Source organism: Amphiura filiformis, chromosome 19, assembly GCF_039555335.1.
Source record: "Amphiura filiformis chromosome 19, Afil_fr2py, whole genome shotgun sequence".
In the NCBI taxonomy this organism is placed as follows: Eukaryota; Metazoa; Echinodermata; class Ophiuroidea; order Amphilepidida; family Amphiuridae; genus Amphiura; species Amphiura filiformis.
The window spans coordinates 45068046-45196586 of record NC_092646.1 but is presented as its reverse complement, the minus strand read 5'-3'; the positions used below and the strand labels follow the sequence as shown (position 1 = coordinate 45196586).

Below are 128541 nucleotides of genomic sequence, written 5' to 3'. Positions count from 1 at the left end.
GTGAACATGACACTACTGCTCGCACATTGCATTGACGGCCATGGTTAAATTTGAATTTGGACTGATATATTTACAATAAAAACGCATTCACAATGATGGTCGATTTCACATTTTATGTTACCTACAGAAGGTGTGAATTATCCTTCGTGCATTCATCGCTTTAGATCTGAAATCGACCAACTAATAATGACACACGCACAATTCTTAAACAACATCTTTTGCACAGAATTCAATGGGATTTGGAAAGTAAAGTGGCAGTTGAAACTCTGGTGATAACACGTTTGCAGTGCATGATGGGGCTTCCTTAAATCATCCTCTGGGTTTGACCGTTCTTACCTTGTACGGCCGCATGATACAATGACCCTTGACCTCGAAATTAATGTGCTAGTGTCAAAAATTTAACTGCAAAAAGTATTTTTCAACTTTCACTAAAAGAAATAACAACAATTATTACAAAGGTATATTAAGGATACAGTGTAATAGTGACTCCCGGGAGGGGTTCTCAACTTTGTTTTGGGTGAAGATGTGCGGCGGCTGGTACTCCGAAAAACTACCCAACTTTAAATCAAATTTGACGATAAAATTATAGAAATGTTTGGAAATTTGTCGCAAATTTGGCTAAAAACGATGAAATTGAGGGCCATTAATAAACTAAAATGGCCAAAAATGCACCGGCTGAAAATGCACCCTGAATCTACCGCACATCCCCGTGCACTCATTTCCACTAAGAACCCCTCCCCCCAACGTTTTAGCTGAAAAAAGGATAATAACTCACTCAACTCATTCAACCATACTACAGTTTGTCCACTCTGAAGTACAAAGTGATAACGCGCACGTATACAGTGCGTTAACAGTGCGTAGTGCTACGTCTCTGCTGCAAGTATGCGTGCCTTCAAAGTCGGCACATTGTGTGCGTCCGCGTCAGTACTTTGTACTTCAGAGTGGACAAACTGTATGGCCAAAAAGGCTACCAGCATGACACTTGTTACTTGCTGTCAACATTTGAAAACACAATGGCTCCAGCAAATGCCTATTAAACCTAACACGCCTGTAGACCACAAAATGCCACGGGGATAACCACTGCGCATGAATGTATCCCACATGATGCCATGACGCAATCACATTAAGTGCTATATGCTCACGAATTCGCTGGCCGGGCCAGCGAAACCCCTGTGGCTACCAGCCGGTGATCGTGTGATTGGCACGTGTGGAGTGTAAGGTTCGAATCCCGAGAGTGCCACGCATGCCAAGTGACGCCTTTGTTCATCTTCTCTCCTTTTTCGTTTCTTCTTTAACTTCCGATAGCAAAATGCAGTATTCAGTGTTAGGGTTAACATTTTGATTACTTGAAATACTGTTACCAAGTGATCGAAGAATAACAGATTTTGAATAATTATTTGGATCCACATCTGTCCGATAACAATAATCTGATACAGGTTGCAATTTGGGTTCAATGATCATGTTTCACAAATTAGCTTATTTTGTATGTATTCAACCTTTTCGTAATTTACCATTTCGCTGCCGTTTGGCTCTGCTAACTCCAATTAGGCATAGTTAGCGAAGCAGAAAACTGAAAGCGAGGCCAAAGATGTAAATTACATACTCCCAATTATGCAAAGTTAATTTGCCAAGTAAATAAACTCCTCAACAATAGTTTGGAAAGTTTTTTCAAGGATCTATATCTCAGATTATTTGAGACATGTTCATATCGTGTTGCATATCAATTGTTAGCTACTTTATTCCCCTTTACAATGGCACCACATTTAAAACAACCGCCTTTTCACGCCTGAGTACACGTCTTGTGAATGTAGTATGGTCTCAAACAGAATGTGCCAAATTGACCATTCTGTGCAGCAAGCTTTAATCCCGCATTGCACAATTTGCCATGTTGATAATTTGTATACATACGTTGGTCCGTATGGACACATGCTTCTTATATTGGATGATTCGAGAAATGAGATCACATGATTATTTGCATGTCCTACTATACCTATACTAGTATAGGCTGTATGATCAGTAGCCAACTTTTGAATCTGTGCGTTTCACCTGTACATAGTTTCTAAGGAAGGTAATTAAACCAGAAGCCAGCTATGTGCTATGGTATCCACTGACCTTCACTCATCAGTCAATAGCGCATTCTTCATAGGGCATGTTTTGTCTTTCAATATTATGTTTCCCCTCACAAATCCGATATGGAATGTGTGTGACCAAAGAATCCAACTGCTACTTCCAAGCACTGCTAGTTTCAGGGTGTTCGAAAAACACTTCACCTATAATGAAAGACAAAGATAAAGAGAATTTATCGCATCTGACGTCATCTGTCAATCAAACTCGAGCACGGTTTGTTTACAAGTGTCGTGATGATGACTTGCTGAACGCGGATTTATAACCGGGCGCTTTATTGTTAATTTTGCACCTTTCGACATGCAAACCATCTCAAAAGTTATGTCTTTATAGTAGGAAACTTTCTTTGGCGAAGGCACCATGTCAACAATGCCTAGAAAAGCTGCTTTTTGCCTTGTAAAAGTACGTAATTTTTCGCCATTTGCTGCTATTCCTTTTCTCCGATCAGCACTAGATAGATCGGTCTTGCTTTTACGCGCTGATTAACCTGTGTAAACCAATCAAGGATCGTAATTGACAGTGACATCAGACGCGATAAATTGTTTTATCTCTGTCTTTAATAATTATAGATGTCTTCTCTTCTTAGTAGGCACCTATAGTTTGATCAGCTCGTTATCGGCGGGTCTTATAACATCGCGGATTAATATTTATATTTTGTATTTCGAGAATTGTCTTGTGACATCTCGGCAGAAGCATCACAAATTATTCATGTAAGTCCTATACGTTGTCTGTTTTCTTTAACACGAACAATGTAGACCAGACAGGTCAACTAAACTCAACCCAGAAAGTATCGAAACGATTATAGATGGTCAGATATATCGGGAACTGTCGTTGAGGCGCGAGTAAGTAGCACATTCTAAGCTTTTCTAGAGCGGAATATCGCAGATTGCAGTACGCGTAATAAAACGGAAATCAAGTTTCTTTCATTTCAGAAAAAGGGGGTTTTTTATGACGATAACCGTGACTAAAACTGAGAATAAACGATATGAATTGATGTTGTTTTTATTGTCCTCTATCTGTCTATCGTAGTGCTGGCATCCACTACTCAAAATATTGGACCTATCTGTCGTCTATTACTCTGATAGGTACGAGACAGCGGTTCGTGAAGTTGCTGAGAAAGTTATTGGAAAGCAAGAGCCATGGGGACTGCCAAGTTGGGTATCAGATTCAACCATCAGACTTAAACTTGCAAGGGATGAGGCCAAAAAGCGGTACTCCATTTCAATGTCTCGTTAAGCTAGAGAAAGATGGAGGAACTTGAACACCAGCCTTAACAACTCTTATAAATCTGACGAGCTTGCTACCCTCGATAAGCAGATGGAAGACCTGAAGCTGGCCGACGAGATGGGGAATTACACCACCATCTGGAAAATCATACACGCACGCGCTTTATGGCAAGAAGTCAGGGAAAGGGGTGAAAGTCAAAAAGAGGGATGGAACAGCCCCAACCAGTGCCCATGAACTGCTTGAGGAATGGAAGGAATATTTTAGCTCACTCCTTTCAGTGGCGCAGCAGCTTCAGAACTTCCTGCACCAGCTGTTGAAGATCTTCCTATAATTTGGTTCATCTCAAGTTTGGAAGTGACGTACGTGCGTATTTTGTTCGCCACACACAAGTTTAACCAGTGCTCATTTTATTTGGCTTGGATTCAACCTGCCATGAATGATTGACAGCTTGAAACCCTACACAAAGTTGTTTATCATTAATATTCATGAGCATTGTACTTCCCCTGATCTTCTCTGGTTACTAAGTTGCCAGTTTGAAAACTTATTTACTTTGGGTAGCTCCAAGGGTCCCTGAATTACGTAATCTTATGTAACAGGTTGTGGTACATTGCACACAAACACAATAGGAAATCAATAAGCCTAGGGGAAAGTTAATTGATTTTCATGCACTGGATGGATGCATGCATGTTGTATGTACCACAGTGTACACACACACACACACACAAGGAATTGTTGTTTCATGTTTAGCTGGACAGTAATAATTTTTGCTGGACAGTAATATTTTAGCAGCATCTAAAAAAAGTTGAAACTTTTTCGAACAAATATTCAGATAATAGCCTACACTAAGAAATAGACACATAAAATGAAAAGGCAAGAACAAGTTGTGTTTTTATTCATACATTTTGTGATTTATTATTACAATTATCCAAAATAAAATAAATGTTTTGAGTTGGTTTAAAAAATGAAAACAAATAATAAATAAATAAATAAATAAATAAATAAAATTAACTACTGGTACATGTAGTGTATAAAACCATTAATATCACATAGAATGATTTGTACACGAAGATTCTGAATTTTATTTAATGAATGAAACCACCTCATGGGTTTAAAACAGTATGTTAATTCATAAATCGGTAAAATGTAACATTCAGAAATGAATAATAAAATATAAAAAGGATTTGTACATGCAGTTTAAGATTCTCAAGTTATGGCTTAAAAACCAGCATAAAATGCAAACTTTAGCTTACTTAATTTTATTTAATTAATGGGTTTAAAACAGTGTGTCAATTCATAATATATAAATAAATTTTAGAAGTTTTTTTTGTATACTGGAATTATTGAACTGAACATTCAGAAATAAATAGGCCTAATTAATTAACCAACATCTTCATGGATTTGTTTTGTGATTTTAATTAATATACAAAATTGATACAAATAGCAAATTTGGCAAACTTTTGGTAATTTTTGGCAAACATATTTTGAAGTTGAAAATGTTTTGAGTTTTTTCACAAATTTTCACTCAAACTCATCAATTTTAGCCCATATATGGCTGATTTTACATAATATTAGCAAAAAAAACCCCAACATGATTGTTGTTTTTAGTCGCCTGAAGATGTTTGTTTTTTGGTCTTTTTTTACTGTACTAAAGATACCAACCCTTATTTTGGAAATTCCACACTTTTGTTTCTTTCATAAGTTTTGCCCCAGGTCTACACTGTTTTAAAACACATTTAGTAAATGAAGTGATATACAGTTAACAATAGATAAATATAACAATTCACACCTATTTTGGCCATTACTCACTATTCAAGAAATATACAGCACTAAGTTGTTGTTTTTTGGATTGAAAAAAAAATCATGTTTTGCTAAAAGAAGAAACAGCAAAACCTTAATCCTTAAACTGGCAATGAAAGTGAAATTTTAATATTCTTGCAATTTGAGGGAAAATCAGCCAAAATATACTATTTTGCATGTTTTCTTGCAATTGTAATTGTAAAATCCTACAAGGCTACAATGTAAGAGTTGGATCAAAATTGTAATATTTTTTGTTATTTTTAATAATTGGTTTAAAAGAAAAGATTAGAAAATATGTTTTCCAAATATTAGAATGCATAACTTGAAATTAGTCTTTGTACATAATTGATTGTCACATAATACGAAAAATGCCCTAAAAGTGCATGTTTTTGGCCCTTATTTCTAAAAATTTACCAAAAATTTCAATTTGACTTTCATTGCTAGTTAATTATAATAACTAAAGGAACAGGGAGTACTCCCCATTCCAGAAAAATACAGCACTAATTTTTGGGATAAAAAAATATTATCCTGTTTTGCCAAATGAAACATAGCTAAATCCTAATCCTTTAGTTAGTCCTAACTGGCAATAAAAGTAAAATTTAATATTTGGCCAATTTTTGAAATAAGGGCCAAAAACATGCTTTTAGGTTGTTTTTCAGTACACTGTGACAATCAAGCTCAAAGACTTGTGCTAAGACTAATTTAAGTTTATGCATTCTAGTTTTTGGAAAAGACATGTTTCATTTTTATAATCCATTATTTAATTATAGTACACAAAAAAGTGGGAATTAGAGCAAAATTATGCATCTACTCAAGATTTTGAATGCTTAGACTTGTTCCAAGTCTTTGATTTTTGTGACTCGATTGTCAGAAAACATGACAAAAATGCATATTTTTGGCTCTTTTTTCAAGAAATTGGCCAAATATTAAAATTTTAGGACTATCTAAAGGATTAGGATTTAGCTATGTTTTATTTTGCAGAACTTGATCATATTTTTTAATCCCAAAAAATTAGTGCTGTATTTATCTGGAATGGGGAGTAGGCCTATAGTATACATTGTACATGTTTTGGCTATGACCTTAAAAAAAGGATCTATTATAATCACAGAATTAGAGGAGAACTGGGTCTACCTATATCGCCATGTTCAATTGTGTCTTGGAACTAGCGTGCAGGTCGCATCAAGTGCATCTCTCAAATGTATCATCCACATCGATCGCGCTTGCATAAAAATCAGGGATAGTGTAAGTAGGCCTGAAGAAAAAATCCTGAAAAAGCGTGTGAATTTGGGCTAAAAAGCCCCAAAACGGGCTGATAATAAATCAAAGTGCGGAAATTTGGACACAAAAAATCCTACATTCAGGATTAATCCTACAAACTTGCATCCCTGAAAAATGAATGCCACACGCACATAAGGGAAACCGAATACCCCCAATTTCCGCTTCATGCCTGTATCAAGTTGGCAGCCAAGTCCCGATTCTCCTTCTCTAATTCTGTGATTATAATGGACAATCAAACATTTTTCTGTCATATGTGCATGGATATACTTTTCTTAAAAACTTGAAAATGCACAAATATATTCACTACAACTACTAAAATTACCTGCCAAAAAGGAATCTAAACATAACCCACCACCTGCACCATACACACACATATATCGTAGGCATATGAAAAGGTTTGATTACAAAACGATTCTCTTGTAAATGCATTTATGCAGTTTCCACCTCGATAAGTACACACGAGCACACACACCTTTCCAAGCACAGCGAGTCTCACAGCTCTTATGATGCTATGCACTCAACCATGTAGTATAAACACAGACTGTTCATATACTAGCTTCATTTTAATGAGCAATGGTCAATTCTCTTTAAATTGCAAATCTTGTGCAAAAAGTTACTATTTTCGCCTGTTTTGTCATACGGTTGTAAAGTCAATGAACTATGACTTTGCTAAAGGTACATTTGTAAGAACGCTTACAAATTTATATGGTGTATTACAACATACACATTATCCCTAGGCATATATCGTAGTGTGTATTACATAAAAGTGATGGATGTCAAAACCGGAGTGTTTTACATAGTGGCTGTCTATGAACAAAGTAACATTATTTCAACAAAATCATTATCACGATAGAACACAATTTATGTTACACATAAATGTAGACCATTGAATGGTCTATGCTCTAATTCTGATGATTATACATGTTAACATGTATTAGATATATATTAGCATGCTATTTGGCTTAAAGGTGGGTTGCAAAATGGCAGAAAACTGCAGGGGAAATTCTGTACATTATTTCATTATATACAGGTAATCATGGTATGTTTTGGGTCACCATTTTGTCAATTAAATTTACTCCAGGAATCGGTATTCACACTCTTAGCCATAGTGCCAGGGTGCCTAGCTCCACCTGAACTATCCTCCTTTATAAACATGCAATATACATGATTATGCACCGCTTTGAGAAATATACTCAACCACAAAAATACAGGCTATACATGTATGCCTATATACAAATATTGGATATTAAAGAATACACCATGTTAAACTCATTTATTGCATAATTTTATGCAAACAAAATGTAACGTTTCATGTACTATAGTTATTAATATAACAGTTATTATTTAACGGTTTAAAGGACAACAACTTCAAAAATATTGTGCAGATTTGTACCCTTGGTAAACTGTTGAATCAGATGGAAATTACAAGGGCCTACATGTACATGAATTATATAATCCTGTATAAATACATGTTATCATGCACAACTTGCATAACGTAAAATCCGAAACAACTGAAATTTTGGATAAGACCAGGCTTGCTGTCAGAACATGGCATTGAAGGCATTTAATTTATATAACTTCAAAACAGTGTCTTGAAATCATAAAATGCACCATTAACATACATCATGATGTTCATGCACACCTTTCCATAAACTTAACAACAATTAGTTCACTTGAATTGTGTGATTACACTTTTGGCACTTTCTTGCTTTTTTGTCTTGAGTCAATTTATAGCGACCTTTGCATCCATCTATGTAACATGTCTTCTTGGCGTTGGCAGTTACTTGAATAGCCGTATTCGAAGTTTGGGTTGTTTGTTGATGGCTTCCAATCACCAGTCGCATTCTTTCTTGGCTATCCCTTACGGTACAATAAATTCTTTCTATTGCATTAATATCCTTATGAATGCTTTCAATACCATGTTCTGACAGCAAGCCTATGGTCTTCCACTTTTGGGCACACTCTGGGATGTGACATATCAGAAAATGTAGCTTGGGTGGTATGGTTTCTTCAGGAAAGTTCTTGGGAAACCATAAACCTAATTCCCAGCACCTCATACAAAGAGCCCTTACCTCCTGTTCCGTCAAAAACTTTGATCTAAAGAAACGAAAGATCGCTCTTAATCGCCCAAAAAGCCCATACATTTTACTCTTGAGTGTTTTCACCTCTTCTGTGTCTGGCAAAACACTTATCAATACATCCGTACCTTCCAAAATTCGCTTGCAATGATTACCTACGAAGCATTGGCTATGATAAGCCTGCCGTTTTACATGTAATTCATTTTCTAACTTGTCATTAAGCTGCTTTTCAAGGCTTCCTCTACTATTAACCACCTTTTCATACACACTGTCAAGAACCTGTTTTTTGTTTTCATAATCTTCATTTGTTTGTTCTACCTGCTCTTTCTGCTTTGCTACCCTTTCCTCTTGTATTTCAATAACATCATTGGGCCCTGCAACATCACCTGTACATACTGGGCATACAAACCCATCATTTTCTTCACTTGATGCATCCTCCTCAGTCATACCAACACAAAAATCATGAAACCAGCCTTTGGAGTCACCTTCCCCACAGTTAACACACTGTATCCAAGGAATGTCCTTTGGGTTGACACCTTTTGGCTTACTTACATGTAATTTACACAGAGGCATGCTGCAAGGTTGCAAAACCATGCCATTTCTTACTCTACCCCTACAAGCTTTTTGTAACCCATCCAGGATGTCATTTTCTTCCTGCAATGCTTCTCGCGCCTCATGCAAGAGCACCTCAGCTTGCTTGGCATCTTCCGAGGACTTTTGCCATGTGTTTGCCAGTTGTTCATCTCGGCATTGCACACCATCTTGGTCCAATTTCCGACACTCGGTTTCAAGTAGTTTGAAGTACCGGACAACGAGACCAAGAATAATGTGCAAAGACGGAGGAACAATCTGTTTGATATCTGAAGGTAGTGGTAATATTGGTCTTTTGCTAATGCTGTGATGGTCACGGCCACTAACCCTTGCACTTGCACCGTCTTCTTCTTCAGCCAGTAGATTTGCAATATCTTGCTGGAATGAATGAAGTGTTCGATTCTCTGGCCAGTCTTCATCTGGAATCCATTTCCCATCTTGACCTTTCTTCATTGGGGAGTGGGCTTTCCCATTGGGATGACGTAACTGTTTTAACTGAACATGGCACCATAGGCAAGGGTAGCTTGAAGAAGCACCCATGTGTCCAAACACTTTGCATAAAAATTCGGTGTCCCCAAAGTAGAACACCCGTAGCGGGTACATCTTCCCACCAACTCTAATTCGTTTCACTTTCATCAATTCAGAAATTTGTTCACTTAAATTGCTGAACACCTCTTTCAAGTTGATGTATGTGTCTGTCGCTTCAAACATGGAGATGATATTGGTGGAAGCTGACGAATTTGGGGCATTTTGGTTGACCAGCTGGAAAGCCATCTTAGTTGTTGTGCCACCTTTATCACCCTGAAGAAAGAGAAGAGAGAGAGAGAGATAACATTATTTACATGTACTTACATTACATGTACTAATAATTATAATAAATGGCAAATGGTCATTTTAAAGCCCTGTTGAAAACTGAGAAAAAATTAAAATGGGTTAATACTATGCTACATTTTGGCTTGTAAAATCCATACAAAGAATAAGGGTTTCCACTGATACAAAAATGTCCAATTTGATGGTGAAAAGTGAGAATAATGCTTCGGATATAGAACATGGGCTTTTAAAGGCATGTGATCTGATCGACACCATCATCCCCCCAGTTTACCTCATTGTTGATGAGATTTTGGCATCATATTACATCGATCACATTTTTCACATTACCATTCTGAAACTTGACTTTCCTACTGGATGTATTTCCGAAGAAAACACTCAATTTGTAGTCGACCCATTTTAGCAAAACTGCTACATACCAAGACTAATACTCCTTTATGATTACATGCAGCAATAAATGCTATGTGCACACTTTCTATAACAAGTAAGTGAACTATATATTGGCATCAAATCGCTGTTTCTTCTTGAATGAAGTTTAATACGGTCCGAGAATATGGCATACATTTGCATGTATCACTATAAACATGATGCAGGACCACAATGCAAGTCACACGTACCATCGTTTTGGCTTGCTAATTCATTCACATTGATGCTGAAATGTTCTCGGTTTTTTTACATAGATGCATAGAGATCAATATTTGACATTGTATGTAAGTTTGAAGACATTCCATAATCCTAAACCAATAGGGTTACTCCCTTTAAGCAGTGAGTGGAAAATTCAATACAATGTGAAAGATTCTACCTTCTCAATTTTGCAATACAAATAGCACATACCCCAATCTTAAGCCATAATTCTTGGTTGAAATTGTCATCATGCCATGTGTTGTTCATATCCAGTTGTTTCTCTATGTGGCTGGCAATGTAGTCTTTCAAGCACTTTACCCTGAAATATGCCACTGGTGTATCAGCTAGAGATTGTCCCGTCTTCTGCAGGTTGATGATACCAACTTCAACTGACTCTTCTCCCATGTACTGGCGACCTACATAATACATAAAAAAGTGATGTTATTTTTTATTATCACCATCATCATACCAGAATACAGACATATACATATGTGACACGATCTGGTCAATGAGGGACAAAGGCGACAAATTTGAATTTGAAATTGAGATAAAGGCAAAAATATGGAGTAAGAAAGTAAAGAAACAATAAAATACATAAGAAAATAGACATCAAAAAACTTCATAACTTTTAATTTTCAAAAATGCCTCCTTTAATTGGGATGGCGCCCATCGAGCAAATCATGTCACATAATGTTTTCAAATTTACAATGTACATTTACACTTCAGATTTTCATTGATTGGATATAACTGTTGAAATAAACAGGATGGGTATGCCTAATATACTGTTATATACTCAGAAGCGTAGCTTGAGCCATCGGATGGCCACACAGCGCAACAATAGCCTGATTGAGGGACCACATCAATTGGAGTAGCACCAACATGCAAATCTAGATATGCCACTGTATACTACATGTGTGAGTTTGAAGAAATAAACTTTTAATTTTAATAAATAAAACTTTATCAAATTTTTGTTAAAGTTTTTATTTTTGTAAATAAAACTACTGTTACCATGTGCATGCCTTAAACCATGGAAATATATATGTATACCAAGACCACAGCAAGACTTTCTTAGTTCCAGTTCCAATGTGGAGTCATTAACAGATTGAGGAGTTACTTTTTTTTATTTTCCCAACCTAGAAAACATACTGTGAAGCAAAATAATTGCCGAAAAGAAAATAAGTATGCATTCATAATTAAATTAATTTACACTTTTACTTACCAGACATTTCCTTGTACAGATGACGATCTGACGGCAAAAGACGGATCTTTAATCTGCTTAGATATCTTCTTAGATCTCTCATCCTGCTCATTGGCAAGCGTAACAGAACCTTTAGGTCCACAGCATCTTTTGGACTTATATCTGATGAACGTAAAAGAAACAAGAATGGTAGAATGTTACAGACACATGCTTGTATTTCTTCAATTCATATTTATTGTGACTTGAATTGGGACCCATCATGAGTATCATTTGAACGGGTCCTATGCCATGAGTATGGGAACAAGTACTGAAATTGTATGGTATGAGTATTGAGTACAGTAATACAAATCTGTTTATTACTATTTGCAATATCATATGTGTCCTTATTATTAATGACCAGTTTAATTAGATCTCATAAAAAGACTTGATGTATTTGACTGAACTCAATCGTGTTTATTCAATACCCGATTCAATAAAGTTTATTGCATCAACATGCATGTATGACCAGCCAAAGAATATTCACGCAAGTACTGACTGTACATGTACAGTGTGTGTTGATGAAGTATATTAATTAACATAGTTTTTATTCCATATAAAATCAACTTATTTGGGCTGTCTTGCACGCTGGGATGACAATGTCAGGATGACTGATGTAAAAAAGTTGCAAGTGTTTGGATCACATCAGCTTTTATTTTTATTTAATTATTTTAACTCACCAGTCTGGAAACTTATCCTAGCAGTCTTACAGGCAGGTAGGGCAATGTCAGGATATTGGCGCAAAAATTGGGCAAGTGTTTGGACAATATCAGCTTGGGAGGGATCCTTACGTGCAGAAATGATGTGCAGGACCTGAAAAGGGAAAACAAATAACCAAATACAGGTTTTAAAATAGCAAATCCTACATGTATGCGTGATTCCACAAAGATTACATTGCTTTCTTAACACAGACACTCAACTATCCAACATTTTGAGATCAAATTCCCATGGACCAGGAGTCATCATCAAATAAGATTTTTCAAGATTCAAATTTCCAACTTAAAATGTCTGAAGTCTGAACATTACATGCATGTATCCAGAGGGATGTGCATGAACATTTTTAATTCGTCAATCGTCATACAGTAACTTAAGTCACAATGTCCCAAACAGACTGTCAACATAACAAATAAAACATATCGATAAATGGCTTGTTTTGAGTTTACTTTGTAAATCCGGAATGTGACAGGCCGTACAATGTACACTGGCAGCGATGGATAACATTTTGAACAAAAAATATAGGTCTCTTTTGCAAAACATATTTAATCTTACCTGATTCAACTGCTCTGCTCGTCTCTTGAGTGTCATTCTGCCTGCTGTACTGCTGGAACTGTTTGCATTTGGGATTGACAGTGGGTAGAAACTTTCAGGCCTTTTGCTGGTAGTCCCAATCTTCCGCACCCTCACAACATTGTCTCCACCAGCAGGTCTTTGTTCATATTTAATGTTCCTCTCCTTCAGGATTTCTTGGAGCCTGCAATTGTCCTGGTGGAGGTTTCTAATTTCTTCTTCTTGCCGTTTATTTTCTTCACGGAGTATTTGAATTGTGGCATCCAATCTGAGAATTTCAGTTTGCTTCTCCTCCAGGTCCTTCGTATGACGAAGGATGATGTCTTGCAGTGTGGATTGTTCTTGACTTGTGTTTACAGAGTCCAACAATTGTTGTTTGTACTCTTTTACAGTATTCAGCGAGTCATCATACAACTGTTGCAGTTCTGACATCTGACACTTTAGATCACTGTTGTTGTTGCTTTCTTGTTTGAGTTCTGCAAGTACATTGTGATATGTCGATGTTATAGCATTTAGTTCGCTCTGTGTTGCACTAAGCATTAGCCTGATGATGTTAACATCTTCATGGCTGACTGTGATTGAGTCCACATCCTGGTTCAAAATTTGGTTGTCATGTGTTGTCTTGCATATATTGTCAATGTGCACTCGCACACACCCTGTTGAGTGACTGTCATCTGGTTTCACCCACAAATAACTGGTGTCCACAACCTCAACCACCTGTGCGGTATCACTTGACAAACCCTGTTACAACTTTCCATGACACAAGGACAGTTGTACCCTTTACCAAATCTACTGGTTTTAATACCAAGTCTTTGACCATCTGTGGATTTTCTTGCCACGATATTGTGTATTCCCTCCCATCTTGCACATCTGATGTAACAACACAATTGAAATTATCTATCTTCCTACTGACCCGACCCACATAAAAACTGTGTTTACCAACATCCCCTGACTTAGCCTTAAATATAACATCATCATTGACTTCAAGTTTCAGAGAACGTTTACGCTTCTTACATGAATTTTTAAAATATGGCTTGTGCTGACCACTAGTACCTTTCGAATACATACCTCTGATGCTTTGAGCCATGGTGATGATACATTAGCAATTACAAAAATTTCAAGGCATGCAAGTGATTTGATAATGTTTAACTATGGTTTTATGTTGATATATAGAGTACGGTACTGAAGTGCAGCAAAAAATGAGACAGGTTACATTGTAAATTTGTTTCTAAAACACGCCTTAGAAATGAATGGAACTACAATGTTTATAACTTGCAACAAATGAAATTCCCTATATCAAAATAATAACCAAATAATTTCAGGACAAAATTTCCTTGAATCAACTTGCACTGCCCATTACAAAAAATATATAATACAAAATTAATACATGTACATCACTCTCCTTTAGCAATTAATTACAATTATTGCATGACTTTGTACTACATTTTAGATTCAAGATAAACTACATGTAAATGCACCAGCCAACAGAGGAAGGAATGACATGAACCAATTCAATAGTTGAGCCAATTTGTATTATTTACCACATATTGCCAATTGAATTATTGCATGTGGAAACCGGCAGGTTTTTAAAAAAATATACTGTACCAAACTTCAAGACTTTTTCAGGAAAGTTGCACGATTCAGTAACAGTAACTTTTCAATTTTCAGTTCAACATCAATTATTTACAAAAAAGAATTATGTATTTGTAAAACAACAATTTCAAAAGCAGTTAAGGCTACATGTACATGTATGTTGTATCCTAGCTTGTCTTGCTTTAATACACAAGAGCAAGTTACTTTAGACTGACATGTTCAATCAATTCACAATGTACAAAATATAATGCAACAGAATTGCATTTTTTTTTGGGTATGCAACACAATGTATGATCGGTTTAAAAGCCCAATATTAATTCAATTAATTTATAGCTTAAATTAATGAGTCACTTGGAACCAACTCTTGTCTAAAACATGTCTATGACCAATGTTGTGATGAGGCGATTTAACCAGTTCGCCCTAGCCAGTTCATGCAAATAAACGTAGAATTGTAGACAACAGCAAATCTGAAAACAGATCAACAAATTATAGAAAATGTGTTAGAGATAGAAATACATGTGTACAGAAAATTTGGCACAGGTAACAAAACGCAGAAGGCCTACACATATGCTGTGACAATCAAGCCCAAGGACTTGTACTAAGACTAATTTCAGTTTATGCCCCGGGGTTTATGCATTCTAATTCTGGGAAAAGACATGTTTCATTTTAAAAATCAATCATTTAATTATAGTATGGTACCGGTAACAAAAAAAGTGAAATTTGAGCAAAATTTTGTCAAATACTCAAGATTTTGAGTGCTTAGACTCGTTCCAAGTCTTTGTGACTCGATTGTCAGAAAACATGCCAAAAATGCATGTTATCTAAATCTAAGCATGCATTGGAAATAAGGCCTAAATAAATTGTTTGATTGGCATAAAAAACATGTAATTAAATTCGGCATTTTAAACACACATTTTAAGCTGTAAATTGCCCAAATTGGAATTTTTGTAAAAAATTTATATATTTTTGTGCTGAACTCTGGCCTATTTTTAGGGTCCGTCTGTTTACGCCAATCAAACATTTTTTTTTAGGCCTAAGGGCCAAAAACATGAGTTTTTATGGTGTTTTTCTTTTAAAAGCTGTGAGTGACAATCAAGCCCAAGGACTTGTACTAAGACTAATTTCAGTTTATGCATTCTAATTCTGGGAAAAGATATGTTTCATTTTAAAAATCAATCATTTAATTATAGTAACAAAAAAAGTGAAATTTGAGCAAAATTTTGTCAAAATTTTGAGTGCTTAGACTCGTTCCAAGTCTTTGATTTTTGTGACTCGATTGTCAGAAAACATGTCAAAAATGCATGTTATACAAGTATGCATTGGAAATAAGGCCTAAATAAATTGTTTGATTGGCGTAAAAAAATATGTAGTTCGGTCGGCATTTTTAACACACATTTTAAGCTGTAAATTGCGTAAATTGGAAATTTTGTAAAAAATTTTTTATATTTTTTTGCAAAAATTTTACGAAAAAAGTCTATAGGGTCTGAACTCTGGCCTATTTTTAGGGTCGGTCTGTTTACGCTAATCAAGCGATTTTTTTTTTTTTTTTAGGTCGAAGGGCCAAAAACATGAGTTTTTACATGGTGTTTTTCTTTTAAAAGCTGTGAGTGACAATCAAGCCCAAGACTTGTACTAAGACTAATTTCAGTTAAATGCATTCTAATTCTGGGAAAAGACATGTTTCATTTTTCTAATCAATTATTTAATTATAGTAATATAAAAAAAAGTGAAATTTGAGCACAATTTTGTCAAATACTCAAGATTTTAAGTGCTTAGACTTGTTCCAAGTCTTTGATGATTATTGTGACTCGATTGTCAAAAAAGCGATAAGCATGCATTGGAAATAAGGCCTACATAAATTGTTTGATTAGCGTAAAAAATATGTAGTTCGGTTGTTCATTTTTAACACACATTTTAAGCAGTAAATTGCGTAAATTGGAATTTTAAAAAAGAAATTATTTTTGTGCAAAAATTTATGAAAAAAAGTCTAGGGTCTGGACTCTGGTCTATTTTTAGGGTCCGTTTGTTTACGCTAATCAAACAATTTTTTTCAGATTTTGTTACTTTCAACTGTCGATTAGCATGATTGAAGAACTTGAAAAATTGAAAGTTAAAAATGACTTCCGTGTTACAGGTAACGCAATTGCTAAAGCGCTTAACAGATCATAAATGCGACATGCGTTTGATGGTATCGTCAAACGTTCCCATGCCTAGAATAAATAACTACATACTCTATTTATATCTTACATTACATTACAATGGGACAACACTCTTATTCACAGATAGAATGACAACTATTTTAATGTCGCATGCCTTTTGAAGCACTTGTCATTTGCTTCAATTTGCCCTGAACGACATCGATCATTTCAAACTAATTCTATCTATAAGAGTGGCATCTCTTAGCATCAAACTGATCAAAGCATCAAATTTATGTGACTTTGCATGAACATAGTATTTAAGGCCCTTCACACTTGATTATTAGTTTCCTGTTAAAGATTTTGAAAAAGGGACGAGGTGACTTTTAATTATTAATTATCTTTCATTTTCTTTATTTATTTTGAACTATTACAAGCAACTATTGATTCGTTTTGACTAGAGCGGGCATTTTACAACAATATTTGATTTTATAAATAAGTGAAGGTGGAGTTGTACTCCTTGTTTATTCATCATTATTGTTGATATTATTAAAGTCAGAAAATGGCAAGTAGAAGTAGTTGAAAGTTATTTTAAAGCAGAAAATTAGAAATAAAAATAAAATAATTAATTTTTTGAGATTTTCAATTTTGGACGCGATCAAGTGCGAAGGGCCTTATCACACTGAAATGATTATATTTATTTATAATAATATTGATGGAGTCATTGACCAAAATTACCATACAAGAAATCCCTAGACTAATAATCAATACAGATCCAACTGTGTCTGTCCATGTGTACCATTATGCATCAGTGCCACACAGGAAATCATACATAAATCAATCAATACAGTGGATGTACTAAATTGGTCAACACACTGGCACAGGGCATAAACACACTGTCACTGACATGAAAAAACTTCATATTTTTATCGTATTTGTGTGCTTCAGTATTAATTAAACACAATGTAATGAATTAAAATGATAACATTGAATGTATAAATACTTGTTTTTCTTAACTCCACGCAAAATAAGTGTATTATTTCAGTAAGCTTAAAAGCTTGGTAACAAACTGTGTACAGAAACATACGTTGCTATGCAAAACTTTTCCAACATGGACTCGACATGACATTTCTAATGAACTTATATTGAAAAAACTACTGAACCAATTTTCACATGTATGGTATCATTTTACTCCTAAATAATTACAGAAGTCTAGTGAATATGTATAATTTCATAAATTTACAAGAAAAAAAAGAAATATACAGTTTATTTGCATGTTACTTACCAGCCAAAACTTCAGCGGTCTGCCATTTTCCTGTACAGGACTCCACGGTCTTCAAAAACATTCGCTGGACTGGAGCAAGGTCTCCTCTAGCCAAACATGTTATGAAACAAGCTCTGTCATTCGTCAATTTCCTTAGTCAATTGCATTAGTGAATGTACCCAAATAGCCAATAACAAACTTTCTACCATATGTTTTTATAAGATCAGATCAGTGGGCGGAGTCAGAACTGGTCAGTCAAGTGGGTCCATTCAATTAGTTGAAGTGGTCAGTTCAGCTGGTTGTGCTGTTCTTTTGTGAATGCAAATTGTAGCTCTCAGAAGGAGCCAATTTTAACAAACAGTACCTGTGGCGGCGCTCTAATAATGAGCAGTATGTTAGTTCTGTTAAACTTGTGCACAACATCGAATCGCGCGCGTAAAGTTAAACGCCCTGAGTGTACACGCACGCGTACAGGAGCGATTTGTCGGCACGCTTGCGGCGCAACCGCGAAAGAGTATTGACGTCACTACCAAACTTGAGGTGAACCAAATTATATCGTCTATGATTATATCATCAATGAGCCCCCTCTCAGGAAGAAGTAGTCAAAGAAATAGCAGCAATGAAGACTATTATGGCAGCAGCAGACAGTGCTACAATTGCCGAAGCACTGCAGGGAGGAGGGGATAGCATGATTGATATGATTCTTGAATTCTGTATGGAAGTATTCTCAACGCTGACACCGCCACGTCAGTGGGTCACAAATGTAATCATTCCTCTACCAAAGAAATGCGACCTCTCTCTCATGACAAATTACCGTGGTATTTCGCTATGTCCATTGCCGCAAAAGCGTACAACAAGATACTTTTGAACAGGATCCCGTACTTCACATTGATCCTTTACTGAGAAGCAACCAGGCTTTAGATCTGGTCGCAGCCCGGGGGTCGCAGCTGTCCTCAGCAAATACACATTTTGAGGAGGATCATGGAAGGCTTTAAGGAGTACCAACTTCCCTTGACAGTTACTTTTGTGGACTTGAAAAAAGCCTTCGACTCCATCAACAGGTCCGTCATGTTTTCAGTGCTGCGGCATTATGGAATACCAAAGGTAAATGCCATCCAGGTGCTCTAGAAGGACTCCAATAGTGCCGTTATGGTAGATGGAAGTACCGTATCTCAGAGCCTTTCTAAGTAACAACCGGAGTGCTACAGGGTGACGTGTTGGCACCATTCCTGTTCATTATCCTGGTAGACTACCTTCTGGAAAAAATCAACCATTGACGCTGCGATTGTTACCTACCCACGTCGGTCAAGGCAAGCAGGTATCCTGCTAGGATGCCGAATGACCTGGATTTTGCTGATATTGCCCTGTTGGAATCTTCCATAGCCCGTGCCCAGTCGCAGCTCACTAGGACTGCAACTGCAGCAGCAGATCTAGGCCTTGTCATCAGCGTACCTAAGACAGAATATATGACTGCAAACTGTAGCGCCCAACCAGCACTTGAAGTCTATGGTAGTACCATCAACCATGTTACAGACTTCAAGTACTTGGGTTCCAAGATGAGCTCTAGTGCTGGAGACCTAAAAAGAAGAAAAGCACTAGCCTGGGCAGCTTTGTTCATGGGCCTTGTTCATGTTGTTGGGGATAAGAGGGACTGTAGATGGCATATCCTTCCCCGGGAGAGAAATGTTACGTTGATTAATCAGACGAGTATCATAATAATAGTTTTCTCCCCGTTTTAGAACTTTTAAAATCAGTGATTTATTTATTTATTTATTTATTTATTTATTTATTTATTTATTTATTTATTTATTTATTTATTTATTTATTTATTTATTTATTTCTTTATTTCTTTCTTTCTTTCTTTCTTTCTTTCTTTTTTTTTCTTTCTTTCTTTCTTTCTTTCTTTCTTTCTTTCTTTCTTTCTTTCTTTCTTTCTTTCTTTCTTTCTTTCTTTCTTTCTTTCTTTCTTTCTTTCTTTCTTTCTTTCTTTCTTTCTTTCTTTCTTTCTTTCTTTCTTTCTTTCTTTTTCCTCTTTCCTTAGTTCCTTTTTATTATTATAAAGAATGAACAAGGCTATTGTAATATGGTTTGACAGTAAGACATTCACACTACTTGACATTAAACATAAAGCCGTAGGCATTATTGAACTTAAAGTTTACCCTGTACCAAATGTAGGTCATATTGTGAAACATACAGAATGAATGCTTCAAACTGACTTATATTACCCTGTATGGAGAAAGGATTATTGCACCTGACCATCATAAGCTTACCTACGTGAGTATATTCTAAATTTGTTCCTATCATACATGTCATACATTGAAAATATCTTTGCAAACATGCTCATAGGTATAAAATGTTGTGGCCTTTGTAAAATTATGGTCCGAATCATAAGTGATATAATATCGCTTACATTACTCTTCTTAACACCATTTCTGTCACTTTAACCTAACAGCTCATAACCCTAACATTCTAACCATATCCTTCTCCAAACGAATCCGAAACCAGGCGGCGAGTGGCATGATCGAGCCGGTAACTTGTGAAACCGCCCGGCCGTATGGTATTTTCCATATACTCGGTTACTGTTTTGTGGGGTTCATTATCGAACCCCAACGGTTTTAGCTTGTATTTATATTATTTATTAACATAGGCCTATTTGTTTGTGATATTTCAAGCGTTTTAAAATTCCTAAACAATCCCATTCAATTACACGGTTGACGATGAAAATTTACTGAATTTAGAGAATGCACGGCGACCACCACCTGTCCGAAACCTTCAAGGTACGGGCTCTAGACTAACATTATTGTCATTCATAAGGATGCGTCCGAGTCTTCTATTTTATACACGTCCAACTTAAAACTCGGATTATACTGACTCGCTCCAAACATATGAGAAATAACACCTTTAACCAGAGGCAGAGACAGACACGATAAATTTGGTCTTGTACAATTGCCAAAACACTACACAGTTCATTATAAACATCTCAAAAAAAGTAACTAACCCCCCTTAAATAATGGCCATTATTCAAAAGGCTATTGTATTACAAATCTATAAAATGCGTTGGAAACAGAATTTATTTCTGCGCATTTTGACACCTCATTGATACGATAGCTCAGATAACAATAAAACACCGGTCATTTTAATGTAATGAGGTCCAGATTTGAAAGTTGCACTTACATACAAATTTTTTACAATACAAAAAGACTCAGATATCATTACACAGATTTCCTTCCATTAGGGGCCTACACTGAATGCCAAATCAATAGAATTTACTGCAACTTTCAAATCTTGGGCTACATTGATTTAAATGTACGCTGTGACGTCAATATTTAGTCAATTGCTACAAAGGAGGTGTCAAAATGTGCAGAAATAAAATTCTGCTTCCAGCGCATTTTACATATTTGTAATACAATCACCCGTTTTTGAATAAGGGTCATTATTTAAGGGGGGTTAGTTACTTTTTTTGAGATGTTTATTTCAATACAATTTGAAAGTATCATTGAAATGTTTTTCTATTTTGTCCAATGGTTTGTCAACATGTCATTTGACATGTATGTAGTGTGCCATTTCTATAACGTGGGAATATTGGTCACACCAACCTGCCAGGTAACACCGCAGACACGCCAGCTGAAGTCGGGTTCACACGATGGCCATCACCTTAAGCGTTTGGGAATTTTACAATTTGGTTTTTTTAACTTGTGAATGAGTTAAACTCCAAAGTGGAAATGTACGAGTGGAGGTGGAATGCATTTTCCCTGAAATCAAGCGTTATTCAAACACACTCACAAAAGTAATGACATGCATATGCATGCACGGATGTTAAAATTATTATCTATTATCTATAATATATAATATCTATAATATATATTATAGATAATATATATTAAAGATAATATATATTATAGATGATATATATTATAGATAATAGATAATATATATCAGGCAAACAGGTCACCCTATTGATTGTTTTGAGTTTTAATTGGTCGTAAAGGTAAATTCTTAAGCTACCACATAAGCTTTGTTTCAATAAAATCGTAAAATTTAGTGTATAAAAGTGGTCCTGAACATCTTATGCCACTTTCTTGTCTTTGTGTAGCAAAAGTGACTGAATTGAGTAGTCGGTGTTCTTAAGAAGGAATTTTAAACAATGGAGCATTTGAAGTGGTATTTTAATTTATAAGTTTGAAATATATATCATATTTTTGACTAATGTCAATTTAAGTTAAAGAAAAACATGAAAAGCATTGCTCTTGTCCGGAAATCTTTGACGATAAGCATGAAAGTTCATTTTACGCAAAAAGTGGCCCAACTCGCTCGGGCGATTTAGTAAAATTTGTCATAGCGTTTGAACCTAAAACTAGAAAAGAAACCAAGAAAGTTTTTCTGTTAGCCAAGATATTTCTGATTCTATTTAATACATATCACATTTATGCCATTTCTCTTTCATTTTTTTCTGAAACGTTAAATCGCAATTGCTAATCATGAAAGTCAATTTTACGCGATGCAAGCTTGATATGCGAGAAAATGTCAAAAGTTGCCCAACTCGTTTTCAGGACGATTTAGTTAATTGAGGATAGTAAAGAAACCAAGTAACGTTATCCTGTTACTGATTCTACTGCATATAACATTGTTTCCATGATCTCTTTTATTTTTTTTCCTAAAAAGCGTAATTTTTATAGTTTGTTACAGTCTGTTTATGTAAAGTCTGCACAAAAAGTAACTCAGCTGTTATAAATACGCCTGTAGATTCAGAACTAATAATTGTTTTCACAATATTTCAACATAGAGAACATAATTTCTTTTTATGTTGAAATATTGTGAAAACACTTATTAGTTCTGAAGCTATAGGCGTATTTATAACAGCTGCGTTACTTTTTGTGCAGACTTTAGTTTGAAAGACAATGGGCTATTCCATTTAAAATCCACACTACCCCTGTGGAAGATTTTTGAAATATCTTTCACAGGGGGAGTATGAATTTCAAATGGAATTAACACATTAGCAGCTCCATTTGAAACTCATCCTCCTCAGCGGATGATTTAGGTCGAATCTTTCTCAGAGGGTATATGAAATTCAAATGGAGCTGTCTAATGTGCTCATTTGATTTGAAATTCATACTCCCCCTGTGGCAGATATTTCCAAAATCTTCCACAGGGGTTGTGTGGATTTTAAATGGAATAGCCCAATCATTATGTCACCCGTACGCTTCGATCTGGAAACATGCAACTTCTTCAAGAAAGAAAATCCAACCGCACATGGGGTGACAGATCATTTGCAATCGCAGCTCCACGTCTATGGAATGAACTGCCTATTTATATTAGAACTGCTAAAAATGTAACTGTGTTTAAAATTTTTTGATATTTAACAGTCCTCGAAGTAAGCCTTATAAATCCAATTATATGTAGGCCTACTTAAAGTGTATGTAGCTGGGATGAAAAGCCGACGATCAATCGAACATTTTGACCTTTCCTATTGAAGATATACATTTTTTTCCAAAAAGGCCTACTTTTTTTGGTGGTTTTTTTTGGGAAATTGAATCAATTGGTCATAAAATGTGTATTATATCGCGAATTTCAAAAACATCAAAATTATTTGATATCTGAAGGACATTCTTTGTATTCACAATGCAATTCGATATGTACTCTCTGTCGAGATATCATGCTCATGTCCCACACAAAATACTGTGCAAACGTTCATACAGCCCTTAATTCTATTTACATAAATCGCTATACCTTTATATGATGCGCATGCAAATAATATTTAACAATAATATTTAACAATAATGCGCAAATAATATTTAACAATTAATATTTAACAATAATGTTTGTATAGTCCTTGTTGCGAGTACATGTAACATATTTTATGTCCTGAGTGTCTAATAACGCTAATGATCTAAGACCCCTTTAAAATGACCACAAATTACCTCCAATGGCCTTACAAATAGCTAAAAATTGGGGTCTTAGTTTTGATAGCTAAGTGGGATCTAACGATAAAACTAAGCCCCCCCATGATTTTATCGTAGTGTCTTAGTTTTATCGTTAGACCCCCTTTGCTATAAAACTAATACCCTACTTTTGTTTTTTAAAGGATGGGTCTTTGTGCTAAATAGTTAGACACCCTTAGTTAACATCGGTCATGTTGGTACACTGTATACGACATAAACAAGTCCGGAGAACAAGTCAACTGGCGTTTAGAGCGGCATAGTGATGAATTCATAATCTTTTGAGGGGAAACAGATTGAAAAACAGTGCCAGGTATTGAAATTTTGAAGGGGACCTTAAAAAGACATTCACCCAAATGTGATTGTACTTTCTATGTACAACAATAAAACACTGAACATTTGTAAACATTCACACAAACCCAGTCACTTGTTTTGTAAAGAAATGAAGAATTATCGCCGTGGCATAACATCGATATAAAACCTTTACATATCGTGCCGTGTGAACATGGCCTATGTTCACACGGGCCAATGGCATGCACGAAGTTCAGTGTGAATGTCCTCGCGTGCAAATTTGTTTCAATTGAAAAGATTTAATGTGATATTGGACGGCAGACTCGTTGGTTATCAACATATTTGGCTTTAGGAAATATTACACAAATTTCATATAATAAAATAACAAAATTTGCAGTATTTTGCAAAATCTTACTGACTGTTCTGATGTTTTATATTGTGCTTGTGGGTTGTAATTGCGAGGGTGTTTTTGGGGTTTTTTTTGGGTTTTTTTGTCTGATTTGTCACGCAACATACAAGTAAAAATTGAATCTACAGATGTTGTTATTATTTAAGGTGAAATAACCCAGCAAATCTCTACCGGCGGTAATTGTACCCGGGACCTCATGCATGCACCAACGGCAAGTACCCTGACCATTAGGCACGCTCTCTCTTCAGTATGTACACTTTAAATGCGCGCAACGCGCAATTATTTTGGCAATATCGTGGTTGTAGTTTTGGCATAGGCTATATACGTTGTAAATGTCATGTTTGTGTCAATTGGAAAAAATATGTTGAATGCCGTAACGATTTAATATTGTTCAATTGTATTGAAAATAAAACAATGATTCAAAATGTAGCACAGTCGTCTGCAATATAAAAAAAAAGAAAAATACTAATTTGTTTCGTGGTTAAATCAGCAAGTTTTTTTTCTTGAATGCGAGCCTATTTTAGATTAAGCTATTTTCAGCAACATAGCATTAAGGGTAGACGTAGTACCCTATAGGTACAATGAATGACATGAAAGGTGAAGGGATAATAGGTACATACGTGAAATAAATATAGTGTCATCAACTGCCGGTAGCCATGCATATTGTGTAAAACAAATTCACTGACCCCTTATCATGACCTATTTAGTGCTACACAAACTCCAAGTAGTACGATCGTTTCTAAAAATACCAAAATAACTCAACTATAAGAAACTCAACACGATGTGACAAATTTGTTAAATGATCTTATTCACAAAATTTGCTACCAACTACGGAGTTTATTTTTCGAAGACATGAACTTAAGTACAATTAAGTTCAAATATTTTTTTCACTGACAGAGAAAATAAAATGAGTATCCTATACCCTTAGGTGGAATACACCCGACACAAAAACATTGTTTGCAGTGTGTTTTGGCTATACGTGTATAATTGTCACAACTTGAGTCGAGTTGCACTTTACAAATGTTAAAGTGTCACTTAAGTGTCATTTTGAGTGGGTGTCGTATGCACCAAAATGGCATCGTTCCGAAATGCAGAGTTCAACGACCTTCGTTTAATAATCATAGATCAATAGATAACCTTAACTTAGAGAGTATGCGTTTTTGTACCCAGGACGTTCAGAGGATCATTTATTGACTGTACAAGCATATTCATGATATTTGGCGTAATGGTAAAAGAACCATACATAGTTGTGCTAAATAGTGATTCTATTATACCGGTATATGAAAGCGTACGATGAATTTCTGCTTGTTTTCACATGGAAAATGGACAGTTACTTATCATTTGGCTTGTAAAAACTTTGAACTTTCTGGCTGATTGATCAAATTATGGAAACAGTAGGTATTTCTCTGCCAATGCAGTTCTATATAGACATAGCACACCGTGAAGTAACTTAATTTTGATAGCAACAGTCGGAAATAATATTTTTGATGATGGATCAACAATGGCACTATATTGAACGTATTTCTTTATGTTCTTCTTGTGGTCAAATATATTTTGTAAGTTGCTTATTATTCGAGCTATTCAAAAATGAAGTGCAAAGTAATGCTGAACCGGTTGATAAAGCTATAAAATTAATCAATTGAATACAGAGAATATAGCACAATAAACATCACAGCCTACTAAAACTTAAGCTTCGGTGTAATTCTGAAATATATTTTAGTAAGCATGCACCATATGGTTTATGGGTTGGAGGTTAGGGTTAGGACACAGATTAAGGTGTGAAATTAGGGTGAGGATTAGGATATAGGGACACACTAGAGCTAATGTTATCATGCTCATTCCAGGATACAATTAACAAAAAAAAAGCAACAAAAAACCCAACAAAAACAAAAACCCAGACTGTTCTTTTTCGTTTTCAAAAAAAAAAAATTTATTTGGTTTTCTTAAATACCACAAACCCTTTTCGGGTTGTTCCTTTAAAATATAAAATTTCTAAGATTTCTATATTCAAGACCATGGGAATACCAACATGGATGTATTCACGGCACTTACCTGCTGTGAGTAGCTTATTTCAGGTATGGGGGAAAGTGGTGTAAATGGCAAAAATGGAATTGGAGCAAAGGCTGGGAGTAAATATTAAATTAGACTAGGAATTATACGAGTGGATTCCACGTATGCGGCATACCTGCTGACTATTAAGCAACGTTCTCACGTCTTCTCGCATGATAGAGGACATGACCAGCCTGACTTAATCAACAAGAAAAATAACTTGGTGATTTTCTTGTTTTGCTGCTTTTCTTTCGCACTTATTTTGACTTTATACGCAAACTGATTGAATTATATGGGTTTTTTATTTGTCATTTTGATTTTGACACCACACACCCACCCACTTAAATTCCTATACAAATCAAAGTTTGGTTGTCTATTATTAGATCATGTGCTTTTGTTGTCAAGTTTTGACATATTTTCTCAAAATATCAAGAGCTATCTAAAGAACCATTGAACCAATACTAGGCTTGTTTGTACTCATTTTAATGCATTTTTCATGTTGATTCCAAATATGGTAATGAAAATTTACATTTCTGAAATTTTTGAATTTTTTGAATGGACATTTTATTGTGAAATGTCATTAATTGTACAAGGAATATATTTAAAAAAATTCACATAGCCCCCGAATGAAAATTATTTAATTATCTTTGTAATCACTCAAAAAGCATTTTGTGTGAATTTTACATCCGAACTAAGTGCTATAAAATTTTTATGAGCCTTTTTATTTTACATGTAAAGTCTATGGGGGTGACGATTAGAAATGGACGGCAATATTGAAAAACCCTAATTTTGGGCCATTTTAGACACTAAAATGCCCATAAAAAAGAATAGCACTTAATTCGGATGTAAAATTCACACACAATGCTACCTGAGTGAGTACAAACAAATTAAATACATTTCATTCGGTTTGTGTTAGGGGTGTTTGATTTGAACACATTCTAATATGGAAGAGCGAATGCACTGACTTTTACCCTTTAAAACATGGTTAAATCGTGCAAGAGGGCACGAAAGGGTAAACGTCATTTTTAATAATTATACATAATCTTATTTATTTATATAGCTGATAATTTACATTATGTATGTGGCATTCATTAACACAAAAGACAAAAAAACAATCTTACTTTTTTCAATGTAGCGAATCAGCAACATATATAAACTGAGCATGCGCAGTAAGCATGCGAGTCCGAGCTTAAAGACACTTTAAAGCGTATTTGCGTAATCCCGATAAAAGCCCAGTTTGCATGCACGCCACAGTGTTCAGCTAAGCGCACTATACATTCATGCATATTGCCCTGGCTAGGTTAACAGGAGTTTTATGAGGCATCTTGTTTTATCACCTATAAACGTGTTGTGTGTAAATGTGTTATCTATCTTTTGTGAGAAATGTAAAAAAAGAGGAGAGGAAAAACAATTATACCCTATGGAATCATAACTACAAATTGGAAATATTTTCACATCTGACAGTTGAATAGTCTACGTGCTCATCATGGAAAACAACGGTAGTACAAATAACACCAATTTGAAAGCAGTGGAATATGTAGCGATGGAGGAGACACAGGAGGTTAAAATCAAACAAGGTGTTGGAAGTAATGATGAGAAACATTGCAAGCTTAAAGGATGCGGAAAAATAAGAACAGCTTTAGAGAAAGTTTTAATAATACTTTTACTGCTCGTGACTTTGCTGTGTATACTGCTTATAGTGGTGTTGCTAATCAGAAGGCCCGCCAAAGGTGAGTGTTTGATTCATGGTACGTGCAGACGACGAATAGTATACTCATGCTGTTCAGTTTTATATTATTCTGATGGAGTGTATTACACAAGTGAATGTACTTGGGAATTTGAAGTTTGTTTTGAAGTGGAGGCTCTTTTAAAGTAACAAACTGGAGGAATACAAGGCTAGTATAGTATACTTGTTTTGTTAAATGCTTTCGTGTGATTTCGTGTTATAGTTTTTGGGCAATCTAGGTTTCCTTATGAGTGGAATTACGAAACAAAATGGAGAGAAAGATAAAAGTAAAAAAGACATTTCAGGAGTCAGTTTGTTTGGAAAACTATTTGAAAAAAAAAAACATTTGAAAAATAATTGACCACAAGAGATATTTTCATGACCAGCCAAAATGAAAATATGAAAAAGGTTTTTTTCTTAAGAGTTGTGAAAAATAGACAATCTCAGAATTATGCCCTGCTATTTAACACATACATCTGAACTTAACCCGCACTTTGTTGTTTAAAAACCAAATGACACATGAACTATGCCAATGAACGCATCATAGAGCCGGGCCACAATAACTAACTAACATGCCCATTTGGCCCGTGTTTTGGTCTTTGTTGCTTTTGGCATTGCTAGTGTTTCTGTCGTCAAAAAGCTTTGGATCTTGTAATATTTGTCAAAAACCTAAAATGAAAAATGCTATATACGCTTTTAATAATACACAATATGCAAGTACAGAATGTAATATAGCTCTCCTAGCTAGAAGCTATAAACATGGCTTGTACCACACATTGATATACCTGGAGCAGATTTGCTCTATTAAATCCAGGAGAGAGAGGCTGACTGTAAGTGTTTTTGTCGATTTTGTGATAGCAATACTCGTCTACGACATTTTTTTATCCATTTGCACAGTGATATTAAAATATTTCTAAAGATCTATTGATGACAGATAAAAATCCCAAAATAGTGAAAGTAATTGTAAATAACAAAAGAATGTATGCAATTTGTTCTGTCGATTTGACAACTGTAAAATGTGCAAAAGGCCTTGAATATTAATACAAAAGCATTAGGATGCAATGCGTCTTTAATAGAGGCATACAGGAATAATTTTGCTATCTGCCATTATAACATCATCGAGGGGTTAGTCCAAGAAGGATCGGCAATAGCTGCCCTATAGACATTTGATGATTTCTGCATTCAATATTGTGCACTTCTATTGATATGATGGCACCTAGCAGCTATTGGAGATATGTCATTTTTGCACTTACCCGCCAAATGATCAATAATGTTTTGGGAACATAATTATAGTATTTGCGATGAGCGCATTAACAGACACGTGTTCCAACAATCGATGAAAGTTATTGCGTGCTCTCAGATGCGTTTATTGGCATGGCATAGTTCATATGTCATTTGATTATTAAACAATAATAAAACACTAGTGCACCGAGAACCTATATAGTCTCGTCTACTAGCTGAAGTTCAGGTAACTCTGTTCAGAGGAATTGTAAATTTCATGTGAAGATGGTTTCTAGTGAAGGGGTTCACGATTATATATTTGCATGCAATACAAATAGTTTTAATATTGGTGTAAATTTTAACTGATTCACACAAGCAAATGATATTTACACTTACGTGTAATTTTCGTGACTTATCCAAGCTCACTTCTTCAGCACTCTGATGGATTGCTGGTACTAGACGTGGTAGCGCGAATCGGATCACGTGACCAAATAGTTGTTTTGAGGAGATGAAAAACTTTGAAATGACCATAATATTAATACCACCATATCAGCCGTCTAGGCAATATGTTTTATATAACATTTTTGTTTTCAATACAAATTTAAATTTAAAAGTCCTTAAAATAATTATTATTATCTATTCCATCTCAAGTGATACCTCAGTAATTTCCATGGACCTTTGACCTTTGGATGTATTGAAATTGCTATTAGCACTGAACTTTGAAAAATCATTCTTAAACACTTGAGAAAGTTCCTGCAATCTTATTGGTTCTTAGCCGTGTGATATGACACGATATAACACGGTCCGAGCGCGCTGTTTTACTTAAATAATGATGTCGCCCGTGTTATATGAGACGATAGATGCACGACAGCGGCTAAAAACTACCCGGGGGGGGGGCACTCAAATTTGGAAGTGACGGTTTGTGCCTGTCAATAACTTTTTTCTAGAATAGCATCATCAAAATGCCACAAAATAATGCCGAAACTTTCAAATTCTCTTATTTCAACAAATTGTATTGGAAATTTGAAACAAGAAAATAGAATTTTGCTCCGTTTTTTTCGCAAATTTTCTACCCGATGACCCCTTTTTTGAAATCTTATACCCAATGACCCCCTTTTTTCAAAGTATTATACCCAATGACCCCCTTTTTTATTTTGTTTGTACCCAATGACCCCCTTTTTTTAAATAACGTTTTGTACCCGATAGGCCCCTACTTCGCGACTCCGGTAGGTACATACCCGTCACTTCTAAGATATAACCGGATTGATGTAGTGCTACTTTTAAAGTCCCTTCAGTGAACAGAGGCCCAATCCTACCCAGGACAATATGCACGAGGTGTCACTGGAGATGGATCAGATAATTGAAACAAGGGATCTACTATTTTACTTATATCATTTTGGGAATACCAACAGTTGTAAGTAATAGCAGCTAATACATGTAGTATCCGGGTAATAGTAGCGACGTATCAGTTGTTGAAAATCAGGAATCTATATTACAGAGAGAATATGTTGGTTTAACGTACATTTTACTACGGACATGATTCAGTTTGGGACAGACTGAGGCCCAATACTTTGGAATTTAGCTTTAGGGTTAGGGTAAGATTTAATAATTGAGTAAAAGGGTAACCTCTAGGCTAACACAATAGCCACTGTGACTTGTCAATAGGCCATGTATGCACTTGTATATCGTCTTACCAAAATAAATAACAGTCTATGATTTGGAAAGCGCGTTTACTCGTATACCAATAGAAGATATATATCACAGACTCGAAGACTGTGTGGTGTTCTTATTTAGCTCATATTAGAAAACGCTAGACATTGAAAACGCCAAATTCTCACAGTCGTGGTAGCTCCTGGTTAAGGGTTTATTATTATAATGCGGGCTCCCCGTCAGTCCGGACATGCCGTAAGTCCGGACACGCTACTCGTCCGAATATCAAAATGAACTGCGGGTCCGAATCTTACGGTGCTAAGTTTATATTGAATATTCTAGGAATGGATTGAAAGCTGCACTTGATTGAAGATAGCTATAGGTGAAAACAAAAACATTTCTTGAATTTTACGTTTGTACCAGTCTTATAACATGTACAAAGATGAGATATGTTAATTTCTATTAACATAAATCCAATAATACTAAAAAGAGTACTTAAAGAGTCTCACGTAGATGGATTAGTGTCAATTGTGTCCGGCACTTCAACATAATTGTTAACCTCAAGTGGCATGAAGGTTAAATTGTGTCATCTTTGGAATACATATATGCTGTACAGGGTGTCCCAGAAAAAATTACCGGGCAAATGAAATTGGACGTAAGTCAAGAAATGGACATTAGAATAAAAAAATCTAAAATTCATCTTGTATCCCATCTTATTCTGCATCTTATACGCTAATTTTACTGGAACCGGTTGACTGATTGCGTAGTAATGAGCGATTACATAACGCATGCGTCAATTCACTTCATTCCAAGTTTGAAAGAAAGATCATTCAAAACAATGAATGCGCCGTAGTGGTTACCTGCAAATGGGCTTCATATTTTGTACCGTGAAATCCTTTTCGCTCTTGTTAAATACTAGTAATCTGTTTCTTGCAAAACATTTAATTAGGTTTTGTTCAAATTTGTATGTAAGATGATTCTCGGTACTTGTTAATATGTTTTTTCGTAAATGTTGATTTAAATGTTGCATAAAGAATTCCATCTGAATTCCAATCTCACACACATTAATGTTTTTGGAATATTTCCAAATGCAAAGTTTAAATCTTAAAACTTCAACATTAATGTTGTATTGTTTTAGAAATGTAACTCATTACTCATTGTCATTCTTGGCTCAAATGTTCTTTGGAAAGTTAAAATATATCATATTTGCACAACCTAAACAATAAAAGTTGGAAAGCTTCCAATTGCAGAAATCAAAGTTTTCTCGGACAAACTGTTATTCATCTTTAGTGAAAGCATGAATAACATAACACCATCGGATTATAAAATAGATAATGTGGACTAAATTTAATGAGATACACAAACTTTAGGAAGCGGTGAGCGAGTATGAAAAAAAACGCCTGTTAATCAAACTTGGAATGAACTGCATTGATGCGCGCATTATGTAATTGTTAATTTCTTCGCAACCATTCAAACCGAATCAAATAAAAATTTCGTACTTGATGCACAATTAAATAGGCTATGCGTTACATTTTTAAATTTTTGATTCTGATGTCTAGTTCTCGACTTACATTCAATTTTATTCACTCGGTAATTTTTTCTGGGACACCCTGTATAATAATGCAGGCCAGAATCTCAGTGTTTGACCAAATTGAGTTCGGACTAGAAAGCCTCAACTCAGCTTGGCTATCTGGCTAACTGCAATTGGCTATATCATTGAGATGTGGCTAGGTAGAATTGTGTTATATCTGCAATATGAAGTTTCATTTGGTTAAGGGGGTACTACACCCCTGTGGTAAATTTGTGACTATTTTTGCATTTTTCTCAACAAATAATAACACACTGGTAACAAAAGTTATGTATATTATTGGGGCAAGGAATCCAATTACTACACTGAAATTTCAGTGATTCAAGACAAGCAGTTCAGTATATATGATAGGAAATGAGGTACATCCTATCGGTACCGTATTTCTTATCATAAATAGCGAACTGTTTGTCTTGGGTCACTGAAATTACAGTGTAGTAATTGGATTCCTTGCCCCTATAATATACATAACTTTTGTTACCACTGTGTTATTAGTTTTTGAGAAAAATGCAAAAATAGACACACATTTATCGAGGGGTGTAGTACCCCCTTAAAGTTTTATGATTGGAGGAATCTGTGGGTGAGGGTGATTATTTGGTACCAAAATCTCAAAATGGCCAAAGAATGAGTTAACATGTTTATCACCAGATGAGTAGGGCTTATGATGCGTTCAGGTTTAGACGTGACAATTTCCCATTCAGAAATAGTAAGTCCACATTACTCGTTGACTGCCGATAAAACGCCCAATAAAGACTTAGTCACCGGACCGCGCCGGCCAGTTAAAGTACATGCCCTATCACACCACTCCACACCATACATAAATTCTCCCAGTCACATTTCCCAAATATGAAATTAAAAAAAGTCAAATTTTAATTTACTTCTTTTAAAGTTTGGCAGAGGCGGGGTTCGAACTCACGGCGCACCGCTTAGTACTCTATGAGCCTAGCGCCTTAGACCACTAGGCCACTTGTCTTCTTGTTATTCAGCTGAAACTTATTTAAAAATATAATCGCAACTTCAACATAGGCCTACCACGTGACAAGCAAAGGCAGAAAACGTATTATATTTTGGAATTTTATCTGCTTAAAACATTAATGTGTATTATAATAGAGCTACCATTATTTATATTGTTGAATTCTCAAGCGCATAGAGACAATTAATACGAGCGTCCTATGATACATACACAATACATAAAATCGATTTTGATCTTCGGCATTACTCGGTGACCTCCGATAAAACGCCCAATAACGCCGGTCAGTTAAAAAGTACATGCCCTATTGAGATAAGCAATCCTTTTGTGATATGTCCATTCATCCATATAATAATAGCAATCAGATTTTTGGATGGATGTTTTACACAGTGATTGGAGAAGAAGCTATGTAAATAATCAAAAGTACATGTCTACAAATTGACAAGGACAACTCCTTTTGTCAAAATTGTTTTCACCTATTGCTCAGTATGTTAATTAATCCGATTAATTACGTAATTTCGCCAGCGTATGATATATCAGTACTAATATGTAGGCCCAAGGAGGTTAGATATAGAAAGAAGAGGAAATAGATTACGTATCGCATATTGGTCCTTTGTGCCTATTAGAGTTTCCGTCAAGGGAGGAAGAAAAAAAAAAGGAAGGGGGGGGAAGGAGAGAGAGGAGAGGGAGACCGATGGAGTCACAGGGCTCTAAATTACATAGGCGTAGATCGGGGGGGATAAATGCCACAATATTTTGCCAGGGGGGCGGGCAATATAATCACCCCCCCCCCAATATCGACGCCTGTGTCTTGGTTTGTGTGGAAATTAACCTCATATTTGGCCATTTTATAGCCACAGAATGCCATTTTAGCGCTTTGCGCGAATTTATTCCACTTTTGTCCCATATTTCACCAGTTTAGTTTCAATAGGCCTATGCTAAAATTTTCGCGCGCATTTGTACCATAAGGTTCACTGTACTGGGTACTTTAAAAAAATCCTAACCTAACCTAAAACATAACTTTAACCCTTAGATTGGAGCTCTACTAGAATTAAAAATATAGATAGTGAACGAATTTAGTATTTCTATATCTATGTGAGAATGATGAACATAGTCATTGATGCATCAGTTTTAAAATAGACTAGGCGGTTACCCATATTTGGAGGTTCTCGGCTGGGCGCGATTACCAGGCTGATGGTGACATGCCCATATGACAATTTTTACTAATTTGACCTCAGATGACCCCAGGGTGACATTGGATGACCCCAAAATGACCTAAACTTATAACTCTAAATGTTGACTGTACCTACCAAGTTTCATGCCCATATATGAGCTTTTACTAATTTGACCTCAGATGACCCGTGGTGACCTTGGATGACCCCAAAATGACCTTCAAAAAATTCTGCTTTAAATGTTGACTGTACCTACCAAGTTTCATGCCCATACGACACTTTTTAGTAATTTGACCTTAGATGACCCCTGGGAGGGGACTTAACGAACATAGACATCTTCTTGCCAGGACAGAACTACACCCACCCACCGAGTTTGAGCCCCGTAGGACCTAGTTTCATGCCCATATGACAGTTTTTAGTCATTTGACCTCAAATGACCCCTGGGAGGGAGCCCCGGGGTCGGACGACTTAACGAACATAAACATCTTCTTGCCAGGACAGAACTACACCCACCCACCGAGTTTGAGTCCCGTACGACCTAGCTTCATGCCCATATGACAGTTTGTAGTCATTTGACCTCAAATGACCCCTGGGAGGGAGCCCCGGGGTCGGATGACTTAACGAACATAAACATCTTCTTGCCAGGACAGAACGTCACCCACCCACCGAGTTTGAGTCCCGTACGACCTAGTTTCATGCCCAAATGACATTTTTTAGTCACTTGACCTCAAATGACCCCTGGGAGGGGGCCCGGGGTCGGATGACTTAACGAACATAAACTTCTTCTTGCCAGGACAGAGCTACACCCACCCACCGAGTTTGAGCCCCGTACGACCTACGACGGCCTCACATTAGCAGTCACAGACAAAACCTAAATCTACAGAATATATCCATTACTCGTCGATACTCGAAAGAGCTCAAAATAAATAACTTAGAAAATTTTCTTGATGTCCTTTAACATGTTTTCATAGTTAACCATCGTTATAGGTCTGTCACACTGCGACGGACTGGATCAACGTACATCACCGAATACAAAAATATTTTACTCGGTGGAAAAATCACCAGTCCGGCAGAAGATTCGGTGGGATTTTGGGTCCGATTCCCGTTCGTCTCTCTATGCGTTGTGGCCGCTAATAATCCTGCAGGCGTCTTATATCCGGTCGTTCAACGTCCGACAAATGTCCGGATTTGGGGGTCCGATTCCCGTTCGTCTCTCTATGCGTTGTGGCCGCTAATAATCCTGCAGGCATTTTATATTCAATCGTTCAACGTCCGACAAATGACCGGCGAATCCGTGGCATGTGGCACCAACAGGGACGTCCACCCTATCAGAAAAGTGGGGGAGGAGAGGGTGTTTGAGAGGGTTTTTGACCCCTTAGTGGCAGTGACGTAGCAAGCACTTTTTCAGAGGGTGAACAAAGTGGGGAAAGACAATTTTTAAGGGGGAAAACTTTGACGAAAATGGTCAAATATTGGCTAATAAGTATAAAAGGGCTACAAATCTGATATATCAGGGCAACCAGCGTCCGGGGGCAATAGAGGTGAGAAACCTTTGGACAATGAAGGCCCAATTGAAGCCATTTGTCATTTTTTGGATCAATTTTAGCACTATTATTGGGTACTATTTTAGTTTGAAACAGCCGCAAATTAGTGAAACGAAAGCCTATTTGAAGCCATTAAAAAGTTTTCACCATTATTGTATACTATAAACAATTGTTTTAAAAATAACACGTGGATGTCCATAGCAGAAGCAAAAAGGAAAACTTGTCCATTTTTCAAAATGAAGGTCCAATTGAAGCCATTTGCATGGGGACTGTAGGGCCTATTTACATTATTAGGCCTAGGCCTAGGCCTATTGTGTAAAAATTTAGTTTTAAAAATGGAAAATTTGGAAAATTGTTTTTGGTGCATCATGTTTACACTATTATTGCCTTAAACAAAAAACAAAGAAGGCCCGAACTGAACATGCTGAATTTGCAAAATTTAAAATGTTACACTAATCCACTGACACTTAGATATAAGACTTCAGACTCGTAATTTCAGGTAAAGCATGCATGGATTGATATGTTACAGTCAGTATTAGACCTAAGTCCGTCTTAAATACTGACTTTGGTGACAAAATGTCACGGGCCCTACATATCGACGGGCCGGCAGTAATTTTCACAGGCTTTTGGGCCAAGGAACCACATTTAAGCACTGCCTATAATAATCACAGGCCTATACTTAGGCTTACTATATACTATCCTGGGCCTACTCAATAACGTACAATTTAACCTTTTCCATGTTTTTCTTCTTTTTTTTTTCTTGTCAATCACTAAAACTGGTAGGAATTTGATATTGCGTCCTCTACCCTTCAGAAAGTGCCCCTTCCTCAATACTACTTACATGCACAGGCCTACTAAATGACGTGCAATTTAACTTTTTCTCTTCTCTTCTCTCTTCAATTTTTCTCACTTTCTTTCCTTTTTCTCTCCTTTCCCCCTTTTTTCTACTTGTCAGTCACTAAAGTACTGGGGGAAATATGATATTGCGTCACACACCCTTCAGAAAGCCCCCACCCCCCATGATCGATGCACATGTTCGCCATAGGCCTACATCCTGCACAAGCGCCTGCGAAACCTTGCAAACACCAGCGGTATATAAACGAAAGAATAACGAACAAACCCAGGGTATATATACAGAACAGTACGAACACACATCGGACAACTTCCGAACATGTGTATTTGGCACACTCCGTTTTAAGTTTTGTGCATGCACAAAACTTGAAACGTATTGTCGACGGACTAAACAAACATCACCTAACACGAAACGCATTTGGCGGATAATAGCAGGACATATGAAGAACATAAAACGAACATTGACGAACACTAACGGATTTGCTAAAATACCATCCGTTTCTTATACGGAAGACCGATCCGGTGTAGTGTGACACTAACACGGTCTGGGTCAACGAACATCACCGAATGCAAAAATATGCTATCCGGTGGTGAAGGCCTCACAGGAACGTATTTGCAACGAACACGGGCCGAGTGCAACGAACAAAGAACGAACATGAACGAAAGGAGAGCGAACAAACTCCGGCAATATGTAGTCCTTCAAGGAGGACCACGCTCCATTTAGTACGATAGTCCACGCCGTCAGGCGTGGGTCCTTCTAGATTAGACATATCCTGACCTGGAAAGTCGAGGGAAATCTCAAACTGATTAACCACGCCTACTGACAGCTACTAATGATATTCAGCCAATCCGATTGACTAAATATCATCAATAGCTGTCAGTAGGTGTGGCTTGCCTACCTGCTACCAGAACACTAGCTTCCAGATTGGAATTGACACCAGTATTGCGTAACAAAATTGATTATTAACCCTCTTCAGTTGCATGTGTTAATCCTGTTATAATACTCGGTTTTCTTCTTACCCTCAGTTCACTGACCTGTAGGTTGCACACAATCAATTCCTTTTGTCATCACTACATTTAATATTGTCCTGGTTAACCTCGATTCCTTACTATTTTTGTATAGAGGTTGTGCTTGAAATTATTGATTGCAGTGCAGTCCATTCAATCAAATGTTGTCATAAACCTATTTGATCGTAGTGCATTTGTTATGTGTGTGAGACAAACTGTCTCGGTAGATTGCAATCATGCTTTTGTTGAATGGATTTGAGTATACCGCCATATTTACGGTATGATACGTCATATGCGCAACCTCTATTAATTGGGATAGTTGACCTATTCGTTTAACATGTTTAAGAAAAATATAGAATTGGAGGACACACGCTTCATAAAAACTTTGGGTTTCACTCATTTATTTACTTTAATTCCTTTTCTTGAAAAAAAAGAAGTTCAGCAAGTTCTTTCTTTCTTTCTTTCCTTCTTTCTTTCTTTCCTTCTCTCTTTCTTTCTTTCATTATTTAATACGGGCCTATAATTACATTTATTTCATGTATCATCATTTATGTTTTATTATTAATGTGTGTTCATTAATTATTCATTTATTTATTTTATTTTCGTTGATTGATTTATATATTGCCATTGATCAGGCTTCTATAGCTTATATCGTGAAATTATGATTTCTTTCATTTTTGCTTGCTTACTTTTTTGTTTAGAGATTTTTAGATCAAAGACTAATCATATCAGAACCAGAGTATTAATGATTATTGATGCTTAATCAGTCACTAATGAATGAATATCATGCATATGAATTATAAAGGAATGCAATTTGTAATTGAATTATAGAATGAATGATTGGTAGATTGGTTGATTGAGAGACTGATTAATTTGAGATTGATGACCATGAAGAGACAATTGAGAGACTGACTATAAATTGAGTGGTTGCTTGACTACTCGATTACTTAATTGATTGATATTTTAACACCAAGATACGGTACATTAATTGCGAGACTACAATGCCTCATTTCAAATATATAGTTTTAGTTTTGGTTTTGGTTTTGGTCACGTGGTTTCCTATTGTCCTGCCTAACCACTTGAATCATAAGATATCGAACTCATTGTTTCTCCTTTTGTTTAAAACCGAACATTTGTGTCAGTCAGTTTCGGTTTTGGTTTCAGTTTCTTATAAGTGGTGTGGATCGTAAAATTATTTGATTTGAAGTTACCTACTCTAAGTATACAAAAGAAATGTTTAAATTTCGCAGTGCAATATTCACGAGCAGAGAAGTCGAACAAAGCAGTCTACATTTGAAAGCATTGATTTAGTTTGAAAGCATTGACTTGAGACTACGAATTAGCCTAAGCTGATTTCACTGTGAAAATATATAGACCATCGAAATATTTCCACAGACATTACAATAGGCACTTGACAGATTATGACTTCAGTGATATAAACACTATTATGCACAATTCTATTTATGTGCATGTCGCATGACGGAAGATCAATATCATAGAAAGCTGGTTGAAACTAACTTTTATTCAATTTATTTATTAGAGAATAGAGAGAGAGAGAGATAGAAGAGATCGCCAGGGAAAGAGGGTATGTGTGTGTGAGGGGGAGGGGGTAAGGGTAAGGGAGAAAGAGAAACAGAGGGGAGAGAGCATTGGAAGTGGGAAGGGAAGGAGGGGGAGAGGGGGCTCAAGAGTGGAGTGGAATAATAGGGAAGAGTCGATATCGAGTGTGGGGAGGGGGAGGGAGGAGGTTATATATAGGTGGCGGAGGGAACATAGGTAAGAGGTATGGGTTGTGCTTTCCGGGGAATAATCTAATTCATAATCAAATCATCTACATCATCATGCATCGTTTATATTTCAGACAAATAAACAAAACACCGCACCCCCACCCCTCAATATATGCACATGATGTCTATGCATAATCAAACGAATCTCGGTGTAATTTTATGGTGTCATGGAAGTGTGCCAGCTACGGCAGAGAACATCAAAAGTCGTCCGCGTTGATAGATATCGATAATGCAAATGTTAGCACAATAGGCTATTATATACGTATGGTTATAGGCCATTATACTTTTGATTATATATACCCTCTTGTGTCCTCTCAGCACAATAGTGTTATGATTGCATACCAGTTCATCTCCACATTTTAATCCCTTGATTTTTGGTTTCTGAACAATAGAGAAACCAAAACTATATATTTGAAATGAGGGAATGTAATTTGTTAATAATTGATCGATTGATCGAACGAATGAATATTGATTGATACTTGATGAGTAGTTCAATAATTGACTGACTATTATCGATATATCAATCTAATAAGTTATTGTGATTCTATTATATTATATTATTATATTGATTGATTGGATGACCATATCAATTAATTGATTAATCAATCAATTCAATAACGATTCTGATTGTTTTCTTGATTGTTTGTTGAATACTTATTGGACGGATCGTTGGTTGAATGTACCAACGATTGAGTGATTAATCAAAGAATCCCTTGAACTTGAAGAACAGTTTGCATCCATTTTTCGAAAATCGGAGCAACTTTTAATTTTTCACCCCTATCGTGCAAATTGACCTTGGACCTGTCGAACCTCAAAACTCAATATGTCCTACGTGCGCAATAATGTTGCACTTTTGTGATCCTTAGACCCAGACAAATAATTTGACATGTTTTAGTGAATTTGGAGCATTTTGCCCCCCATATGACATGAGCATGTAGGGTGTTTGAGGGTCTTTTTGGAGGGTCACGGAGTTCCAATATATATATAGCTTGGTAGACAACAGTTTTGAATTCAGCATACCCGAATTAAACAATTTGGTTGCCAGCTTTTACGCGAACTTGCCGCTTGATGCTTAAATAAGCACATTTCCAAAATAGAGCCAGACTAATATAACAACACTGATTTTACAAAATAAATCAATATGATATCACGATTTAGGCCTACACTGGTCGAAACCCAGCTACTTCAAAAGTGTGAAGTGTTTTGATCCAAGCAATCTCATAATCAATCGATTGAGATGACTAGCGCACTCGTCCCAGTTACATAACAGATGCGGTTAAATAATGGGCGGGGTTACCAACCATATTTGGAGTTATTACGTTGTCATTAACTGGGTTGGTTCTGGTCACTGCTTATGGTAATTCGATTGCGCTGCTGGGGTAGAGCACCAATCTGTAAGGACCAACGCCTGACGGCGTTGATAATAGTGCTACATATTGCGTTGGTCCTGTATGGACTAGAACTGACCGGTGACTAAGTCCGATTTATTGGGACGTTTATCGGCAGTCAACGAGTAATGAGATGACTATTATTATTGTATAAAGGGTGAAATAAGGCTCCGAAGGTGACTGCGCTGGTGCTCTGCCAATGAATTACTTCTCTAGTTCAAATACAATTATATTGATTTTCACATGTTCAAAATATGTTTGCAAAAAACTTTTGCCAGATTTGTCAAGCTTTTGGTGATACTTTAGGGTCATTTTAGCCTCCAGAAAAAAAATCCTGACCGACCAACCCTACTTGAAAAATCCGTCTTACACATGATACATAGTATTTTGCAAATATTTTGTTTACACGTAAAAGCAGAATAAGTTTGTAATCGTACCTTACATGCACTTAAAGGCCAATTTTGGTGGCCTGGTTAAAGATGTAACACAATAATGTACTGGAAGAAATCAGTACATTATTGTATTGCAATAAATCTAAATCCGATGATCCCATCATGCAATGGGACTTCATCTAATCCCATGTCTAGCCACTAATCCGCCCTCATAAAAGTAATACTACTGGATTTAATAAATGGACATTATAATGGTAAATTTCTAGATATTTGTGTTGCCCTTTAAATGCTCTGCATGCTAGCCATTGACTTCAACATAAGAAGTCCCAAGCTTTGAGATATTTTCTCAAAATATCAAAAGCTATCTCAAGAACCACTGAACCAATACTAGGCTTGTTTGTACTCATTTTAATGCATTTTTTCATGCTGATTCCAAATATGGTCATGAAAATTTACATTTCTGAAATTTTTGAATTTTGATTTTTTTTTAAAACTTGTCGTCTGCAGTCGACACCCGCGTGAAGAGAGTTAGACTACGTTTGAAGTAAGTCTAATCAGGGATATGAAACATGTTAACACTCATATGAGAGTCTTGCCTTCTGGTAAACTCATCGCTCCCTATTCATGCGGATAATCAATGTTTCTAATGACTTTTTAAAGTGTAATTTGTCACGTATATGTTTTGACTGGTTGCATTGGAAAGCGTGCCGTTTCTAGAGAAATAAAATTAATTACGAACTTCATGATATGTTACAAATTAAAATGTATTACTTAACCATCTTGAAAAAACTTAAGATTACCTATAATTTATACTGTTATACGGTATTTAAAGAATAATGTGTATTATTGTTATTTTGCATGTGAATGCAAATTAACTCTCTTCACGCGGGTGTCGACTGCAGACGACATGTTTAAAAAAAATTCAAATTCAAAAATTTCAGAAATGTAAATGTTCATGACCATATTTGGAATCAGCATGAAAAATGCATTAAAATGAGTACAAACAAGCCTAGTATTGCTTCAGTAGTTCTTAAGATAGCTCTTGATATTTTGAGAAAATATTTAAAAACTCCAACTCTTTCCGTTGAATTGAAGCGCATGGCTAGCACGCAAAGCATTAAGTATGTTAGAAAATAAGTATAGTTAGACGAGTCAATTTCGCATTTGAGCTATATAGACAAAATTGTAACAACAACGATTTTGCTTGCAAGTGACTCTAAACACCCTCCTTAACAACATGTTCAAAAAGGACAAAAAAGGACATAGGGGAAAAATGGCCGCTGATGCAGTGCTGATATGTCAAAATTGGGCGAATCTTGGAAAAACATTTTATCCAAAAGATAGTTTGCCATATCTCAGGTGTTTTGTTACCTGGGTAACAGGTCAAAATAGTCAAAACCCATTGAATCATGTTAACCTTGACGTAACAAAACAACTAAGATATAGCAAACAGTTTTTTGTTTTAAATGAAGTTCCAAGGGGAACAATTTGAGACGATTTTGATTAAAATCGGAGCATTTTTCATTTTTTACCCCTGTGGAGAGACCGAAATTTGACATTTGACCTTTAAGCCTATAGCTCAAGAACTGAACATTGGAGATAGGTCAAACTATACCATTAGATGGTTGGTATTCATATTCACCCAATTTCGAAATTTGAGCCCTGCTTTAGCGGCCATTTTGGAAATATGCGAATTACCATTTTTCCCAATGTCCTTTTTTGTTCTTTTTGGATATGTTGTTCAGGAGGGTGTTTAGAGTCACTAGCAAGTAAAAACGTTGGTGTTACAATTTTGTCTAGGTGCGCCCATTATTTTACTTAAATTGACTCGTCTAAGTAAAAGAATCTATAATACGTATATTCAGCCGAACAATACTATGCATTAATATAATACGTAGTTTACTTCATTATACATGTAGTTGCTTTTAACAATGTTTTATTATTCACAGTTAAAGGCCCATTCAGTTATTTGCTCATCCGGACGATTGTAAAAATCATCAAAATTCAGATTTTGGTATCTTTGTCATTGTCATAGATGTGCTAACATAGCCTGCGAGTGTTTCAGTCGAAAGCCATGTATTTAAGACAAAATAAGATATTTTCCACGAATCTGTAATTTAGATACTGACAGTATCTAAATTAGCTACATGTATTTGAATGGGGCTTCAACTTCGTCAGTACTGCTGTTATCTTCGTTTTTTGCCAAATTTGTCATTTCAAAAATACCAAATGACAGTTTGAATGACTTATCTTTCACTTTTAAGCATTTATAAACAATTTTATTTTTTTTACACTTGCGCTGGGATCACTGAATGGGTCTTTAAGTTGACTATGCTGGCTTTTGAATGTTTCAGCATCTTAAAAATACACGTGTAGAAATGTGAAAAATAAAAAGCGTAGTATTAGTTATAAAATGTATACAAAATTCTAAGTGAGGATACGAAAGTGGATAGTGAACGAAATTGATATAAAATCACCTTCACGTTAACATGGTTAATGTTGTTAATGCCAGAATATCTGATGTACAATATCTTTTTGTATTTTGATGTTATATGTAGTATCATGCTTGACACAATTTAGAAAACAAACGCGACCGAGAGAAAATCTTATAATTTTGTTCTCATTATCGCATATCATGATATAGGTTGTATCAAAATGATTGGTACCCAAGGCTGCCACGTCAAAATGCGACTGAAGATCCACCTACTTTGTAAATGAATAATAAGAACAGGTCATAAAACTATGAATTGTAAAATATTGAACTCGACTACGTCTCGTCCAATATTTTAAAACTCATATCTCGACCAATAAATATAGGCTCAACCGATCCAATGGGCTATTCCAGATGTATTCCGCACCCCCCCTATGGAAGACATTTAAAAAAATACAATTCCAGCTGGAATTGAGATGTGTCTAGAATTCCAGCAGTCATTTCGGCTGGAGGGTATAGAAGACATTGAGATAAGGTGAAATTCCGGCTGCTAAAATAAATGAAAAAACAAGAGTGGGGATTGTGAAAGGCCATGATGTGCCTATGGAAGACATTCACATTTCTTAATATTCCGGCTGGAAAATGGTCAAAAATGCTCCAATTCCAGCAGAATCTTCACTTATGATCACCATCTCGATTAACCTATGAAAGACATTTACTTGAATTCTGGCTGGAAAAAAAAATGTTCTAATTCCAGCTGGAACCCTATGGAAGACATTTACATTTACGTGAATTCCGGCTGGCCATATTAGACATATTACCACAATTCCGGCAGTGTCTTCCATAGTTCCATGGGTTTTTCCTGACATGTGAATTCCGGCTGTCAATTTAGCCCCGAATTCCAGAAGTGTCTTCCATAGGGGGGGTGGGGGGGGTGCGGAATACATCTGGAATAGCCCAATTTTATATCAATGTTGCAGTAGAAGAAACACGTTTTCAATGTACAATTTTGAGATTTTGGTACCACAGATGTAATCTCCGCCTGTAATATGTATTTGGATTCCTATATTGTGTCTAATTTACACGAATACCCATGTACTTGCTATGTTTGATTTGATTATGGTGGTTTTTTTCTCGAATTCAACAATAATAATACAATTCTATAGCACTATTATCGGAAAATCGATTGAAACCACGATAGCATAAATCTAACCATTCATGACTACTTTATAATCAAATCAACAATTTTCAATGTGTTCAATGTGTTCTCGGCCCAGGAGTCATTGCCATGTTTTTTCTAGTTTGGCATACCATAAGCCAGGTAAAACCCTATACCTTTAGGTCATATGGGAACTGCTATGCTTGATCTTGACAAGATCTTACTTACTTAGGGACTTCTAGGTTTGATCTTGACAAGATCTTACGTTTCAATATTACTATGCAGCTTTTACCTTGCCTTAAGTTGGTAAATCAAAGAATTTTTATCAACATAAAAAACCCGATTGTAGTTTGTATAAAAGCGTGATTGTGGCAACAGCATTGCGTGCATAAGCCAATACACGACTTTGGCAGATTTAACAAGATTTTGATCGTTTATTGATATTATATCTGACGGTTGGGACAAATCTTTTAAATAAAGGATAGGGGAGAGTTGCAATGTCTCTTTATCCCTTCTACATTTTTATTCTTAAAAATTTATCCTAATCAAGATTATAACTTAAGATAATTTTTTGTTAGCGTTAAAAATACCACAATTAAAGAAAAAAAAAGATAGAAAAAACACACAAACAAACAAACAAACAAATCCACAAAAAGAATGATATAGCACAACGATGTAAGATCATTTTGCGCTTTAAATTACAATTAGGCGCTGTCCACTTTAGCCCAATCAGTTTATAGCATCATCCATGATTGGTGGTTGCTCTTATCATCATGATCATGGTCGAAAAACATTTGACCTCACAAATGAATTTATCAAGTCCTTGTCATTCTAAATATGTATACTTTTATATACTTTAGACCAACAATTTAGATGTTATGAGGCCCGAAAGTTTCCATAATTCCAGGGTTAAGACTAACCTTAATGTATAGGCTCCTTCGTCTCTATTCATGGCATTGGTTCCGATTTGATTCGTCTTTGTCGGCTATGTTTGCTTGATTATGCGATGGTGTTTGTTAGACAATTGACACTTATTCATATTACATCCCATTTACAATGTTATGAAGTTGATAAAGCAATATTCACCCTAGAGTGTGGTAAATACGTATAGAGTATTAAATTGGAGTAAAGAGCTTTCATATTTTGACATTTGTCATAAGAAACATATCATGGGCCTAGAACTGACATACAATGTCTGGAGATAAAGACCCAATGGCTCCAATTAGATGATATTCTCACTTGTATAAACGTTTTAGTCACTTCTACTATAAACGTATTGTGTCTGGGTTAAAAAAGGTATCAAGACAGAAGATACTTCCTAAAACTGTGTTACGTGGGTATTGTCATATGAAACACCTAGAATATTATGAAATAAGTTCATATAAATATCAGCAAGCTACAAGGGAACGTAAAAATAACACCATATTGCTTAGAGGGATGTTGCTGTCATTTCAAGCGTTGCGGAAATGTTAAAGGTTGAGTTATTCTAAAACTATGCCTCAATACCTCGGTGTAAAAGACAAAGGAGTAATGGCAAAGGCTTTGTATATAGGGTTGTTGCCTTTCTTTTAATAGAAAAATGCTCTAGTTGGTAGGCTCATCTCCACATCTTACCAGCTTCGTTGTGAGCTTCTTGTTAATTAGAATTCATTTGGCTTTCACGGACTAAAATACAACCATACAACCATATAATTGGTCCGTATAGCCGTCACTAAACATACATTCAATAATTTGCTCTTCGAATCGAGGTTAACAATTATTGTATCACGAAATAAGCGCAAAGGATGTATCTACGATTAGCCTAAGTCATTAGGGTGTAAAACACACGCATTAAATTACATGTAGTATGCCGCATGAAAAGGCTTAGGGGATTCGTAAAACATACGTTTTTGCCGTTCACTCCTCTTTGTAACACGAGGGTTATGTTTGTACTTACTCGGATAACTGAAAATAAAATCAGATCTTTCAATTCGATTTACCTACTCCATTACTTATTTTACTTACAATTTTACAGGTTAATGGCCTTAGTCACATAATTTTGAAAATTTGATGCACAAATAGACAAAGTACGTTTGATAATTGCAATTTATCGTGTATATAGAAACAATGGTATTCTTCAGAAATGATAAAACAAAGACACTCTGCTTTTATGAACCGGTTATATACTATTAATGACATAACTGTTGCAGTTATACTTTATTTTTATGAGCAGTAATAACAAATATGATGTGGAACGACTCTATGTCTCAACAAAAGAAAACCACCAGTGAAATCCAGCCTTAAGATAGATTTTGAAATTTCATAAGCGACAATGAATCTTTAGGTTCCAGAGATTATGCGTAAGGTATCTATCGTCCTTGACATCCTAAATAGTGAAACAAAGAATGTATAATAACACAAAAGAGATTTAGGAAATGTGGCGTTAATGTTAATGTGGCGTTCAAAGACAGTAAACTGAAATTACACTTAATCGCTGAGCGCTGAACGTTTTATTTTTTTCCAGTGAGTAGAGCGTTCTATGCTGCCTTGGAAACTGATTGGTCAAAAAACAGTTGCTTGTCACTCACGAATCCTGACTGTATAGTTCTGGCCACGTCAGAATAAAATTATGAATGTGACTTAGGAATATAGGCCCCTTCGTCTCTATTCATGGTATCATATGGAAAGGTTTCTACACAAAAACTATTCTCTTTTAAACCATCTATGCACAGTTTCCACCTCGATACACCTGAGCACATATTTTTGTCCAAGAACTACTAAGCAAGTAGTGAATTGTCTCCACACAGTTTTTGATTACACTACACGGTTGAGCGCATAGCATCGTAAGAGCTGTGGAGCTTCTATCTGGAAAATGGACACCTGTGATTGGTTTTTGTCGAAACCTCAAGTGTTCCCTTCATCCAATCAGAATTTTTATATCAAACGAAAGCTAACACTTCCCCTAAAAACACGTTTCGTCATTAGGTCAACAAATGACGCAATTCAATGCTATAGCAAGGCGAATGTGGTAAATCTGTTGAAAACTACCTATCCAAGCACAATGTAGGTTTTAAAAGTCAAAACCTCAAGTGTTCCTTACAATATTTTTATGTCATTAAATGAAAAAGCACACTTATATTGTCCATATACTAGCATCATTAGAATGAGCAATGACCAATTCTTTTTAAATTACAAATCTTGTGCAAAAAATTACTATTTTCGCCTGTTTTGTCATAGGTTGTAAATTCAATGAACTATGACTTTGCTAAAGAGCGCTTAATACCAATTGATATGTGGTTCAGATTTGTTACGTCTTTATCAGCTTAGTTTATTCGATTATTCGATGGTGTTTGTTAGACAATTGACATTCTATATTAGATCCTGTTTACAATGTTATGAAGTTGGTCTCTTAAAAGGGCAGAGTAATATATACCCATTGAGAGTGCGGTGAATAGGTATGAAGTAATTGGAGCAAAGACCATTCATAGTTTGACATTTGCATCATCACGGGCCTAGAACTGGCATTAAATGTCTAGAGATAAAGACCCAATGGCTCAAATTAGTTGATATTCTCACTTGTATAAACGTTTTTAGTCACTTTTACTATAAACGTATTGTGTGCAATATTCACCCATTGAGAGTGTGGTAAATACGTATTAAGTAATTGGAGTAAAGAGCTTTAAGTTCATAGCTTAACATTTGGCATAAGAATCATATCATAGGCCTAGAACTGACATACAATGTCTGGAGATAAAGACCCAATGGCTCCGATTAGATGATATTCTTACTTGTATAAACGTTTGTAGTCACTTTTACTATAAACGTATTGTGTGTGGGTTAAGAAAGGTATCAAGACAGAAGACACTTCCTAAAACTGTGTTGCGTGGGTATTGTCATATGGAACACCTAGAATATTATGAAATAAGTTCATATAAATATCAGCAAGCTACATGGGAACGTAAAAATAATACCATATTGCTTAGAGCGATGTTGATGTCATTTCAAGCGTTGCGGAAATGTTAAAGGTTGAGTTATTCTAAAACTATGCCTCAATACTTCGGTGTAAAAGACAAAGGAGATAATGGCAAAGGCTTTGTATATTTAAGGGTTGTTGCCTTTCTTATAATAGAAAAATGCTCTAGTTGGTAGCCTCATCTCCACATCTTACCAGCTTCGTTGTGAGCTTCTTTTGGATTTGACGGTCTAAAATACAACGCACTAATCGATCCGAATGGCAGCCACTTAAACACAAACAACAACATTCAATAATTAGTTCTTCGAATCGAGGTTAACAATTGTATTACGAAATGAGCACAAATGATGGATCTACGGGTAGTTTAAGTCATTTGGTAGCCTCTTCCCACATCTTACCAGTTTCGTTGTGAGCTTCTTGTTAATCATGTTAATTAGAATTCATTTGGCTTTCACGGTCTAAAATACAACCATATAATTGGTCCGTATAGTAGTCACTAACATGTAAACATACATTCAATAATTAGCTCTTTGAGGTTAACTATTATTGTATCACGAAATAAGCGCGTGCAAAGGATTGATCTACGAGTAGTTTAAGTCATTTGGGTGTAAAATACACGCATTAAATTAGTATGCCGCATGAAAAGCCTTAGGGGATTCGTAAAACATACATTTTTGTCGTTCACCCCCCTTGTACCACGAGAGATAATTACTCGGATCATGAAGCTAGCCTAACTTTACTTACAATTTCGCAGGTTAATGGACCGCGCCACATAATTTTGAAAATTGTATCAGTTCTGCTGTTAGAGGAAGTTATTTTTGATAATTGTAATTCATCGTGTACATAGAAACGATAGTATGCTTCATAAATTGTGAAACAAAGACATTTGCTTAAATTTTCATATTCTATACAAAATATCCCAACCATTCGTACCCTCTTAACGACTCAATAGTTACAGTTAATGATCTGTGATAAAAGTAATATGGAACGAGTCTATGTCTTAAGGGTAGATGCGGTATTGTTGGTCGAAGCAGCCAAAAAAAATCGATTTTTATTGTCTGAATCAATATATTAGTGAAAAATAACACTTGGATGTTTTGCAAAAGTTCATTGTACAAATCATATACTTTGAAAACTTGCTTAATTTATTGTTGTTAATGAGTTATGTACATTTTACAAAAGTGTTGTTGTTCCAGCCCTCTTTACAACATAACGCAAGAACCACAGGACCTATCAAAGCATTTCTGTGATATTTGAATTCTTCTACACGCTCGCAATTAAAATGAGCAATGCAATTTTTGCCGAAGCTCACTACCATTTGCAAGATGTTGTGAACTACCAAATCGCAACACTTTAAAATAGTGTATTACCTTAAAACCAGAACATCACGTGTGTAATCCTGCCTTATGGTAGATTTGAAATTTCATATGCGGCAATGAATCTTTAAACATCACTTGTCAGACGAGTCAGTACATTGTAGGTTCAGAGATTCTTCATAAGGTGATAATATTTCGCATAAAAATCTCAAGAACTTAACTACTGTCATTCTTGACATCCTAAATAGCGATACAAAGTACGTCTAATAACACAATGCAGCGTTTTAGAGATGTGATGTTAATGTATATAGTTGAAAAACAGTAAAACTGAATTTACACTTAATCGCTATAAACGCTGAGCATTCTATTTTTGATCAATAACAAAGAGCGCTTTATGCTGTTTTGGAAACTGATTGGACAAAAATCAGTGGCTTGTCGCTCAGCGACAGAGTATAAATTCAGCTTAAAAGAGTGTCATTTAGCTTATCATGTAATTGTGGCAAGGTGAAGCACCTGGCTATTACTTCCCAGGTAAGTCAAAAATCATTGCTACAGTTATCTCTTTATCTCACAAATACCGTCAGATGGTGCGTCTGCTTGCATCTTATAGTATTAGTCTAGTCAAGTTATGGAAAGACATGGGTTAACCCACCACTAATTGCAACCAAATCCATTTTACATACAAACAATCATACAATGTATAGGAAATTGTAAGTGTGGGGGACAGTGCCTAATTTGCGTGAATCTAAAATGGCCGCTTATGCAGGGGTGGAATTTTGTCAAAGTCGTGAAAAATGCTCCGATTTTAACCGAAATTGTCTCGTAGTGTTCCTTTGACAAACATAAATCAAAATAAGAGTAATTTGCATTCTTTGGGATGTTTTATTACATATGAAAGTACAAAATAGGTCAAGGTCAACAGGGTTTAATGGGATCTGACCTTTTTGGTCCTGCTACCCAGGTAACGCAATACTTGAGATATGCAATTTTTTGTTTCAAATGTTTTACTGGCTGAACAATTTAAAACCATTTTGTTTTAGTAAAATATTTTTAACATCATCCCAGAACAAACATATTTACATCATAATAGCAATGTGCTGAACTAGTATTCAATTTGTGATCAGCTTTGTTTCAATAAAATCGGTGGTCTACAAGCGAAGATATGATCAATTGTGTAAGGTAGTCTTAAAATACCTTGGGGCACTGTCGTGTCTTTGTGTAGCAGAAGTGACTGAATTGAGTTGAATCATGAACCATCTGGTCGGTGCTCTTCAGATAGGTAGTTTTGATAAACAATGGGACATTTGAAGTTGTATTTTAATTTATAAATTTGAAAGAAATACCATATTATTTATTACTAATGTCAATTATGTGAAATTAAAAAAAAGAAGTTTTTGTTCTTAGATTTTTGACGATAAGCGTGAGTGTTCATTTTACGCGGTACAAACTTGATAATGGTTCAAAATTGGTAAAAAGTGGCGATTAAGTAAATCGGGCATAGCCGTTGAGCCTGCCCTATAGGAACGAAACCAAGTAAAGTCTTTCATTAGCCAAAATACTAATAATTCTGCTGCAAAAGCCATTTACGCCATAACCCTTTTATTTTTTCCCCAAAAAAGCAGAAATGCAATTGCATAATCATGAAAGTCTATTTTACGCGGGAGCAAGCTTGATTTGGGCGACATGCCAAAGTGCCCAACTCATTGCCTGGACGATTTAGTTCATTGGGTATACCGTTTAATCCCGAACTAGTAAAGAAACCATGTTAAGTTTTTCTGTTAGCCAAAATATTACTAATTCCACTGCATTATTGCCATGACGCTTTCGGTTTTTTCTGAAAAGTAAAATTGCAGTTTTACTACACTGCAAAATATATTTTACTGAACATTGGGTAAAAAGGTCACAACTCAACAGTTGAGTGAAAAATTACTCAACATCGAGCTCTTAGGTCACAACTCAACAAATGAGTAAAAATTACTCAACATTGAGGGATTTTTTACTCATTTGTTGAGTTGTGACCTTTTTACTCAATGCTCAGTAAAATATTTTTTGCAGTGTACTCTTTTATACATGTTGTACATTGGACGACCAAATTATGCAATTTACGTTATAATTCCCTGATCGTCTCTGAAGGCGTTAAAATGAGAAAGCAGCAACACGTGTCAAATTTAGGTTGTAATAGATATTGATACAGAAGATATAAAAGATGTAAAAGAACAACCAGATTGCATTAATTGTAACGCTGTAATTTAAGGAGTAATACCATCAGATGATTAATATTTCACAGTGTAGCTGCTATCCGATTTAGATGTGAAATAAGTTATCAAATTATTAATACAACATCTTGTACTCTTATCACAGAAAAGTAACAGGACAGTGTTGCTCCTTCATTTAAATTCAATACAGAAGCGCTCATCCAGGGTAAATTAATAATGAATTTTATCACCTATGTAGCTGACCCAATCGCTACTTATTTTCTTCATAACGCCTTCAGAAATTAGTAGGGGTGATCATGGTGATAGACAGTTGGTCAATTTGAAAGGATTTAATGGCTAAAATCACAAGAATGAATTTTAACAAAGTTGTACATGTGATTTAAACAAAAAGAAGTAAAGGATTATATGTATTTTGCCCACACGCATGTGCATTATAACATTTTCTCCATAGCTTGCTAAACTGGCAAATCCTTATTTTGTAACATTTATATTGATTTATCATCGAGATAATCAACAACATGCGTATGTAAAAAAAAAAAAGCGCAGTGATTTATAGTGCGCTATGCACAAGCACAACGCCTAGACGTTGATCCACAAGCCTCAGTACACTTTACAGGTTGTCGCTGACCACCACGGCCTCACATCATTCCATAAACCATTTAACAATAAATCAGGGACTTTGCTGCTACAAGAGCGCATACCCTAGACATTCCACAAATAACCATCGCAACAAGGATCAGCTCCCCGAGTTTCGTACAGGTTACAACGAGACAATTATCAGTAAGTTCCTTGTCTAGGGGAATTTCAAGCTAACTCAATTTTTCCACGAGAATATACTAGGCGCCGCCAGGGTTCGAACCCGCAATCTCTCACACCATAGTCGAACGCATTAACGATTGAGCTAACGTGACTGTATCATAATAACATTACACATATTCTCGAAAGCTTTTCTGGGAAAGTTTGTTTGAGTAACATTTCATATTAATCGGTTTTTGCAAGATATCAGGAAAAAGACTACAGTTTTATCAGGAAAAAAACTACATATCTACATTCAAACGGATTAGCATCTTTCCGCAGCACTGAAATTGGCGTATGGTGTAACCACAAGTGACACCTTCCATCACATGCATTAAACTATCTATATTTCAGCAAAAACACTTCTATCCAGTTCGTCATGTGAAATCGACAAGATATTGGATCAATGGTCAATTTACAGTTTGCGGAATTCTTCTTTTTCCAGCAATGTTGCAATACGTTTGTGTAGTACCGTATGTGTATTTCATCAGCGATTTTGTGAAAAATAAACTCGCTATTCTAACAAATCGCGTGCTTCACAAGAGTGTCGATATGACATACAATATCTAATGGCATTTCAATAGTGTCCTTTCGTCTCATCTCAAATGAAATAATAACTATAACAATAAGAAAAAGGAGATGACACTTTAACAAAACAAAGTACCCAATAAGGTTTATTTACGTTGGAGGAGAAAGCACTATTTAGTATAAAAACGTGAGTGACAATGTTCTAGAAGGTTACAAGCATGAAAAGTGCCGATGCATTAGAGCAAATTATATTGTCATCGTCCTCCCTCAATGAAAACATAATATAAAAACCGTTAACATAACACATTGTACAATAGAAAATCACTAGCACCAAAATCACCAAGTATTGATGTGAAGGGAATACGTATCACTCGATTATAATAATAGTTCAATTATGCAACAACAGTGCAGTAACATTATGAAGGGAGTTTCTTTCGGACACTATTTTCGCGCCACTCACTCAAAATATATTCAATAGCAATGTAATACAAGTCAGGCATTAACCATATTGAACTACAGGTGACGCCACCTGCAAATCTGGCCTCCCATCGATTTAATACAAAATATGCCCAAGTTCTCCTTACGTACGGTGAAGAAGAAGAAGAAGAAGAAGAGAAAAAGAAAGACGACGACGAAGAAGTGTTTTTGTATCAGCGGTTTTGTTTTTAATGTGTATTCGTGTAAAATTTTGAAATGATAGTCTACTTCAAAATCTACATTTGTTTATCACATGTTTCATAAGTGTCAATATGACATAAAATATGACATTGCAATAGTGTCCTTTTTTCTCATCTCAATTGATATAATAATTGCAACAATTGAAAAAGAGAGATGACATTTTAACAAAACGATGTATAATTACATTTACCTTGAGCAAAAAGCTTCATTTATGTTGGAGGAGAAAGCACTTTTAAATATAAAAACGGTAGTGATAACAAGGTTACAAGCATGAAAAGTGCCGATACATTTGGACATATTAACTGTCATCGCCCTCTACCATTGTCAACTCAATGAAATATAAAAAATAAAAAACCTTAACAAAACGGAAGCTACAATGTATAGAAAATCAAACCACTGAGCTTAGTAATTTGAAGGGGAAAACGTACAGAAATCACTCGATTACACTAACATTTCTGTCACGCAGCGATATTGTTGTTACGTTATCAAAGAGGTTTCTTTCGGACGCTATTTTCGCGCCAGTCACTCAGAATATATTTAATAGTTATGTAATACATGTCAGACATTAACCAGGTGTGATGTAGACGTTACTACAGGTGACGGCGGCTGTCAAGTTGGCCTCCCATCGATTTAATGCAAAATATGCGCAAGTTATCCTTACGTACGAAGAAGAAGAAGAAGAAGAAAGAGAAAGAGCAGAAGAAGAGGAGGAAGAAGAAGAAGAAGAAGAAGACGAAGACGAAGAAGAAGAAGAAGAAGACGAAGAAGAAGTAGAAGTGTATTTGTATCAGGGGTTTTGATTTTATGTATTAAATGTATAATCGTGTAAAATTTGGAAATGATAGTCGACTTTAAAATATACATTTGTTTATCATATGTTACATAAGTGTCAATATGACATAAAATATGACATTGCAATAGTGTCCTTTTTTCTCATCTCAATTGAAATGATAATTGCAACAATTGAAAAAGAGAGATGACATTTTAACAAAACGATGTATAATTACATTTACCTTGAGCAATAAGCTTTATTTATGCTGGAGGGGAAAGCACTGTTAAGTTTAAAAACGGAAGTGATAACATTTCTTTACAAGATTACCAGCATGAAAAGTGCCGATACATTTGGACATATTAATTGTCATCGCCCTCTCCTCAACGAAATATAAAAAAATATAGAAAACCTTAACAAAACGAAAGCTACAATATATAGAAAATCTCGAAAATCACTGAGCTTTAATTTGAACTTAGAAATCACTCGATTACACTAACATTTCTGTCACGCAACACTATTGTAAATACGTTAGGGACGCACCATTATAGATATCAAGGGGGTGGGCTGGGTAGTTAGGGTCGGGACAATTTATTCTTTAACACCTCGGTGAAGTAAAATTGTTTTTAGCACCTTGGTGAGGCATATTATTTTTTTTTCAACACCTCGGCGAGGCAATTTGTTTTTACTACTGGGTGAAGCAATTCTTTTTTAATCATGAAAGTTGTACTTTCAACAATTTGTTTTTAAATTTTGTGAAACGAATTTTGTTTAATATACCGTAAAACCTCGTCTACAAGCATATATAGGGTTTTTGATGAAAGCTTAACTTTAACGAACCAGGCGTATATACAATAGATTAGTCTTACAATAATACTTGTTTTTATATGCTTGGATCTGTAATTTATTTGCTCAAACTCCATAATGGCGCCTGGAATAATTTAGCTTTCATCAGAAGCACTCTATATGCTTGTAGACGGGGTTTTACGGTAATTCCATATTTTTACCATTTTTACGTTTTTTAGCATTTTGTGTGTTGCCAAAAAAAGTTTTTCGCGCGTAGCGTGGGAAATATTTCGAAGGAGATCCATGTCTTAGGATTATTTTCTTCAAAACAGACTCATGTGTAAGGATTTCATGTATACGGAAAAAACATACCCACATCATGTATGTGCACTAAAGTAGCCAAGTTTTGATTTACAAATAGGGGGCCTACTATAAGATCGACAGTGGTGGAGATTAGCATACTTTGTTCTGATTTTATTAAGACATTTTGCAATTTTACCATATTTTGGTCCAAAATGTTTTCGGCTAAAAAAGAACATGCAGGGACCCATCTGGCCCAATGGTAAATCCGGCTTTGACTGGCATAAATTTCTTTTTGACATTGGGTGGACTTTGGTGAAAATTATGGAGATTGAATCAAGTATTTTGGGTCACCGAATAACTTCTCATAAAACAAATGCGAACAAAATACTGACCATTTGAAGCTAAAATAATAAATATGACGAAAAATGGAACATTCGTCCGAAGCGCGAGAAAATTTACAATTTGAAAGCTTTTTTTGAAATTTTTTTCTTCACTAACTGTGACAATTTTGTTGTTGTCTGAGTTGGAGCATTTTGTTTTGCACAAAATCGTTTTTTTTTCTCAAAAAACTACCAAGCCCCTCTTGCTATCAAATGGTGCGTCCCTTATCAAAGATGACTCTTTCGGACGCTATTTTCGCGCCATGCACTCAGAATATATTCAATAGTTATGTAATACATGTCGGCGATTAACCAGGTGTGATGTAGACGTTATTACTATACCTCATAAAAATTTATTAGGTAATCCAGACATCTTATTGGTTACTAATGCCAGCGTCCGAGTACGGTATTTTGACTACTTCCCCGCGCCTGTGCAATTACGCTCACGCGGGGAAGTAGTATACAAATACAACATGTTTTGAGGGGAAGTTGTCAAAACTACTGGTCCCGAGGTGTTGGATGATTTGACTACTTCCCGACGCGTCAGCGGAGGAAGTAGTCAAATCATCAACACCGAGGGACCAGTAGTTTTGACTACTTTCGAAATAAAACATGTTGTATTTGTTTTACTATACCTCATAAATATTTTCACTATCACTGTAAAATCGTAAACAAAAGTCAAACACACACCAGTCAACGTGCATGCCGGCATGGTAAATAAGCTTAATATTTTGGCTTACCTGATTTTATTGGAGGATTTCTGTTCAATCAATCTACATTTTGACCTATATTATTCGAATTTTCTTTTTAACATTCCATAAATAACAATTTGTTTCATAAAACGTCAAATTCGTTATTTTCCATCGGTATCTCGGCAAAATAACTGCACAGACGCCATTTTCACGATAAACGCATCTGCAGAATCGCCGTTGTGTAGCATAACGCTACGTCAAAAGGAACAGTGACGCGCGGGGTCGATACACCGTGTGGTAGTAGGGTGCGGAAGTTTTTCCTACTTCCCCGCGTGCGCGTAATTGCACAGGCGCGGGGAAGTAGTCAAAATACCGTACTCGGACGCTGGCGTTATTAACCAATAAGATGTCTGGATTACCTAATAAATATTTATGAGGTATAGTAATAAAAACTTCCGCATCCTACTACCACACGGTTTCTCGACCCCGCGCGTCACCGTTCCTTCAGACGTAGCATTTATGCTACACAACGGCGATTCTGTAGATGCGTTTATCGTGAAAATGGCGTCTGCTGCAGTTATTTTGCCGATATTACATAATGGATAATAACACGCGAATTTGACGTTTTATGAAACAAAATGTTAAAAAGAAAATTAGAATAATATAGGTGAAAATGTAAATTAATTGATTGAACAGAAATCCTCCAATAAAACAGGTAAGCAAAATATTAAGCTTATTTACCATGCCGGCCGACACATTGACTGGTGTGTGTTTTGAATTTGTTTACGATTTTACCGTGCGTGATAGTGAAAATATTTATGAGGTATAGTAAAACAAATACAACATGTTCCATTTCGGGAAGTATTCAAAACTACTGGTCCCTCGGTGTTGGATGATTTGACTGGTCCCTCGGTGTTGGATGATTTGACTACTTCCCTCCGCTGACGCGTCGGGAAGTAGTCAAATCATCCAACACCGAGGGACCAGTAGTTTTGACTACTTCCCCTCAAAACATGTTGTATTTGTATACTACAGGTGACGCTACCTGTCAATTTGGCCTTCCATCGATTAATTGCATACATGTTATCATATGTCACATAAGCTGGGTACTTATAAAATAATAATAACAAAAATAGGAAGAAGGAGATGGAGAAGGAGATGGTTCGATCAGCAACCTCATGCACCACCACATCATTGGCGTAGATTTCTTTTTGACACTGCCTTGGGGATGGGGGCGGGAAAAAATCTTGATGTTTAGTGAATCCAGCACCTTTTGGCGACAGAATAAGTTTATGGTACAAATGCGCGCGAAAAAATTGCCAATTTGAAGCTAAAGCAAGCGCGTAAAAATTGGCACTTTTGGGGCTCATATCATAAAAAAAACCTGCTGAATTAGTCGAAAACGTGGTATATACCACTGAGTGACAGTTGAGACTAATTTGACAGTTTTTTGACGATTTCTTCGGAAATGTACTGATTTGGAACGCCTAATTTCAATATGTTAATGAGAAAAATATGAGCTTTCACCTGATACCAAAATCTGCATTTTGATAGGGTAAAGTTGGGGATGAGGCTGTCAATCAGGTTACCCACCTTTAAACATGTTTAAAGGGAATTTTTATATCATGGTTTTGGATCAGCACAGTCAATAGGCTCTGTACTAGTAGGGCTAGATTTGGCTTCCCTACTACTTGGCATGTAATATTGGTTGAGGGGAATGGAGGAGAGAGGGGTAAAAAGGGGAAGGTTTGAACTTCTCATCAAACATTGTTGTACTAATTTCACTGAACTCTCAGAGCGGCAATGAAGAATTCCAACATATTGTCAGAGTGTGTCAACTATTTATTTGCTTGATTGTCTGAGGCGAATGCAAAATATGCCATCTAAATTTCGTTTTTGTCTCATAACTCAACAACGAAATGTTATGAGCATGCTTTATATTACTCACTCGTGGTCACTGAAAACATCCCCTATGCTAAATTACATTTCATATTTGGCTCTAAACTGCAAAATATTTCATCTAAATTTCGTTTATGAATTCAAAATGAGTGTAAAATACAAAATGTTTTGCTCGCTACGCGCACATTGTAAAGATAAACCCTTTCCATCCTGACAATGGGCGAAAATAGTGTAAAATACCAAGTCGTCCCAATAAAGCCTTTTTGGAAGCTCGAAGACATACAGTCTCTATGTATTGTATGATGTTACTTTTATTTTTTTCGTCTGTGCCTCCGATTTTTTTTTGCCACCCCCCCCCCTTGACAAAAGGCTTGCTACGTCCCTGGCTAACATGGCCAAATATGACGTTAATTTTATCAGAAACCCACATACAGGTGTGGGGGGGGGGATGATTGTATGGACCACCCCAAGCAAAATATTGGGGGGATTTATCCCCCATCCCCTCTGGATCTACGCCTATAGCCCACATCAAGTCCACGTTTTTTTCAATCCAAATGGAGATTTTGCCCAGTGCAGGCCCTTGTCATTCATCTAGAGACCACTGGCCTTGGATTTTTGAGCCAAAATGTGTCTAAAGTGACTGGCTCTCATAAGTGATTGAAACTCCAGAAATATTTTGAAACTGTGTTCCCAAAGCTGTGATGCAGTGTAACAATATGTAAAATGGTCATGTCAAAACGTCGCTGTATTCCATCATTCTATAATAAGAACCTCTTTACTTATCGTCCATTTGGTAATTAAAATACCTGTCTTATACATACTTCCCTATGATTGTGAAGTAACGTACAAATATATTTAGTTTTACGTTACGTTGTTTCGTAAAATCGAGTAAATAAGTATTTCTATCTTCTTATATTTTTTGAAATATTTTGTCATAAAACAAGAGATATTAAAACCAATAATACCATATTATTCCACGTCCTGCAAATTCTTAAGATACTTTAAAGACATGATATATGTATTCAACAAAATGAGAGGATTGAGAGGAACTTGCATGTTTGTATCGTCTGGCTTCATTGAAAAGGTTAATGTCACTCCATTAGATCTGTCAGCTTCGATTCCTTCAAAGGTCCGATCTTTATTGTTATTATTTTGACCTAGGTAATTGGATCATCTACAAATTAGGGCTCACTTAAGCGATGGCTTCTCTGGTATGAAGATAAAGGAGATTTGTTTTGATAATCGAAAAATAATTTGCATCATCTTAAAGTGACGCACTGGTTGAGACACAGTTGCTAGTTGTATTTAAAAGTGGTGTGGTGTCAATGTACTTCACTAGCCGTATTTAGCGTTTACGGGTGGACGATAACTTTGAAATCTGCTGTAATAAAAAGCGGACGACTTTCAGTTAAGACACGGAGTATATTCAACATGCCGTTGCCATGCGCAGAGCGCAGTAATTGTCGTATAATTAGGCCGCACGACAACTGTGTTATGCTCACCATGACAACCATATATTGCATCATTATACAAAGACCTAAATGATCGGTTTCTCTTAACGAAACGATACTGCATTCTACAGTAAGCCAAAAAATTAAGGTACCAGTTATGTTCACCTCCTGTATATCCTAAACAAAGACAGATATGTCATATTTGAAACCTGCAGCCAATAGCTGCATCTTTTAGCTCGAATTTAAAATTCGTTGAAATTGTTCAAGAAATAAAGACACGGCGATCCCAAAACCCAAAGAAGATACCAATGTAAAAGTTGCAGTTTCCTTCATTGCATGCCCTATTGATTTGTACACAAAGCGTTCGTGAACAAGAGAACTAGCGCCGCGCTTCCATTGATTAGCACGTTAAATCTAGCGTCATGCTTTCACTGATTAGAACACAAAAGTGCAACTTTTGATTTCGTCTCTTCATTAGGTTTGAGATCACCGTTTCTTTAATTCTCAACCAATTTCAACAAATAAGGTCTTAAATCCGAGCTAAAGAGTACAGGTATTGACTGCTTGTTTTAATTTGGACATATTTGTCTTTATTTGGGGTATATATAATACAGGGGTGAACACAACTGGTACCTTAATTCTTTGGCCTATACGGCAGAGAGATACATTTGAGTCGAGAATGAAGTTAACTTGAGGTAAACTGACCGTTGCTTAGAAGTACAGTATTTTATTGGTTGCACGCCTTTTGTTTCAACAGTAAAACTTGCATTAAATGTATATTAAAGAGAATTGAAAACTGATCAACAATATTTTACCGAATGAATTTCAGGTGAGAATGGCGTCTTTATATTTATTTGGACAAACATTCAAGCACTGTTCCAAACGGATCTCTCTTTGATTTTTATTTCAAGGTTCATGAAGAACTGGAAATTGGAGTAAGATATGTGATACGTAACAGATGTGTTACGCTTTGTCAATTTTAATTCAGCGCCCATATTTATATTTTACAAAACTTATGACGTTCAAAATATTCACCTTCTTTTTACTGAAGATAGATACGTTGGCGCATCATTTCCCAATGGGTAAATGATATCAGGACGTTCACTACCGTAAAATGAGGTAACTTGGGCACTTTTCAGAGTTTATAAATCATTGCTTCCAAACAAAACCAATTATATTTCTAATTAACTCTTTTTTATGACATTAGGGTTCTCTTCTACACCTTGAAGTTGAGAAAGATCTTTAAATAATAGGGGTGAACAAAGTTACCCCGCATTTGGGGCAACTTTGGCCAGAGTATTACATTACATGAAGAAAAATTAAAATAAAAAAAATTGATCTTCGCTGTATATGGGCAAGTTGTTGTTTTTTGTGACATTTGACCCCTTGCAAAATTAATCAAGCACACATCCTTGCTCACAAATATCGATTTTTATTTTTTCTTTGAAAAAAAATGTAAAAAAATGCTCATTTTTGGTCAAAAATCCCATGTTTTTTCGAGGAAATTGGACATGAGCGACTTTTATTTCTTCCATAATATATTTCTTAACAAATTGACACCAAAATATGACTAAAAATGTTGCTGTACGAAAATATGACCATTTAAAAAAATATATTTGACCGATCAAAGTTACCCCGCTGACCGAAGTTACCCCATTTTACGGTATCTGCTATATTTTATGATCTTACAGTCTTAGACAGGATGCCATTTCACCCTTTCAGAGAATATTGAATGTTGATCAGTTGGTTCAAACTTTACTCTCAGCATCAATCACATTGATAAACGCCCATAGTGAAGAATGTATCCCTTGACATATTTATAGTAGGGATGACCAATGAACCATCAACTTGATTAGAACACTCCCATAGACATGCAGGGAGCTCAACTGTGCACTGCTTGCACAGACATTTCTAAATTGAGCTCATTCTTTTATTTTTCATAATTTTTCTGTAAAAATTGGAGATGTTAATGCCAATTATGTTTTGTAACTATCCTGCAAATTACAGCATCATAACTTATTTGGTTTTTCTGTAAGTGTGAGTCAAAATTGGTCAATCGCCACAGTGCGCTTAATTGCCAGTGGCCCAGTGCAGCACTGCTCAGAATGGCACAAAATATTCAGATGAAAAGATCAGGTGAACACCTTGACCTACTGAGCTGTAATTTGGCAGAGTTGTTGTTATTACCTCTATCATACCCTCTGTAAAAAGGAAAAAAAACGGACAAGTAGATCTCGAGTTAAAAATTAAATCACCAGCTTCCTTTGGAATTTCCAAACACCTTTCGAATCATGTTAAATAGACACCATTCTGAACATAAATGTGAAGTTTCATGCTCATTTGTTGTATTATTCACCTGATCTCAACCCTAAACATTTTCTTATATTTATACCATCTGCACTGACTTGCTGCTATACACGCACAGGAGCTGTACTTTTAAAATACGCGCCTAATCAATAATGAGTCTTTCACTCTCTGTAGCATATGGAGTGACCAGGCCCTGGATGTGATGGTTTTGTAGCACATGACAGTATTCATTCAAGCCTATCAAGGTCTGTTATTAGCCACTTGCTGAATGGCTGGGCATTATCAGCTATCAAAGAGATACCTTATGCTGCTGCCAATCACAATAGAGGTTAAACATTTTCTTACAACCCCAGAAGTGATATCAGGATAAAGCTGTGCATGTTGGTACTTGATTGTTTGGATTCCTATGTTGAAAATCCCTTGTAGTACATTAGTATTTTTCTTATGTGTAGTGTATATTGTTGTGGAAAAAAAGTTCACCTGGACTTTTGATTTTGTGCCACTTTGGCCATTATGGATGATTTTTGGCAAATGTTTTCTAAAAGCATGATTTCAGTGCCTCGGTTTGAAGAAATACTTAATGCTATTGACTAGTAAAGTGCCTACTCATAAGAAACCCCTTTGATACTTTCACAATATGCTTGTTTCATGTTTGCATATATATTAAAATAAAGAAATATAAAAAGGTAAATATATGCTTATACCAATTTTGCTCACATTGCTATATTTAGACTTTGTCAATTTATTTCGTTCCAATGACCAGTCAGAATGGGAAACTTTGAAAATTCATAATTCGAAAAGTTTTTGACCGATTTTGACCATTTAACCACCAAAATACTTCTGTTGATGAGTTCTTTCCAGAAAACAATCTTTTGTAGCAAAAGGGGCAACATGAAATTATGATTGTCATCCCTATTTATAGAGACAAATATAATACCTTTTATATAGAAAGATATGGACAAATTTGATCGAGAAGTTTAAATTTGAAGGTAGTGTGGCGTCCTTATATTATTATGCGTACACGAATGCATTAGGGATCAAATTAAAACTCGACCGCCGGTTGATCGCCAGTTCAGCCGGAAACCGTCCGGAACTGGCGGTCGAGGTTTGATCCTTATAAAGATTGGATTTTCAAAAACGTTATTACGTGATCGATTGGATGACAACAACAAACCTTTCATTTAAGAGCGAAGCGAAAGTAATGTGCTTAGATCAGTTTACTAAAAACACCTTAACGCTTTTGAGACCGGTATGTCCCCCAAATCTTTCACTTCGATTGTACTATGTCAAAGTATTAACCCCTTTCAAAACCTCCACTGAAACGGATGCCCTTTTGAGGGTCATTCTTCATACGGAGGCAAGAAGGTGATTGACAAAGACAACAACGATTCAAAAAAACACCTCGACATGCTCGACTTTCAAACCATCCGCTCTGACAAACAGCGGGGAGTAAGAACTAAATCGTCTGCGAGAAAAAAGCACAAACGTCGACAGCAGACGACGCGGGGACAGGAAATATCATATTCTATTGAATGTTTTACGCGCCATTCATTGTACTCGATATGAATAACATGTAATAGATTCCTTCGCATATAGTTTGTAGGTCGAAAACCGCTCGATACCATGGTATGGACTGCTTGTTAAAAGTACGCTCGTATGAAAATTGAGTTGAATTGGCTTTGACTCAGTTTCAGGAGTCGTGATTTCCCACAATACAATGCGGCATTGAGTGACTTCCACTGGAAAATATGATATGAACATTGCTATGGTTTCAGTTTATAATCTTAGGCGAAAATATGATATGAACATTGCCATGGTTTCAGTTTATAATCTTAGGCGAATCAAAGGATCTTGAAAGAATATCATACATCGTTATAATTTAGATTTATTGCCTGTTTGATGTTTATGTAAATATGCGAATTACATGACCAAGGAACTTTATAGACGAGAACACATGCTTAATTTAAAGTATTTAAAGTTGACACAGACAACATGAAGGCGAGAATCTTGTGTTCAGTTATTTCCTTGTCACTCAACAACATGTGTAAAGTCTCCCTACAAATTTTAAACCCTTATTTTACCGAACGTGTTTCTCAACGGCCGCAAGACAATCTGGGATACCATTCACGCCACCACTGGGTTTGACTCGATCTGTTTGTTCAAATGATTGCGATACAAAATGTTGAAATTGAAGATATGGTTTAAGCTTTACCAACGTCTTGTGCGACAGAGGCAAGAAGGTCATGAGAACAAAGTTTGCCATTCCAGAAATCATTATTGACTTCCTCTACTAATAAGACATTTTTGAGAATTGAGACTTCTTATGTAGCCTTTAAATTCCACGGGTATTTTAGGGTCTCCACAATTTACGTCGGTATTCAGCACTTTAGACACAGGCTGTTGAAAGTATGTGCGATGTCTTGAGTGCTCAGTCTGTAGTACAATGTTCTAGTTTCTATATTTATGCATCAAGTAGTTTAAATACTAAAATGTCTGAATGAAAAGTCTGCCACGAAATTTCATTTCTAGACTTATATTTGACTTACTAATTAAGCGAGCGCTCTACCACTGAGCTGTGTTAGTGGTAGAACGCTCGCCCAACAAGCGAGAGGTCTGGGTTAAAATCCCCGCTCAGGCAGGTATTTTACACCGATTTCCATTTGTAAATTCATGTTTAATTGTGCTAGTGTGCTAGCATAGGACTAATATTGTACCGATTTGATTGATTTAAAACTTAACCATCGACAAGTAATAAACAGCTCTTTGTTTAGTTCAGAGGAAGTGTACTAGTATTGAAGTATTTTGATATTAAAATATGCAAGACAGTCCAAAACAATATAATTCTTCGATTATGAACATCGGAAAAAAACGGGATCCTGGTTTACGTATTGATGGGAAATGTTGTCCGAATGCATTTAGTGGATTCAATAACTTAAATCTAATTTTAATTTGGTGTGTTCTTTATTCTACAGATGATAGATGTATGACTACCGAATGTGTGCAATTAGGTAAGTTCAAAGTTTAAGTTGTTATCATTTCACGCGGTCCAGTTAGCTCAATCGGTAAGGCGCTCGACTATGGTGCGAGAGTTTGCGGGTTCGAACCCTGGTGGTGCCTATATACGGTCTCGTGGAAAAATTGAGTTAACTTGAAATTCCCTTGGACAAGGAACTTACTGCTAATTGTCTCGTTGTAACCCGTACGAAACTCGGGGAGCTGATCCTGGTTGTGGAATGTCTCGGGTGTGCGCTCTTGAATCAGCAAAGTCCCTGATTTGTTGTTAAATGATTATGGAATGATGTGGGGCCGTAGTGGTCAGCGACAATCTATAAAGTGTGCTGAGGCTTGTGGATCAACGTCTAGGCGTTGTGCCTGTGCGTAGCGCACTATAAATCACTGCGCTTTTTTCTTTTTTTTTTGAATCTGAGATATCCGCTAGATATTGTGTTTTAGCCAGAGCTGGACACAATTCGTAGCAATATCATTGCTCTCTTCAAGTCCTTATAGCTTTGTATTTTTGTTCCAATGGAGGACATCTTAATAGGTACAAAAGGTCACATCATTGGTTTTTAGATATCCCCATTTCTTGAGATTCACTTAACATCGGCCAGTACACTCTAATACACGAAGTTAACATGGCACTGTTTAAAGAGGAAACGTTTAAAAATGAATCAATACATGTTTAAAATCGCGTTTTTTTGTCTTTGAAACTAGGTTGTTTAATGCTCTGAAATGGCATGTAAACTGCGTGGCTTAAAATTACTTTTCGTGAGTATAAAAACGACAACCTGCTCGAGTATAGCAGATTGGTTTAAAGTTTTAATCCATTTGTGTCCGCCATTTTTCATCTCGTCCGTGTGTGGGATAGCCGAATCAGGCAATGATCACGAAGTGTTGGAACATCTACTTTAAATTTCCATCTAATATTCAGATGTGCAGCCAGAATATACACGTGGTTTATTATCAGGGATTTAGGCTATAGAGTGCTTTTGCATTATATTTCGTCTCGATTTGAAACTTTTATCTCAATGTATATCGTACGTATAGTGCCAAGTTTAATATTTTAAACTTATGCTAAATGGTAGCCTATTTTAAGCGACGCAGAGTTAAGAAAATTGTTTAAGGGGGTACTACACCTCTGGCCAATTTTGTGCCTATTTTTGCATTTTTCTCAAAAATTATAATGCATTGGTGACAAGTAAGATATGTATATTATAGGGGCAAGGACGACAACTACTGCACTGAAAATTCAGCAACTCAAGGCAAGTAGTTATTGATTTATTTATCAAATAATGGTTTTCCCTCATTTTTGACTGTAACTCCACAACTGTTATTTGTGCTGAAATAAAATTTCCAGTGCAGTAGTTGCAGTCATTGCCCCTATAATATAAATATCTTACTTGTCATCAATGCTCTATAATTTTTGAGAAAAATGCAAAAATATGCACAGAATTTGCGAGGGGTGTAGTACCCCCTTAAGCGACGCAGAGTTAAGAAAATTGTTTAAAGATTCTTTAATCGGCCAATTAGAGTGTACCAGATTTAAATCTGTTGAGGCATGTTTATGGTTGAATAGGGAATGTGGTCTTGCGATGACGTTAATATCCGAGATATAAAACGAATTATGATTTCTGCACTTGCTCTGCGAAACCGGTTTTATTGTAATTCCCCATGACATGCACAGAAAATGCTTCCTTGACATTTCTTAAGTAATTGCGTCAAATAAGTGACTCAGGGAATACACCTCACTATTAAAGATTTATTCCTTGTAGACTAAAAGACAGTATAATCGGAAATTGCAGCTATAAAACAGCGTTTCCGGAATAAAAGACCTTGAAAGAAGACGAAGCTGTAAATAATCTGAAAATGAATTCATCGTACAAATGATTCTAAAACGGGGACATCAAGCAACCAACTTACACTGTTAAACGGTTGTGTAAACACAGAAACAAAATATATAGCGCTGTTTACTACTGACTGCTAGAAAATGCTAGAAAATTTATGTAAAACTTATGTAATACGTCACCCAATTGTCTGCAATTATTGCAAGTTGCTAGGTCTGTGTAGGTATTTTGTATGCATTCGTTTTTACAGTGCATGGGTTTTTATTCTCATTTTCAGCCGGAAAATTGCTATCCAACTTGAACCCGTCAATAGATCCCTGTGACGACTTCTTTGAATTTACTTGTGGTGGTTGGAAAGAAAGAAACACAATTAGTGAAGACAGATCAAGGACATCCGTCCTAGACCAGATAGAAACTAGATTACTGTCTATGTGTAAAGGTAAGAAACTGCACAACAATAACCGTGTTTGTAAACCAATATAAGTGAGGACATTATTCTATGCTATATAAACAATGTGAGGACAGTAGAAAATGCGAGGACAATTTTGATGTCCTCACATTTCTATGGTGTCAAGGTCACTGGGCTATCTTGCCCTGCGGGGCCCTTCTATATTTGAACTCACTTGGAGTGTTTAGTCGTCGTATGTGAGTCTTGATGTTTTTAGTTGATACTGTGGGCCCAGTATCAACAAAAGGCATCAATACAGCAACAGCCCCTGTGATTTGATTTTGCATAGATATTGGCGCTATATAAATGTGGTTGATTGATTGATTAATCCATTGATCCATTGACTTTCCATTCATCTATTGCCCAGGAATTCTAATATGTATATTATGTAATATGTAATATCCGTACTTTTATACAGATCTTTTAGAAGAACCAGTCACAACTAGTAGTGAACCCGATGTATTTAGAAAAGCTAGACATTTCTACACAGCCTGCATGAATGAAGGTAAATATTATAGAATATACAAATATAAATAATTATGAGTGGATATTTCGATTTCGTTAAATGTAAAGCGGCCTCTAGCATGCTAGAAGGGCTTTTCAATCAAGCAGCATGACTTGAATTATTATGCAACCTATAATTCCTGATACCAAAGTTCACCAAAGTTATGTTAATAAGCTGAAAATAGATATTACGTAACAGTCATTTTGGCAGTCATTTGAAAAAAACCCCACGATTGCACCATATTTGCAATGAAAATAAATTTTAAAAATTTAACAATGACTTGAAATTACTATTTTAAATGCAATTATAAGGAATTTTGGCAGCTATTGTAAAAAGTACCCTCACCTTTTAACTTAGGGTCGGCAGTTTTGCGGACAAGCCGCTTTCAATTCAAAATTGAAGTCAATAAGTTTTTATCAACATGCAACTTGATAAAAAGTGAAATTCGACGTTCGTGAAACTTTTTTTCCACCAGCCGCCATTTTGTACGGCGGTTCTCGTTTCTTCTAATCGTGTGGTTCGGCGGTGTCTGAAAACCGGATGGATCAGGACACGCGGCTCTAGCTTAACTACATCGATGATACGTCATCAGAGATTCATTCACAAATTTTAATTTTGTTATTCTTTGCCAAATATAATTACATAATATTAGTAATAACTAATTCTAAATTTTACAGTAGTTAAACCACTTCAGGCTTAGTCTTTCACATGGTAGTCTAGTACATTGGACATTACAATCATGCAAACAGTAGACATTCGAGAAAATGAGAACGTCGCTGTGGAGAAAATCACACATTGATTATAATTAATTAGTGTGACGTGCTGTGTATAGCGAAAAAAGGAGTCTTGGACGGGGAGAAGCTAAAATGCACACTATTGAGAAACAAATCCGTATCCGCAACTGTGCGTGAAAAGTGTGAATTGTGCTTGAAAACATAACTGTCACGTTTTTTTTTCATTTAAATCTTCAGAGACAATCGATGAACGTGGTGTTGACCCTCTAAGGACCCTGATGTCAAGATTTGGTGGATGGCCTGTTGCTGACGTTACTTTTGATGAGAACTCCTGGGAACTTGTTGATACGCTCATTGCTATCAAGAAGACAATCGGTCAACACATGTTCTTTGTGACAGATCCGAAGTTTGAAGATATATATGACAAGAAATTTTATCGACTGAGGGTATGTTTCTCCTTCAATTATAAAACTCTCTGTGTGAAGGTAGTTCTGTAAAATTTCAATACATTTATTGTATTTTACAACCTTGCTTTTTTCATATTTCGACGTAATAGGTAACGTGTCATGTCAGAAAAAGGCACTTTTGGGCAGGTTATCAATTTTGAGGTTTTTACATATCCTAAATATAGAGATATTTTGCTCCACAACGCCGTTTTCCCCAATGAAATCGGACATTCCTAAGCGAAGATATTGAATTCGTAAGTTATGGTATTATAAAATTGGAAATAGAGATATCGGCGTTTAAAAATATTATTGACAATGTTAAGAGTAGGAATTATCTTGAAAAATGTCTCAAAAAATACCAGGTGCCAGTTATATTCCAGTCTGAAACTATCAGACAATATTTTAAACATCAATAACATCACAAATTCGCAACAAACCCAAATTGTGAAAAAATCACCCCGGACAGATTTTTGGCTATTTCTTCATTTACGACCCTGCCCAAAAGTGTCTGCTTTTGACATGACACGTCACATATGCCTATTTGCACCTCAATGTATATATTGTTTGTTTATCTACGTATTCATTTGATTTCAGATTGATCAAATACAATTAGGATTAGGATATCGGGAAAACTATCTCCCGGAGACAATGAACAAGGTAAGTATGGGAAGTCTATAGAACAGTATGCTTCGACGTTATTTATAAATACGCATTTATAAATACGCACGTCACCCATGGGCACGACATACCAAGACCAAACCCTCATGCTATTAACCACTATACAGAAAAGGATAGGAACTCTTTTGATAAATATCATCAAATTTAGGTATTAATTGAATAACAAAATTATTACACATGGGGGATTCCGAATTTGTAATATGTTATCAAAAACAACATTTTGAAAGTAGCCTATTTGCCGATGAAAATGTATTGACGGAAACGTTTACAATATAATCACAAAGTTGAACAAAATAGACAAAATTTTGCTGCACAGTAATCTCGAGTTGTTTACCGCCTTTGCATTCAAATGTACAAGAAGACCACCTGCTATATAGAAGGTAGCGTCGAGCGCCTTACTGTCTACAAGCTGTTATGGCAGCGCGGAGGTCGGGTCACGTGCGTATTTATAAATACGTATACTGTTGAAAGGAATGACATTAATTTGGTAAGGGGAGAATCCCAAAAAAACATGATTACAATATTAATCAATTATTAGTCTACCCCTCAATATCAAAGTCATCTGACTATACCTGTTTCCTGCCCCAGGATGTATGGATTCAAATCAATGTGCCTTTACTTAAAAAGGGATCGGATAGCAACGTTTGCATAGTATTTTTGTGGGACCTAAGGGCACATCAGACACACCAACTTGCTTTCTGAATACGAGCAATATCCGTCTGATATCAAATAATATTGAAATTTGTGATATAATACTAATGTGGTGACAAATTATTAATTTATGATATTTTTGACATTAACAGTAAACTTTATAAATCTAATGATATGTACATAAATTGTATGTAGCTGGGATGAAAAGTCGTCCATCAAATTAATTAATTAATTATTTGCCATAACATTTGTATTATAATGCGATTCGCGAAATTTCAAAATATCAAAATTATTTCATATCAGAAAGACATTCCTCGTATTCAGAATGCAATTTGGTGTGTCTGATATGCTATAAGGCCCACAAAAATACTGTGCAAAGATGGGTGACCGTAAGACTGAATATTTACGTCCGTTTGTTCATACGTGAAGTGAATGAACTGTTTTGTTGTCATGCTTTATCAATTTCATATTTCCATTTTACAACACAAAGCGTAATGAAAACCCAATTTTTCTTTCTTTCCCTCTTTTTCTCAATCTCTCCTCTCCTCCCCTCCTGTTCCCTCCTCTCCCTTCTCCATATTATCCCCTCCCTATCCCCTCCATCTATCCTCGCTTTCTCAAACTTTACCCCTCCTATAATACCCCACTCCTCGGGAAGGCGAGTTAGCGCAGCGGTAGTTCCCTCGCTTTGCACCACTGAGGTCCCGGGTTCAAGCTCCGGCGCGGCCCAAGGACTCATGTGCACTTAGTTTATCCCGATTCCATGCTCGGTCTCGCAGGTTTTCTCCGGGATCTCCGGTTTTCCTCCTCTATCGCAAAAATCGGTGATTAGTTGTTTGGTTATCAAAAACTTCCTTCACCCAATGGAATTTGGGGAGCTGCACAGATAATTGGTGGATGTTACAATCTAAATTCGGATAGGTGTGCGCCGTTCGGCAGCAACCTAGTTGATGCGATCTGATTGTGATGATTCACCATTGCAGCGAAATTACAGCGCTTTGAGTCCTCTAAGATCTGGAGAAAGGCGCTTTATAAATCCAAAAAATTAAAAAATTTCCTATTACAGGACACTCCATTTTCCCGGTTTTGTTTTAGGAGAGCGTAAGGGAGGCGACTTTCAAGGGGAAACATTATTGACAAAAATGGGCAAAAATGGCATAAAAACGTAAAATATCACGGCGGCTAGCATCCAACAGGGGGAGGGTCAAGTAGGAGGACAAGATGTCCCATGGGAGCTACCTGCCTCTCCACTCCCAAAGCCCTCCCTCTCCTCCTCCCCACACCTTTCTTACCAGACACAACCTATGGCATGTTCTATTTAAACATACACACACCTGCTGTACTCTTCCAGAAGTATGCTACACTGCTCACTACAGTAAAAATAGACCATTTATACGGGAACTTAATCCCCTTGCCGTTGAAGTTATTACAGAACTTCATTTCGCTATACGTCATGAGCACATACAAATGAATACTGTACGTGTATACTAAGCTTGACGTTTGGAACAGAAAATTATTTCAACCCAATTCAATCAGTAATTTTCAACAACATGTGGCGTGTTTTACCCCCCCCCCCATAGATAATACATGAGGTAATTTTGTAGTCTATGAGGAAATGTGGAAACTATTGTTCCTAAATTGACGTATTTTTGTTCACAATTTACTGCTCACTATAGATATCCGTGTTCACTTCGACTTCTAGTTTGTGCTTTTGAACTGCATTTAGCAAACTCTCTATTCAGTACATGTAACAGACGACTTTGTTATTTCAATCAACGCAATTAAATATCATTTAGATATGTGATATCTGCTTGGATCTATCATCTAATGATCATATGACAGAATGGTAATAACGAATCGAAATACTATATCTGTATTCAATGATACGAATGAGTTGATCATAACATCTGCAGATATTAATGCTCTGCGTGCTAGCCATGCGCTTCAATGTAAAAAGTTCAAGTTTTGAAATATTTTCTCAAAATATCAAGAGCTATCTTAAGAAGTACTGGATCAATACTAGGCGTGTTTGTACTCATTTTAATGCATTTTTCATGCTAATCAAATATGGTCATGAAAATTTACATTTCTGAAATTTTTGAATTTTTAAAATTTTGTTGAAACTTGTCGTCTGCAGTCGACACCCGCGTGAAGAGAGTTAAGAATGCTGTTCTATAAAGTTATTCCAGTTGAAATCCATACACCCCGTATGGAAGACATGACCTTAATCTCCCACACAAGGAGGGTAGATTTCAAATAGAGTCACCTATTCAGGCAACCCAATTAGATAATTCAGATGTGTGGAAGATTAAGGTAATGTCTTTCATAGGGGTTGTATAGATTTTAACTGGAACAGCCCATTTTGTTCCAAGTACATACGGTATTATAATTATCAGTGCAACAAGACTCGGCGACTCAAGCAACCCAAGAAATATGTTATACCGTAAACGTTCGCCTAATGGCGCTTTTGGATTCTTAGAAATGTGAGAGCGCCATCCTTGTAAAATCTCAACAGCATTAAGGATACGTGTATGTTAAATTGAGCAACCTGGACATAATGCCTCAGAAAAAATATCGTGACATGACCCAATACTTTAGGTCACTAGGTTAGTTGCTAGAGCAGCAAATGTTTTGGGGTTTCTTCAGGTATTCTTTCTCAAAGTGCCATTGGACTTAATTTGTAAATCGATTCATACGTTATACCTAACTCATTTTGGTGAATCTTTTTATAACATTGTAATTTCTTCATTTTTTTAAAATATTCTTCAGTTCAAAATTACACCCTTCTATTGTCTGACCCGTTAGCTCAGTCGGTAGAGGGTGCGCCTTGAATGGTGAATGGTACTTGTTCGAATCTTGATTTCTGCACCCACTTTTATGTGAAGAAGGGTCAAGAAATGATTTTGGATTTTGTCCCCATTTTACGAACGAATATTATGAATTTTTTTTAAATTTAATTTTCTTATTTTTTTTAATAATATAGGCACTGCGAACAAACGGCAACAAAAACCGCTGACAAAATTTGCTCCACCTGCTACCTATCAATGCGTGATATATTCCACTATATTTAACAGTTAAATGACCTTTGAAAAATAGAAAGGCCTCAATATTGCAAATTGTGTAACTACATTAATTTATTCATTTATGCATTATAAATGATCAGCTATTTTTTCTTTTCTTAAAAGGATCGAACCCAAGTAGATCAGACCATTGATCATATAACTATCAGACCACGAAGTAGTTACGTAACTCCGTGATGGTATCGGAACCAAGCACTGTTTGTATGGCGATCATTACGATCACGCTATTTGGTATGCCTTTTTTGTGTACTGATTGTTTCGATCGTGGTTCATTACTTAAGTGCGTGATCCCGTTGACATAGTAACATTACGTAACTTCGATACCGGGCTTCGATACTGAATAGTTGTTGAGTGCACATAATATGGAAAGCCATTGGGGTATTGTGTGCCTTCCAAAGCGCCTTATAACATGTTCTCATTGTGTTGTGGAATCCTAGCCAGTATTCAATGATAGCTGTAGAGGCCTTGCGTTTATCGATTGGCTCCAAACAAAGGATTTGAACCGGTTTCTTCCCCGTAATCATGGCGCAGTGCAGTCCATTCAATCAAATGTTGTCATCAACCTATTTGATCGTAGTGCATTTTGTTATGTGTGTGAGACGAACTGTCGCGGTAGATGCAATCATGCTTTTGTTGAATGCATTTGAGTAGTCCGCCATATTAACGGGATGATACGTCATATGCACAGCCTCTATTCAGTTGGTCGTTGTATGATTTTGTTCGTTCACTCATTCAAATTTTATTTATATTTGAGCCTATTATGATACATCCTCCGTGGAACAGTTTCAAACAAATATAGCTAGGGATTATTGGGGCAGAGGTTATCTTTTGAATCCTCTTAGAGGGCTATCATTTTTTTTTTTAATGGTGGTCCCAAATTTACAAAAAGTCTGCGTCAATAAAATTGCGCACCCCCTATTTCGGCAACAAAAAATTTTATGATCCCAAACCCCAAAATTGTATTGAAATCAGTCTTTTTGAATAAAATAATACACTTTCTGTGGTCATCGTGTGACTCCCTACATTGTGGTCATAAAACATTTTATGACCCCATCCTATTATTCTTTCCAAGACTTTATGACCCCCGTATATTTGCCCCCCCCCTTTCGAATAAAATGATATACCTCTTATGACCACTGATATGATGCATAGGCAAGGACACTCGCGCGAATTGAAAGACTTGTCTCACACACATAACAAATGCCTATACAATCAAATAGGTTCATTACAACATTTGATTGAATGGATTGAGTTACTCTAAAATGAAACGATAAAAACAAAGAATCATGAAAAAGACACATACAAAAAAATAATAAAATAATATAATTATATAATCAATGTTAAAGATAAAATCAAGAAAATAGAGAATAAAATTTCCTCAAAATCAGAAAAAAAACCCATTGACAGACATCATAATCTGTCAGAAATTACTGCATGAGATTCGAACCATCAATCTTCTCCACAAGTTCTCTTTATCCTCGCACTATAGTCTAATGCTCTGCTCACTGGGCCACAACGTATCAGGTGAATGATTACCGCGTTATCATGAACAAGTTTGTTCGATCTTGTTCATAATTGTATGTGTCGATAGGTTTCACCCTTTAACTACACGTACCCTTAATGATCAGTGATAATAGTCGGCTTTTACAGGGATGGCGCTCTCTCATTTCCATAAACTCCATAGCGCCATTAGGCGAACGTTTACGGTATGTATTTAGTGAAAGTACGATACTTTTGTGGAAGTAACAAGCCGATTCGTATGTACAATTTCAAAGATGGTGGTTCAAATATCATCACATCAATGTAAAGATCGTTTCCTTCACCTGCGATATCCGATATGTATTGAATATTCACCTGTTTTCGTTTCTAGGACATATCATATTAGGTGTTAATTATTTATCGGTTGAACTTTTGTCAAATAGTAACCTTTGAAACCCATTTTCGTCGCAATATTGAGAATGAGCGATATATTTCGGGCAATGTGGGAATGTCTTCTTTAAGAAAAAATACAGTTAATTGCGTATAAATCGTGTTAATGCGTAACAGGATATAGTAAGATTGATTTATCGGTCTGCAATGAGACATTGTATTATGATTTGTTTGTTATTTGTTTTAGTGACTTTTAGATAAAATAAAAAGGGTGATTCTCAAAGTTATGTCCTGCAACTTAACGTAGTTGTAATGGAGGAGATTTGCCCCCAACAATATGTTTTGAATTTGATACTTAAAGGCCCATTCAGATTTTGGTACCTTTGTCATTGTCATAGATGTGCTAACATACCTAGTGGTTCCGCCGGAAGCCGTGTATTTAAGACAAAATGAGGCATTTATATGTAATCTGTAATTTATATACTGCCAGTATATAAATTAGCTTCATGTATTTGAATGGGGCTTCAACTTCGTCAATAGCTGTTTTCTTTGTTGTTTTTTTGGCCAAATTTTTCATTTCAAAAATATCAAATGACAATTTGAATGACTTATCCTTCACTTTTAAGCAATTTATAAACAATTTTAATTTTTTTACACTTGCGCTGAGATCACTGAATGGGTCTTTAATATCTAAAATGCTACAAAGAGACAAAAAAGCAAAAACAGTTGCTTTCAACAGTTCTTTGATATCATTATTGAGTTTTTATGAATATTTTCTCCAGGGCTTATTGGAACAGTACCTTATGTATATGTCCAGATTAGCGGCAGAAATGAGGGAAGATCACGACCAGGCGGAAGCTATGGTGCAGATGAACGAGACTTTCCAGTTTGAAACAAAACTCGCAGAGGTAACTCAATAATATTATTATGACTGCACATGAAACAAATGCATAGCCTATCACTATGGACCACAATGGCCTCATCCCAATGGCATAGTTCAATAACCTCAATGAAACAATCATAGTGCACAATTTGACCTCAAGTTGCAGAGTATGAGTTTTTGTACCCAAATTTTCAAAGGTCATTCAATGAATGTACAAATGTATTGGGGTTAAAGAACTGTGCCATGATAGATGAGCATGTTATGGATCCTAGTGCTAGTAGGTTAACGGTTAAAGCTACAATGTACGATCATTTAATATGAGTTTGTTTTTTCAAACCTGATTTTTTTGGCTCATTTTGTAATGTTTACACATGTCCCAACTTGCACCTAATTCAACCAAATTCATTGCGTTTTTTATCTTTCAATATTTATTGACTTTTATTCATAAACAAGAAATAATTAAGACAATGAACAACAAATCACACACACACAAAAAAGAAAGGTAGCAAACATGGTTACACAAATTATGCAGTCACTTCAACCCAGACACACTAACATGACTAATAAGCCAAATCGGCATTAGAAGTTTGCAATGCATTGTGGGACAGTTTTTGCATTTTAGGACACTTTGTCCTTTGACCTTTCACAAAAATTGTTTTTTGTACATACAAAATATAATCAAAAAGTTTTACTTGAATAAAAACAAATCCGAAAAATATATTTATTATATAAATTAATTATTTAAATATTTTTAATTGTAACATTATTAGAATAATAATAAAATAAATAATAATTAGAGTAATTTTCCCGAAATGTCAGAGGTCAACGTGTCCTAAAAGTGCTCTCAAAAACCGGAAGTCACAATGGCGATTGGGCTTATAACATGCGCATTAAAATTCATTGCGTTTTTAGGACAACAGAGCAAGTTTGAATTAAAGTCATAATTATGACTTTAAACCCCCCCCCCTAGACCCCATAGAGCATCACAGTGAAACGACTAAGATAGTTAGTGAGTTTTCTTTTTACTTTATTAGTTTGGTTTAAAATGACCAGAAACTTTCCTGACAGTTGTTACTAATATAATAACATTTTATAATATTTGGCAAAGAACAACCAAATTAAAAGTTGACCGAAGGCTTTAATTAAGCGATGTGACACATTTCTCAAAAGTTTATATTTGCTTGTAGAAACAGCTATAAATATTTGGAAGAAAAAGTATTATTATTATGTTTGCATTCGAAGAGGCATATGTCCATTGATGCTTGACGAAGAACAAAGCACTTACGATGTAGCTTTGAATTTAAACGCGTTACGAGTAAAACAAAATAAGAAACAGAAAGAATAAAAGTTAAGATAAGGAAAGAAGATAAACCCTGTTTGTAGCGCGATGTCCTCTCATGATTAACTCCGAGATAATTTGTACTCTTCTCTTATCATCAACATGTCGAAAGGGCAATGACATCTACACTAGTTCATTGTTATCGACAACGACAAGGTAAACTAGGTGCTTTAAAGGGACACTATAGACGAATCCAATTTCACGCATTCCTATACATCAATGGCAGCCATTGCTGGGTCCCCCCTTAGGTCTATCCTACCTAAAATGTGAAATGATGTGGCCTTGGCGGGGATATTAAGCTACATTCCATCACCCGTGTTACACGTAGACAAAAGGAATGATGACAGTTTACAACACAATACAATTCAACATCGATTTTTAAGCGGATTTAATCCACCCAATTGGGTAGTAACAACACCAGTTTGGTGCAGACGGGACCCAGTAATGGCTGACTGAATTCTGACCATCACTTGGCTCGTTGGATTCGTCTATAGGTGACATTTTCCTGCAAAGTTACAGTTATGACGGATTGAAGGATGTCTTTATGCAAACAATAGGCTATTCCAGTTGAAATCCATATACACCTTATAGAAGACAATTAGTCTTGTACACAAGCCATTTGAAATCAACATGGGAGACTAGGGTTATGTCTACCATGGGAGATGTATGTGTATGAATTTCAACTGGAATAACCTAATCACAGGCGTTCTGTGAATATAAGAATAAGATGAAAATACATAATCTTTCACATCAAATTGTCAATTCTATATTAAACTCCAAATTGGATATTTGAGGTAATTACACTTTTTTCGATTTTGGCAATGTTAGGTAAATTTTGTTGGAACATCGACATTTAAATTTTGTAATTATGTGTATTTTGATATTTCTGATTTATTTGTGTAACAATTTCAATTTCATCTATTTTGGACTTGGAAATTAACTTTGATTATATTCTGGAGGAACGCCATACGCAGGTTGGCCAAAAGGGGCTAAATTACGTGCAAATTTGCAATCGTCACCCAACAACGTTGTAAATGTGTGGAAGATCAAAGTCTAGTGGAATCAGGATCTGTGGTGGAATAAAGGTCTGGAAGGAAATTATGTTTTTGTAAAAATGTTTTTGTAAAATTTTGTTTCATTTCCCCCAGATTCAAGGCTCCACTGCAGAGCGTCGAGATGTGAAAAAGCTGATCAATCAAATGACAATAGCGAATTTAAGTGACTCTTCGCCCAACGTAAGTGTATAGATTTAAAATGTTGTTTCAATGTAACGGGTGTGTGTTTTATTCTGATAAAGGAAGAAAACAGATTTTTAATTGGCGCCAATTATCTCTATCTCAAGAACATGCTATTTTGCTGGTCGCTATAGCGACTCGAAAAACTGATCAGTATTATTGTTTGCAACACAATGTATTAATGCAGTATGGCCATTATCTTGCAATATGGTATACTCGTTCTCGTTCATGTCCTTAAGCGCTCCACAGACTCCGAGTATTAAGCGCGCTTCAGACTCCGTATTGTACGTACAATATTGTATGTACAATACTTTTCGTGACGTCAAAAAGTATTACACGTGCAATAAATAGTATGTACCGGGAAAATATATATTTTGCTACAATCATAGGTTGCTTAATTGATACGGGTTGCCAAATTTCTAAGAGTTCTAAATTTAGTGAGTGCACGGAATGATGAACATCTTTTAATGTCTTCTTGTATTCAACCATATAGGTATCATAATACCTACCATGATTCAACTGTACTTGAATTATTATATAATCAAGGGGCACCTTTTTAAAGTTAATAATACGTCGTATTAATACTTATATTAATAATAGTAAAATTGTAATAATAATATAAATGGCACATTCAGATCTTATTTATTTATTTATAGATTTATCTATTTAGGCCTATTTATTTATTTATTTATTTATTTATTTATTTATTTATTTATTTATTTATTTATTTATTTATTTATTTATTTATTGATAACTGATTGATTAATTGATTTAGAGATTCATTTATACTGATATTTAGTCATATATTGATTTAGAAAGTTTAAAAGTATTATTTGTAGGCCTTTGTATTTATTCTGGTTCTGATTTTATTGATACTGATATATGTTAATTTTTAAAGTTTTGGCATAGCATTCGTTACATTATAACACGCTGTGTTATGAATTTGCAACACCTTTTTACATATTGATATCGTTGAGGCATGTTATGATAGGCCTACTTATGATCATCACAATACATCCATAAACGTGTTAATGCAGTAACCGTAGCGTTAGGGGCACGGAAGCCCACCCCCAATTGATCTGAAATATAAGACAATCCCATAGGAAAACTGCCGAAAACGGCTTGTGCCCCTCCCCCCTCATCAGAACCGGATGCAACGCCTTGTATACTTTTTCATTCATTAATTATAGGCGTATTAATAGTAATGCGTTGAGTTTTTTAAAAGTAATATCCGCCTTTTTTTCTTTCTTTTTGAAATGACATACGGTACTTGTTACAAAAACAAATCAGCATGGAAAATTTTTTTTTCGTCAGAGGCAGATATTTGGCCTATTCAGTTTCATAAAGCTACACAATAGACGATCTTTTAAAATCATTTTTAAATGGCTATTTATTTTTCAACCTTATTGTTTGTATTTGTAATGTTCACACAATCTGAACATGTGCTTGTAGGACAACGGTTTTGAATTAAACATGTTAATTGTGATATTTTAATTCCCCTAGAACACCACAGTTAAGCGTCCAAAATTGTAAGTGGGTTTTCTTTTATTTAACCTCATTATTTCGCTAAAATTACTCGAAATCCATCCTAATTTTGGGCAAAGGATAGCCAAATAGTTAATTGACCGAAATCGTATATTTGCACCAATATTTGACTGAAATCGTATATTAACATTACCGCCCCTTCGTGGCTTTATTGCAAGCCAAAGTGTGAAACGAGATTACTTGAAATATATATTTCAGAGTTGAAAGAGTTTCAATCCTACGAATATATTTCTGAAATATGTCTCTCTGATTGGTTGATGGTCAAGAGGATTACGGCATCCTCAAAGCCTCTTGCTGTAATTCTCTAATCGATATCTATTATACGACCGATCTTCTGAAATCCATACAACCGTGTCAAATGAAATAGTCTCGAATCATAATTTGTGCACGATACAACGTTGAATTTTATTAAAAATAGGCATAAATCACATTGAACAGGTTGAATGCTGGCAAAAGTAGATAAAATAACTATGGGTCGAATTTACATTAATCAGTGTCCTGGGGCCAGGATAACATTTAGGACTCCTTCGAATTCTAAAACAATACTTCGCCAAATGTCCTTGCTTTCATTTTCTCATTTAATTTGTTTTAATTTTAATTAATTTCTTTATCCACTGGCTCTCTGGTAAATCCGGTATTGCCAAATATTTCTTGTCCATTACCCGTGTTAATCTATTTATTTATTAAAATGAACCATCTATTAAATTCCTATAATACAATGTATAGGCCTAGTGTATTTGATAACAAATTTGTTTTTATTTTTGATTGGAATTTGGGTTCCATTACACGATTTCATAATAAGATATGTTCGGGCATGGCGGAATTAGTATATGATTAAAAATAGACATACTCTTAGGCCCCCTTTTTAATGTTTGTAGGCCTACATTATTGATATCAATATTTATGTACAAAATGCAAAAGAATGTATATATATTTGATTGTTTTGTAAACATTAAATTTGATGTTTACTCATAATTATGTCTGGAAAGTCAGGGAAAAACTAAGGAGTATCGGTATTTAGTTTCCTGGGAAAGTGGATCAGATGAGCAGTGAGTAAAAACATTTGCCCTAAATCTTTATTTGATTTTTATTGTTTTATGAATTTATTAGGGCTACTGGTAAAGTGCAGAAAAAACCTCCAAACGCACTCTATGATTTTTCATCAGCAGCAGTAGAAATTTCTCTTGCATAGATTTTCTGGTGACCTCGCTTGGATTTAGCAAACAATGAACCGTCAGGGTTATAGCGCGTTATTTAATCTGATTCAACTCGTCGTGGCACGTATATTTATTGCACGTGTAATACTTTTTGACGTCACGAAAAGTATTGTACATACAATATTGTACGTACAATACGGAGTCTGAAGCTAGCCTTAGACGTACAATATTGTATGTAACATATCTACGTTATTTAATCTATTGCCATTCTATTTCCAGTAATGTTTAAGTTCTATAACGAATGTTTGATGACGAAAAATCGATAATATGTTACATATAATATCTAGCAGAAATATATTATCGATTTTACGTCATCAAACATTCGTTAGAACTTAAACATTACTGGAAATAGAATGGCAATAGATTAAATAACGTAGATATGTTACATACAATATTTTACGTACAATAAAAAGTCTGCATATTGCTTTGCAACAGAAAAGTGATAGATGTAAATCAAGTAATATCAGGGGCGTGGCCAGCTTTCTACGGGGGCAAAATAAAATTTTCGTTCCGGTTTTGGTAGGTGAGGGACAAAGATAAACATTCGCAAACCAAATTTCCTAGGAAACATAAAACGTTTTTAAAACATTTTAATAGGTTATATTTTGGATTTTTGGTTTTGGTAAAGATGTTTTAATAACATCGGGTTATATAGGCTAAAGGTCAAGAAAACGTTTTGTATGAAAATACACTTTAAAATGTTTTCCATATGTTATTGTAAAATATGTTTTGCAAACTTTTACAAATATTTTGTCAACACTTAAATAACATTGTGTTAGAATATTTGCAGTAAGTTATCACAAAACGTTTTTGAATGTTATGAAAACGTTTTATACCCTTTATATACCCTTTATATAAGTCGACATTTAAACGTTTTCTGGCAACCATTTGTAACCTTTTGCGATTGATGTCGAAAATGTTTCATGTATTACTAGCATATGGGATGATGTATTCAGACGGTCAGAATAACCAGCATTCTTTGCTTACTATAATGATATTGTATACATTAATGAAAACATACTATGTGATTTTGGCTAGCATACATTTAGATAAATGCTATTGAAATGTAAATATAGCTACTACTCGAAATTGTGTCTGTTACATGATGATCGAAGAATTTTCTATGATGAAACATGTCTTCTAAATATTTAAAGTAACAAGCACACTATTTGAAACAAAAACACATATTACCAAACATGAAACCCGTGGAATTTGAGTCCAACTTATTATACCTTGATCTACGATGTACTGTTATCCGTAGCTGAGCACAGTTTCCACGGTAAATCTTGCCTATCTAATGGGCTATTACAGTTAATATCCATACACCTCCTATGGAAGACATAAATTTAATGCTCTGCGTGCTAGCCATGCGCTTCAATGGAAAAAGTTCAAGTTTTGAAATATTTTCTCAAAATATCAAGAGCTATCTTCAGAACTACTGGATCAATACTAGGCTTGTTTGTACTCATTTTAATGCATTTTTCATGCTGATTCCAAATATGGTCATGAAAATTTACATTTCTGAAATTTTTGAATTTTTAAAAAAATGTTGAAACTTGTCGTCTGCAGTCGACACCCGCGTGAAGAGAGTTAATTTATGTGGATTACAACGTGAAGAAGCTGGAAGAGGCAAATGTTCCCTGATAAAGAAAGTATAGGTATACCTGTTTGCATGTTTGAGAATAGATCCTAAAAAGAAAGGATCTATGGTTTCAGCTAACCCAAATTATTCCACAACATAAAGGTATGCATGGGATGTAAACTATCTTGTAAGAGAAACCATTTCACACTGCTAATGCATGTCGAATGATACCCCATATCTTGTAACACTATAAACTTCCAAAGATGAGATAGTAAACATATTGCTATTTTGTGTTACATTGTAAGAAAATAACCAGGGGAAAAATAACATGGAATAACTATGTCCTACTAAGTCAAAACGCCGTATATTTGCTTTTTATTAAACATACAAACAGGTGCTTTGTTTAAGAGCGTACATTGGTAGCAGACTGTTCCAAAAACATCCAAAATTATATATCTGTCAAATAAAACGGTATATCTGCAATGTTATTTACTTTAAAATATTGTATTCTTACTTAGTACAAAACTGATGAAAACAAATCTACATCCCAAGGCAAAATAGAGTATGTGATATGTTTTTGTTCGCATTTATAGATAATACATTTTACTGTGGAGGCAAATATCACATTTCTGTTTCTAATTTGAGAGTCTGCCGAAAAATGCATTGTCTATGTATGTTGATTTCACCCGGGTTAATATCTTATATTCACATAATGTTTTAAGCAGATGCTTTTTGCTTTGAATTAGGGGATAATATATTGTTAAAGCCATTATAACATTTGCTGAGGAAGACGCCCTCAATATTTTTCAAAATTCTGTTTTTACATAATTATAATGTACTTTATCAAACTAACATACCCTGCAAAAATCAAGACTCTAGGTGCTGTAGTTTATTCACAATCCGAGATTTTGAATGAAACGCAGGAACCGTCGTTTTATTATTACGATAGAAATATTAGTCGAACGCGTACTCGATGTTCATAACACAGTACGTGCATGTACATGGCGACACACATAAAGGATTGTGTCGTAGCACAATCGAGGTAAATTCCAATTTTCTTTGCTTTACCTCAGTTGTTCAGCTTAAAATTAAAAGGGGACATATCTGACAGTAAAAGCTAACATTTTATGGAAAAAAATACTAATCTATATTTTATGGAAATGTTGTAACATGGCTTTAAGTGTAGAGGTAATATATAGAGGAGATGGATTATTTGCCAAAATAGGCAAATATTTCAGTTACGCTATGAGCAACGTTGTGGAAATTGTCGAAACGTTGTGCAAACGTGCGCATTTTTGGTCAGGGTTTTCCCTATGGTGTCCCTGCTATTACCGTCTTTTGGCATCAATGTTGGAAATATCATATTCCTTAAATGAATCTCAATCTTCAACTTAAACTAGTCACCTAGGCTTCCATTACTTATCGAATCATCATTTTATTAATACATTGCACTTAATTGATCTTTTTTTCTTCAGATTGACTGGCTCAGGTATTTTCGAGAGGTTTTGGATAATGACGGGATAACAGCAGAAACTGTCATTTATAACTTGTCTCCTAGATATTTCGAGCAGCTTGGAAAACTTGTTGAAGTTACACCAAAAAGGTTTGTGAATTAAATCCAGATGCACCCTTCTCCCAATGTCATTATTATGTTTGGCCAGATGAAATATGTAGTTCAGTTATGAACCCTTTAGTTCGACCTAAGTGGTTTAAGGCAAGTCGGAGCCTTTAGGACACATTTGTCCAGTTTTGGTTATTTTGCTTAAAGCCTTAATGTACGATATTTTTTCAGAATATAACTTTATTTTTTTCAAAACCGATTTTTTGGCATATTTGTAATACTTACACATGTTCCAACTTACATCTATAAGCAAACTGTTATTTGTAGTCAAACGGGCTGATTTTCTGTTGGTCCGACATATTATCATAATATATCAGATTATGATAATGTCGGAACGATCGCAAATCTACATCTCCTACGAAGCCAGTTTGGTTACGCTCCTTCACACATGTGGAGGGAGCATAACCAAACTGGCTGCGTAGGAGACTAACTCTGAGGCCACACTCGGCTTCCTAATCCAAAAAGTGCGAGATATTTCAAGTGATAGAGGTGAAGTTCATGATTTTGTTTCTTTGCAAATTTCCATTGTTTTTCGCGTCCAAATGTATTGAGAACTTTCATAATGATTGCATATTATCATTTTGGAAGAAAAAAGATAAATCTTAAGATTTAAAAATATCGTACATTAAGGCTTTAACTAATTAAAGTCATTTCTGCAGAGCATACAATTGATCTTATAGGAAATAACTCAAGAAAGCCTCTGGTCACATTTATATTTCCATATATATTGCAGTTATTGAGTTGTGACAAATAATAGGTCAAAACGAAATTGTTCGATATTTCCCACCTCCCAATGAACACCGAATATCATGCACATGGGGAAAATTAAATCCATTACAACGAGCCTTGATTTGGTCGGACATCTTTGGGTAGCCGCTAGCACCAACCTGGTGCTTTGAGCGTCCAATTGTGCAAATAAAAGCCGCCTAACACCTGGAGAAGATGCAAGGACGAGGAGGGTTAATAGAATAATAGCTAATAATATATATAATGGAGATAATTCCGCAGGTAATCCCGTCGCATCTATTCATACATATAGTCCTTTTGTTCGCAAGTACATCAATGCATAGATACCGCGTGTAGTTAATCCGATTATTATGTCACTTCAACAGCGAATAGACCATGCTGTGTGTTTTGTCGAAGGGAACTGTATTGTGTTATTCTTTTGTCTGCCTGTGTTTTCGCGGAAGGTGTAAAACGGGTGATGGAATGCAGTTTAAAATTTCCACCAAGGCCGAATCATTTCACATTTTGAGTGCATTGTAGCCGACGGCTACCCAACTAAAGGCTGCTAGTCAGGTGTAGGAATGCGTGTATTTGGATTCGTCTATAATGAGTGTGGGCTTGATGTTTCTCTTTGACCACAGACACTACTAGCTCATGCACCGCCCGATTCTTTTCAACCTTTAAATATGTATTGGGGAATCAGTCACACTCATTACAATTTTGAAAGACTAAAGTTGTCCGATATCGTGTTGGAGGTTCAAAATAAAACCATCTCATAGAGTTTGGCAGGCTCGACTTTGAAACAGAGTAGATGTCGTTATTTGGAAAGAAAAAAACTGAGAAAAGTCGGCTGACTTCAGTATCAGACATCAGTATATTTGGATGGAACCGTAAATAATATGCATTGTCTTAATTATACTTTATGCGTTAACTTGTCAATAAATGCGTGCTATGCTTTTGATATGTCAAGTATGGTTTGCTTGTTGGCAATATGATCTTTGAAAATGCGCGTCTTTGTCAAAACTTAAGTATTACATGTATTCATGTAGATCTTTTACTATTGATGGGGTCTTTCTAGTCAAATTTGACGAGAAAGCATGTCAAATTTGACTCAATCCATGTCAAAATTGTATCAAATTTGGCACTATTACACGGATTGAGTCGAATTTGATTTGACCAGAAATTGAATGAAATTACATTACAAGGAATCTAGTGAAGAACGTATAGCAATAATTTAAGACCTGAGTGCAAAAATACCGTAAGTCCACTTGGCCCCTCAACATGTATACACTCAAGTTACGTATAGTTTCTTAGGGTTTTATAATGTTTAATACATGTTCCAGGGTGAAAACAGCATGAAAGGTTGTGAAAGGTTTGTTTTGGCCCCTGAATATGTATAAAATATTACCAAACTATACGAAACTATACGCAACTTTAGTATATACATGTTGAGGGGCCAAGTGGACTTACAGTCTTCTTGCACTCAGGTCTTCAATTTATCTCAACTAACACAACAGGTAATCTTAGAAACCAAAGAAAGTTACAATTTCAATCTAAAAGTACTTTTATATTCATATACCCTGATATAATTGGTATAAGCCTAAAAATATAAAATTAGCGTTGTTTAACAACACATACACTGTGTTTTATGGTAGGTTTTACATTCGCGATCGCGCGAGTAAGGCGAGTAAAAGGATGGTCCCATAATTACCTCAAGTTATTTGGTAGCTTGAGTGTAAGTATACACCAATCCGAGAGGCGTTTACTGTATTTGGCCCTCTATTGACGGCAACACAGATGTACCAGAGCGGGAGATTTAATTCGTAATTCAATACTCATGATTGTTTATTGAATATCACTGCTGTGTATAATTCCCGGGTACAATTATGTATAGCACACAATAAATAATGGATGGAACCCCCGACCTCGGGACACCGCAGTTTTACATCTGGGACACCGCAGTAATGGCGAAATCGGATAGGTGTATTGACAATGTAGTTCTTCGCGCTATGGGGTCATATTTGAGTTAGCATCCTAGTTTTCCTACATAAGTGGAACCAATATTTTTTGCATCCTTACACCTCAAAGGATAAAATTAGAATTGGTTCCATTTTTTCTATGCCCCTATGATTCCCACGAGCATAATAGGGCCAACAATTTATATTTGTTCTATCATTTTGTAATATATTACATCACATTGTTCCTCTCATTGCTAGCAATAAAAAAAGCCAATTGTCATATTGCACGAGGGTGCTATGTAAATAATATCAAATTTCTCATGCACAGAAGCCGAAGTTTCAAAATTCACGGATTCCATCGAAATTTGTAATAAATTACTCATCTCAAATAGAACAATATTGAATATTGTATGTCCTCAGAATCGGATGAAATCATAGGTTAAATATTTAATATGCTTGTTTTTATTTATTTCTATGCTTGTTTCTAATTTCTATTGAACTTTGGCTGCATGAACTCTGAAGGGGACATGACATTACAAAATTGCACTAAAATTGTGAATTAGTATACGTTTGATATTTCGTATGTTAAGGTGGTACTACACCCACTGATAAATTTTGTGACTAATTTTGCATCTTTCTCAAAAAAAACCCTACACACTGGTAACAAAAGTTATGTATATTATAGGAGCAAGGAATCAAATTACTTCACTGAAATTTTAGTGATTCATGACAAGTGGTTCATTATATATAAGAAATGAGGTACATTCTAGCGGTACCTCTTTTCTTATCATAAATAACGTACCACTTGTCTTGAGTCACTGAAATTCCAGTGTAGTAAATGGATTCCTTGCCTCTATAATATACATAACTTTTGTTACCAGTGTGTTATTATTTTTTGAGAAAAATTAAAACATATAGTCACAAATTTATCAAGGGGTGTAGACACACCTTAAAGTGAGTAATGTGAGACCAGATTCGATGAAATCATACCATTGTTTAATTTTGACCTCTATGTATGAAATTTTTGACATTTGACCTATTCGAACTTTATATAATATAACTCCTGCCTGAACTAAGCACCATAGAAAAATATGACAATTGACTGATGAGAGGAACAACTTGAGATACATTATAATATGATAAGACTATTTTTTAAGTTTTGGCCCCACTGTGACTTTCGACCCCTCGTGAGGCACAGGAAAATAGAACCAATCAATTTTTTATCATTTCAGGTTTAAGGATGCCAAAAAACATTAGTTCCACTAATGTAGGAAAGTAAAATCCCAAACCCATAGCGCCATGTACTAATGTAGAAGACTCCATATGAGAATGCAGTACCAAACAACTCTCCCCCTTCTTAGTAAGATAAGAGTTAAATTGGAATATTCGTCTTTTATTCGCAGGATTATTGCAAACTATTTAATGGTGAGAGTAGCAATGGATGCGGCTGAGTACCTCTCGACGAGAATTCGACAAATTCGTGGTGATTTCATGCGAATTACTAAGGGCGAAACGGCGGCAAAACCACGCTGGGAAACATGCATAAGACATGCCAACCAGCAACTTCCGCAAGCTGTTGGCGCCCTCTTCGTCCAAAATCACTTCAATGAAGAAAGTAAAATTACCGTAGGTAACTTCAGTATTACGTGCTTATGTATATTTTATAGGCCTACTGTTTGCTTTTAAAAATATAATATGTGACGAATATGCTATTCCTAATAGACATAATTAGTTCATTTATTTTACATGGAGCCAATAATAATTAGACTTTCATTCTTTTTTTAGGCTAATGAAATGTACAGAAATATACGCCAGGCTCTAACTGAGACCATAGATGGTACTGAATGGATGGACGAAAAAACTCAACAAAAGGCACTAGAAAAGGTAATAATTGATATTAATTATGGAGATCACTAGAGGCGTAGCAAGCGGGTGGACAGGGTGTATAAAGTCCATGGGCTCCGAGCAAAAGCGATAAAGGATTAGGGCCCGCACTGCTCCTTGTCCATGGGGCCGAAGCTCTTGCGGCGCTCCTGATCACTTCGTGTCGATAGTTTAAAAGGTTATTGATTATTCGAAGATCTATTACCAGTATGTTTCGACTATATATATAAATACGTATTTGTAAATACGCATGTGACCACCTCCGCGCTGCCATAACAGCTTGTAGATACTAAGTTTCGAAGTGACCTTCTACATAGTGGGTGGTCTTCTTGTACATTTGAATGCAAAGGTGATAAACTATTTTGTTCAACCTTTTGATTATTTTATAAAACGTTTCCGTCGATAAATACTCAGTCGGCAAATACTTTCAAAATGTTATTTTTGATAACATATTACAAATTTGGCATGGGGATTTGGTCACACTTGCAGGTCTTGGTATGTCATGCCCATGGGTCACATGTGTAATTATAAATACGGATTTATAATATAGTCGAAGGTAGCTGATTACAATATTTGCCACAAAACTAAAATAGTGCACGCAGAGCTAAAACTGCCCTGATGGTTTGCGAACTTCAGGGTGCGAACTCATACGTACAATCTGTGAGCTCCGTACTATCTGTAAAATTATTCATAAAACAGTCTATTTGGAGGCACTATTGTTATTCTCTCAGGTAAATAATATTTTACCGCAGATACCGACGACGATGGGAAAACACTTTTTATTTTATTATGGCTCATTAAGGGATCTGGAATAAGCGTTTTGAACGATTCGACAGTATTTTTTGTGGGACATGAGAGCACATCAGACATATCTAATTGCATTCTGAATACGAAGAACTCCTTTCTGATATCAAATAATTTTCATTTGTTTTTAAATTCACGATATAATACAAATTTTATGACAAGTTGTTAAAATTTGATATTTTTCACATTAAATTTTATAAATCTAATGATATATTCTTAAAGTGTATGTAGCTAGGAGGAAAAGCCGACGATCAATTGAAAATTTTGACCTTTCATATTGAAGATATGGATTTTTTTTCCAAAACGACCTAATTTTGTGTGTGTTTTTGGGGAAAAATCCATATCTTCAATACGAAAGGTCAAAATTTTTAATTGATCGTCGGCTTTTCATCCCACCTACATAAACTTTAAGTACATATCATCAGATTAATAAAGTTTACTTTGAGTACTTTTAAATATCAAAATATCAATTTTTAATCATTTGCCATAAAATGTGTATTACATTGCGAATTTCAAAAATCAAAATTATTTGATATCAGAAGGACATTCTTCGTATTCAGAATGCAATTCGATATGTCTGATGTCATCTAATGTCCCACAATAAATACTGCCCAAACGTTCATACCCCATCCCTTAAGCTTAACAACATAAACGCACAAAACAATAATAATTCGCTACTGGTTGATGAAAATAATCTATAGTAATTGACTTATCATGCTTATTGTGTCATCGTAGAAGATGGTTAAACGACGCGTTAAGCTGGTTTCATACTACCCTGCCGCTTGCCGCTGAGCGGCGTGGCGCACGCGCATTGCAGACAAACGGACACAATCAAGGCTTGTCATTGGTTGAAACGTCCTGCCGCTTGCCGCTGCGGCAAGCGGCAGGAAAGTATGCTGGGGGCATAAGTTTATCAACGAGAGTTTGCTGCCCTCTTCCCTAGCTGCATTAATCTGCAGGAAAATGTCCAATAGTTTGCAATCTTACGAAACGTCAAACTACGTACGAAAAGCCAGAAATTAAATAACAGTGGTAATAAGCAAAGGAGGGCTATTGTTCGTATATAGACGAATCCAATTTCACGCATTCCTGCTCCTCAATGACAACCATTAGCCGCGACGGGTACCCAACTATCCCACCTAAAATGTGGGATGATGCGGCCTTGAAGAGTATTATATATAAACTGCATTCTATCACCCGTGTAACACGTAGACAAAAGAATGATGACAGTTTACAACACAAAAGAATCTAACATCGAATTTTAAGCGGGTTTAATTCATCCAATTGGGTACTCACAACACCTGTTTGGTGCATGCGGGTACCCAAATATGGCCGACCAAATCCTGACCATGACTTGGCTCGTTGGATTCGTCTATAGTATTAATCGTTATCATGTTTTTTCCCGTTTATTTATAGATCAAATACACAAATGAATTAATAGGATATATTACCAATATTTCATCAACTGAAAGATTAAATGAGCTCTATGGGGACGTAAGTACAAATACTAAGATAATAATGCATGATTTTTATAAGATAGAAATTACAAAAAAAGTTTTAAAACTTTTAACGGAAACTAATGAAGGACCAATTTTCATTTACTTTGCAAATATTTTCGGAAACAATCTGTTACCATCCTCAAATAAGTAACTGTAAAGAAATGGTACTGTAATAATTACCATGACAATATCATGAATGTCTTTCGTGAAACTGCATAAATTAAGGTAAATCAAATTTACTTTTACCATTGAAACCATCGGTTTTAATTAAGTATTTTGTTTGTCATATTTCGTTTTGAAGATTGAAATTTCTCCAGATACTTATTTTGATAACATCATGAAAACTACTACAGCAAAGGCAAAGAAGGATAGCGCAATGTACGGGAAAGTAATTAACGTGAGGTGAGGTACGATTTCACTTGTTTAAAAAAAATATTACCAAGAAAATGTATAAACGTTTTATATTGCAAATTATTATAGACGTTTATAAATGTTTGCCTGTATCTGTATTTATACAAAGCGATCTCTGTTCACGAGGTGCGACTGACTATGACCATGCATTGGCCAATAAAATGATTGGTCAAACGTTTGTAGCGACCACAAAACCAAGTGCATAATTTCGACAGGTCAGAAAATGTGTATGCCCAAATTTATATCTGAACATAGCCGATGCATTACGAGTTTATTGTGTGACCGGGTACGATACTAGTTTGTGTAATTGCCACATTTGGGTGATAATGTTTTCCGATGATTTCTCTTTTTCTGAATACAAACTGTTCATCAGTATAAAAAATTATACATATCCTATGTGCCCGGTAAATATCAACATGCATTTTGTCCGCATAACACCTACAGAGTGCATACAAACAACGACAACACAACAAACAAGCAATTTGGGCAACAGTTGACTAAATTATAATTCTATTCAACTGGACTTACCATTTTTGATGGCTACGGTATCACGTCATACCCATGACGCATCATCAGACCGACTGATCTTGAATTGGCTCTGTATTCTTGACCTATGACGTCACGATGGTAGATGTGATGTCACACGGGAGTCGTCGAGGACTTTTCCTGATGGTCGGTTCGTAACTCTTGGACAAATTGTGGCGTATTCCCCCTCCGCGATTCAAAGTTGGTTCCTCCCTGAGAAGATATATTGCTTCTTTCACCCCTCTTTCGTACCACCTATGTTCTTTGCCGAGCACAATAACGTTATCCTCAAAGTTGTGTTTGGCCGCTTTGAGGTGCGTGTATAGAAGAATCCATTTTCACGCATTCCTACACCTCAATGGCAGCCATAGCTGGGTCCCCCCTTAGGAATATCCCACCTAAAATGTGAAATGATGTGGCCTTGGCGAGGATATTAAACTGCATTCCATCACCCGTGTTACACGTAGACAAAAGAATGATTAAAGTTTACAACACAATACAATTCAACATCGATTTTAAGCGGATTTAATCCATCCAATTGGGCAGTAACAACACCAGTTTGGTGCAGACGGGACCCAGTGATTGCCGACCAAATCCTGACCATGACTTGGCTCGTGAGATTCGTCTATACCGCAGAGTCGTTATGCCCTTTTGAACTGGGGCGACGATTTTGGTAAATGTACATACGCTTATGGAGATGTTGTTTTGTCTATCCTATGTAGTAGTCCTTACAGTCCGAATCCTGGCGCTAATCGCATAAACAATGTTGCTTTGTTTGCGTTGAGGAATCTTGTCCTTGGGATGGACCAACTTCTGTCTCAAAGTGTTACAGGGTTTTAATGAGACAGGGATCTGGTGCTGTCCGAAGATATTCCGATTTAATCTTTTTCCTATTTCAACAGCTGGTAAATGTTCAGACACTTTGCATAACAGCCATTTGGTTTACAGACAATTTATAATAAGTCTAAGCATAATACAAAATATCTTGAGAACGGGAACAAATATGATGCTCAAATTTTCATTTCTTTTATGGTCTTAGAGTTAACCAAAGAGCGTTTGCCAAATTTTGCCAAAAGCACACTTAAAATGCGGGATTTTGTTAAAAATTGGACGATTATTTCATGATTCCTTCTTTTATCATACAGTGACAGCGAAAGGAAATGGGCTGACACATCCCCAGTTTCAGCCAATGCTTGGTATTATCAACCGCTCAATAGTATATGTAAGTACATGTACGCGTTACTTTTAAATTACTTTTCGGTGTTGCAGCTGCTCAATGGCGAATGTACAATGGAGAGAGTACACAACACTGATTTTAAGCACCGATTTTCCCGCCAAATTTATCCTTTACCGCTGCAACATACACTTTTTCAATTCATTGCTCTAGAAATCTCATTATTATTCTCATAAGAATTTTAATTCTTATTCAAATTTAAAAATTTGAAAACTCTAGTTTTGAGCTGTTTTGATCTAATTTTTGTTTGTTTGTCTTGGTGTAGATTAGTCATCCAGTAAATAACATTATAGAGTAAAGTTAAATCAAATTCTGGTAAACAATTTGCAACTTACATGCGATTATGTTCGGTAGCTCCGAACTTCATTAGGCATCTGATTGGTCACGTTTTGTTTGTTTATTTTTTGCAGTTGTTCCAGCCGGGATTCTTCAGCCACCATTTTATTCAAAAGACTTTCCAAAGTAAGTATTCATGTTCGAATGAAATATGCGTTAATATAGTGAATTAAATAATGCTTCATAGGAGTGTGTCTACTTAAAACTTAAGAGAGTATTCATAAGAGCTTAACATTTCTCATTTAGGTCTCTAAATTATGGCGGAATAGGGGTGGTAATAGGGCATGAGCTATCGCACGGATTCGATATTAGGGGTACGTACAAACAAAAACGAGAATGAATTGGACTTTCATTTTTTGCCAGTGTGCACGTCGATTTATTACTAACTCATGACGCTTTAATACATCAATTATAGCTTATTAATATTTTAGTATGAATATGATTATGTTTGCTGTTAATTTAGCATGCTAGTTTGTTATAGGACAAAAAACTGTTTTTGTGACATGACGTATTTCTTGATTTGTGACTGGTTGCCAAATTTGTACAGACCAATGCTCACAAATACATTAATTTTGAAAGCCAATTAAGATTGTTATCATACAATATGTATCATTTATGGTATTTTTTTAGATGTTATGATGAATTGTAATAATATCTTAACGCTAATGTCGATCTCTCTCTCTGTCGCACACAACACACAATACTGTTCTCCTTAAGAGTAGTTTTATTGTCTACCTTATTTCTCTTCTTTGCAACTCTATGATAACAAGTTACTTAACAAAGGTGACGCATATTCTATTCGGAACTTTGTAAACATAACATTAGGGTACAGCCTCCTTAAACAAACCAGTCCTATTTTACCAAAGTCTTATTAATTCATTCAACCACACTGTGGCAAAAATGCTACTGCGAATTGCCTCAGTCGAAGTTAAAGCTGGATTCAAGGTCATAATGTACTTGGCTTATGATAAACTTGTAATCTTTTTACTGGGACAGTAAAAAGAGTGAACTAAAGATGTCGAGAAGAATTGCTTAAGGAGACATGTATGAGCCTAATGAAATACCGTAAAACCTCGTCCACAAGCATATAGTGTGTTTTTGATGAAAGCTAAATTAATACGCAACCGTAACTATGCTAATACAATAGATTGGTTTTACAATAGCACTTGTTTGTATATGCTTGTATCGATAGTTAATTTGCGTTTTTTCGATGGATGGCGTCTGGATTAATTTAGCTTTTATCAAAACCACTCTATATGCTTGTAGACGGGGTTTTACGGTATATTAACTAATTAATTTTGAATCAGCATTTTAGAGTCAGCAGCACCTTTATTAACTACTAATGGTTGCAAGTTGCAAGATCGTTTAAGTTAAATGATTAAACATGTGTGGATTCCGAATTTGAAATATGTTATCAAAAACAACATTTTGAAGATATTTGCGTACGGAAACGCTTAAAATACAATCACGAAGTTTAACAAAATAGACAATTTTGCTGCACAGTCTCGCGTTGTTTACCGCGTTTGCATTCAAATGTACAGGAAGACCACCCGCTATGTAGAAGGTCACTTCGACACTTACTGTCTACAAGCTGTTATGGCAGCGCGGAGGTGGTCACGTGCGTATTTATAAATACGTATTTATAAATATAGTCGAAGCATACTGCCTAAGTTTAACCTAAAACTAATCCACGAACAGAAAAATCGGAACCTCATAATGCTGACAACCTCTATTGTTATCGCATGTGCACGTGCTTTTGAATTTAGTTCTATTGTATCTTGGAATCACTGTTTTCCAGGTCAGTAAATTATGGCGGCATAGGCGTGGTAATGGGGCACGAATTATCACATGGATTTGATATTAAGGGTACGTATTGTAACCTAAAGACACAAGATTGGCCTAAATAATTTATCAACTTCAAAGTGACCATCGTTTTTCTACTTCGATTAATGCCTTTGACCTATTTAAACCATAATTAACTCCAATTTACTTAAATCTCTCTTACTTCTCTCTTAATTTTTGAAGAATTTCTATTCATTACCTCATATAATACTCGATATATCATTCCTATAGTTGGCTCTTTCCTGCCGTTGATGGGGTGAGCATCGATATCACGCCCTTCGTGACCTTACCTCGGTTTTTTGTAATCACGCGATAATCTTCTTGTCTACACTTTTGCCCATCAACGAGAGGCAAATGCCATCTATAGGAATGGTATATATGAGCCGTCTTAAATACAATTTAAGGCTTTCGCTCTTTTGCCGATTTCTCTCGCATTTTTTTCAAGCATGAATTTCAAACTCAACATTGTAATGCATGGGTGACAAAAAATGGTCAGAATAATGATCTTCATCTTATTTCCTTTTAAATAGTCGTCTCTTACGGTACAGTTTTGACTACTTTCTACTAATACTCTATCAAAAATTACCACTTATTTTGCATGGTTTAACATCTGCTACTTATATTCGTAGTGTAAGGAAAATTAGTAAAGCTAACAGAAAAGCAAATTAACATTGTACGAGTGTGTTTTATTGACTTTGTAATGCAGTTGCTAAAGAAGGGTCGACTTTGGTCGTCGTCAATTGGAATGATTCGTTTTCGTCAGTAGTCGTCAAGCATTTCAAATGATAAATATGAAGTCTCTTTGATATCTAAAAAAAGAAACCTCTCATATTAGTGAAGCGGGTGAAATTAACCCCGGAAATGATCATGGTTCAAAATACCGAGAAAATAGGCTTCACAGAAGTGTCACACGCGTTACAAATTGCCTTACATTATTCCCATGTTCATACAACTCTCTCTTTCAGGTCGTGATTTTGGCAAGGACGGTCGGTTAGAACAATGGTGGTCGGAAGAATCATACAATTCATATAAAGACAGAGCACAATGTTTAGTAGATCAGTATTCGAGCTATCGCATTCCGGAAATCAATATAAACGTAAGTAAACAAAAATACATTTGCTTAATATTATCAAGTAGCTATAAAAAGCAAGTCTATCAAGTCAGCAATTACAGTTTAATGTTATGCCGTTGCTTAAGTAATAATGAAAAGTAACTTAAGTCAAAAAGCAAAGGAAATCCAGTGCATGTGATTAAGGTCTAGAATCAGCTTACATACATAAACTGACCTCACAGAACAGGAAAAATTTGGTGGGAAAATGCACCTTGCTCAGAAAAGAGATGAGATCATATAGGGGCCAAAGTTCAATATTTCCCAGATGTTATAATAAACCATGCCAAAGTATTGCTTTGTTCATAACGATTCAGAATAAGTATTGCTTGACATATCTGAAGCAAAAAGGTCAAAGGTCGCATTTTGGGCTCCACAGGGGAAAAGAAATAAAAAATAAAAATGGTAGCTAATTTTAGGATTTGTGATTAATTCAATTAAAGAACAGTTTGCATCATCTAGGATGTATCGTTATATAGGTAACCAGGTGAAAGGATATGACCTTTGGCCTTTTTGCTTATATATACAGACTTGACATTTAATATGGAATACTTTTTCGCAAAATTCCAAGACTGGTCTGGTAGAGGTCTGCATAAACAGCACGGGCTAAATATAAATTGGGATGTGTCGGGAGATGATGTAAAATAATTGTTTGACAGAAAGAGTGCTTTCCATTAGTTTATATTATGTCGCTCATAATGTAGTAAAATAGCCTAAAATGGCGGATTTAAGGAGACTGAATTTGAATTTTGTGGGGGTAAAATTTCTGAATTTGAGCAACATTATTCTGATATTATCAAATTTATTGAGGTTTGAGGCAATTTTATTGAACCTAAATACCAATAAGTGTTCGGTAGAACTGAAATGCACCTGTGATCTACCAGTTTTTAAAGTGGGAGGAGCTTTAAAATATGGCTCTATAAAGTGGGATGCACTTAGAAAATTTGAATGGTCCCTGGGGCCAAATGTTATAAACTTACTGTACACAAAGAAACAGTGTGAGTTCATTGGACAACCAAGATTTCGCACAGTTGTTTTTGTAACGTAAGTTGATAACATTTGACCCCAGGGCCATTCAAACTTTCTGAGTACGTACAGCTTTTTAGAGCCCTATTTTTAAGCTCCTCCCCTGTTCAAAAACTTGGTACAATGTAAGTGTATTTCAGCTGTGATGAATGCCAGTTGCTGACGAAGTTTAAGAAATATCACCTCAAACCCCTATAAATTTGATAATAACAGAACCACGTTGCATAAAGTCCGAAATTGTGTCCCCCATAGAGCTCAAATTCAGCCTCCCTAAATCCGCCATTTTGGGTAAATTCGCTACATTATGAGCACCATAATGTAAGCATATCGAAAGCACATTTTCTATCAAACAATTATTTTACACCATCTCCTGACACACCCAAATTAATATTTAGCCCGTGCGGTCTATGCAGACTCCGACCAGACCAGTCTTGGAACTTTGCGAAAAATATTCCATATTAAATGTCAAGTCTGTATATACACCACAGAAAAGCCAAACTATACTTTTCCTGAATCATGATTACCAGAAGGACACTTTTGTGTGGTTTGAATAAAATTTGACCAAAATACCCATTGAACCGTATTGACCCCCGCTATTGACCTTGACCCTTTTGGCGATATTACCTATGTAACGATCCTTGATGGTGCAAACTTTTCTTAATTTGAATTGCTTTTGCAAGACAAACAATTTCGAACCATTTTGGGTAAAATCGAAGCGTTCTTTAGGATTTGACCCCGTGGAGCGAAAAATGCAACCTTTGACCTTTTTGCATATAACCCGAGAATCATATGTAGACTAAACTAGATGAATAATTTGGTGTCGTTTTGAAATTTGACCCCCGAGGGGACCATACCTATTTTGGGGGCAAGGTGCATTTTGCCAGTAAAATTGTTCTTTTCTGGTATTTCAAGGACGTCGACTAGACTGGCTATATGCGACACCTGTAAAGAAATTATTCCAATTACACTCCCTGTTTCCAAGGTTGATATTCCTATTCTTCATCATCATCATCATCATCATCATCATCATCATCATCATCATCATCATCATCATCGTCATCATCATCATCATCATCATCATCATCATCATCATCATCATCATCATCATCATTACTTTAACAACAACAATAAGATCTCCATCTTCCCACTTTTATACTCTAAGAGCATTATACTAAACATGCTAAAATTACTTTATTATGGTTAAAGGATATTTCCGTTTTTCATCTTTGTAAAACGTCACTTGGAATCATAAACTGGCATCAAATTTATTTCCTCAGGTAGACGGAGCAAGAACTCTTAGTGAAAACATAGCTGATAATGGTGGTATTAAAGCAGCTTTCTTGGTAAGTGTCCTCTTTATTCGAACGTCTCTTCATACAACGTGTCTAGTTTCTACTTTTGGGGAGGGAAAAGAAAGAATGGAGGAACAAAAAACGAAGACGACTGAGAGATGTGGGATTCTGACCAAATTAACCTCATATTTGGCTAGTTTAGCCTAAAAGTGTCAATTTATAACATAAACGTATTCTGTCACCAAAAGGTGCTGCATTCATTATACTTCAAGAAAATTTTCCCAACATATAGCAGTCATGATTACAGTAGAATTCATGTCTACAGTAGTCTAAAGTAGAGATAACACTCATTGAAAACAGCCCAACTATGTTAAATCAGATCTTCTCTGGTTAAATCCACACTACACATGTTTCTGTTTTACCTGTGCGGTATTGCAATGAGCTGGTATTATAGTTTCAGTTGGGTAACCGATTATTAAGCAAACGCAAGGTAACAATACTCTGTGGGCCTTTGTTTACGAAATGAGACAATAGTCTGTTTATTGTTAACCAGCATTCTTGAAAATGAGAAACATAATGGTTGTAGACTTAACACGGTTTGGAAATAATTTCTTCATATTTTTTGGTGTTATGTGTCGTTTACATATCCTTCCTAAAACACCAAAGTGCGAATATTTCCAAACACCTAAATTAGCTAAAAAATTAGGACATGTTACAAAACTATATTTTCTACAATTTCAGAGAGTACTTTAAATATTGGCCGGTTATTTTTCACACATTTTTTGACGTAAACTAAGCAATGGCCTATACTTCTAACATACAATATTTGTAGAGGTCACACCTCAATGGTGAGAGCACTGTGTATTGTGTATAGGAAAACGGACAGTAACTGCAGTATGATCCATCCTCCTCCTAATGTCAAAAAGAAATCTATGCCACTGTAAACCACGAGGGATGACCTGGCCTGGTCAGCGTTTGCTTTGCATTACTTCTTAGGACTTCAACATATCAACACGCCGACACACCGAGGACCTCGTGCTTAACGAGGACCTGGATATGCGGTCCTCATTGGGTCCTTGCCCCTTGCTACTTATACCTCGAAAATGTTTTATACCCTACTACCCCCTCTATAACTTACGTCCTGGCAGCGTTAGGTGTTCTAACACTTGTTCGGTAGCACCGACTTTTTGAGCACTTGACATGACAACACACCGACACATTTTTGTTTTATATTTTAGGGATACAAGAAATGGGTGGCTCAAAATGGTGCTGAAAATATCCAATTGCCTGGACTTAATTATACATCTGAACAGCTTTTCTTCATCAATTTTGGTCAGGTAAGATCCCGGTACTACTGATCATCAAATCACTTATGATCTCACGGTAATCCACTGTGCTATGTCTTGATATGAATTGTATGAGTTTAACGACCGCCATTGTTCTAGCCGACTGTCATTGCCAAAACCAAGCCCTGCAAGAGACAATTGAATACATGAATACAAAACCCACCCAAGTCCATACTTTGGCCAAATTGAGTTTAGCACGGGAATATTTTGCTTATACATAGGCCTATTATGTATAAAAGTTTAACCCAAATCCACCCTCTACGTGCGTCTATCAAGCAAGTGAAATCCAGCATGTATGTATGTATACCCATCATGTATGATACACATGTGTTTTTTAGTTTTCTCAAAATCACTTTCCATGGACTTGGTTGGGTTTTGTATTCAGGTATTCAATTGTATTGATATTGCCTGTAAGACTCTACCTATGTATTTTAACACTCTACTTAAAAAAAGGAAGTACTCAACATTCGGATGATTAACTAAAATATAGATTAAGCTTTGCATTTTAAGTATTCTAATAGGACCTATATGTAAGTGTAAGATATCCAAAGATGAAGGGCCACGGGACCAATGCTCTTACAGTTATACAAGCTATTCGTGATGGGTGCTTTTGCTAAAAGAAGATGACGATGATGATGACGACGACGATGATAATTTACATGTAATCATACTTCGTAACTTGATCAATTATATTTTGTTCTGTAGTTTTGGTGTAGCCTACATAAGCCAGAAGACCTTCGCAATTCCATGTATGCCCCATACCCACCGTCACAATACAGGTAAGACTTCGTACAGGCATATCCCTTTCCAAACTCGAATGCATTACTGTTGTATTCGGAATGCCTTCAGCAGCATTGGGTTGGAATACATTATGACAGCTAACAACCACATCCTATATAACCACAACCATAAGGTTAGCTTTGGTTGTCGAATGCATTCCGAATACAAAATAACATGTGACTTGTCTTTAATATGACCAATACTATTTAAATATGCTCTGAATGCATTCGAATATAAATGCTAATACCATAATTGCATTCAGTCTCCTGTTGCATTCGAATGTATTCGAATTCGATACAAACGAATGTATCCAAATTCAATACAATCGAATGCAACTGAATGCTATCGAATGCAACTGAATAATATGGGAAATCATGGAAACTGATGTTTCTTGCATAGGTCTGTGTAGGAAGATGTTTCATGCACGTTTATTTGTTGACGCTTAAAAGCAGGCTTGGGTGATATTTTTTTTAATCGGGTACTCGGAATATTTAAGAACACAGTAATCGATGTATCAACATTTTGATATATAAAACAAAAATAATTGGTTAAAAATTAATTGAAATCTATTGTTTTTAACAATCACAAAGCTTACTTTAAAGACACTACAAATATCTACTATTTTTACTTAATCTCTATTTATTTCATTTCATATAAAAATATGAAATGAAAGTACAATTTTCCAAAGGGTGATTCCAGTTGAAATTCTTAGACGTCCTGTGGAAGACATTACCTTAATCTCCCACACAGGGAGACATGTAAAGTCTGCACAAAAAGTAACTCAGCTGTTATAAATACGCCTACAGATTCAGAACTAATAATTGTTTTCACAATATTTCAACATAAAACAAAGGATGATTTATTTGCGCGCATTTTGATACCCCATTTGTCCAGTTTTGTTCAATATTGACAATACAGCAGTGTTTTGAAAGAAAATACACCAATTTAAAAGTCGCAATTATTTGTATTGATTTGAAGTAAGCGCGAAGATAATGGCGGGCTTTACGTGTTTACAGTGCTGGCATTATAACCATTGATCGCTGTAAACTGCAACTTTTAAATTCGGGTAATTTTCTGTAAAAGCACTACTGTGTTGTTAATATTGAACGACATATTTTGACGAATGGGGAATCAAAATGCGTATAAATAAATCATCCTTCTCGCTATATTGAAATATTGTGAAAACAATTATTAGTTCTGAATCTATAGGCGTATTTATAACAGCTGAGTTACTAGACTTTAGATTTGTAGCCACCCATTAACCCCATTCACAATTAATGTCAGAATTTCAGAATTTCACCATTCAGAGTCCAGAAGTTAAAATTTCAATGCTAATGTTATCATGTATAGTTCTAGTAGCAAGCTGGGAAGAGAGATGTTATTAATCATAAAGTTTCATTGCCGACTTGTGGTAGAACAAAGTCACTTAATAAGAACTTTTTAGAATTGCTGGTGAGATTCTCAATGTGTCGCAAAGGGATAAGTATTTCTACTTCTTTCCATGTATCATTTCAGGGTCATTGGTACTGTTTCAAACTCCAAGGTATTTGCAGAGACATTTAAATGTAAGAAGAATTCGGCAATGAACCCAACAAAGAAGTGCGAACTGTGGTGAGATGCTCAACTCAGACGACACGCTCAGTTGCCATGGATCTTCCACGCGATTGCTGGATTTGGTGATGTAGATGACGTCCGTTACCAACACGAGGTTAAATGTTACAGATTTCGATTTGCCATAATGGCTTACGCCTTACAACTTACGTTCAATTGATTTGCAAATCACTCTGCTGTGACTAGCTTTCAAAGTGAATTAATGGCGTAAGGCATAAGCTGTTCTGGCAAATTACAACCTCTCTATTGTATTGAACCAGAGGCTTAAATGTGACAGGAAACAAGCGTTTGATCGCTACGATCAAATATTATTGTTTTAGCAGTAATGGGCAATGCATTAATATCTGTTCAGGGTTCTTAGTCGTGAAATCTTTTACTGTTTATTACTAAAAGTAAGCTTGTATAACATGTATAAAGTATTTAATAAATATTTGGACTTTTACTATTGAACATTGTAATTGTACATTGTATCACATACCTACGAAATTCACACAACTACACCCATTATACACACATACAAACAAAATACAAAGACATTTTACGGAATCAGCATTCATTCTCTTTGTAGCAAACTCACATTGTAGAACAAGGCATTACATGACACATGACACCAAATACACGTAGTATGACGCGATATCAAACATGGGTTGCTGGTTCCATTTGAAATATAGCATCCCGTATTGACGATGTTGTTTATTCCATAGCTAAAATAAAAGATATACACATGATTCCCTTCGTGGAACGGTGTAAAGTCGTCAGCTCCATCACATGCTTAATGGTGTGCCACATGAAACATAATGTGACCGTACAACACGAATGAGCCGTAAATGTCCTAAATTGTATTCTGAGTTACAGTGTAAAATGTGCATGAAGGTCGTAAAAAGAGACACATGTAGAAACGAAAAAACTACCATTTTGTTGAAGGAGCAAAGTTCAACAAACCATAACCCCGCTTCTGGATATCGTTTGAAGTCCAATGATATACCATTTAAAGCTTATGATGTATATTTTCTAAACACGAAATTAAAAAAAATTGACCGGGGGAGGAATTTACGGCTCATTCGTCGTGTACGGTCACATATGTTCAGCCTAATATACCCCGTTTAGAATACAGTCACATATACTCCTACAACCTACAGAATAAACAGCATTGTCTACATTGATATTTTAGGCCAAATCCCGAGTACAGTATTCGCATACCTTGTTCTACTTTTACACCTTTTTGATGCTCTTCCTCAAGCCCAATTCTTTGACCGTTATCCCTTACCACTACTTATATTGATAATCATATATATCTTTGATTTTTCTACAAAACATAAAATCGTGACAAAAATATGATTCCCTTTTCCTTCTTATTCAATAGCTAAAATCAACAACTGTACAGTGTATGCTAATATTCTTAGGATGTGAGTAATTCCAGAGGTATTAGGAAGAAGAAAGAATGTTTAGAAGAAAGTCATATTGTAACATTTGCTGAGGAGGACCGAGGACACCTTAATTTTAGCAATGATTTTCAAAGTTACAGTTTTTACGCGATTGTAATGCAACTAAGTAAAAATATCATACCCTGATAAAAAAAACCAAGAATTTAGTTGCTATTCTGACAAAATCTAAGATTTTGATTAAAACGACGGATTACGTCGTTTAATTATTACGATCGAAATATTAGTCGAACGCCTACACCATGTCCATAACACTGCTCGTACACGGTGTGTGGGAGGGTCATAACACATTAAAAGGACCGAAGTCAGTCATGATCAACAGCGTCATGCGTTGGTATTAAATGGCGATTTATTTTGGTTTGCCTAATCTGTTCGGGTCAAAAAGGAGATATATCTGACAGTGAGACTAACATTTTGTGGAAAAGAGATACAAATCTATTTTGTGTGGAAATGTTACAATATGGCTTTAATACGTATTCACTCAAATGTATATAATCTATGTGCGTGCGTGTGTTACACACCATTTAGCCTATGGCACCGTTCGGGTACCACATAAAAAATTGTGCTCAACGGAATACAGCGTAAGTTATCCATTCACAATATGTGATATCTAAACGGGCGATACCCAAACGAGCTGGTTCCTAAATGTGGTCCGCAACACGTGTGTGGCGATGTTAATGTTGAGAGTCTTTTTTAATCTTTAAAAAGCTGTGGATCTTGTGTTTGGCGTTTGAGAAAGGAAGTAAATTAAATTAAAATATATTGGAATTTATCGCGATTTCTGTTTACAGACGAATACGTTGTGAGCTGCTTCTTATCGCGAACTTTATTTTATGACACCAAGAACTATAGAGGGCGTCTAGACATATATATTGACGGTGTCATTTGCACTGTACGAAACTAGTTGGATCACAGTGTCTATTTTGTTTTATTTTCCTAAACAATGAACCCGTTTAGGTGGTCTCGCACAAAGATTCTGCTTTATTTGAACAATTTTGTCCAATTTTTACCATCCAATTCATGTATCTCTGTCGGTTTTGTACCTTCTTTGTACTTTTATATCGGCAACATGTTTACGCCAAAGAATTGTAAGTGTTAGAAGTATAGTATATATGTTTATTAAATGTATAATGGAGCAAAATAGACTAAAAATTAGAGTATATGTTGTTATCTTCATTCCTGTAGTAAAATATTTGAGAGTCTGTTAAGTAATATTGAAATTCATACTCGCGCGAGCTCTTGCTGTGGCTTAGCTATTCTAGTTTTCCCATCAAAAAGTATTAATATAGGTGAGTTGACCTCAATGTTTATCAACAAAGGCTAGGGACTGGTATATCGATATGCTCGAACGAACTGCATATAACAACTACACTGTTCAATAGCATTATTGTGATGTGGCGGGAGTTTTGAAACCACGGGCCCTGAACAAAATATGATGCGCGCGCATACTGCCAGGCAAAACAAAGTTGTGATGATGCGTGCGCATACTGCCAGGCAATGATGTCAGAAGTCAACTCATCTATACCTTAGACCTTAAAAATAGTTTATCGTTGACTATAGTAATTGTATTTTATTCTGATTCAAAATAAGAAGAAATCTTAAATGTTATTTTCTGCAGATGTTTCTTTGTTCATTGGGCTATAGGGTACAACAAACAAACAAACAAAACTAGTCCGGATGAAGTCAGAGACACATGCAATCACGGCCGTTCACACAGGGACTATGATAACCGACGGCGTACTCAGAGAAATACTATAACTTATAATAAAGAATTCCCGTCGAGAAACCCTATCTACTTATTTTACATATCTACTTATTTTACTTTTTTCGACTTTACATCCACACCGCGTCCACTTACATAAAACTATCCCTTCATCATATATTCAAGTATTTTGTTTGTTTGTTATATTTTTTTCATGTTACTATTTTTTCGTCATTCTAAATGTGTTTTTTCACTGATGTAGGGTAGGCATATGTTATAATTCGTTAAAACACAGAATTGGTGCCTTTTTAATTCATTAGAACATTATATAGGTATCTATTACATAGTTATAAATGATATTGCTGTATTATGCCAAGTCTTTATCAAAAGCATTGTAAAAATAGCAAATGTGCTCATGTATATAAACTGCGTTAAGCCAAAGGAAATGACAGTAAATGTGTTATTTTGTGTAATCTTATTTTATTGTACATCTCATGTATTTTATGTAAATATTTACTCGCTAGCTGCACAATTGACAACAATCCAAAATGTATCCCGGTTTCTAAGCATAATTTTGTGTAATGTTTCTAAATGTCAACAAACAATTTGGTAGTTTTATGGGTTATCACGTTCATGCAGTGTTATTATTATGATATTCATTCGTCATTATTCGAATAATTGATGTGTCGAAAGAAAACGATACACAATAAAAGTACACCTCGATAATATCTCTATAAATTTGAACATGATATCATTACAGAATAAAGTATTCTTAAATTCAGGGCTTAAATTGGTAACTAATAACGCCCTCTATTGATAAGCTATATACGCAGTCGAGTTCTGACAGTAGATTCATAGATGGCGGGAGGGAAACTGTTAAAAGCTTTTAAATGCCTTATATCGTAACCCTCATAGGCGGGGAAGTGGGGGACATGTCCCCCTAAATTTTTACATGGGGGACGAAAACTCTAAAACTCCTTAGTAGAAGAAAAACTAAGCAATAATTGCCCCGTGTATCTTCCTTTTTAGCATGAAAAACACGAGATTTTGCGCGCTAAAATAGTCTGAAATTGAAATTTTAATGCTTTCGCCGCCACTAATGACCATATTCTTTGGTTCACTGAAGTTCGGTAGTAACGTCAATGCTTTTTATCGGTTGCGCTGCAAGCGTGCCAACATATCGCCCTTGTACGCGTGCGATTACGCTCTGCGAGATTAACATTACGCTTGCGATTTGATTCTGCGACCAGCAAAATAACGCACCAACGTCACTACCGAATTTGAGGTGAAGCAATACATAAAATAGTAATAGGAGCAGTTTCCTAATTTGAAATCAAAATGTGCATTTTTGCAGCCCCGTTCTGCTTTCAATTTCATCCAGTGTTATCAAATACTCAAATAAGACTACCAAATGACTAAATATCAATGACAATTGTTAGATTTATCCTTTGCGTTCAGGCAAAAACAACAAGCTCGGAGAACAAGTCGAACACAGTCTAATACTGATACCCAGCTCGAGTTGGTATTCGCAACTTCCAACTCTTGAGTCGATGCACAAATGGTAAAACATGCCAGTAAAATGGGTTTTGTACAGTATGTCATCAGATACATGTGGTGCTAAATAAAGAGTCATTGTTAACATGTGATAATGGACTCTAGAGGACAGAACAACCAGCACCCATGTTTATTGGCATGTGATACTGGCTTGATCACAGATTCACCTGTTCAAATATAATTATATTCTAAATATAATAATTCTAAATTGTTATCTGGCCTATTTGTGTAAATTAATGATAGCATTTTTCTTAAGATATTGCAAATAAAGTGTACATTAAATCTTCAACCATACTGTTATTCAACACGTTTATTTTATGTGTTTCTTCTATGGTATCTGCATAAAACTAATAGTCGAGGTTTTAGTTGGTTGGTCTTCGGCTGGGCCATTTATGTCAATGGGAATTGGTAGATTTGCCGATGGTGTTTTGTTGTTACTCTCTTAAATTGCCCGATTGAATATTCAATCAAAACTATTGAATTGCAATCTCGCCGTCCCGAATTAGGGATAAATCGTTTATGTATTTTCAGTCGTGTGATTTGAAATTTTCAAACTTTTTTTTTCAATCAAAAATTCAATCTTGTTCTCAATCTATTTAGATTGATTCCTATCATGTCCCATAGATATTGCTTAGATAACGTTTTGGTCATCTGGTGATGTCGGTGATGGTGATTATGGTGATGACCTTGTTATACCTTGTACCGTTTGAATACATTCTTATACAAGCGCCCGTCCAAGGGCCATAAGATTGATCAACGGATGTCATTTATTTACCTATTACGAGTTTCGACGCTCTACAAATTAAGGCCACTTTGAACATGTTGACCGAAGTTACGACGAGCCACTTGCATATTAACTTCAAATGATCACCGCGGAGAAAGCCTGACCTTTTCTTATACATGTACTTTCCCCCTGATCAGTTTAATGTGCATGCTGAAATGAATCTGAATGAAACGATTCATTTTGGTAAAATGCTATTTTTAGTAGTGTATGTTTTTGCAAATTGCGGAATTTGGAAGAAAAACAATTAACTTTGGTTAATTTGCGAGATAAAAAGGCTCATTCAGTAAGAGATTTAAAGCAATAATGTGTGATTTGCATAAATAATAGATTCCTATTTAAATGTTTGTTTTCACTGATCACATTATCACCTTTTAATTTCGAGCCAAACAAATGAGATATAACGAAGAAAATTGCGATTTCATTAAAGCACCTACAATGCGTGTACTATGTTCGCCGATCATAACATGTAATACTACACGGAGCATCGCGCTCGACGTGTGTACACATAAGCTGACATCCACGGGAGATGTTAGCAAGCAGTCGATCGATGAACTCTGAATAAACCGGGTCGACCCGGTTTTAATATAAAAAGTTAAATTTTACTGTTATTGAAGCACTTCAGGCTTAGTCTTTTACGTGGTTTTTTAGTACACCACTAGGCATTATAATTATGCAAAAAGTAGAAATCCGAGTAAAATTGAGGGCGTCGCTGTGAAGCAAATCACACATTATGGCTTTAAATCGGAAGATTGTTTCATTCAGTGCTGTACCATTTTCCCCAGATTGGCTGACGAAAATAAAACCCAAATGCAACATGTGCATTCGGCCGGATTCCGAGTGGCTACCTTCGGCTCCCTATGCCGAAGCTTTGACCATGTTGACCAATAAGTCTCGAGTACTGGTTGATTGGACGGTATATTATATTTCTAAGTCTTGGGTTCGATTGTTGTCGTCGCATTTCATAGTAGATCAGTCCCATGTGCAGAATCTCGCCAAGGATGGAAAGTCAGACCGTTGACCTTGGCTGTATGTGGTGATCCAATGGGAAACTGCACACATTAAGAATTCAAATTGCTGTCAGAATGGGAACGGCCAATATAATATGGATCCACATAAATGACCACAGATTACAGACCGTACCCATTTGAAAATAAATAAAATAGAAAGTTATCTCCCAAGGTAAAGGATAGGGTAGATGTACTGAAGATATGTGTATACCTTGGCTGCCCCTCTGTAGAAAGATAATAGAGGCCCTGCATGCTTTTATCGATTGGCTCCAAACAAGGGATTTGAACCGGTGTCCTTCACCGTAATCATGTCGCAGTGCAGTCCATTCAATCAAATGTTGTCATCAAGGGCATCAACCTATTTGATCGTAGTGCATGTGCGTGAGACGAACTGTCGCGGTAGATTGCAATCATGCTTTTGTTTGAGAGGTCCGCCATTTTTACGGTATGATACGTCATTATGCACAACCTCTACGAGATTAATTCAGTGCAGCTAGGAGGGCAGTATGTAGTTCGACCCTCTCTTGGATTATTGGATTAGAAAATACATCAGAACGTTATTTATTTGAAATAATATTAATGTCTTTATTTCAAGTAAGTCCACCCCATCCAACCAACGAACTATTCAAATAAAATATTTAATCAAAGATCCTTATAACAAAACACACACATAAAATGTTGTCACAAAGATCTGGAGGAAGTATTTGCTATCACAACAGCTTTTTACAGTGTGTTAAAATGAAATACAGTACATACTGCAGTTACTGTCCGTTTTCCTATACACAATACACAGTGCTCTTACCATTGACGCGTGACCTCTACTAATAGCGTACGTTATAAGTATGGGGATTTGCCTAGTTAACGTCGCTGTGTGAAAAATAACCGGCTGATATTAAAAGTACTCTTCTAAAATTCTAGAAAATATAGTTTTGTAACATGTCCTAAATTTGTAGCTAATTTAGATGTTTGGAAATATGCGTACTTTGGTGTTTTAGTGTATGTTATAGGTAATAGTACATTGCCTAGTTAACGTCGCTGTGTGAAAATAACCGGCCAATATTAAAAGTACTCTTCTAAAATTCTAGAAAATATAGTTTTGTAACATGTCCTAAATTTGTAGCTAATTTAGATGTTTGGAAATATTCGTACTTTGGTGTTTTAGGAAGGATATGTAAACGACAGATAACACCAAAAAATATGAAGAAATTATTTCCAAACCGTGTTAAGTCAACAATCATTATGTTGCTCATTTTCAAGAATGCTGGTTAACAAAAAGCAGGCCATTGTCTCATTTCGTGAACAAAGGTCCACATACCATTGTTTCCTTGCGTTTCCTTTATAATCGGTTACCCAACTGAAGCTATAAATACCAGCTCATTGCGATACCGCACATATAAAACAGACACAGGTGCACACTGCACAACCAGAGAAGATCTGATTTAATCAGTTGAGCTGTTTTCAATGAGTGTTATCTTGGTTTAATAGCTTTTAATGGGGTTTAAGTCCTGGAAAGGTCGCGGTGAATTCTACTTTAGACATGACTGCATCATGAATATATTCAGCTAATTATACGTATATCAGTGGTACTCGATCAAGGATAATGCATTGGTATTATCTTTAGTGAACAAAAGGTTCCCAGGAAAGGGGACTATCCCAATGATTTGATAAAACATATCTCGAACAGCCAACACTCTGCAAACAAATTCGTATCTCTATCGAAATGTTGTAGCAGTATGTTGCAATGTACGCTGATTTAGTAAACAACATTGGAGCATCATTCTCAAAACAATAAGGAGCAGCATTACAGACATGCATAATAGCTTTACTCATTAAATGATTTATAGTGAGTTGAGAATGATCTGAGAACAAAAGCACTACCATGATTACCACCATGACAACAAAGCACATTTTAGTTACGAAGTCAACCTGATAGATAATGCGTTTGTACTAGGAGCTACTAGGTACATTATGTAAAAGATATATTTTGGTCCGTTACCAGCCATTGTTAAATAGACAAACGATATAGCAAATTAGTTACTGTCTTTCACTTTAATCACCATGGAAAGAGGTTAGTGAGCTTGTAAGACAATGGCACGGTCATCTTCAATGTTGAAAGAAACAATTCTATACTGTTGGACTGGTCGGTACCTGGGATATGTTTTGACCAAACGGTAGATCATTGTGATTGCATGTCGATTCCTTTTCCACTTAAATTAAATGTATCTCATTTTGGAAAAACGGAGGCTTAACGACTGGAATTAACCAAATTAATTGAAGATTCAACAGTTTCGCCGTCGTCTAAATGGTAAAAATCCCCATCGTTCAGGGCCGTTCCGACCATTAGGCCAGGTAAGGCGGTCGCCTAGGGCGGCAAACGCAGAGGGCGATAAAAAAAAAAAAATGGGAGGAAAAATAAAAAGGGGGCGAAAAGAGAAACAGAAAACAGTGCGGAAAAGGAAAAGGGGACCGAGAGAAAGAAGAAGAAACGGGGCAGAGAAAAGGAAAGAAGACACGGGGCAGAGAAAAAAGAGAAAGAAGAAATGGGGCGGAGAAAAAGAAAGAAGAAACGGACGGAGAAAAGGAAGATGAAAATGGGCGGTGAAAAAGCAGAAGGAAAAAAGAAAAACAGAAGAACAAAAAGTGGGATAAAAAATACAGAAAAGAAGGAAAACGGTCGTGGGCAATATACAAATAGGTCAAAACTGATGAGTTTTCAATGACGGCCTTATCCAGAAGCCATCTGGATACGCCGAAAAGGAAAAGACACTGTAAACAAGGATGAGGGGCGTACTCACTCAACAATATCTTTGACCAACTCATCACGCCCTCTATAGCGGTTCATGTTGCCTATAAAAGGAAGCAGTCAGATGTGATGAGTTATCAGTCTGATGAAACCACTAGTGTAGTGGTGAAACGTCACTAAAATGTGAGGTTAACATCTTCATTTATTTTGGATTTGCATAAAAAGAAATATTTCAACAACTTTTTGGCTTTTAAAAGTAATATAATTCGTAAAGGAAAGACATAGAGCTATTATAGACGAATCCAACGAGCCAAGTCATGGTCAGGATTTGGTCGGCCATCTTTGGTTTCCCGCTAGCACCAACCTGGGGTTTTGAGCACCCGATTGTGCAAATAAAGCCGCCTAACACCTAGAGAAGATGCAAAGACGAAGAGGGTTAATAGAATAATAATATACAATAGAGGTAATCCTGTCGCATCTATTCATACATCGTCCTTTTGTTCATCCATTTGTACATCTATGAATAGATGCGACGGGATTACATGCGGAATTATCTCTATTGTATTATTCTATTAACCCTCCTCGACCTTCTCTAGGTGTAAGGCGGCTTTTATTTGCACAACTGTTGGAACCAACGCTCTGCAGGGTCTATTGTTCTATTGTTTCCGATTAGAGCGCTGACATATTGGAAAATGTTGCCAATCAATATTCATGAGAGTGTACATTCAACGTCCAGTTTTCGAAATTGGGTGAGTTGTGTTTGGTAGGTGTGAAATACATGTGACTGGGCGTTTTAATTACGTAACGAATAAAGGCATTGACATCGTCGAATGGCTGCCCAGTGCTGTTATGTGTTTAGTTATTATATAGGCCTAATAATTATTATTAAATGTATTCCTTTCTTTTCCCTTCTCTGTACTTATTCTTTCCTAGGCCTACATTTTATCACTCCCTCGCTCTCATTGTCCCCCTCACCCTCCCTCTCTCATTCCCATAATTTTCCTTATATTTCTATTTCTATTTCTCCCTTCCTCCAGCCCTCATTCTCATTCTCCATATCCACTCCTCCCCTCTTCCTCCCTCCCCCCTCCCAAGACTTCTCACAGAGGTGAATCTGTCCCTCCCCAACCCCCTCCCCTCTTTGGGTACGCCACTATTTCTATACCAATCTCCTTCTTAAAATAAAATTAAATGGAAATTTCTTAAAAACAACCTTTATAGGCCTATACTTATACTTACATGTAGGCCCTATACGTATAGCGATTACCATTATAGTGGAATATAGATATATGGACTGGACATGGCAGCCTTCATACATTCTGTGTAATCGATCACCAAGAGCATTCAATTTATTTAAATGAAACACCTATCGTCAGGTGGGTGGTAAAGATGATTGCATCGACAGCTAAAGCCTCCTTATAGTCTTCAGACCCACACAAGCACACATTTGGGATACATTGAGTACAATGGTACCACTTTACACATGACTGCCCTTACACATGACTGTAGTGTGGTCACTTATTGATACTCGCCTGTTGTGTAGAGCGTTAATATGATGCCGGGTCAGTGACCAATTTAATGGCGGAACCCTTTATTCGAAACAATGGTACCACTTTTATGAATAGCCTGTCGCAACTTCTAATCGGCATCAAACGAACAAAAGATTATATAATCTATTGCGACTCTATTTCTATTTAAAACCTCTTTGGTTGGAACTGTATTGTGTTGTAAACTTCTTTTGTCTACCTGTGTTTTCGCGGAAGGTGTAAAACGGGTGATGGAATGCAGTTTAAAATTTCCGCCAAGGCCGAATCATTACACATTTTGGATGCATTGTAGCGGTCGGGGACCCAACTAAAGGCTGCTAGTCAGGTGTAGGAATGCGTGTATTTGGATTCCTCTATACCATAGTTTTGTCAGAATTTCGATTTTGATTGCATCATTTTTATGCCAACCTTTTCGAAATCAACACGTGAATATACCCATGGATGGATGGATGATTTTGCTTGCATCAATAGAAATATAGATTACTTCTGCTGGTTGTATTTTAATCGGATTAACTACCATAGCAATGGATGAATACAATTATGACTATACGCTGGCGAAGTTACGTAATAATCGGATTAACTACCATAGCAATAGATACAAACAATTTTTGATTATACCGCGCTGCACTACAACGTTCATGCGGTACCTCTGCATTGAATCATAGATGTCAAAGAAATGCTAATCACTTGCACCTGTAAGATTAGTCTCTTTGAAAAGAGCGATATTGTATTCAATCTATTATATGATTGAAGACAGGTGATGAGTGCAACCTGCTTGTAGTGCAGCGCGGTATATTCAAAATTGTTTGTACCTATTGCTATGGTAGTTAATCCGATTAAGTACGTAACTTCGCCAGCGTATATCGCTCCGCACTACAACGTTCACGCGGTACCGATGCATTGAACCATTATAGATGTCAAAGAAATGCTAATCACTCGCTCCTGTCAGATTAGTATCATTGAAAAGAGCAGTATTGTATTCAATCTATGATTGCAGGCATACAGAGGGGATGAGTGCAACCTGTCTGTAGTTCAGCGCGGTACATTCAAAAATTGCATTCATTCATCCATTGCTATTGTAGTTAATCCGATTATGACGTCACTTCTACGGCGTATATGTCTCTGAATGCTCTACTCTGACGGACAGGGATGAGTCCAGATTAGATGTTTTTGTTTGACATGGGATGGCAAAGGAAAATCTCCGCATCATATAATAATTATGGTCACAACATACACCTATCGCCAAAACAACAGAAAATCACTACCAATCAGAAAGGGTCGTTTACATTGGTTTGGTAATCTTCTAAGAATAGATGAGAGCCGCATCCCAAGCCCATTATCTTACCCACGACACCCACATAAAGAAGAGATCTGATCACCTTGACAGCCTGGAAGGACATCATCGCGTCATCCAAAAGGATCTGGATAGGTTTGGACAAGGTGGTCTGTGTATGAGGCTGAATAATCAAGGATCGCATGTAGCAAGTAGTGCATACATGTATGGTGCTGTCTGGTAGGTGAGTAGGTATACTATCTAAATACAGGGCGAGTCAGCTTTCTTCTTATGTGGATTGTCTACTACCAATTATACCAACTGCCCGCTAACAACTGAAACCTGTCAAAAACTGGACTCACTTAATCTCTTAAAGCAGCCATGTTTAACTCATCATCATGAATCTACACCACCCCGAAAGACTAACAAGAGAAAACGATGGCGTCACCGTGGAAATAGAGGTGGCAAAAAACTCAAATCAAGGCCTACATTAGCACATATTGATTCCAGAGCAACAACATCCATCAATACAAGAGACTGTCTTAATATTCGTTTATGGAACCCCACGTCAGTCAGACATAAAACTACAACTGTATCTGACTGCCTTATTGGCGATAATGTTTATAACAGAAACGTGGTTAAATCAGAATGATAATGTTGTAATTGGTGAATGTAGCCCTCCAGGGTATTCGTTTGTTAATGTACCCAGAGGTACAAGTGATCATGGTGGCATTGCAATAATCTCTAAAAGTTCTTTAAAACTGCACACTGTTCAGCTTCAACATAGTGTCACCACCTTTGAATCTGCTTCTGTAATTGACCCGGCTTATGGCATTCAATATTATTGTTATCTACAGACCCCCTCATTCCAAAAAGAATGGATTATTAACATCTACCTTTCTTAATGAGTTTGAGGATTTCATGGGTGAGATAGCCTTGTTCCCAAATAAGGTTGTGTTACTCGGAGATTTCAATGTGCATGTTAACAAACCATGGAAATCTGATGTCAGACGATTTTTGACGTGCCTTGAGGTCTCTGGGTTTCACCAACACGTTAACCAACCCACTCACAGGTCTGGTAACATTTTAGATTTGATTATTTCAAGACCTGAAGATAATCTTGTTCACAATTGAATACCTGAGTGGAAGAAGGGCCCAACTCCATTTTTTTACAAAAATGAGTTAGACCCAGCATTTTATTGCCAGCAGACTGTTCTTCCTTGTGTTTGAAAGATGAGCCAAAATCCACTCTCTAAATAGTCTTTCAAGTACACTTAATCATGAGTTTTCATGGAAGAAAGGCCCAACTCCATGGAGTTGGGCCCTTCTTCCACAAATATTGGAGTTAAAGAGGAATTTTGTTCTTCCATGAAATCTGCTTTTCACTACAATAAACTTTCTTGCTAACATATTACATGCTTCTACATGTGCAATCAATGGATAATTACCAAATTTCTGTAGCTATTTTAACACATCTGCTTACGGAACTGGCACTTGCAGTATATTAGTGGAAGAAGGGCCCAACTCCAGGTCGTATTAAGACCTGTACCGTTGCCATGGAAACATCATATATAATTTTGATTGTATGTAATATTGTATGTTCATGTATTAAAGGTCCTCTGAAGATGAAAACACTCTGCCTATAAAACTTTTCCAAATATTACGTTTTTTCTTAATATCTCAAAAACAGTTTTGATGGAGTTGGGCCCTTCTTCCACTCAGGTATTCAATTGTCTTTCTCAAGGCATTTTCCTGCCGGACCATAGCATGGTTCATTGTTACCTGAATCGGAAAAGGCCACCTCAAACCAAGAAACCCAGTAGAGTAAGGAATTATAAACTCATTGATAACGAGCAATTTAGAAGTGATTTTATTACTGAACTGGAATACTTTACTGAACTTAATGATCCTATTGACAACTTGGTTATCTTATTTGATAGCAAGGTCCGGGATATTCTTGATCACCATGCCCCTGAGGTTGTTAAAATGCGCACGGTAAGAACCCGCTTTCCATGGTATAATAGTACTATCAAAGAAGAAAGGCAAGTGCGTAGAAAGTTAGAACGTAAATGGCGCAAGACCGGATCTGATGAGGATAAGCGAGCTTATCTTGATCAAAAGAATGCTGTTAATAATCTTATTGATTCTGAGAAAACTAAATTCTATCAAAACAAATTTGCCAATAGCGATGTCAAGGGTATGTTTCAGAATGTAAAAACCCTTCTCAACCAAAATACGCGTATCCTCCCTTCCTCAGACTCCACTGTGAGTTTGTGCAACCAGTTTGCCACTTTCTTCAATGATAAGGTCACCACAATCAGAGAAGGTCTCGATTTGCATCCTGGTACCCAATCTCAATTTGTTGACTACCGCACTGAACATGTGTTCAGTGATTTCGTTTTGGTCTCTGAGGAAGATGTTTGCAAGCTTGTCAAGGTTACGGTTTGCTATCTCTAAGGTTCGCTATCTCTAAGGTTCGCTATCTCTAAGGTTCGTTATCACTAATTACGAAAAAGGTTCGCTATACCTAAGGTTCGATATCACTAATTTTGAAAAAGGTTCGGTATTTCTAAGGTTCGATATCACTAATTTTAAATAAGGTTCGCTATCTCTAATTTTAAATAAGGTCCGCTATCACTAATTTATTGAAGGTTCGCTATCTCTAAGGTTCGCTATCACTAATTTAAAATAAGGTCCGCTATCTCTAATTTTAACAATCCCGGTATCCCTAAGGTTCGCTATCTCTAATTTTAAATAAGGTCCGCTATCTCTAAGGTTCGCTATCTCTAAGGTTCGCTATTTCTAAGGTTCGCTATCACTAATTTCAAATCAGGTTCGCTATCTCTAATTTTAAATAAGGTTCGCTATCTCTAATTTTAAATAAGGTTCGCTATCTCTAATTTCAAATAATGTTCGCTATAGCGGTCCTTATTTAAAATTAGAGATAGCGGACCTTATTTGAAATTAAAGATAGCGGACCTTATTTAAAATTAGAGATAGGGGACCTTATTTAAGATTAGTGATAACGAACCTTAGGTATAGCGAACCTTAATCGAAATTAGTGATAACGAACCTTAGAGATAGCGAACCTTAATTAATTAGGGATAGCGAACCTGAAACAAAATTAGTGATAGCGAACCTTAGGTATAGCGGACCTTTATTGGAATTAGTGATAACGAACCTTAGAGATAGCGAACCTTCAATAAATTAGTGATAGCGGACCTTATTCAAAATTAGTGATAGCGAACCTTATTTTAAATTAGTGATAGCGAACCTTATTTATAATTAGTGATATCGAACCTTAGAACTAGCGAACCTTATTCTAAATTAGTGATATCGAACCTTAGAAGTAGCGGACCTTTTTTTAGGTATAGCGAACCCTTTTCTCTATTAGAGATAGCGGGATTCTGATCTCCATAGACTTTACACGTTAGTGATAGCGAACCTTAGAGATAGCGAACCTTAGAGATAGCGGACCTTAGAGATAGCGGGATGTCACCCTTGTACTAGTACTTGTATCCTTGATCCAATCCCTACTTGGTTGATGAAAGACCACATTGAGCATTTTATTCCACCAATTACTCATATCATTAATGTGTCTCTCTCATCTGGTATTTTCCCAGAACCTCTTGGCAAAGCTGTTATATCTCCTATCATTAAGACATCTTCTCTTGATCAGGATGAACTTAAAAATTACAGGCCGGTATCAAATGTGTCTTTTATATCCAAACTCATTGAAAAGGTTGTAACTCAGCAAATAACAAATCATATCAATGACTGTAATTTAGGTGAAATCTATCAATCGGCTTACAAAGCCAACACAAGTACTGAAACCGCTCTCTTAAAGGTGAAAAGTGATGTGTTGAATGCCGTAGACAGAGGGGAAGTTGTCATTCTTGCACTTTTAGATCTGTCTGCGGCATTCGATACCATCGACCACGGTATCATGCTCAAACGTTTACAGAATAGAATTGGTTTGTCTGGTAATGTATTGCAATGGGTTCGTACATATCTTAATTGTAGAAGTAGTCGTGTATTTATTGATGGTTGTGTTTCCAATTCAAGCCCCCTTGTATTTGGTGTTCCACAGGGTTCTGTGATTGGGCCAATGATGTTTGTTATTTATACCTTGCCAGTGGGGGACATAATTCGTAAACATAATGTCTCATTTCATATATATGCAGACGATACACAATTGTATGTTTCCTTTTGTCCTAACATCCCGGGTGCTGCAGAGAAGGCGTTGCAAAAACTTGAAGCCTGTATCCACGAACTGCAAAACTGGATGAATATAAATAAACTCAAACTGAACAGTGACAAAACGGAATTTTTCATTGCTGGATCCCATTATCGCCTTCAAAAGCTTCCGAATTTTGAACTCAAAGTTGGCCAAAGCATTATAAAACCATCTCCAAATGTTCGCAACCTCGGGGTGATTTTTGACAGTCATATGTCTATGACAAAACAGGTGAACTCCATCGTTTCCTCTGTCAACCTCCAGCTCCGCAACATCAGAAGAATACAGCATCATTTGGATACGGACACTAAACATCATGTTGTCCGGGCCCTTATACTTTCACATTTGGACTATGGTAACAGCCTTCTCTATGGACTCAAGTCTCAAGATCTTCGCCGCCTTCAATCCCTTCAACACAAAGCATCTAAGCTAATTTTCTCCGTTCCTAGACGTACTGATCCAAAACCTCTCATGAACAATCTTCATTGGCTTACGATAAGCAACCGCATCCAATTCAAACTCTGTCTTCTGATTTATAAGTGCCTGACTGACTCTGCTCCGCGATACCTCATCGATTCAATTAGTCTTAAGCCAACACCTTCCAGTGGCCCTGTTACAAGATCTGCCCTGGACAGAACTCTCTAAACATTCCCATGTGCAAGTTAACCTGTGGTGATAAGTCGTTTACAGCTGCTGGACCGTCCATCTGGAACAGCCTGCCACGGAACATACGGGAAGCTTCTTCTCTCACACAATTCAAAAACCTGCTGAAAACTCACTTGTACAATTTTTAGTTTTTTTCATTTTGTCTTCACATTGACTTGTTTTCCACTGGCTGGTTATTGTTTGTTGTTGGTATTGTAGTTTTGTGCGTTTAGATCAATTTTTTGCATAAGCGCCTTAAATCACCTTTATGTATGTATGTATGTATGTCAAAAAGTGCAGTAGGGTAAAGAATGATTGATATTTACGTGAGAAACAAGTTGAACTTTCCTATTGTTGAAAGTTTTTACCAACGCCACACTTAATAATCGCCTGTTCTGTGAAAAAAAATTGAGAGAATCGTATCTATTGTTTGATTTTTATTGGTCTTTTTACTGCGATGCGCAATTGAACATTTTGTCCTCGATGAAGCACCATGTATCTTGAATGAGAGCACAAAATGCGCAAGACACCATATCTGAAAGTGACATTAACTTAAATCAAGGTTAATTCAGTTGGTTTTTTGTTCAAACCGCCAAACTTTCTAACATTACTATAACTTAAGCACATTACTTCAATTTGCACACATTTCTTTTTGACATTTGAAAAAACCGCCCACAAATTTCTTTTATATTGAATGAACATTTTTAAATAGGAAAATAACAACGTATATTGTTTCTAATACTAAACAAGACCAGGACCAAGAATACTTTGGTGTTCCATTCTACTTCAGTGCCAATAAGGTTAAGAAAATGGCAGTTGTTCCAAATCTACCTTACATAGAGTGTGCTGACATTCAAAATTCAGATGTCTCGTGGACAAACATTACAATTGGGCATCGCTACAAAAATGTCATAAAAACAGCACGGTAAATGCTACATTGTACTTAATTTTTGCACACATGGTCAATAATGCATACCGACTGCTCAATGTCAGAAGTGGGTAAGTGCAATAGCTGCCTTGTGAACATTTGGCAATTTACACAGTATATTGCACTCATCTACACATGGCAGCTATTGCATTTACCCATTTCTGGCACTGTGCAGTCGATATATGATGCACGTAACGTTTTAAAACCTATAAAGTTCAATCTGGTTCTAAAAAAAAAAAGGATTCTTTGTGATATTGCACTTTTTTTTTACTCACCCTGTATTTGGTTCAGAATTGATTAATTTGGAAAATCCTCTCTTTTTGTTTTTTAATCTTCACTCTTTAACAACATGTTAATTCAAAATTTTTGACTGTAGCCTGAGTGGATAAAATCTTGCCAATAGATCATCAACCCAGGCCAAGATGCTTCTCGCCTCCCTCCGGGCTGTTATAAATACGCGATATACGTCAGCTTTAAAAAAAAAAAGAGACATTTAAAGCTGGAATTTGCTAGACCGGTATCCGACCTGGTCCACGTGATACGACAAGTTATGCCTGGTCATATTGTTTTAGTATAATTCAATCGATATAAGGCTTGTTTAAATCATAGGAGACTCTATTTTTTTACTATTTTGCCTCTGGTGTGAAATGACATTTATTGACGGTAGTATTATGTAGTATAGACCAGAGCGTCTTCTTTACTCCAGTGTAGGATAATGTATACTTTAATTTCCAAATAATTAGAGTAATGCGATATTGATTTTGGTTTTGGTTGCGATGAATAGTACACACCGGTCTTAATATAACACTGTTGGGAAATGAGGACGGGTTTGTAGCGAACTATTTATAATAATAAAAAATTACAAATTACACTTACACTATTCTCCGCATTCTGTAATGGTAACTATCAAAAATGTAATTGTCATTTATTTGTAGCGAACTATTTATGATAATAAAAATTACAAATTACACTTACACTATTCCCCGCATTCTGTAATGGTAAATATCAAAAATGTAATTGTCATTTATTTTCATGTTTCTATACTTTAATGTCATTAAAGGAGTGATCCTATCATCTCCTTTTTATGACATTTTCAGTAGATATCCACGAAAACTTAATCACAAAATTTCAGTTGATTCCAATTTGCGTTTGTGAGTTATGTATGATTATGTGCATTACATCGTTTACATGTATGACGTGAGCTTGATGCCTAGTATACTCCTGTAGCACGATGTAGCGGATGTCATAAAACAAATTCAGGAAATCGCAATAGGGCCTAAATTTTGCGCTCAGTTGCCATAAAACATCAAAATGAAGATATTCCACTTAAAAAAAATTATGGTTTCCTTATTACGCGTGGATAAGCAAAAAAAAAAAGTAATTTGATAAATAAACAACAATGTATCTATTCACCAACGGAAGTTTCAATAGAGGCCTTGCATGTGACGTATCATCCCGTAAATATGTCGGACTACTCAAATGCATTCAACAAAAGCATGATTGCAATCTACCGTGACAGTTCATCTCACGCACATAACCCTGCACTACGATCAAATAGGTTGATGACAACATTTGATTGAATGGACTGCACTCCGCCATAACTACGGTGAAGGACACAGGCTCAAATCCTTTGTTTGGAGCCAATCGATAATTTCATGCAGGGCCTCTATAATGTCACTGTATTCACATTTGTTTTCAACAAAAACATAGTCATCTAGAGCCACTTAGCCTACAAAGTGCGATAAATATCTGACTTAATGACCACAAACAAACAAAGAAGCAAACAACAAACAAACAAACAAAAACAGATACAAACAAGTAAACATACAAAAAATGGACAAAGAATCTTGAAATTAAGAAAAGAGGTTGAGCGAGAGAGGGAGAGAGAGCGAGGGGAAGGTAAAGAGAGGGGAGGGAGAGAGGGATGAATGGAGAGAGAGGGTGTGTGTGGGTGGGGGTGTGGGTGGGTGTGTGTGTGTGTGGACAAACAAGAAAGCAATTAAAAATCACTCACAGGAAAGAAAGATGAGAAGAAAGAACGATTTGCACTTGAAAATGGAATGTCCAAAACATAAAGCAAATGACTTTTTTGAATACCTTCAGGTATCACACATTTGTATTTATGCTCTTGAGTTGACAGACAAAACTATTGAATTTTGACTGTCAGATACAGACAGTTTGTTCCTGTGTGATTTATGCCAGAAAAGTCACACACAGTTTTGAGATTTCGGCAAGGTTAGATTTACTAGTACATGTATTCAATGTATGTATTTCTAGAAAATCACAGATCTTTGTACGTAACAATTTGCCTTAGGGTATGTGTTCACAAAGAATCACACTTGCTTCGAGTCATGTCTTTGCTTATTCCAGAGAGTGTTGACTTATTAATAAAAGAACAGCAGACAACGATGTAATGTCGTGAATTAGAGATGCTTTTTCCACTTCATCATCTAAAAAGTGGGTGAAAAGCTTAACTGTGAAATCCAGATTTAACGCAATGTTGCAAATGTCACACATTTTTTGCTCGTTTCAAAAGGTAACTAATATAACAGAATTTCTAATCTGATCATTTTATCTTGAAGGCGCATTCAAAACAGAATAGAATATGTATATTTGGTATATTTAGTGTTCGCTGAGGGAAAAAGACAAATAACATAATTAAATTACATAACTGACAAAAAGTGCAAATGGCAGCCATGTTTTATCGATAGCATTCAAATATTTTCATATTAGCGTTGGCGAACAATTTTGCAAAACATTTTGTCAACTCTTAAAAAACCGTGTTACGGATCGCCAAGACCCAAGGCCAAAAACACCATTTACGCAAATTCACTTCAGAATCATAGACAGCAGAATACACAACAAAACACACTGTTTGTATAGTCAATAGAATTTTAAACTTGGATAAAAAAATGTACCGTAAACGTTCGCCTAATGGCGCTATGGGTTCCCTTGACAAAACTGGAATTTTAGACACAAACTAAAAGTAACCTCACAAACAAAATCCCACCAGCAAATAAGGGCACATACCCTTAATTCTTGTTGGGATCTTTAGGTGCGTCATTAGGCGAACGTTACGGTATTATGATTGGACAATGATCCTGCACATGAACCTGAATACATACTGATGAATTACAATGAGAATTTTGTTGTATTTGATTTGCCAGCAGTCTTGTTGCTGGTTATAAAGTAATGTTGCACTCTTGAGACGTTCCGGACGGTTAATATATAGGCGCATTCAAACTTGTCCAGCGATGACCCTGTTGACTTGTGTGATATTTTTATTATATCCTGGCTTTACGAACAAAATCATCCCACAGATGAAAATTTCCAGAACGGTACTGCTTTCAACAATTACTCAATTTCTTTAGGAAACAGACCGCGTTCCCCCTACATTCCACTTACAATGACAGTTGTGTTGTTTCATAAACAGACTTCAGCAAGTAGACTGAAGAACTGGATTGAGCACCTTGGTGTAGTCGAAATCCCATTCTTTATATATTGCTGGATTAATAGCACTTTATATGCGAATTGATTGGCTCACATGTACCTAGTAGTGTAGTCAGCGGGGTGGGGTGGGGGGGTGGGTGGAGCAGAATGCTCACTGACAAACAAAATGAGAGAAAAGAGCCCTTTTGACAAAAAATGACAAACAAAATCGGTAAGGCAAAGTAAAAGTTAAAAGAAAAGAAGGGGCAAGGAGCCCGTTTCCCACCTAAGTTCAACATCATGGGCCAAAATAGTGTCAAATACCAGATTATTGCCCGCTACTCGCGCACATTGTCCCGATTTAAAGTCCTTTTTGGAAGCTCGAAGACTTTTATACCGTCTCTCTAAAAATGCTATAAGTATTATATCCCTACGATAACACCAGGTCAAAATGATGCATTTGGAAAAAGTTTTCGTCTTTGCCCCTGAAATTTGTATTTTCCCCCTCTGACCAAGAAAGCTTGCAACGCTCCTGCATGTACCTTTCTTTGAAAGCACATGACAGTTATCACATTACTGTACAACTCCAATATTCCAATAATAAGATCTGCCCATAAAATCACTTCTATCTTTTATGCCGACATCAGTAGTAAAACTCGAAAGTCCCAGTTCTATCAAAAAATCATTCTGTCACATTTACCTTATTTTAGCCACAGGGTTTTTACATATTATGCAATGCAGTGAATATCTTGTGAGATCTGGGGATTTCCCGATCCATATGTCTGACTGACTTGTTATTGTGATTCAACGTGATTACATGAGAGGGAATTCCCATCTGTCATGAAATAGCCTTTAAATGTAAACAAAGATCAAACTCTAGAGGACAGAATAACTCCCAGCATCCAAAATTTCTTATCATAAAATATCTTACCATAACTCCTGAGCTTTGGTTTTCAATTGTTGTTAATTAGTAAGGACTAAAAACCGAATTATTGTGTTACATTGCAGGAAGTTTGGATCTTCCAGCATACGGAACTTTCTAATGTAATAGCACAACATCCAGATAGAGCTCTGTCCGCTTTGACTTCCGTCGTAACCGGTGAAAAATTGAGACCACTTGCCTCGGGTTGTTACTCGTGATCTTTACAGCCTTGACATATCGACACAAATCAATATAAGTCTGCATAGCCTTATGGGAAATCACGCATTCGCCACTTCAGTATCGTACGTAACAGAGAAAGTAATTTAAAGAAATTACTCTCTTAGAAATTTCACACTATGCAAACAAATAATAACTTAACAAATTAGTGGGAAGATAACTTTTTTGCAAGACGTTTAGATAACAACTTAACATGCTTAAGAGCTCGGATAGCGACGTTTTCACGTATTTTTTGTTGGTTCTGAGAGCACATCAGACACACCAAATAGCATTTTGAATACGAGGAATGTCCTGATGATATCAAATAATTTTTGATTTTTTGAAATTCGCGATACAATACAAATTTTATTGCAAATCATTAAAAATTGACATTTTTGACATTTAAAGGAGGATTTCGTGATCCTAGCATCCTCTTTTTATGACATTTTTCAGTACATATCCACGGTTTCCAGTAATATAAAAATCTCAAGGTCACCGACAAATGTAGCTCATGATATATTTGACCATCCATCTCAAACCGCTCGTAAAGTCGGCAAATTGTATTTCGAGTTACAATGTAAAATGTGCATAAAGGTTGTATTCATATTTACCCAATGTTTGCCCTATATGTTTCGCATTTTAGTGCCAGTCAAACGCCAATCTTTAATCCTATTGTTGAAGAGGATAATGAGCTTAGTAAATCGATCTAGTCTTTGTTTGCTTTGGACAAAACCTGTTAAAGTGGTGTGTTAACTAACAATCAACAATAAGAGGACATTCCTGAACCTCGTTGACTTGGGGATGATTTGAAGTGACCGCCAATTATGACAATTTGTGACCATCCATCTCAAACCGCTCGTAAAGTCGGCAAATTGTATTTGTTAATATGTTGTATTCATATGTAGGTTGTATTCATATGTCCCTAATATTAGTCCAACATGTTTCTCATTTTAGTCCAGTCAAACACCAATCTTTAATCCTATTGTTGAAGAGGATAATAAGCTTATATACTTATGTATAGCATTAGTCAAAAGCTTAAGTCTTTGTTTGCTTTGGCTAAATCCTGTTCAAGTGGTGGGTTAACCAACAATTAACAATGAGAGGACATTCCTGAACCTCGTTCAGTTGGGGATGATTTGAAGTGACCGCCAATTATGACCATTTGATATTTAATACCAGCGATGTGGAAAAAGAGAAATAATGTAGCACCAAAATAATGTACCCTTTTACTGAAGGAGCAAAGTTTAACAAGCCATAACTCCGCTTCTGGATATTGTTTGAAGTCAAATGATATATCATTGTAAAGCTTGTGATATATATTTTCTAAACACGGAAGAAAACAAAATTGACC

At 36.0% G+C, this 128541-nt stretch overlaps 2 protein-coding genes across 3 annotated transcripts; one reads left to right on the top strand and one right to left on the bottom strand.

The window, feature by feature from the left end:
• Positions 1-7813: 7813 nt before the first annotated feature.
• LOC140141357 (uncharacterized) lies at positions 7814-13762 on the bottom strand. The gene is made up of 5 exons (XM_072163193.1): positions 13051-13762; positions 12462-12594; positions 11767-11907; positions 10758-10963; positions 7814-9896 (listed from the first exon to the last, which is right to left on the bottom strand). Exons 1-5 carry the CDS (start codon positions 13606-13608, stop codon positions 8091-8093), a joined length of 2844 nt encoding a protein of 947 aa, XP_072019294.1. The 5' UTR covers positions 13609-13762; the 3' UTR covers positions 7814-8090.
• A 14217-nt stretch (positions 13763-27979) lies between these two features.
• Positions 27980-109412, top strand: LOC140141356 (neprilysin-1-like). 2 transcript variants are annotated; one of them, XM_072163191.1, is made up of 21 exons: positions 27980-28475; positions 66675-66710; positions 68824-68985; positions 69413-69499; positions 70471-70679; positions 71274-71336; positions 77740-77865; positions 80328-80414; positions 86234-86361; positions 90467-90689; positions 90849-90947; positions 93168-93245; positions 93552-93652; positions 95332-95408; positions 95831-95882; positions 97555-97622; positions 98564-98694; positions 101010-101075; positions 102263-102361; positions 103076-103149; positions 104666-109412. In XM_072163191.1, the coding sequence occupies exons 1-21, from the start codon at positions 28232-28234 to the stop codon at positions 104763-104765; spliced, it is 2310 nt and encodes a 769-aa protein (XP_072019292.1). In that variant the 5' UTR covers positions 27980-28231; the 3' UTR covers positions 104766-109412. The 2 variants fall into 2 exon arrangements, with proteins under 2 accessions (XP_072019292.1, XP_072019291.1); XM_072163190.1 differs by lacking the exon at positions 97555-97622 and adding an exon at positions 96003-96070.
• Positions 109413-128541: the final 19129 nt, after the last annotated feature.

Bases quoted from the DNA above. Each gene is read 5' to 3' on its own strand.
- LOC140141357 (XM_072163193.1), bottom strand. From the start codon at position 13,608: ATGCTTAGTGCAACACAGAGCGAACTAAATGCTATAACATCGACATAT. The intron at 12,595-13,050 runs GTAAGATTAAAT...TTCCCTTTTCAG, and splicing joins GAGCAGAGCAGTTGAATCAG to GTCCTGCACATCATTTCTGC. The intron at 10,964-11,766 runs GTAAGTAAAAGT...TGTATTATGTAG, and splicing joins TCTGTACAAGGAAATGTCTG to GTCGCCAGTACATGGGAGAA.
- LOC140141356 (XM_072163191.1), top strand. From the start codon at position 28,232: ATGGAAAACAACGGTAGTACAAATAACACCAATTTGAAAGCAGTGGAA. The intron at 77,866-80,327 runs GTAACTCAATAA...CATTTCCCCCAG, and splicing joins TTGAAACAAAACTCGCAGAG to ATTCAAGGCTCCACTGCAGA. The intron at 101,076-102,262 runs GTAAGTGTCCTC...TTTATATTTTAG, and splicing joins GTATTAAAGCAGCTTTCTTG to GGATACAAGAAATGGGTGGC.